Genomic DNA, 114,742 nt, shown 5'->3' with positions numbered 1-114,742 from the left:
GTTCTAATATTTCTTAACTGCTGTTGGATGTGGAATGACAATTTAAGATTCGGCTCCCATGATCATCTCCTTAACTCCTTTATGCTAAGTTTGATCCAGCAACTTCCTCATTTCTCCCTGAGCACACTTCCCAGACTTTTTAATTATGTGTTTCGTCCAAAAACTTAATATATAAAAGTTTCTTTAAAAATAAATATTTTTTCAAGTTTGCATTAGTTAATAGTTAATTAATCACTCGCTTTATCTTCCCCCTTTTTCATACCGTGAAAAATCTTACCGAGTTGCTTAAAAGGAACGGACCTTAAATTTGTGGTTGTTGAATATGGAATCCAGAGTTTATGGTTCATCTTCCATGTTCATAACTTTAGGCTCCGTTCAAATGAGTGGTACTCCCTCTGTTTCAGGTTACAGGTTACAGGATGTTTTCACTTTGATCAAAGTCAAACTGTTTTAAATTTGCTAAGTTTATAAGCAAATATAATACTAAATTAGTTTCATCAAATCAATAATTGAATACATTTTTATAATAAATTTGTCTTGGGTTAAAAATGTTTCTACTTTTTCTACAAACTTGGTCAAATTTAAAACAGTTTGACTTTGACCAAAACATCTTATAACCTGAAATAGAAGGAGTAGATTTTAGCTTTTTTAATTGCACTAAAATTAGATGAGCCATTGTCACACGATAAACCCGAACCACAAAACCAAACATTTTATACCATGAACTTTCCAAACCGGATGAACAACCCCTAAACCCAATACATATCGGTTTTGATCCTACGTGGCACCAATGTGGTCATCTAGTTGGCCAAATTTTAATAAAAATAATTAGATCAAAAATTTTAATAAAAAATATGCGAGCTCCACCTGTCAGCCACTTTTTGTTTTATCCTATCTCCATTTCCCTTCCATCTCTCTATTTTTCAATTACTACTCTACCTATCGAGTGTCACGGCGGACTAGGGTTGTGGCCGCGGCGGAAGCATTACCGAGCGTTGGAGAAGGCGCCAACGCTACTCGGCTTGTCGGGAGAAGCAAAGGTGGTGGGGCGTTGTGAGAAGCTGTAACCGATGGCCTGCAGGGCGTCAAGGGAGGCGGCAACGACATCATGAGGGGGAGGCCGCAGGGTTTGGGGAGGGGGTGGATGGGCGGCGCACTACTACCTGTGTTGCCTAGGCGACATCATCGTCCTCTTCCCCCTAGGTGAGCTGAGGACGATGGCTTGGTTGTCGAGGCCAGCTCTAAGCCAGCGAAATAGGGAGAGCTTCGGTGATGAGGTACGGATCTAGCAACTGCTTTAGAATGGATCATGCGATAATGTCAAGATTGACAATTCACCTTCCTTCACCACGAGCTCCTCAATTATAGTACGGGGAAGCTATCACCGATTGGTTGGTGGGCATGGAGCGGGAACAACCTCGATGTTGGTGGCCTCTCCTTGATCCGGTGCTGCCAAGCGTTGATCTAGTGGGCTAGTGCCTCGAGTAGGAAAAATCTAGGGTGGTATGGTCCTGACAACAAGCTTCTAGGCTATGTAGACGTCGGGCGTGGTGGCCACCTCCCCCTCATGCTGTCGTTGTCGCCTCCGCCTCCCCATACAGAGTACCGTTATCACCTCTGCCTCCTTGACATGCGAAGTGGCCGTTGGCTCTCCCGACGCCCATTAATGTTGTTGTAGCCGCCGCGAACCTAGTGCACCACCTCTTTCATGCTTTGTTCTGGCCTTTTGGGAGAGAGAGATGGAAGGGTAAGAGGTGGGAGAGAAGAGAAAGGGGTTCACAGGTGGAGCCCAGTTTCTTTAATAATTTTTGGCTGACTAGACCGTCATGTGTGATAAAAGATCGCTTCGGATTGGGCTAAAGGTTATTTTCCGATTTGAAAAGTCCGGGGTGTAAAATTTTGTTTTTTCAGGGATAATTCATACAATCACAATAATTCAGGAGGTAATTCATATTTTTTTATTATTAAAATTTATTTTATATAAAAAATGTATCATGCAACAATATAAAAAGCGTGTTTATGAAAGACAAACGAAGTAGCTCATCCAAATAACCAAATCGAACCAGGCTAGGTAGTATTAATATGTTGGATGGTAAGATATACCGAGTAGGAGTATTCGTTCATGGTTTTTAGATATCACTTTGACCATAATTTTTGGGCTTGTTCACTTTGCTACCATTTTCAATCTCACCAAGTTTTGGCATTGCCAAATTTTCGTAAGGTTGCTAAAATTTTGGCAATGTTTGCCAAATTTCAGCAAGATTTCATATGTACTTACTAAAATTTGACAACAAACTAAACATAGCCAAAATTTTGACAACTTTATTAAAAAATGGTATGGTTGAAAATGGCGTCAAAGTAAACAGGCCCTTTGTATCAGATACGATTTTAAATTATAACAAGTTTTAGAAAGGATTAATAAGAAATAATTTACTACTTGGGCATCTTATATAACTTACGACTCTATGTATGTACTTTTGCATAAACCATCTAATGTCAAAACTATATATACCACCTATAACACTGAAGAAATTATAGGAGACTAATAATTTACAATAAAGAGGTGCATCATATTGGCATAAGCTAAACCCGTATGTGAAAGGGCATGTAGCCTAACAGTTGCAGTGACCTAAATAGCATCTCAAGATCCTAAGTTCAAATCTCCATATAAGCGAATTTCAGATTGGGTAATTTAAAAGCTAACTTCCCAATTTAATGTGCTAAGTTTTCAATTTAAAAAGACTGTATATATTCGGTTGGATGTAAAGACCAGATAAAAATTACACTTTTTTTAAAAAAAGAAGCTAAATCCATCTGTGAACAAATTGAGGAGAGGTGATGGACCAAAATGCGCACTGAGAAATTCAGGTGAGCCAGTAGCCTAGTAGTGAGACCACGCTATGTTGTTTCTTTTATTCTTTGCAGTTAATGTGCAACCTACCATGCTGCCTAACTGACAACATGGTTAGTTCGCAAGACGAAAAGTTTTAGCGTATCACATCAGATATATGGATACACATTTAAAGTATTAAACGTAGTCTAATAATAAAGCAAATTTCAGATTCCGCTTGTAAACTGCTAGACGAATTTATTAAACCTAATTAATCCGTTATTAGCAAATGTTTACTGTAGCATCATATTGTCAAATCATAGCATAATTAGACTTAAAAGATTTGTCTCACAATTTACACGTAATCTGTGTAATTAGTTTTTTTTCTATATTTAATACTCTATACATGTGTCAAACATTCAATGTAACAGGTGAAAAATTTTTATTTGGGAACTAAACATGGGCTAATAGAATTCGCAGCAAACGACTCTACTACCACGACAAACCACCTCAACTTTTTCTTTCACACGTGGATAGTTGAATAACTCAGTTGATGAATATTTTTTAATAATTATTTAAGGATACAGATAAATGAATTAACTATTATAAAATTGAAAAAATGTTTATTTTTTAGATTTTCATATAAAAACTATTTTTAAATTAAGCTTGGGAAGCGTGCATGTTAATGCAATCATCCATTTCATGAAAAAGAAAAGGGAAAATGTGTCATGATCTTGATCTTATATTTAGCAATTGATGGTGTAAGATACGCTCTTTCTCTCCAAAAATCCCAAAATATAAGTGTGGTCCTAGCATCCAAATTTTGTTTAGAATAACTACTTACGTACCCAACCAATCGCCCCTAATTTAATTGGTTGGAACGTTAAAGCGATTTTATTAAATGTTAGTTCGTGTAGCGAAAAAATGGTTTTGTTTTGATGTTATTCAATGGGTTTACTTAGAAATATGGGCAACATAGTTTTCACTTAATTTCTCCTATATGTATGTATGCTCCTATCTCTCTATTTCCTATTATAAGTAGATAATAAATTATTTTTAATCCTAATTCTCTTATACTCTGTGTATTAGAAAATTTATAATATAAATATTGAAACTTACTCTCTCCATTAAAAAAATAACTTCTAACTACGAATCTAAATATAGAGTATGTGATTAATAGGCAATGTTAAGTTTTTTGAAATGAAGGCCGAGTTTACAATATAAGTTTTAAAATTTATAGTGTAATTATAATATAAATGTAGGTGTAGGTAATTTATTATGACTGTTTATTAAAATATAACGTCATAAATATACTGCTTATGAATGGTCAAGTCGGTTTCGTGGGAAAAGGACACCAGCGGAAGTCTCCTCTTGTCGTGTCATTCGGCGTGACGTCAGGGTCATATATATCTTGAGACCTCAAATACTAATGACGTAGTATTCTTGTAGTGGAATGCAACAAAATGTTTTGAAGCTCTTTTTATTTAGAATAAAAATACATGGTGGTCTATCTTTTTTGGGAAAATATATGTGGTTTATCCCACAAAAAGATGGGTCCTTGCTTCCAACTCGATGTTGCACCTCCTTCAGGCTGTTTTAATTTGTTAGAAAAACAAATGAAATTTCGAGGATTTTAATGCTATAAGAAACATGCACATAAATGCATATGAAACAAATGATCCTACCTTTTCTTTTTCAAAATTCCTATGGAATGAACAATTCTACGAAGATTTCAGAGAAAAGTTACCAAAAGCTCCAACCTCTTCGAACTTTCTTATTTTTAAGTCTATTTATTTCATCCGATTTAAACCGACCATTCCTGTTTTTTCCTATGTTTTACATTTTTCTATTTTGCACTTACGATCTATTCAACATCATGTGTTTTCCTTGTTCCTTCATTTTTTTTTCAATCTTATGTTTCAAAGGAGCCCTTAAAATTGTGAGGTTTTATATGATTTTTAGCTAATTGATCTGAAATTTCTATAAAACTTATGCATTCGACCTCTATAAACCCAATCCACATAAATACCAGAGTTGTAGAGTTACAAATAAGAAATTGATATACTATGTACTACTCCATTCCAATGACGTGTTAGGCCTATTTTTTTTCCTTACACATAAAATGAGATGAGTCATTAATGTAGAATTGATTAAGTATTAACTATTATTAATTAAAAAATATTTTTAAAATAAATTTATACATAGAAAATTATTCACGAAGTACGCTATTTAACAGTTTTGTAAACGTGCTCATAAAAAAGGGAATAGCCAAATCGAATAGCCCATTTAGTGAATGTTGCATGCATCACATTCCCTACAGCTTAATTCTTTTTTTAATTTTGATAGTGAGTTTAACTGGCACAGAGGATGCTTATTTGGTCGGTGCAATTGCGCCGAAATGCTGATGGCCGGCGTCATCCATGCATGTTTCGACAAATACGAGACTGACCACTCTGACTCGGTAATTACTTTTCTTTCATTGGAAGTAAGTACAGCAGAATGGATCGAGTCAAAATGTTTTTTTTTTTTATGGCTGAGATAACACCAATCTTACTTTTTTTTATAGACTAGATGAACATATTCCTGTCGGATTTGCCATACTTTTTTTGTCTTCATTTTTTTTCTTCTTTTGAAATGGTCTGCTAGCTAGCTGTCCGTGAGAATCTTTGTTGGGAGTAGAAAAAACTCAAAATCATGCCTTTTTTACTTGGACTTGCTGTGCTGTATGGTCATATATATATTTCCTCTTGTCCAATTAAAAGTATGAAGGGGGAGAACATCTCAATCGTGTTGTTGAAAATTGAAACCAATTTGCCTTCAATCTGGTTAAAGGATGTGGATTAAATAAGACACATGATTTGGCCTCTTAGCACTGATCTCCTTTCTTTTTCACTCTTCTTCCCGGCATTATTGGAGATGTTTAATCACGAAAGCTAGCATGGAATATTAAACACGTCTCTCCATTCTCAGATTTGGTTACATGATCATGTAAAGAAAAGAATTAAGCCAACAGCTCACAGAACAATCAATCATCGTGTTAATTATGTGTCTTAATTATCGTCCAATTTGTTATCTAGATTCTGTTGAAATTAAGGCGTTATTTTTATGTGTAATGTAGAGCTTTTACGTCCCATCATTCCAATTATGCTTATACTTATCCATATGGTTCAACTAAAACTAATTTATGTATAAAACCTTTATATACATGTCCTTAGCAATTTAAAAATAAATGTTGTAAAATATAGTACGACAAAAAAAAATACAAAATCAAGTCTAAAATTAAATTTCAAAATTCAAAATTAAGTTTTAATTTATCTCTCTATCTCAATTTACCAGAAAGCTCTTTGTTATTTGTGAGTAATGAGCTGATTGGTGAAACTATACGTCTGCATTAGCGCGCTGCAATAGGTAAAGCTTGATCTAGTGGTGAACTGGTGAAGTGGTGATGGCACTTTGGTTGCGTGCAAGTCAGAGTCAATCCTATATCGACATGTCAACGGACTACAAATGGGATTTGAAGGGACGATATAAAGATTTTGAACGTGGTATTCATGTGTTCAATTAAAAATAACAAACTTTCTGTCCTAAAAATATAGTTTGGTTATTTTATAAGTACTATTTAAAAACGATGTGACACCAGCATGTGTATAAATTAATTAATTTCTGATCCATAATGATTAACAATAACTTGAATTTCTCTTTGTAATATGAGACTTTTTATGGTTCTTTAGAAAATACTGGAAGATATCATGCTTGTATGTAAATTTTGGTATACCTCTCAATATCCTTATAATTAATGTATCAGGAGGTACTATATATAAATTAACAGTAAATATTTTTGGTATCTACTAGTACTATCTTATTTACGACAGTAAAATTTCTCCTAGAATACTTTCATAATATAAAACGAAATAATGCTCCTGTATTCTCTATTTGAGATTATTCTTCCCCCCTATGGCCATACCGTACATCAAAATCAGACGGGCTTGCTTCAGTTCTCTGGCTCTTGAAAGTTGAACAATCCCAAATTTTCTGGCTCTTAAGAGTTGAACACCCATTTTTTCTCAGTTAACTTATAACACGCTATGACGATTTTCTTTTCCGTTGAGATCTCCATGTGTTCTCCTTTTACCCGGCACCAAAAGGCCACAAAAACTTTCAGATTTCTCCGCATGAGGCTTTACACATATGCCTCTGATGGCGACCAACGTGGTTGGACCGCCGATAACTAACACTAACTTATCATATTCAGCAATATCCCCGGAATAATTTTCAGTCACAGAGGGAATGAACGAGCTAGCTAGGCATGCAGCCAGGTCAACACAACTTGCTTTGAACGCTTCTTGCAAGGCCCATGACGACGTAACCAGGACAGCAATTCACAAGGTTGCAACACGCTAGCAAAAAAATGGGATTATCTGTGGCTAGCTTCGTCAAGCCGTGTGCTACTGCACTTGCACTACCAACTTGCAAGTCCAGTTCGTCCAACTGAAGTACATGACCCTGCTATATGGCTAGGCCAAGTAGTCGCAACTAATGAAGGCTTGTTCGGACGGCAAGAATTTTCGCATGGACTGCTAGGATTTTCGTGTGTTTCATACATTATATATAAGTTATTTTAGTATATCGTAAGTCAAAATCTGGTCAAATTTAATTAGTTTCACAAAATCCACGAGTGAAAATATATTTTTAGTATATTTATCTCTTTATCTTTTTTTTAAGTGTTTCTATATTTTGTGCAAACTTAGTCAAACTTAAAGTAGTTTAGCTTAGACTAACGTAACTAAAATGATTTATACTATTTAATGGAGGGAGTGATGTGGATAAATCGTTTTAGTTTTCTCGGCGCTTTACTAAATGTAAGTCACCGTTTTTAATCTTACAGTACTTTTGCACAGATGCATGTCCATTTGCCCTTGCTAAATGCAAGCCATTACTCTCACAAATAAACAGATCATCTTTTTCAATGTAGTAAAAATGAAAGGTAACTTAGTCATTTCAGCTGGTTTCTTAATTTATGTGTACAAGTTTAAACAACTTACATTTGAAATCAAAAGGAGTAAACAAAATTTCTTTGAAAATCCTCCATATTGCGGATTAGCAATTTTAAGATAATGTAAATATGCAAGATGATAAGCTTTGACGGATCATATACACTGCCATTCCCATGCTCGTTTGTCTCGACGTGATCTGAAATGTTGCAACAGAAGTAGGGCAAAATACAGTGAATTATATTTGTTGATATTTGCAATCGTGGTCGATCTGAATGCAGTGTCCACAATGTCGATCTGAATACAATATATCGTGGCACGGTGGCACCCCAGCTGTCTTGATGTTCAGAAAAGGAGGAGCAAATGATGTTCTCTTTTTGAAATTGTGTGCTTTTTGTCACCCCCAATATAGCTTGTCGATTCAGACCAGCCAATTAGTTAGAATATTTAAAGTACAGGCTACTACTTTGTATATGTTTGACTACCCATTTGTTAAGAAAACGAAATATATGGTATGTATGAGAGTCAAGAAAATGATGTCTTTTGCTCATTTTTCTCTTCTGATCTCGTTTTGGACGACAAAGACTTCATACCGGTTCAAGGTATCTTGAGGGCCTGTTTGGCAAGTTACGTCAATTCTGTATTTCTGTTCACCTGTAAAGTTGTCAGGCGTACATTGACACTTGACTTTAAAAAAGAGAGAGAATTTCGTTTTGTTTAGTAGATGCTAATAAAGAGAGCACATTTTCTACGATAAATTTGTAACACCTTTGGATACTTCAAGACTACGAGGTTATTTCGATTTTCGAATGTGTAGTACATAGCTCGCTATCGTTGCTCGCCTATGGTGAAAAGGGTTTGTTTTTTAGAGATTGGGTAACTGACCGCTGTGTCACTGAGAGACAAAACCCAATGATACATCTATACCTTCTATACCCACTACTTAGTACTATAAGCTTAACATCTAAATATGACACATGATCACTCACTAGCAATTATTATCTATGGTATTTTAAAGCTCATGGAACCATGACATATATACAATTTATTACTCCAAGCATACCAAATCATGTCAATTATCATCCTCACATCATTTTCACATTATTTAACATATATATCCATAATTTATATTATATATAGCATAAAATCATCCATGTATTCCATAGCAAAGCGCAGGGTTTCAACTAGTTAATTACTACAAATGATCCACCCTAAGTGGAGTTGAGTTAAATAAAGCAACCAGTTTTCAACAAGATAAAGAATTTCAATTTGAGTAGATTCTACTGTTAGACCTGCATAATACTCTGCTCATCAAAAACCTGCACAAGACGTTTTGATATTCCTCGGGTGCATTTGCATGCTTTGGCAACTATATATATTAATTTTTTCTAGATAATGGATTAAACCAGCCTCTACATCCAAACGGATATACACAGCCAACTATATATATTAATAGAAGTAAACCACCTTTTAGATTAAGAGATGAATCTTTCTTGTGGGGGGACACAATATGAAGTTAATGGGATCTTTCAAGGCTATTGCAGATTTGCAAGTGGTCTGTCTAACAAACCGAACCCTCTTATGTTATGGAAAGATCAATGGAATGGGCATCAGGCACATTCTTTTCATTGATAACAAGGTCTAATATCATACTGGAACTAGTTTCTGAACAGGATGAACTAGGCAACATCTTTAACCTGTCTGTCAGTGGAAGCCTACAACCAGTTTGAGGACCAACATGCCATCCTACAAGATCTGAGTCTCTATGACCAGAAGGATGTTTGTACTATTTGGAACTCGGATCAATACTCATCATCAATAAAAGGATACAAATGTTTCATGGGGGACTGTAAACATTGCAGTTTCTTTTAACTGGTTTATGGAAATGTTGCTCACAACCAAAGCACAAAGTCTTTTTTTTTTTCGCTGATACTCAATATTAGATTGAATACAAGAAAATTTTTGAGACCAGATTACTACTTGTGTTGTGTGTAATCTGAGGCATGAAGAAACTCTCCAACATCTCTTCTTCACATGTCCTTTTGCGCTACAATGCTGGGATTTTTTTTATCGATCTACAAGAATGAGATATGTCTTACTGCAGGAGGCAATTGAACTATTGAATATATGAAAATCAAGTTGTAAGTCCCTATCTACATGGAGATCGTAATTGCAATGTCCTGGATAATCTAGATAACAGGAAACAACAAGATCTTCAGAAGCATTAATTCTCTAATTTCTGTTTGTCAAGATCATTTTAGAAAAGAATTTGCCATGGTTATCCATAGAGAAAAAGCTAGATACCTTCCCATCATTCCACAATGTCTAGACAATTAATTACTACCAATCAATGAGGAACAATGTTTGATGGTCTGGCCAATTAATTCTGAGGACTAGCACTCACGCAATCGTTACTCCATCCTTTCGATTTTGATTGTTATCAACCTTTCCTTGGTACATTGACCTCATATGAAGGTTAGCTCCTACAAGACAATGAAAGAAAGATGCAAGAGAACATGGAAAGGACACTAGATCAATATCATAAATTTGGGGTTTTAATGTGAACGTTAAGGGATTATGGTTACCTATTTATGAGAGTAAGGGTAGAGAAGTTTGGCCAGAAGGCGTATGTGTTATTGGCCGATTAGGATTGCAGGCCGCAAAAACACTTCGAATGAGTTCTGAAAGACTACAACCCAAGTTCAGTAAATATAAAAGTATTCCTCAATAAGATTCCATTTTAAGTTATGCTTGTATGTTCGGAGGAAGAAGAGCTAGAATACATACCCTTCGTGATAAGTTTGCACCTTGACTTGATCACTTGGCTTAGAAAGTGCCTCCTCATTGATCCATGCCATGATTCCTAGTTTCCTACAAACAATATATTTATATATACCTAAGAAAGAATGATAGTGGGAGTGATGAGAACCATTGGATTGACATCCAAGTGGGTAGAGAAACGACTAAAAATTTCAATCTAGACACTCCCAAACCTAAAATTTTTCTCATCTAGAACTTTTCATAAGGAGCATGATTTGAGTGGGTTGATAAAGTCATGGTTTACTATGTTTAAACTTCATACACCTATTTTGCTATCGCTAGGCAAAATTGACAATCATGTGCCAGTTTTTTTTTTAAAAAAAAAACCAAAATACATGTTCATATTAATAGTATAAGCACTTCCATGACACATGCATCCAAATGTCTATGACAATGTCTATCGCAGAACTGAGCTTTGACCATTCTGAAGTACCTTTGAAATTATTTTCTAGATTAAGGTCGCTTGAGCAATGTCGATCTTTTAGGAGAAAACTGTTTTTACAGACCGGCCACCCCTCATTTGCAATTTCGAAATATCCATCATGGTCTTCAGTATTTTGATGCACTCCTCTCATTCCTGATGTACTGTAGCTTATCTGGCACATCAATGCAATTACAAAACAGAGCAAAGATTGCACTAAGTAATGTTAATTAGCCCCTGATCAAGGCCGGGCCTGCATTCAGGGGAGTAAACACCATGTCCTACATCACTCATATGCAATTACTGAGACCATATGCATGATTGTCTGCTTGCTTGCACGCTGCTAGCACAAGAGTCAACAGATGGGGTACCTGTACTCCTTTGGCACCTAGCCTGAACACACATTGTCACTGATAACATTTCTGGAATCTAGAACACTGGGTATTTGTCTGTGCAATTCCATGGAGAGACCCCCAAAAAGACATCAATCGATCATCAGGCAACTCTGACCATCAGGATAGTAACAATATTTTTTTTAATAGATAATGGAGGATAGCAACAAGAAGTTAACCTCTGCGATGTCGGAAACAAGCCACATCCATGTATGAAACTTGCAGCTGCATTATATTGGAGATGATGAATTGATGATGTGAATTTATAGCACTCTGGATGCTGTAGGACAGCAGCAATCAATGATCAATATGTTGGAACTTTTGTGGTTTTATAATGTCTTCTTGGACGGCTGGACCACTCTTGCTCGATCTTCTCACATGAATTATGCATGAGAACTGGCTATATTTTACATATATATGATCGAGCAAATAATGCATCAAGAGTCACATCACAGTGCAAACATTGATGTAAGTATGTAACGAGATGGCTGGCCTAGTACAATGTTTGGTCTTCTGTTGCCTGACCATTAGCGGAGCATGTATAGTACTAGTACTGCTTGCAATGCTTAAAATAGCAGACTTGCAAGCGTTTGTTACCTGAATAAATTGAGAGAAAATGCAAGAAGGGGACCAATAATTTACACTCTTAAACCTACAAAATACAGGTAGTAGTTAGTTCTGACATGAATCCCATAAGCACTACAGATAGGCAGCAAGTGCTAGCAAATGGCAAATTCCAGTGCAATGTACTGAAAGATAAGTTGCATATAGATTCAGTTAAGTATTGTCAAACAGTGCCTGTAATCTTCTTTTATATTTTTCAGATCATTTACCATCTATCTAGCCATCTGATCTGCTTCATGGAAAGACAACCAAAATATTTGTTATTGCAAGTGGAGAACTCTGAAAACTCAATTACAAGAGCATTTGCAAGTATGCAAGAACGAAACCTAGTATAAAAAAATATAACTTGCAAAGACTGAAGGTGAAAGACTAGCTACAGTACGGTAAGCAAAAATAGATTCAGGTACGATGAATCTAATCGATCGATCTACTGGATCATACATGATGTTTACTAGATTGAGTTTTCATCAATACCATAAATAAAGTTGCACACACCTGTTCTTCATGGTAATCTTAGTTTATATTTCTGAAGCTCTAGGCAAGGGCCGAAGTAGTAAGAACCTCCGCATTCGTCTTACCTACCTTACAAGATAGCTTCATAGTTTTCAGACAGGAAACAACAGCTAGTAGCTAGCAACAAACCAAATTAGTCATCATCAACAAAACTAAAAGAAAAGGTTCCATCTTAATTTATAGAGCTTTCATGCATGCCCTGAGATAATGATGGACAAGGAAATCACAGAAGAATAAGAGCGACCAAACCATTCAAGAACATGCAGACGAGGAAGAACAGGAGACAAAAACTCAGTAAATGCATGCATTGTTCCATCAGAGGAGTAAAGAAAGGAAAACTTTGGAGAGAGGAGAGGAGATCGAGATCAAAACGTTATTGCGCAAGAACCGCACAACCATGGCCATAACCAGCGCATCGCCGTCGATACCTATCCTTGACATGATCAATAAACAAGCCTTCTTTAATTTTGAGCTTTTCTCTTATCTAAAGATCAACAGGGGCTCTGGATGAACATGATAGGCATGGACAACGATGCGGTGTCATATGGAATCGTTGCGCGGTCTTGAGCAAAACGCCTCTCAAACTTCATGTACACACACAAAGAATGTGCAGACACATTACCTGGGGGCAGCAGGTAGGAGAAGGATCAGAGATAAGCGAGAGAGCTGGGCTACGGACATATGTCAAGATAGTCTGGATGGCTTATAGACTGCTATACAAGGTGCTCCCTCCGTTTCATATTATAAGTCGTTTGATTTTTTTTTCCTATTTAAAATTATTTAGGTTTGACAAAAAAATTAGCAAAATGCACAACACTAAGTTAGTTTCATTAAAATTGAAATTAAATATTTTTCGATAATATGTTTGTTTTATATTAAAAATACTACTATATTATTCTAGAAACTTGGGAAAACTTAAAGAAATTTGACTAGGAAAAAACTAAACAACTTATGATATGAAGCAGGAGTACAAGTTTGCCCAGATGGTACTTTAAGATTCGTGCAAACTTTGATACAGGTTTTTTTTTAAAAAAAAGAATATATTATATTAGTGGTATACGAACCTGTGAAGTGGGTGCAATATTGTCAATTTTAAAAAAAGAGTATTTTTTTATAACCTAAACTTATAAGATGCCAATTTCCATGTAGGAACATTCGTAGTTTGTGTAAACGAAGGCTAAAACAACAAACCATGCATGGCTGATCTTACTAACGTCTACTCCTCTACGTAATTAGAATGCCACATAAGCATATACATGTTCACTTAACCATAAGTTATACATATGCTCAGATGAAGGCCAGGTGCAGGGATAGAGAGAGGTAAAAGAAGAAAAAAAAAATAGAAACCAAGTACATAGTTTGTTTTCAAATATAACATGCCTAGTACCCTAGTCATGTACTCCCTCCGTCTCAAAAAAAGACAAACCCTGGTTTCCGTGCCCAACGTTTGACCGTCTGTCTTATTTAAAAAAATTATGAAAAAAATTAAAAAGACAAGTCATGCATAAAATATTAATCATGTTTTATCATCTAACAACAATGAAAATACGAATTATAAAAAAATTTCATATAAGACGAACAGTCAAAGTTGGACACGGAAAACCAGGGTTTGCCTTTTTTGGGACAGAGGGAGTATGCGCGTATGTGTGGCATCTTAATCAGCATCCACATAAGCAAGATTAGGTATGGTGTACTATGTTGACTTCGGATCGCAAACATTTTGTTGCAAGTTTATGAACTGAAATAAGCGTTTATTAGAAGTTTGTGTACAGTTCTTTTTTTTTCTGATAATTGTGCTATAGAAGTGTCGTTCAAGAACAGAGTTCTTTTGGATGAGGGAGTAATTTTCTTCCCTTACCGCTAGCGTAATTTACTCTTTTACAAAAGTTTGGATAGAGCCCTCCACCCATAACACGGGAAAAAAAATCATGTACCAGTTTAGAATCATGAGCGACGACCAAAACCCTAACCGGCCACCACCTCTCCCCTCCCTCCCTGACCTCGTTGCCACCTAAAGCGGGTCACCGGAAACTATGTGGCAAGATAGGACTACGTCTTAGGACTGGAGCTCGGCTTTGGCCACTGTCTATTTAACACGGAAGAAATGGGTGGCACGTGAGCGACAACAGCGGCCGGTGCAGGGCAGAGTAGGTGGTGCACCTGTGAGGAGAAATTGGTGAACATGGCGGCGCGAGGTGGAGTTGGTTGTGGTGGCACGGAGAGAGGCCTACCATGGCAACGACGCGAGAAGTTGGACGTGCAAGGGGCGCACTGGCGAGGCGTGAAGGGAGGAGGTCAGCTGTGGGGTGGGGGTGAGGGGAGGGGCCGTGGCCGGTCTGTTACTCTGTTGGTGTCTCATAGAAGGTCCAACTACATATCTTGGTGCTCCGTGTGGGTTTTACCAATTTCCCTCAAATTAACAGTGTTACAATAAAGTTTGATCTCAGGCCATGTTACAATTGTTATTTGAATTAAATCACTTATTAGCTATTTCCTTTATAAGAGTCCTGTACTCATATAGTAACTCCCCACAAGTAAGACCATTATGTTGAAACAAACATATGGTGTATATATTCATTATATGCACCACAAAATTTCCCTTGTATAATATCTATGTGTGTGTGCAAACCACTAATTAAGAAATCCAAAGTGTATAACACTTTTGGTTGCAGTGACCTGAGAAGTACCCTAAGGTTCTGAGTTCAAGTCTCCATAGGAGCGAATTTCAGATTGGATTATTTTAGGGCTAAGTTCTATATTTGATAGGCTAAGTTTCTAATTTAAAAATACTATATATATCCGGTTGTATGTAGAGGATACCCTTCTCTAAGAAAAAAAAAGTGCATAACACGGATAAAATGAAACTAAAATAAGTGCTGAAGAAAAAGTTGTTTTCCTCAAGTCAGACTGTCGCTCGACCACACTAGGATAGGCAAAAGAACCAAGGCTACTGTGATCTTGTTTGTTAAAATAAAGACGGAAGCTCTGCCTCCTTTCGTTAATAAAGAAGATAACGCATTGACCCAATAAATGGTTTACACTAAAAACACCATCCTACGAATACCTCAAGATCATTTCCCAAATCTACACTAATCACCTGAAAACACCAAAGCAATCAAAACATCTATCAGTAATCTTGTTCCCGTCGCTTCAGATGAACCTACCATATATTCACTGCTGTTGTTGCTGATTAATTAGCTGAACCCGTCATGATGATGAACAGCTTGATCAGGAGCTCACCGATCTAGCTACAGTCTTCAACTCACATGCATGCATCGTCTCATCGGTCTCTTGATTCGGTTCAAAACAACACATTTAGTCATCTTCCTTTTTTGGCGCTGTGTCACCAAGCAGATAAACAAAGGAGTCATAAGTTATTTAAGGATGTTACTCTATTTACATAGATAAAAATCAGCCAATATCTTCCACAAAATGTGATTAATTTTCTGTAGATTAGTATATATGCTTATTTTTCTATCTCGGTTAGATCAAATCCTTGTTTTACTTAACTTCTGTAATATGCAGAAATTTATTTACATGAATGCATTAGATTAAATGGTCAGGCATGATTATGTATTAATGTGCAGCGTGCTTACTTGGGAGAGCTTTCATGACGAAAAAGCACACCGCTATGACGATATAGGAAAATACTAGATTCAAACCCTTCAAGTAATGCCATTTGTCATCCTGTAAAATTATAGACATCAAATTCATCCGACATGTGTTAGTCTTGACAAAAAAAAATTGGTGCATCTGTTAGCAATTATTTTTATTACCTGAAGTGTAAATGCGGTGGTGATTACTGCCATTGCCAATGATCCAGTCTCAAGAAGGTTGAAGTCAAGATCCATAGGGATGGCATTCACCCAGGACACAATTAGAATGACTGGTACCTAATCATGAAGAATAAATACACTCATGAAAAATCTAAAGATAATCATACCAGAAAGTCCTTCAAAGTCGAAGAACACTACTATTAATTACGCACCACAAGCATCGATATTTGAGTTGCTGATCCAAGAGTAATTCCCAGACTGATATCCTACATAACATCTACCAGTTAACTTGGGTAATCTGAACTCACATAATATGTACAAACTTGACTAGTAGAAACATTGGATACGTCCTTACGATTTTGTTCTTGAAGGCAAATATGATAGCGCCTGCATGCTCTGCTGCATTTCCAACAATAGGTAGTAGGATAATACTAATGAACCTGACAGAAGATACCCATTGATTCTGATGCTTCCTGTTAATAGAGATTGTTACAGTAGTCAATCCAATTGAATTTTGGGTGATGAAAAGAAAATGACTACCATGTTTATAAATGTTCATCATCTTCCAAATTATACCTCTATTGTAGTAACAACATAACTAGACAACATAGCAGTGACTATGGCCATCCCTATCAACCAGACCACTGCACTGGCAAATCCTATAACTGATTTGTCTGTAGCATCATCTTCACTGCTACTGCTATCTGAACTGTCCTGCAATTTAATGCTCGCCCAAATAAGTGTTATGAGAAGATGGATTTAATCAGTAAGTTTGAAATGGTGCACCGTGTCCAAAAACAAGAAAAATAACAATCTTGTTTAATGTGTTTTTATTTGTCAAACTCCACAGTACCTACATTTCAAAGATTCTGAAATTTTAATTCAAAACAGAGAAAACATACTGGTAAAAAGAAACAAAAAGAAACAGAGTATAAATTTTAGACAGAATTAAAATATGGGTAAATGATCCCAAATTGCAGCTAAGTGGACAATGCCATTACTGTGTAGGTTTTTCCCTATCTGGCAACCCAAAGAAATGTTTGCCTACCTGCAGTAGAAAATGCAGTTGTTCTGTTGTTCACAATGATAATTACAACTATTGACACCATTCCTATATCATCCCTAGGCTGCGTTCTATACCAAAGGTTCCCAACTTCCCTCACTCATTTTCCACGCGCACGCTTTTCAAACTACTAAACGGTGCGTATTTTACAAAAAAATTCTATATGAAAGTTGCTTAAAAAAATCATATTAATCCATTTTTGAAAAAAAAAGCAAATACTTAATTAATCACGCGCTAATCGCTGCTCTGTTTTCCGTGCCAACGCAGCCTTAGTTGAGAATTGAGATACAGAACTCGACTATACTAGTGCTACATGCAAAAACTTTACTAAACTTAGGGAGCGTTCGTTCTGGTGAGTTAGGGTGAGAAAGCACATCGTAGTCCGCGCACACGCTTTCCAAACTACTAAACAGTGTGTTTTTGGCAAAAAATTTCTATAGAAATGTTGCTTTAAAAAATCATATTAATCCATTTTTGAAATTTAAAATAGTTTATACTTAATTAATCATGCGCTAATGGCTCACCTCGTTTTGTGTATCTTCCCAATCTTCTCAATCCCCTATCCCTCAAACTCACCCTTAGGGCTCCTTTGGCAGCCCAGGATCCCACTGGGATCCTAGCCCATTCCTTGGGAGAAAGGCCCGCGGGGGAAATTGTCACGGGTTTTATTCCATGTCCATTTGGAAGCCCACGAGGCAGGGATTTCCCGGCCCAATCCGCGGGGAAACCCTAGGGAAAGGACCCCGACCTCCGGAGGTCGGGAATTTTTCCTCTCTCGATCCGCCGCTGCTTCTCGCTCGCGCAACAGGAGTCCCTTCTCTCTCGCGCGAACAACAGCGGGCGCCGCCGCGCCTCCTTCTTCAGCGAGACCCGCCACCGCCGGGACTCCTCCTCCGGCGAGAAGGGTAAGCCCTTCTCCTCATTCCCCTCCTCTCCTCCTCCTAGGGTTTTCGTTCTCCTCCTCCTCTAGGGTTTCCGCCTCCTCTAGTTAGCTCCCAATCTCGCTCTCCGGCCTTAGCGCTTGCATCGCAGGCACCGACGCGTGGGCGCGGCAGGTGGCACCGCGGCAGCCGGGGTAATGACGACGAGGCGGCGCGCCGGCAGCGTGGGCGCACGGCTCCAAGCAGGCGGGGACAGGGGCATCCAAGGCGGCACGACTCACCGGCGGAGGAGGCGCTGAGGCGCAGATCCGCCTCCTCCTCCTCGCTGCTCGACGCCCGCCGGCGGTTGCCCGGCTAGGTTTGTGCCCTTGTAGCTGCTGCTTGATTCTTGGGGGTTCGTTCAGTACTTCAGTTTTCTTGGTGTATGTCTGGTCTGTTCTTGATTTGGTTTGGGAGAGTTGTACTCTGTTCTCCTGTTCTTTCTAATACATTGTAGTATTGTACCCTGCAGTAGCAATTCATTTTGTTATGGAAGCGATTCAGAATGGGATATGGGTGGGCGTATGGTGCTCTTGTTTTAGATCATGAAAGAGTTTTGGTAAGATGATGTTCTAATTTGATGGAGTAGGTTGTGCTCTAGTTTTTTCTACAGTGTAATTATCATGCTTAGTGCAATCTAAATATGTGAGATCAATGTGCCAGTCCCAAGAAATGAGGAATTATCACACATGCAGTGAGGATCTTTCAACTAGTGAGGTATATGAGAAATTTTAGTCTGCAAACCAGTAACAGTTTTTTTGCAGTTAATTAGAGATGCAGTTCTTTTAGTTGGATGCTGTCAGCTCTGTTAACCTAGAGGTAGATCTCAATACTGGTTGAGCTGCTAGCATCAAGTTTTTTTGTTTTTTCTAGAGGCACTTTTTAGTTTGATCCATTCTTGTAGTCTCTGTCAGGGAACTGTAGAATTAGTGGTCAATTTAGCATGCATGTTGGGACTAAATAAATGGTAACAATCATATTTTTGATAGGAACTCATACTTACTACAAAATGAAGTCTTTTATGCTCTATACTTATACATTAGTCCAAACTTTAGTTGCATGTCATGTATCACAAGCAGAAAATGAGCAAGGTGGCATTGTGCATTCAAAAAACACAAGCTTTGGCGGCAACCTATATACAAAGACACGCACACACAGATATTTCAATCTCCTCTCTCTCTCTCACTCCCTGCACAATACACTGGCCAAACAAAGTGACCTAGTAGTACTGATTAATTAAAACAATTACTACTACTACTACTACTACTACTACTACTACTACTACTACTTTTTTTTCCTTATCATGTCCATAATGATAATTCATAATTGTGCTCTTGCATTCCTCCTCTTGCCAGGATTCAATTTGAATTGCATGCTCAACTTACTTTCAAATATGGACTTGAAATAGAGTATTGTTGGAAAACTATCAGTACAAAAACATGGACTTCAAATGTGTTTGATTTAAAAATAATGGTGTGTATCTGCATGTAGGGTGTTTGATCTAAAAAGAAAGTGCTTACACCAAGAGTTTGTTTACACTGATGTAGCTGACAATTGCAATATGTCGGTTGATGTGCATGCATTTTTTTTCCTAAGCTAGTATCAATGGCCGTCCTTCAAATTTGATTGCTGAAGTATCACTATTTTATATTTATTACTTAAATTTCAGATTATATTTTTCATCCTGGCAGATTTATTAGAACATTGAAGATTTGTAGAAGAGATGATGAAGAAGATAGAAGAGATAAAGATTTAAATGGACCCATGTCTCATTCTTGATCAAGACATTGTAACCCTGTATAAATATGATGTACAATTCTATATTTGTGGATGCAAGGATGATTCCAAAGATTTTAAATTTTATATGATATGGATGATTCTAAAGTTTAACTTATGTCATGTCACGAAGTTGGTTTCCACATAAACTCATCTATATTTCTTTGTATTTTTCTGAATTTCTAATACTTGTTGATTTTTTTATGTTTTTATATTTTTTCTGGAATTTTTGTAGGTTGTTTCCTATTTATATGGATTTTCTATATACTTTCTATTTTTCCTGAAATTTCTATAATATTTCATAGAGACATGTTTTGTTGTTCAAACACTGTTTAGCAGTTTGCCTCTCTAAATCCCCCTTCCCCCATCAACCCCCTCCCCCTACTCTCAAATGGTAGCAGGGAAAATTCCCCTAACAGGAGTGATTCCCCTGGTGGTGGAAGGGGATCGGTTGGTGCAGGGGAAAATCCCTGTACGGGACTTTTTCCCAGGGGTTTCATCCCCCTGCATCCAAAGGAGCCCTTAGTGAAGTAAGTGAAATCGACTCAGCATCTTGACTTAGTGAAGTAAGTTTTGTACCTCTTCAAGCGCAAATATTTGACGATGAGTTTTCAACTGGAACATGAGGCTTCCAAAGTAAGCAATTAGCATTACTATAGCGCATGATCTTGATAATTGCATAACTGAGCTTGAGTTTATGCTATCTCCGGTGCTACTTGTGTATTTAGACACTAGGGTAGCAATATGACAAAGAACACCCAACAACAGAAGGCCTATGCTTACATCTGCTTGTCTCTGTTAAAATAGATCGATCACAAAAAGTTAACACGGTTACATATGTTATAGTTACTGCCTGTATGTGCACTTTTACACTTACCTTATCTAGTGGACGCTCCTTGCCGATATTAACGATCCCTCCAAAGAGGAGTGATGAACCAAGAACAAGTAACAAATTTGATAAGATGGAACCTAACAGTGACCACTTGAGAATTTCCATCTTATTCTTATGCAGAGCGAACAGTGCAATGATTAATTCAGGTACATTCCCACATGTTGCATTCATAAGCCCACCAGCTATAATAAAATAAATTCCATATTAGAGGAAACTATCAAGTAATTAAAGACTGTAAGACTGTAAATCTGTACTTGGAAAAGCATATGTCAGAATAGTACAAAGTCCTTGGAACAAAATATATATGTGAGGCTCAACATGTTTGTATTCCATGCACTTTTAAGTGCCTAATTCTCAATTCTCAGTATCAGTGGAAGTTGTCAAAAGGAATATCAGAGTAAACTTTAAATATGAGTTCATTTCAATTTATATAAGTCCAAATTCCAATGGCAGCTGGAGATAGTAGTATATTTTAGGCCAATGTACCAACTTATTGACCTCTTTTTTTTTTAATACTAGCAATACTGACAACACACGCATTACAATACACAGTATTTGCATATTGATCAGTTTTGAGAGAAGTTTAAATTTGTTCAGAAAAAATGACTTAAAATAATAGTCCAATCCCTCAATTGTCCTATTTGTACATGTTTGTGCGTACATCAGTAGCTTGAGTACATGTGTTTCCGCATGATTTATCAATTTGGTTTGACGTCATAGTTTTCATCTTCTACATAACCTATGTTCCTTTAATAAAAGTACTGGTGGTGGCAGTAAATCTGCTACCCACCTACCCCCATTGTAAATTTTACAAATTATCTCATAAATTTATTAATATTAAAAAATAATCAAATCTAAATGGATAGCCATGTAAAATTAAATTAGGATGAATATTCTCTGTAGAAAAGTATCAGCAACACATTTCATGGTAAATATGTTTTTTTTATTTTTGACAATATTATAATATATATTTTTAATCGGCAACTAATAAAAATCAAGAACAATTAGAGATGCCACATACCTGTTGGTCCTACAGTATTGGCAATATGTCTGAAAAAGCAGAGATCAGGCTAGTGATCAGTGACAGAAGAGTGAACCTCGAAATAATCATACAAATCACAACAAAACAGATCACAATTGACTCTGAGATATTACTCGCTCAGGAAGCTCACACGTTCTGCAAGCGGTGCCAGGCCTATCAAGCTGAAGGCAAACACCCAAACCTGCCGATAAAATATGTCACCATATATTAGTGAAAAGACAGGACATCAAAATGCGTAAAAACACATTATGATGATAATATGCGTGAAAAAGATAAGCGTGTGTGTATCATTTTAACCTACTCGTTTCTATTTTTTCATGCCAATAATGTGCAAAACTGATTTCTTTTCTATATTATTTGTATTAGGAAATTCATCAAACAATGTGCATGCATTGTTAAGTAGGCACGCCATACATGTTACAATTGCTAATGATCAGTACTGTTCAAATACAGAATCATTCTGCAAACGCAACAACGTTGAATGTTGCCAGTTCTCGGGGCAACCAAGCAATTTCATTCTTACAAAGAGCTCCTGGTATTTATTCCAATTGTTTCACATGGTTATATGTTGTACTGCTTGTAATGTAGTCCCTCTCATAAAGAAAATATATAATGAATTGCAGTTTGGGTCATCTTCTATTACCAAAGTTTTTTTTTTTTGAGAGGAACGACGGCAGGAGAGCTGCCGGAATTTAATTGAAAGGAGAAAACAAAACAAAAAACAGTTACAATCCCGTCAAAGGGACAAAAGTTCCAGGTTCCATAGGAAAATCAAGGAGGCCTAAATGTTGTCTTACGCAGGTCTAGATCCTGCTTAACAAGACAAGCGACCTCAACAGCTGTACAAGAAATGTTTTGAAAAATTCTCCTATTCTTTTCTAGCCAAACATTCCACCAAGTTGTTAATAAAGCTCCTCTAACAACTTTCTTTTGGGACTCTGAGCCTTGTCGATTGATTTGTTCCCACCATGAGGAGGTTTCGGCCGGCTGTGAGTTGAGGACTACCAAATTATGCCAATTACAGACTAAACTCCAAACCTCTCTGATGAAGTTGCATTCACAAAATAGATCATTGGTGTCCTCGAACGCGCAGGTGCAAAGTCCGCATATCCAGTTGCAAGGCCGATGTCTCTGGAGTAGATTTTGAGCCATTAGAGTTCTTTGGTGGAGAATAAGCTAACCGAAAGACCTCACTTTAGGTTCAGCTGGGGCCTTCCAGAGAGAGACAAAATCCAACCGAGAGAAAGATCCTTCAAATTGATAAGAGTACGCACTTTTGCTTGAGTAACAGCCTACGGAGTTCCAATTCCAAGTTATGTCATTAGAGTTTTGAGAAAATTGGAAATCTTGAAGCAACCCTCCCAACCGCACAAGGTCATGGATCTCCTCGATCATCGTAAATTGTCTGAAGGAAACTAGCCAGTTGCTTAAAGACATTTCCAGTTGAACACTTCTTTGCATTCGTTTTGCCAATTGAAAACAAAGGAGGGCAACATCTTTAGGACAACTTCCATGCAGCCAATGATCTTGCCAGAAACTAGTTTTTGCTCCATCGCCAATTACAATCGTAGTTGCTGCTTGAAACAACCGTTTGTCAATATCATCGCATGGTAGATTCATGCCAGCCTAGGGTTTATCAACCTCTTTCCATTTGAGCCACAGCTAGCGGAGACGAAGAGCTCTAGAGAATCTTTCCAAATCAGGGAGGCCCAACCCTCCCAAGGATTTTGGTCTGCACACTGTCTGCCAGTTTACCAGACAACTTCCAGGATTCAAATGATCAGGTTCCTCTCCCTTCCAAAGAAACAATCTCTGAAATCGATCAATCGTCTTAAACACCCGTTTCGGTACTTGGAGGGCTGAAAGATGGTGGATTGGCATTGAACTAAGAACTATTTTTACCAGAGTCTCTCGCCCTGAAGATGAGAAAAAACGTCCTTTCCAAGTTGGGAGGCGCGCCCAATTTTTTCAATTAGGGGAAGAAAATCGATTTTCCTCAATTTTCGGAAGTGGAGAGGTAAACCAAGATAACGACAAGGGAAGGCCATAACTGTACCCGGGAATATCTACAGCAATGGAGTTAAATCAACTTCGTCACACCTTATGAGATAAATTTCTATCTTGCCAATATTTGTATGGAGACCTGACACTTGTGCAAAGAGATTTAGAATCTTGAGGAGAGTGCTAAGCTCTGGCACATCTGGCTTTGTAAACACGGCGACATCATCGGCATATAGCGAGCAGCGAAATCTATTACGGTTACCCTCAACCGAAGCAAGAATGGAAGCACTTTCAGTCGCTTTGATAATCCAGTGGAAGGGCTCCATAGCGAGAATGAAGAGCATTGGTGATAGAGGGTCACCCTGACGAAGTCCCCTGGCGTGAGGAATAGGTTGCTCAGGTGCGCCATTGAGGAGAACGCGGGACGATGAAGTGGAGAAAAGATTAGAGATCCAATGTAACTAGCGATTGCCGAAGCCGAATTGTCGAAGAACATCAAGTAAGTAGGACCATCCAACTGTGTCGAAGGCCTTTGCAATATCGATCTTGATGAAGAGGCTTTGTTTTCTTGATCTATACAGAAACTAAACCATGTTTTGGACAAAAAGAAAATTGTCATGAATTGTTATTTTGCGTATGATCTATTACCAAAGTTTTAGTTTGGACGTGATTTATAAACCACACTTATGAGATTTATTCGGGTTTCATGGGCAAGTACTATTGTTCGTCCTCCTTTCCACCCTTGACCTCTTGCAGCGCATAGAAACACTAGCCGAAGTTTCCCTCTCTCCACCAAGTTCTCAAATGGATTTCCCAAAAGTCCAATGTGGACAAGGCGACCATACATAAGCTCCACGCTTTACCTAAACTATTCACTTTAAACTAGGTAAATTTATCTCAATGTTACTTTAAACTAGCCCAATTCTCTTATCCATTAACTATAACTGATCATCCTATGTCGAATGTGTGATTTACATATAGCATCAGGGGTTTATCATTATGCAGGAGTCGGTGTAATCAAGGTTATTGATATATTTTAGAAGATAGTTGAGGGTGGTCCAAAATGACAAAAAGGTAAAAGCAACTAATCCAAACAGAAAAAAAATGTGGATTAAATGGTGATCTAGCGAAACTTTGGCAATAAAATGTGTCCAAAGTGAAATTTACTCAATAATATATAACATTTTGGAAACTAGTATTCAAAATTGAGTATTAAATATTTTACTACGGGTCTACTGCAATCAATATTACATGATATCCCAATATGCCTTCATATTTCACTATATATGAGCACAGGTAAACATAAAGAACGACTAGATGCACTGTAAAACATAATGCGATGCATGTATAACTCTGAAGGTATAGAGTATATCATATTTAAATCTGGTGAGATCTTATCCATGGTTGGAACTACTGTTGTGTCCATAACAAGTTTAAAAGTTCTCTTCCGGCTAACTGTGTGAATGCACAACATTAGAATATTTTATGATAGAAGTGATCCAAGCCACTGATTTGTACATTCTACTATCATAGAAAACAATTATACACTCTTTAATTGTACTATCAATAATTGAAGATGATAATATAAATATATATGGTCTATTGGATGAAAAAATATATAAAAATTTATTGATTACATTACAAGTAGATGCCGTAAAAATTATCAAACATTTAATTTTCCACAAAAATTACAAGAAGACAAACCAATGAAGAAAATGCTACGACGAAGCTTCAAGCTTCTCTAATATTTTTCTTTCCCTGTCAGCAGCAAGTGAAAGAAGCTTATTCTGTTTAGAATCAAGAGTACTTACAACATGTGTGGTCATACATACGTCACGTGGAGAAATTTTAATGTAAGTCATATTCTTTGACATTTCTAATCATGTGCTTGTACTTGTTAATAAAGGTTAATTTGTCAACTATACTAGTGACCAGTCATGGTCAAACGCATACGCGTATTCTAGTACTCAGGTGTATCACGCCCTCGGTTAATTTACACTGCTTGGTTTATCTCCATTCTTAAATCGCAGATAACGAAAAAAATGCTGATTTAATGGATTACAGATAAAAGCGATGAACTCTTAATCAGACTATTACAAAAACGAACGGAAATGAGTTTTTTTTTTTACTTTGACCAATATAATATGATATTTCCTGCATTAGCGTTTATATTTTATAAGTTTGGACATTTAAACTTCACAAATAACACTTCCTAAAATGTCTAATTACGCAGTGTAAGGATGCATCTAATTACACCTTTTATTTGATTGTAACTTCAGAAATTATGTTTGCTTTTATGTTGCCTAAGACGCAAGTTAAGATTATTTGAACCAACAGGACGGAAAAATTGACACCACATACAAGAGAAGATAACACTATACTCTTCAATGATTTTTCTGGATGAGACCCTCTTTAGGTTGCACACGGATCGTAACTAGTCACGTCTGCAAAAATCAATTTCTATTTTTACATACGGCTCCTTAAGAGGATCGCATGTAAAAATCGATTTTTGTAAACTGGCCTCTTGAGAGTCCGCATGCAAAAATAAACATATTTTTACAAGCGGAACTCTTAATGGGCTGCATGCGAAAATATATTTTTACAGGCGTGCTTCTTAAATATTTGCCTAAACTCTAAGTTACCTCCTCTTCCCTCCCAATACTTTAAAATGTTTCATCCTTATCCTCTTTCCATCTCTCTCTCACATCCTCTCCTCATACTCCTCTCTCCCGGAGCTCACTTCTATCCTCTCTCCCTCGACTCCCCTCCCAGGAGCAGTCAGCGGCAGGTAGCAGTGGTCGAAGAGCGCATGACGGCGGGCGGTAGCAGCGGACGGCCCTGCCCCACACGTCGAAGGAGGCAACGACTGCAGTGGCAGGGCCATTCCCCGAGCAGATCCGGCGGTGGCGGCCATCCTCCGCCTGGATCCACGTGGATCCGGCGGCAGCGATAGGCACACAATGGGCAGCAGCGACAGACGGCCCGACCCTCCCCACACGTACGTCGAAGGATGAGACGATGATGACGTCCCCCCGCATGGATCCCGCGGCAGCGGCCATCCCCCGCGAAGATCCGGCGATAGCGGCGGGCGCGCGGGCGGCATCGACAGTTTTGGTGACGACTAGGGTTTTGATTTTTGGCTATTTTTATTTTTTATTTTTGCGTGCGGACGACATAAGCACCCACATAAAAAAATGGCGATTTTTGAGACACCTTCGGGTAGACAGGTGGCTTAACCACACGTAAAATTGATTTTGACCGTTTGGAAAAATACCTTTTTAGTAGTAATGCACACAAACACCACCCACAGAAAATATATACCCCGAATCCACTGGCCCCATCAACGGATCCAGCTCTTGTACACTTATGCAGACCCAGCTGCATCAATGACAATGACAAGGTGTAGGCGTGTAGCGTTTCACCTGCATTTCCATTTATAACGTCCTATTCGTTTGTCAAATAAAATCCCTTGCCCACAGGTCCGTACGTGCAAGTCACACCTGTACAGACAGCTCGCCTAGGCTTACCTGCCTGTCTGTTTATTGTACATACTCCCTCTAAATTAATAAATTTGTATTGCTAGGTAGTGTCTAATCATCTGTCCAGTTTTATACTTACTTCTTCCATCCAAAAAAAACACAACCTAATACTTATATGAAACATAATCTACATAATTCGTTATATTAGATTTTGTCCCATCCAAATACTAGGTTAGGTTTTTTTTTAAACGGAGAGAGTATTAAATGATGTCTAATTAAGTACTCCCTCAATTCCATAATATAAGGCACAACTACTTTTTTTGATGTTACATAATATAAGTCATGTATGCATGCATATAATTAACTATGACCTCTTCTCCATTAAATTATTACTTTTTAAAATCCTCCACCTCAAATCTCTAATTCTACTAGATACATGCATTATATTATTAGGGTGTCCAAACTAGGAGATGATAATAATTGTTTTTTTTGTTTTTAGGTTAAAGGTGGTTGTGCCTCATATTTTGGAACGGAGGGAGTCCTAAGTTATTATTATATTTTAAAACCGACGGACGCTGTAAAGGCATGCACGCAGCAGCTCTTCCAGACTCCTGACCCTCCGCTATGAAAGGGGGCAACAACCAAAATCTTAAATATCTTGATGTGGTCATTGACGACAAAGACAGTACAGGTGAAAGGGCATCTAACCACGTAAAATAGTATTGGTTTGACAGGAATTGTGTTGTGGAAGGGCTTCAGTGTTGGTTTCTGCTAAATTTGTGTGGTCTCTCTTTATTTTTCTACCGCAACAAATCCAAAATGTCCAAAATGTGTTGGAAGCTGAGTGGCTTGGTTGTACCTATAGCTAGTACTTAAACGTCCATATATATGCCGGCCCACAGTTTGGAAGTATTTGATGTATATATCTGATCATGTTCAATCGTGTGTTTATTGTGTATGAGAGTGGGTGTAGCTTCTTAAACGTACCCAAAACCTAAATGTTCACATGCATGGTATAATCTACCATCTCCGTTTCAGTTTATAAGACTTTCTAGTATTGTTCACATTCATATAGATGTTAATGAATCTAGACACACATATATTACTAGATTCATTAACATATATATGGATATGGGCAATGCTAGAAAGTCTTATAATATAAAACGGATGAAGTACTTTTTTGCAACTCCTGTCCAACTTGACTCTTGTTTGTCAATGAATGCATGTCCTGATAAAAACCAATGCCAAGTTTTTTCTTTTTTTGAAAAAAATAAGCAAACAAATGATCGGTAGCTTGCTAATTCGTCGATGCACATCTTATGAATTAGATACACACGCATGTAAAAGTAACTATAATTAGCTTATCCTGCTGCAAACTAAACAAAGGATTAAATTTCGGTTCACTATCGTAGCTCTCATCACCTCGCCGACCGCACAACTTGCATTGCTTACTTACGTTCAGCCTCTCAGCTGTATGTTTAACTAATAGCGTTTAGTCACTAACTGCTCACAATTTTTAGCAAAACCACCCCCGCCATATATATTGCATCCTAGCTGTAACATATAACCAAAGAATTGTTCCCTTGGTTCTAAAATATGCTTCCTCTATTTTATAATATATGACGTCATTAATTTTTTGATAAACGTTTAACCATTCATTTTATCTAATTTTTTAGGTAAATATAAAAAAAATTAAGTCATGCTTAAAGAACATTTGATAATAAATCAAGTCACAACAAAATAAATAATAATTACATAAACTTTTGAAATAAGACGAATGATCAAGTATTTATTAAAATGTCTATGGTGTCATATATTAAAAAACTAAAGCAGTAGTAAATTTTAACCTTCGATACGGATATTATGGAGAGGGGTAAAATGATTTGGTTGTCTCCTTGGATGGGGGAGGTATTGGCTAGGACTAATTGAGATATGTGTAGCATGGGTAGTTTAGTGTATTTTCATCCGTGTCATCTTTTTAATATTTCTAAATAAATGTAGGAAACAAAATAAAATTTCAGCCTATTTTTCTGATCATATCCTACCCTAGGCAATTGGTATAAATATTTCAGAACCATGACAAATAGTATGTCCATATTAGTATTAGGTCGTACAAAACTATGCACTGGTGCTCACTAACTTATCTAACCAACCAGACTAGATGATGCGTACAGAAGAGACATGCAAGTCCTGTCCAACTATTGGCTGTATTCTGAAATTTTTTTAATTTTGCAACTCTGAAAGGTATAAGCAACTTGTAATAAAGTGCAGGAATGTTCTGTAGTAGGTGACTACTAGTAGCCTAGTAGGTCCAAAATCCAGATGTGTACTCTGCAGTCTCCAGGCGCAACCTCCGGTGAGAAGAGAAGCGTCTCTGGTTTGTTTGGCTTATTTGGATTAAATACAATTTTTACCATACTAATTTTTTAACTTCAATATTATTAAATGGTTATTTGGTTTTCTATTAATTTTTATCTATATTACTCCCTCCTTCCCAAATTGATCATCATATAATGGAATTAAAAATTACTTAAATTGATCGTCGTATAATCGCATGGACACGGATTTCATCAAAATACAATTAATGCAGCATGAAAGGATATGTGAATGCTAAGGCATTTTAATCGATACATACATTATTAGAGAATGTGTGCATGGCGTCTTGATTGATATGATTTAAATTATCCTTAGTCTTGGTGCATAAACATATATGATGGTCAATTTGGGAAGGTGAGAGTAATTTATAAATTTTAGTGTAAAAACTTGCTAAGGTTTTGATACTACAGTACTATAATTTTAGGGTGGGTAAAAATTGACTTCAAACTAGACAAGTCCACAGTTATAGTTAACCCCTGGAATTTAAACCCAAGGCTTCTTCTTTGTGCATTGCTAGTAATCTGATGAAGCCATATGTGCACATTTCACTCATTTCAAATCCATTTTCTATTACTTTTCTGCATACGTGTGATTAATTCATCCCTATTGTAATACTACTTAATTGTTGTTTTAGCCATTAATATCCAGTTTTCTACCATGTTAAGAATTGCTATATTCAGTCAGAAAAAAATGTAATGCTTCATTCAGAAAAGGTTAAACATATTTAGACGAAGCCCTTTTATTTGGAAGAAGAAAATAAAAGAGTTGGACATGAACCCGCAATTTTTATGGCTTAATTTTCCTAATTGTGCCGTTAAATTAAATTCAAAAACCATGTCATTAGGCGAAGAAGAAACATATCTTTGGTCTTTGCTAAGTTTTTTTTAAAGAACGAATGGTAGAAGTTCTATCCGATATATTGAGAAGAAAATACTCCCTCCATCTATTTTTGATAGTCATATTTCCAAATCTGAAAATTTTATTTTTTGATAGGCGTATTTCAATCCAACAACCTATCATCTTAATGATTTTCTCGAATTTAATGCATGACTCTCCATTCTTCCACATATGATTGGCTACATGGGCTTTGAGAAATGTAAATATTAATGAATCGCTTGTTTACGAGGAATGACTAGTAGCATGCTTAAATGAATGATAAGTAGAACTACTTATTCTTGGTCTGTGTGTCAAGATGAAATATGACTATCAAAAGTAGATGGAGGGAGTAGTTTATTTTTTCTTTGCTAAGATATAAACTAGGCAGACAATTACTCAATTAGTATGATCAGAAATTGAGTAGAAATGTCATTGTAACGTGTGAGCTGGACTTATTTGCGACTAAACTTCCTCAAACGAAACGTAGCAACTCAGTCAAAAAAAAAATCGAAACGTAGCAATCGGGGTAGTACGAAGCACTAGTACTAATGGAGGAATTGAATTGAGGGGAGAACAGTTTGATGCAACGGTAGGTCGTATGGAAATACTGCACGGTACTACGGCGCGTTTCTGGGGTCAGGATTTGGCTTGGGTTGGGGCACGTACCCGGCCGAGGCGGAGGGACTCGGCGGCGACGGCGAGCGGCACGGCGGAGAAGAGCGGGTACAGCTTCGTGCCCAGGAGCACCTCCTGCAGCTGCGCCGCCGCGCCCCCCAGCAGCCGCCGCAGCAGCGGCGACGCCTCAGACTTGATCTTCCGCCCCGTCATCGACGACGACGACGACGGTGTCCACGCCGCCGCCTCCTTCTTCTCCTCTTCCTCGGCAGCCACCGCCGCCGACGGTGCCTTGCTGACTTCAAGCAGGCCACTCTCCAGGAGGTGGTGGTGGCTGCTCTCCGGCGGCGCCATGTCGCGCGACGCGAGGAATTGAATCGATCAAAAAACACACGCGTGTTGCGGTGAATGGAGGCGATCCAGCGTGGTGTTTGGGTAGAATGGAAACGGCGGAAAGCGTGGGTGTATTTATATAAGAAGGGGAAAAATAACCGGCAGTGCGCACAGTAATTAATTCTAGTATCACTAATTATGCTCATATTCCTTCCATCTTTTTGAGGAAAAAAAACTGAAGCAACTAATTAATATTATGTTTTTTTCTTAAGAAACCGTACTACCGTGTCTGTTTCATATTATAAGTTAATTTGACTTTAGTTTTTAATCAAATTTTTTTAAGTTTGATCAAGTTTATATAAAGAAATATAATACAATAATTTGAACTTAAAACAAACATATTATGAAAATATATTACATTTTGGTTTTAGTGAAACTATTTAGTGTTAAAGAAACCATCCATATCTTGCTAATGCGACTTATTTCAGATGACTCATCTCTAACAATTCAAAAGGTAGTATTACATTTAAGATATGACTACCAGGAATGACTCGTCACCGATATAAGGTCATCTTTGACAGATTGTAATTCTAACACATCACGGATAACCTATAACGGATCACAACCATGTCCCGTCATGGATAATATGTCATCCGTCATCCGTGACGGATGTAATGAGATGACCCGTCAAAGATGAGAGCACTTATCCGTGACGGGTCTTAATTACTACCCTTCACAGATAATGTTATCCGTGAAGGGTGATAGTTACGAACCGTCATGGATAACGAAAAATTCAATCTTTTGAAATTTTCAAATAATCTCACATTGAGACATATCCTATATGAAAGTTGTAGATCTCAATGAGATATGTAACTTCAAAACTTGACTACATTTGAACTTGAGATAGATTACATGTCCGAATATTTTATAAGTGGTGAGATCTATTTTGAAAAACGTGATTTTAATTTTTCAAATGATCTCGGATGGAGACATGGCCTATGTAAAAGTCAAAGTGTTTGATGAGATCTACAACTTTCTAATTGACAATATTTTCATGTAAGATTGTTTTCATCCCCGAATTTTGTTATAGGTGATGTGCTCTATTTCCAAAATATTTTTTGAATTTGTCAAATGACCTTTGGACCATGGATGGAGACATACCCTAAACTAAAGTTGTAGAGCTCAATGAGATCTGCAACTTTGTAGTTGAAAGCATTCTCATTTGAAATCATCTAGAGTTTCATATTTGAACATGAATAGTTAAAACAATAACATGTGATCACCTATATGGTCTATAGGTGAGCTGGTAAGATTGGTTTGTATGTGTTGAGAGATCTTAGTTTCAAATCCACATATGGCATGCATGCACATATCACTTGAAGAATCATAAACTTCTATCTAGTGACGTATGTGTGACCATGGTTTGAATATGCTTGTAATATTTAGAATTTAGAATATTTTTAGGGCTTCTTGATGCACTTAAAATTAAAAAAAATGGATGACTCTCATCCCATTGAAAATTTAAAAATGTGAATATCCTAATATTTAGAATATTTTTAGGGTTTTTTATGCATTTAAAATTAAAAAAAAAGTATATTCTCATCCATGAAGGTTCATAACTAAAAATAGTGAGATTAGAGACTTCATTTTGCCGCTTTGTCTTCCATATCCGCGCATACCTTTGAAAGTCAATAGCATCATATTTTTTTCATTAAAAAAAGCATTTTAGAAAGCTTTCCTTGTTTTGTAAAAACTCACAGCGTATACATGTCTTATCGTGTTTAATTACACCCACGGTACAACTTTGCAAGTCGGTGTGATATAGTGCGAGAACTTAAGAATTGAACGTCTAAGTGTAACAACTTAACAAGTGGGTGTGCTCTAGTACAAGAACTTAACAATTTAACAATTTAGTATTTTGGTATATCAACTTGACTAAGTATATGCTAGGTAAGTTATTTTCATGATGCCAATATGCCATTACATAGAAATCCTACGGATATTACCTTATAATATTAAATTTAATCTTGAAGAATTATACTGCACATAAAATTTACATCCAATTACCTTTAAGAATTTTTTTGTTTTCTTTATCTTTTCAAATATCAACCGAAATATAATAATTTCTACATCCATTTTAATTGACTTTCAATTATTAGTTATTATGATAAAAATATAATTACTGCTTATACAAATCCACATTAGTATATTGTCAAAAGGTTGAATCTATATAAAAAGGGCTCCAAATAATTAAGTTGTCGCAAAAATCGTACCAACCTTGCAAGTTATTGCATTTATACGATCACTTATAAAGTTTTTATACTAAATTGCACTTACCTGCCAAGTTATTGTATTAGAACGCACATTTCTCAAGTTCTTGCACCAAATTGTACCCACATGCTAAGTTGATACACCTTGGGTGCAATTTACTCTAAAACGCTGGACACATCACGATAAGAAGCGGTGAACAGGTCTTTTTTTATTATTATTCTAGTGAAGAGGTGTCTTTTGAATGTAAGTGGACATGAATTTGGTATTTACTACTTCCTCCATCTCATTTTAAGTGCACTTATGGGTTTCTAGTCCAAAGTTTGATCGTCCGTCTTATTTAAAAAAAATAAAAATAAGTCACAAACATATATACCCCTAAATATCACAAATATATATAAACATTAACCCCTCCTCTCCCCTCCCAATCTCTCCCTGCACCTCCTCTCTCTTCGCATCTCCCTTCCCTAGCGGCGCCGCCTCTCCCCTCCCCGGTGCCGGATTGAGGCGGCAGTGGCGGATCGAGCAGCGGAGGTGGCGGATTGAGGCAGCGTCACCGGATCGAGCAGCAGAGGCGACAGATTGAACGGTGGCGGTAGCGGATCGAGGTGGCGGCGGCATCAGGATCGGGGCCATCTTCTTCTCCCCGACCTAGCTCCTCGCCATCTTCGCCATTGGCATCAGAGGTAGTTGGCCGCAAGGTCCCGGGGCTACGACACGGGACAACGCCTCTCCCCCAACGCAGTTTCTCGCCAGCTCCTCGCCAAAACCTGACGAAACTATTTGATGCTCTGTAGGGGGTCGCGGTGCTCTGTGAGGGAGCGGTCCCGGCCGAGCTGGCGCAAATATACCCCTAGGGAGGAGTAAAACCACGCTCCAGCGTGGAGCGTGGAGCGTTGGCCATGGCCGTATCCGCACTTCGTGGGCACACCTCCAGTAACTAGCTGTCCATGACTCCATCTCCATGTTCAGCTGGCACGTGGCAGTGGCAAGGAAAAAGTACAATCTGACTCCCTTAAATATACGTCGAATCTAATTCGTATCCCTAAACCACGAAACCAGATATGACGACTCCTCCAACTATTAAAACCGTCTAAAACGACTCCCTCAGCTATTTTAAGAGTGGTTTTCGCTGACGTGGCATCCACGTGGCATTCCAGTCATCAGACAAATTAAAAATAAACATGGGGCCCACATGTAAGTCACAAGAGAAAAAAATAAAAATTGTGGGGCGGCGATCAGCAGCATGATGAGGGAGAGGGGCGGGTGGCGGAGTCCAGAGCATCGGCGGCAGTGGTGAAGAGGCAGTCGTCCCCACTGGGGGCGGCGGAAACGGATTCCCCGGGCAACGGCAGTGCCGACGGAGGGCACCGGGCGGTGGAGGAGGAGGCGATGGGGTCCGGTGGCGTGGTGGGCGGCAGCGGCCCACCAGATCGGCATAGGGCCCTCCTGCGGCGGCGGCCAAGAAGAGGCTGGCTGGTGGTGGAGAGGCGGTCGGGGGGAGGTCGTCGAGGTGAGCTCACGGAGGATGACCGGCGCACAGGCAAAGGACGGGCCCCGATCGGCGACATCGTCCCCTCCGGTCTCCGGCGAGAGGGCGAGAGGCCATCCTCCTGGAGACGACAGGGACGGAAAAGCCCAGCGCCGACGCAAGCAGACGGCGCACTGCGTTGCTGAGGGGACGGCGCGTGGTGGGGCAGAGATGTTGGAGCCGGCGGTGGGGTGGTCGACGAGGAGGAGGACGACGAAGGAGATGGGCCCAGCGGCTGCAAGCGACACCCTCGCCGTCATGCCCTTGTTGCCGCCCGCCGGATGCCGTCATCGCCAGCGCCGGGGCGGAAGAGGCCGAGAAGGTGAGAACCCCACCGCCTCGCCGTCCATGGCCGCCGAGAGGGAGAGGGTCTGACAAACCTCTTCAATGCCACCACCGCCGCTACCTCACCCGGCCTTCGCGCCGCCTCCAGATCTCCTCACCCTGCCTCCGCACCGCCGCCAGGAGAGAGAGTGGGGAAGGTGCCGCCAGATGAGAAGGGGAGAAGGGAAGAAGAGTTGGAGAGAGAGGGGATGACATGTGGGTCCCACAATATATTTTGTGTGTTAATGACATATGGGTCCCACTGATATTTTTTTAATTCTAATGCCACATAAGTGCCACGTGGGACTAAGACTAGGTCAACACCACCACGTTAGCAAAACCACCCTCCAAAACCGCTGGGAGAGTCAAATTGCACTGGTTTTAATAATCCGGGGAGTCATCCTATCCAATTTTCTGGTTGAGGGGTACGAATTAGATTCGGCCTACTTTTTTAAGGGAGTCAAAGTGAACTTTTTCCCAGTGGCAATGATGAAATTGCAATAGTTGGGCCCGTAACCTTTTTATAGCTGGGCCTTTATAACTTTTTTAGGCCATTAGTAGGAAGGCCGTTCATGGTCCACCGATGCCGGAGCTTCCGTGGGAAAAGTCTATTTTATTTTCCTTAACTGCAGATCGAATTTCTCACTTTCCTCAACCACAAAATCAGTTATAGAGCATCTTTTAAAACTCAAAACCAGTATAAATGAAATCCCTCAGCGTACTACCTTTTTGTCCAATATTATGTCTACATAGTGTGTTGACTTGATCTTCGTTCTTGGTTAACACCTACTTCCTCCGTTCTACAATGTAAGACTTCATAGTATTTCTTAAATTTATATAGATGTTAATAAATCTAGAGACAAATACAAAGTATATATATTGATCAATGGATGAATAGGTGAGTCCAAAATGTCTTACAATATGAAACGTAGAGAGTACTTGTCATCATAATTGAGGGATGTGAAGTGGACTTTTTCTGCTTCAGTGTGCCCAATAACTTGGGCCTTTGAGTCCACGACGTTGAGAGATCGACATTTGTCAGTTGCAAGTAAGCAAGTTCGTCAAGCTGTTTAATGATGGAGGCATGAATTAAGCATAATAACATATGATATGACAACGGATCATTAGGCATGTGATGTCCGTAAGTGATTTATTCCTTTTGGGATTTGCTATTTGCCTATTTGACACCAGTGTGTTTTCTTGTTGGTTTGCACTCAAAATTTAGACCGTCCAATCTGGTATCAAAGATTTGTGCTGTTATGTTATTGGGCCCGCAACCAGCCCATGTCCGGACCCGTTTTCAGGGAGAAAACCGACCCGAACCTGAGGCTTTTATTGCTATTTGTATTTTGGAAAAATTGTAACAGCGTGCGGTCAGACAGCTTTTAAGATGTAGGCTACTTAGCATGTTATTTTATCTTCTAAATCTAGACTAATATAAAAAGTACGAGTTCGTCAAACACCTGTCTTTCCTAACCCTTAGATCTATTCATCCAATGGCTTATATCAAAAGTTGGATCACCCCAGCAATTAGCGATCCGCGTCCTCCCGCTCCACTTCGCGTAAAATTAGCGTCGGTTAACAAAAAGGGAAAAAGAACAATGCTTTTCTCCACCCCGACTGCTCCCAACGAGACCTCCACTACGTCTCTCGCCGCCGTCGACGGCCTCCACCGTACCGCTGCCATTTTCTCCCTCTTCACCGCTCGCCCTACCCTTTGTCCCGCCTCCTCGCGTGCTTGTGCTGCCGGCATCAGAGGCCGGAGAGCGTGGGGTCGCCGTTGGCCACTTCCCCGCTCTTCCCCTTCGTCGCTGCATCACCGTCCACCATCACCGTACGTGCAAGCGGAGATCAACCTCGCCGCCCTCCCCAGACCTCTCTCCGGCGAGGTGCATGGACTCATCGCTCATCCCGGCTCTCCCTGAGCTGTGCAATCGTCGTCAGTCCGCCACGCCCGACGACTTCCCGGTCACCGCCACGAGGGACCTCCATATCTAGCATTTGGAAACAGCGGTTCGTTCAATTTCTACTATTCGGTTTACTCCTTTTCTTGGTTCTATTTGATTGTAACTTGAACAATCAACCAATGAAGTAAATTCTTTTATGTACATACGTGTGAAGAATCTACTATGAGTGTATTGTGCCCTGCGGGGTGTTGATGAATTGCCGTTGAGGGAGGGATGGTCTAAGATAATCAGTTCACACCCTTTAATTTGGTTGTTCACTTGCTTTCAGGTGACATAAAGCTACCGACATTGTGACCTATTTGCATCTCCTATTTTTTAGGTATTTAGAATTCACCATAGATGTAAAGTATTTAAGGGGACATCACGAATGCAGGCGATATGCTCTTCTTCCATGGAGAGATCTTCAATTATCGAGCTGAAGATGCAGATGGATATGTTCAAGATCAAGGGCAGCTACTTCAATAAATCATGCATCTTCTCTCTTAGCAACTTAAACACTACCATATCTTAGCTAAGGTAAGTACCTGAATCAGCTAAGATTTCGAAAAATCATATATATGGCAGTTCCTTCATATTTATCACCCTTTTTTGTTTTTGTGGAATATTGTTCTTTGATTACCCTGCTTTCGAATAGAAGGAAATGATGTTTGCTAATATTATAATTTCATTTTTAAAAATGGCTATTAAAGAAATTAAAAAAAATGTGTACTTATACTACTCAATTTCTTCTCTGGTCTTTAACCTTGCCAATTTGGCATGTGTAATTTTTTTTTTTACAAAATCAGTCTTGCATAGCTACATCTGTGTTTAACGTAAGACTGACTGGGAAATTATTCATGTCTTCAGGCATATTATCAACAGTGAATATATATTGATGAAACAAGTTGATCTGCAGATCAAGGTGAAGGAGAGGGTACTCTTTTAATTGAGGCAAAAACATTGTTTGGTTGTTCAGTTAGGTCTCAGATGAATTTGAGACGATATCGTCTCTTTTTAGTTCATTCTTTAGTTTACATTCTTTGAGAATTGCATTGTAAATAATTTTGGTTTTCTATATCTGATGCATTACAGTTTCATGCGGTGCGATCTGAGATGATATGAATATGCACAACATCTTTTGACTTGCTGACTGATACAACTTAAATTGCAATTGGAATGAACGAATAGTCCAAACACTATTGCCTTTCTGACAAGAGTCCTCTTTTGCTCCTAGATTTTTTTTCTTCCTTGGATTGGATTGCTGCCAGAATTTTTTTTACCTTGGATGGACTCATCGCAACCCCAAGCTGGATTCTGCATGTTGTCCTTCATAAGTTGGACAAAGTGCTACAATGCGTGCTGTAAACTGTGAAAAAGTCTCATATTTTCTTTATGTTCCCCCTGTACCTAGCTGCTTGCTTCCGTATTTTGTCATGTTTACAAACTACTGTCTTTATACATGATGAAACACAAATTCTTAGCCATTTCCATGTATTTATTCTTAACCACTTTTGATATTACTCATGTTTACAAATTGCTGCTATCTTAACTTATTATTAGACCATGTTCCGTTAGCACTATTACCACCAAAACTCCATAGTTTTAGACTGGTGGCTTCAGAATTTGCCTTCAAAAACTCGATTGTTTCTTGCTGCGATATTGTAAAGTTAGCACAATCTGTGAAATTGTTCATGTCAACTGACATCCTGTTTAGACGATCCTATAGTAATTTTGAAATGTGTTTGACTATACAATCTGCATTATATTTTTGCATCATATTGGTGTTTTCAAATCCTATGAATTCTAGAGCTCTGCATCTAGAACCCAGGCAATGTGAATTCTAGACCTCTATTCGAAAAGTTGGCAAAATTTGAAATCCAACTTCTCCTATAGTTTAGTACATACTCTACACATTAGCAAAGTGTGATCTACAGCTACCCATGGAATTCACGTGCAGTCAGCACACATATGCCTATAACAGTTAACATGAGATTAATTGCCACGCTTCAAATTATTTTCCTCCAATTCAAAATAATTGAAATGTTATATGTGTTTATGTTCTCCTTCCAATGCTCTGCCTGCACCATGGTTCTCTCCTTTCACTCTTTTGTACAACAGCGTGGCTATTGTTTGTTTGTTAAAAAGCTCACCATATATTTGTTGAGATGCTCTATGAATATTTGCTCCAAACAGCCGTTGATATTTGCTCCAAACAACCGTTGCTTCACCACCAGGCACCTACAATGGACATCACTATTAGGGCCTCCACACCAATATCATCAACAAGCTCGGGTAAATTGTCTTGCTGCTGATGTCAACAAAGAGGTGTTATATTTGTACATGTTGTAGCTTTTATCTTACATTAACATGACATGCTACCATACTTTTATGTATGTTTGAACAACCTTTGTAATATTACTAATTTGAGCGCGTAGTGCAGAATGTAGTCCCTTTTCCTCTTTCTTTTTTTCCCATTGAAGAAATATGTTCTCTGAAATATGAAGTTTCAGGAAACCTCCAAGGTGAAATTGTCCAACCTCCACATCAGACAATTATGCATGAAGTTCAAACCACTGTTTTTCTAGCATCAGGATGAGAAAAATGATTACTCCCATTCACCAAAAGACGCACAAGCATTCATTCAGTGAGTAACCACTTTTAATAGTGAACTACCTAATGGGCACATCACCAACTGGTTAGCCTAACATATTTGATTATTTGAGACGGTTTTATTACATAATTCGTAGCACAAATGAACACCATCAACTGGTCATGGTCTTGATGTGTGGCTGGCATCAAGTAAATTGGTTATCAGTTATATCGTGTTTGGCATTTTGGAAAAAGTTGATAATTGATGTTATTAGTTACATTCTTCACATTCACATTAGTTCCTCGACGTTTTACATTTGTAAGATCCTTTTTGGTGTCCTTGGTTTTTGTCTAGAAATTAAATTGACATTGTTCTTCTGTCCATTATGTATTCTGGACGCTTTTAGGTGGTAGATAGCTAGATACTAAACAGAAACACAAGAAAGGTATTTTTACCAAGGAATGTGGAACATGCATTAAGTATATATGTTGCATATGCACTTAGCCCTTTTCATGGTGGCTCCCATCACGTATCTTGCTGATAATAGGTATTAAGAACGCATTTTTTACAATACCGTAGTCAATATGGTAGTTTTTTCTCCATTTTATTTTGACTTAAAACTCAAAACTCAGTCGTATGAATCCAAACTCTCCTATGATGTTTTTCTGACTTACATTTCAGTCTAACTTGTAATGATTACTGTAATTCAAAACTAAGAGATCAAGGCATCGAGCTGTCTTTTGTTCGTGTAGATGAAGGATGTTTGATGATTTGTATTATTTTCCAAGGCTGATGGTTTGTATTTGTATTAGACTGATGAAGACATGACTAGCTAAATGTGTTCTCATCCTGAACCAGAAAGTTTAATGTGTTGTGATGATGATTTTGACAAGCAAGTAAAGGCACATATAGCTTGATAGATTTCTTGATAACTTTTGTTGCTCCTTATACCTGTGGTGATCAGCCTCCATGAGGAACTCCAAGTATTTAGCTTTTAATGAACACAAAATGCATTTTTCGAAAGTCTTTTAAGTTTCTTTGATACAATTGATTGTCACTCTACTTACTTCTACTGATTATTTGTGAGTAACAATTGATAGTGCAATACATGAGTAAATCAAGTGTACACGTAAATCATTCGCAACATATATTTGCTTCCATATCATAGGCATTGTCTGATATGCGCTTGAGACATAAATTATCATTAGTAAACAAGAGTTGTGCTTGTGCTTTAGCATAGGCATATTACGGTGTTATGTTTTGCTTGCATACTTGAAATTTATGAAATAACATAACTCAAATGAATTTTGATTGATTATGTTCTTCAATTTAATCCTTTAATATATGTCGACGTGTCTTGTATATGCACGCTCACTAGTTATTCAAATGATGCACATATCGGAGTACATTGATGGGGGCGCAAGGGGCGGGCGAGGAGGGGTGCCACGTCAGGATTTCGCTACAGCATGTTCGGTGTGCGGGGTGGTCTTTTTGCGAAAAAGCCCTCCGGTTCACGCGTAATTCGTCCGCAGTCCCCCGTGAATAGTACTTGTGGGGTGTTATTTTCCGTGGAGACCCTTAAAAAAGACGAATATTACATTTTAAGTAAGGAAAGTACGCGCGTTAGAACCGCGCTGTAAAACTTAAAACTCGAGGGTTTTTTTCGCTAAACTGCCCGCACTAACCCAGACCCTAGCCGCCGCCGCCTGCATCCCCTCCCCGGCGCCGCTCCCGTCTCGCTCACTCCCTCTCCTGCCTTGCCTCGCGCCGCCGCCGCCGCCGCAGTCTCGCGCCGCCACCGCCTCCCCCTCGCACCGCCGCCGAACGCCGCCGCCGCCCCTCCTCCCTCTCCCTCAACCATCCTCCTCCTCCGCCGCCGGTCCACTCACCCCTAACCCTAGCCGCTGTCGCCCGCCTCCCCTCCTCCGCCACCGTCGTCGCCGTCGCCGCCGAGCGCCGCCACTTCCGCCTTCGCCTCGCGCCACCGCGTCCACATCTGCCTCGCCCTCGCGCCGCCGCTTCCACCTCCACCGACGCCGCCGTCGTGTCGCCGTCTCCGAGTGCCTTCACCTCTGCCTTCCCCTCGCTCCGACGCCTTTCCGCCGAGCGTGGGCTTCGAGGTGAACATGGAGAAAGCGAGGAGGCGAACACTCCTCTCCACCCCCGCCGACGCCGATGCCGACGCCGCCGCCGCCTCCCCATCGCGGTGCCACCTCCTGCTCTACCCGGCCGCCTCCGCCTCGCGCTGCCGCTGCTGTCGTCGCTGTCGATCGCCGTCTCCGGCTGGCTCACCTCCGCCAATGCCGAGCAGTGCCTCAACCTCTTCGGCCCCAACAAGCTCAAGGAGAAGAAGGTGACCCACCCAATCCGTAGTCTCTCTCCCAAGATTTAGTAGAGAAAAGTTTCTAGTTCTGTTTAGGAATCGATTCGATGGTGCAGAGTTTTTTTTTCATGTTTGTTTGTGTGTGTGTGTGTGTGCAGGAAAGCAAGTTCTTGAGGTTCTTGGGGTTCATGTCGAACCCGCTGTCCTGGGTCATGGAGGCCGCGGCGATCATGACCATCGCTCTCGCCAATGGAGTAGTAAGTAGTAATGAATTTAATGAATCATGATGTTCCAGAGCATGGCATGTGAGGAACTGTGAGAGGTTTGATTGAATTGACGAGGGTTGATTTGTTTGGTGTTTTCAGGGAAGCTGCCGGGCTGGCAGGACTTCGTGGGCATCATCACACTGCTCATAATGAACTCCACAATCAGTTTCATTGAGGAGAACAATGCCGGCAATGCCGCCGCCACTCTCATGGGCCGCCTCGCCCCAAGGGCCAAGGTGTGCAGCTGTGATGATTGTGTGTTGTGATCTCAAGCAATACTGACTTTTGCTTGTGGTTGATCTAGCGGACACAGAATCGAGCTCTCCTTGAGCAGCTTGCCACCATTGTCAACGATGACAAGGGGACGAATCGGCCACAACAGGGAGGCTAAGGGTCTCAGATCCTCCTTCCCCTTGTCTTTGCTGCGGTGTTCGTCCCTTTCACAACAGAGAAAAAATTACCGGTTCAATCGGCGACAGCAATGGCCGCTCAACCTTGGTGGCAGTTCCTCGACCTGCTGCTTCCGCTGCTCGTAGCGGTCGTGAGGCAGGTGGCTGGCGGCGTCCAAGCCCCATCCCCAAGGCTCTTCCCAGTGGCCATCTCGGTGAGTTACAGGAAGAAATCTCCTCTCATCCCCGATTCTTTACTGATGCAGCACGATCCCAATTTGTATGGATTCTATTATTCACAGTATATGAGGATAATGGAGCTGCACAAAATGACTGATCCTTTATCGTGTTCGCACGATCAAAGGTTGTGTGTTTCTCTGGCTGTGGATAATTTTTTTTGTTTCATGAATGTGTTTACATCACTATGCACTGATAATTAAGAGGTGGCAAGACCGTGCTCAGAGGAGTTGCTTGGTTGTTCTTTGTTGCACAGAGTCATTTCTGATGAGCTTCAATTTTGCATGCAGTGAGGGTGGCCGGATTTCTGACCATGTTGCGCGGGAGAGATGGCAGCAGCGGCTGGAGCGATGTGATGGGGAACAAGGGAGGAGGCCAGCATCAGGTGGGACAGGAGGTTTGGGCCTTTTTATTTTTAATGAGGTGCAACCATCTGTCCATCTCACTCGTTGGTACAATTACAAGTTTTGCTTGATTTTCTTCACTGCTTATGACAGCTGAGATAAAAGCTCATCTGTGCAGCTTCATATTTCTGATGCAGGGGTAGGGTAGTTGTCTGGTTGTCCATGTTCTAATTTACCTCATTAGTGTTGTGCTAAATCGAAGGGGAGTTCCAGTAGTGCCATTATTCACGGTACATCCTTATATCTAATATCCCCTTCCTTCATCTCATCTAATTGCCCCCACCAAATCTCTATAATCTTTTTTTTCACTGTTGCTGTTGCAGATCATTAGGAAAATAAATCAATGATGTACACAAAAGCTTGCAGGTTGGATGATATAGTAGCTTTTCCATTCATGTAACTACGTAATATTGTATTTGTGCAATTAAGATTGTTTATGTGCTTCTTTTTTCTGATGCAGTGCAACATTGCTGCCTTCCATGAAATGATTTCTTCCAAAAGAATGGAATGATAATGTCATCATTCAGCGTGCTGCATTTTTTCCACTGTATGTCTGTAGGACCCAAACTTCTTTTTTTTTAAAATGCTCAATCATCGGTGCAATTGTGTATCATATGTCAGATTGTTGCTGCAATTATGAATCATGTTACAAGCTATCTTGGTGGCCTTTTTAAGTTCATTAATTTCTTATTTCAGCGCTCTTAGTGGAGTTTACCAAGTCTCAAGTTGTTACATCGATCCCAGGATTTTTCTTTTGCATATGGTATTCTGCGAAGAAGCATTGGCTAGCAAACAATGTTTTGGGGATTGCTTTCTGCATTCAGTATGCTCTTGTCTTATCTTGAGATATAAGGTTAATGTGCATTATTGAAATGACTATGGTTCAAGAGCTTCACAAATATGTTCTGTTTTCCTCCCAAACTTCTTGGAGATAAACCTACTGATTCTCTCTATCTTACAGGGAATTGAGATGCTATCACTTGGATCATTCAAAACTGGTGCTATTCTCTTGGTATGGGTGGTTTGTACTGAACTGAAACTTATATTTTCTTGCAGAAATCTTATTACTTTTTTTTTCAACATTCTTCCATTAAAATCATTACTTAGTGGAGCATGACAATACAATTTGAATTATCTGACATTGTAGAATTTATGCTTGTCTTTCATTTGCCTATGAAATTAAAATCCGGTTATATTTGTAGAAACCATTGCACTGCTTGCTGTACTGTGTAAATCATTATTTATTTGTAACGCTTGTGTATCATGGGATTTCCCAAATCCGCTCCTGCTCCTAGCCTCGCTCGCCGCGCCCATCATCATCTCCACTGGCGATGACACCGCGGCCTTCGATTCCACCATCGTGGGGCGGTCCATCAAAGGTATAATCGTGCCCGCGGTTTGGTGCACCATGGGCGGATTTGGGACTGCTGCTGCGTTTGCACGGGGATCGTAGCACCGTTCTATATAGGGTTTAGGGCCTTTGGGGTGGTTTGGGGTTTTCGCTGTAAGATGCGTCTGATAGCATCTTGGTATTTTAGGTTTTCTTGGGGTTTAATCATAGAATTGGGTTTTGGAGTGGGTTTGTGGAGGGGTGATTGGAAAGTTGCAACTCTTTTGCCGTGAATAAATCTGCAGTAACATGCCTTTCCTTTCACTTCAAAACCAATGCATTTCTGTAATGTCTCAAAATTTGTTTTGTATTTGGTGGTTTCGGCCTTTTTGGTTGAAGGATAAGTATTCCCGTTTTACGAAGTATACAGATGGATGGTTTTTACCTGAATAACATCTCTTAATAGCTAGACCGTACCCACTTTGTTTCGATTAATCTCTGTGCTTGGTATGAACTTCTTTTCGTGTATAGTCCTTTTATTTACATATTCCTTTTAGCGCAACACTTGGATTTTCGTATGGTTCGCATATTTGTGTTGTTTCATAATCCCCTTGTAAGTTTGTATCTTAAAACTTTTATGGTTCCAATGTCCTATTATTATTTTTTTCTGTGTTTTTTTGACAGTCTTCTACATAACATGATGGTCTAATTGATTACTTATCAGCAGACAACATTGTTAAGTTAACTGACTGCATTTTGTTATTGGGAACTTCCATCAAGCTTATTATTAAGTATATGAAATTGTTAAGTTAACTTACTGTATTTTGTTATTAAACACCTCACTCTGAGTTTATTTATAGAATTTTCCAGTCTAAACATAGAAATCTCTTGCTCTAATTAGCGAAGATAGTTTTCGTTGTAATTTTGTTAGTTTGTTGTAAAATACACCATGAGGCAACTCTAAACTGTGTGGGAAGACCAAGAAGTAATACCATTTTCTTTTGATAAGGAACGTTCAGTGACTCAATTTTAACTAGGATTTTTTTTTTGCTTATGGAAAAATGTGTTCTATCAAATTGATTGTTGGTGTGACCTATTATTCGTTATAGGGGATGAAATTGTTACCAATGGGAAGGAAAAGTTTATTTTACCTCACAATTTATGGATCTGTAGTAAGTTCCATATGCCCACAGCTTTCTGGTATAAATTGTGTTGGCACACTCTTCAGGAAATTGCAATTAGTTCTGGTTACATAACATATCATTAGTATTCCGATGTTCAGGTAGGGGTTGGCTCCTATGCTGTACACTATTTCTCCACATTGGTTGCTTCTATTCTGGAAAATTTTGGTTTAAGTGAAGAGATGCACAACCCTGTAAGTTGGTCCTCTTGAATGTGTCAATGATATCAATTAACTGATCCATTTATTTACTTGACATGGTATATTTGCTTGCTGTCTGCTGGCTTATAATTTCTGCTCCATAAGGCAGAAAGCACATATAATCTATTGTTAAGGAAACATCTCGCAATGATCTACGGGGCGAGGTTGGAGTCCATCCATAGGAGGACGACGTGAGAGTGGCCGCAGCTGGAGCCAAGGCCAAAAAAGAAGCCGAAGCTGGTGGGAATGTCAGCGGCAAGCAGAGCACAGCCAGGGAGGGGAGGGGCGCCGTGGTCCTGCTGCATCCTGGTGAGCATCCACATCCTCTTTCTGATTCTGTGATTCATCTCTCTCACCCACACCTACTTTTGTCTCAAATTTGCTTGCATTAACCCTACCTTCTCTTCTACATCTGGATGAAACTCTTCTCTTGTTTTGTTTGTTCGTAGCCCCCAAAAGTCCAAGCTCGATCCGCCACTGCTAGGGTTAAATAAGATTCAATTCAACACGAAACACATCAAAATTATTCTGAAGCACAAGCCCCTTCACTCCCTCCACATGCGGTTCTTGTAGTTTAAAATGAACACAATGATTCATAGACTAAAATGAACAAATGGCAACGATCGCCATCTCTGAATCAATGGTAATTTACCCCCGAATGAATAATGCATGAATTTTCACTGCAATTTGAAGAAGTAATTTGTCTATGTTCTATTTTTGGCAATATAGTGCGTGCTTCGGAACTAGGGTCAACTACTATGTCGACTGTTGCTCACACCTCCATTGACATCAATCTCATATCCAAGGTACACTGGGAATTAGGATTCTTGGCTTCATTAAGACTGAATTATGATTCTTGGCTTTGTTATGATTGAATTAGGATTCATCCAAGGTTATCTTCTTTAACAACATAAATCTTAGTTTCTTTCGATTTATTACTGTATGACGGCTGAATGTTGCCCATCTGCATCTTACAAAATCAACTCCATGAGTTCCTAACACACTATATTTTTTTTTCTGGAAAATGGGAGTTTGAAGATATAAGACTGCAGTGATATTGCTTGCTGATCCATCATGAGTTGACGACCTGGGAACCAATTTTCTTGCCAGAAACTCTGTACTGTAGTTTTACAAAGTAGCATAAGGAAAAATTTAGGAGCTTCACATACTGGATGATTTTTTTAGTAGTTAGCATTTTGGTTATTGGCAGTCAATTTTTTTTAGTACAACTGGTAGCAGGAAGGGCTTTATATTTGGCACTATTATTCAGAAGATGCAAATCTCAATCTTCCATTTTACTGTACTGAATGTTTTCTTAAATGTTAAATACTTTAAATGGGACTGCAATGGGTCACTGATGGTTTCTTGATAGCCATAAGGAAAAGAGAGATGAAAATAATGAATTCATGCAGAGGTTTCAGTCAATTGCAAATAATATGAGTTTGGTTGACTTAAGATTGATGGTATGGTATGATGAGCCTCTGGTGATCTGATCATTTTCCTTTTTCATGTCAGGTTTGACACCTTTGGATTGCATACCAGAATTTTCCATGTTATTCAGCTCGCAATAATTCATCTTCAGGTAATATGACAGTAGTCCAGGTTTTTAGATGATTCGCAGCAAGGAGTGAAAATAAATTGATCAGCACTGCAACATTGATCTTTTTATGGGTTGTCGCTTTAGCTACCACTCTGCTTATTTGCAAGCTCGTGATATTCATACTTTGAAGTCCTTTCATATGATGCTAATTTCATATTCATTGGGAGCATAACATGGAATAAATTAATGGTCAAAGTATGTTATTGAACACCATGTAAAAAATATATCCCTTAAAAAATACATGCCTTCAGTAATAATAGGTTCCTTTATATCTCTTTCAGTGCACCCAATTCTTGAGCTTGAGATGTGCAACTAAACATTTTCAGAGTACAGATAAGATAGATATCAAGTTTGCATTGGCTAACTCTTTCATGAATTATGTGTTTGTGGAAATGGCAGGTATGGTTTACAACCATACACTGAGAGCACAAAACGATAAATATTATGTTTGCAACTTTGCATGACTAGCTGGTTCTTGGGTTGGGTATTTTTAAAATGGACTGTGTTGTCTATCACAAACTCTTTGTTTTACCTATTATCCATACAGATCATACATCTTATTAAGTTCTATTGCAAGCTGCCTAGCTGTATGAGAAAGGAATATATGGTCGTTGCATGCTAGAAGGATATTCTTTTCTTCATATATGAAGTAAGTGATATGGGCCTAACAGTGACAATTAGAGATGAGATTTCTATCATTCAAGCAACATGCTTTGGGGTTGTTCTCCATTTAAGAAAATTGAGGTTGTCTATAACTTGGGCAGTGTAAATATTGAAGCATCAATGACAGATATGCGCAATGGAACACCACCATCAGTTTTCTTCCGTTGCTTTGTATACCCTATACCATTTCTGAAGATCACTACAATAGCAAACCAACTGCTAACATTTTCTTTATGAAACAGGCAACCATGCGGTCGGTGGAAAACGATTAGAGGTACAGTGTGGAGTGGTTTGCAATCCAGTTAGCAAGCTTATGCGCACTCAAGATGAAGGAAGGGGATGATGCAATTTGGAGCACCTCTTTCTGACCAATTGGACTCAATTTTCACGGGCTCAAAAACTAATGAAAAATTAGTTCATATGTATGTTGTGCAGGCAATAGCTGTCTCTTGAAAGGTTCTCACAGCCTTACAGATCAGTAGATCACAATGGGCAAGGTCAAGATTGGAAGGAAGTGAGAACATAACATGCATCTGATGAAGGAATTGACAGCAGGATAGACTGAGAATAAGCCGGTCCTTTTCTTTTCCCTTTGTTTGGACATAATATTGAAGAAGTGGGTATACATTTTTCAGAAGAATGTGAGCATAAATGTTGATTTATACAGTACTGAAAAACAATTACATAGAGTTTTTTTTTTTTTTTTTTTTGGGGGGGGGGGGGGGGGGGGGACAATTACATAGAGTTGATTCATTTGTTAGTACGAAATTAGTAGTGCATACCTGAATTCTGAACATGAGCGGTCTCGACAATAAAAACTTGAGATCCTAACACCATTCTGGTCAATTGTTTAAATTTTATATTAGAAGTATATTGATATATTCAAATTTAATTTAAGATGAGCCCATTGTGCCGTGCGACCAGTGATGAAATTGGATATGCGTCATTGGGACCATAAGTGCTTACCATCCATACTGCAGAACTGCACTACCTTGCAGATGTTAAAGACCATCTGTATATGTGCCTATTACTACTAGAGACCACTAAGTATTAAGATGTCTATCTTATTAGCTGCAGTTTGCTTCTCTGAGTGCCTGCATTCTTATTTTTTTTAGCCAAAACTTGCTCATTCTTTCCTCCATCTACATCTCAACATCTGATGTTTTCCTAATCATCCACTGCCTCTTCACCATCATTCCACCCAGGCGGCGCGCCAACGGGCGTGCCCCAGGCTCTAGTTTTAGGAAGAGTCTACGCACCGGGCGCCCGATGGGGGTGGGAAAAATCAGACACCCACGTCAGCATGACATCATCAGCATGCATGCATGCAAAACTAATTAAAACTATTTTTTTCTCTTAAATTATTTATCCAAATCATGATCCAATTGCACGGTGCACCATTAAATTCGTTGCAATTAAAATTTTAAAACAAGACCACACATGAATATATTCCGATGAAAAAAATAGCTTATTATTGAATTATTTTTAAATATTGCATGTTGTTCCACCAAGTATATTGGGATTGTTTCACTAAGTAGATCGAAAATATTTCAATCTTTTAAATCGGGTGCTGTTTCACCTAATATAAAAACATTGTTTCAGCAAATAGCGAAGAATGTTTCAATTTACTGCAACATTTGATCCATATATACTGAAACATTATAAGTACACTAGGTGAAACATTTTTTGTGGAACAAAAAATGAAACGAATTCTCTTAATAGAGGGATTGTATAATATGTGGCTGATTTGTTGCAAAAGAATGTTTCCATTCACTGCAACATTAGATCTATACATAGTGAAACATTGTAGATCTATACATAGTGAAACATTGTGAGTGCACTAGGTGAAACATTTTTGGTGGAACAAAAAAAATGAAACAAATTCCCTTAATAGAGGGTTTCCAAAATATGTGGGTGATTTGTTGCAACGGAATATGTGGTGGAGACACGTGGCAAGTGGGCAGGGACACGTGGTGGGGCCCAGGGAGAGGCACGTGCGCGTTGTTAGGGGTGGGGAGCGCCTGATTTTGCTCACCCGCCGGTCGACTGATTCCCAACATTCTCGCATATTTTATTCTAAGAGTGCAAAAGCTGTACATCATGTGTTACATGCAGGTTTGTTAGGGCGTTCACAATGGGATGAGGTGTCGTTCGGCCTCGAACGCACACGTTGGATGGGGGAGAGAAATCAGCGCGACTTGACAGGAAGGGCCCACCAATTCCTAGCGCGTGTGACCAGAGTTAGCCATCCGTTCTTGGCGCCAAGGCTGCGTGGGGCATAGATAGCATTATGAATTTAGTCACTTGCATTGTGAATCAAGTGGCTTTTGGTGTTCTTGAGTCCAGCCCCAAGCCCAGGCGCAGCATTTGCCATGGCGCACTGTGAGTGCCCTTAGGGGTGGATACAGGATGATTTTAAAGTGGGTATTGGAGACTTACATATGAAAAATTCAGTAACATTAATAACAAATATTAAAAAGAAAGAAGAGAAAAACAAATATTAGAATCTAAAGAGAAAAGAGAAGAGGCTGATATTAGTAGAGAAAAATGAAGCCCTCATATATGTACCCACACTCGCTTCTATAAACACACATCATCTTTGAATATATCTTGAGATTAACGAAGTTATCACAAACGCTTCACTTAAAAGAATAATTAGCCATAAATATGAGCACCCGTGTCAAATCTAAAATTTGAATCCGGATAGACAAGTTTCACCTCCAGTAGCCTAATCAGTTAAGTTACGCTCACTCCTCAATAAATCTATTTTTATTAGGGAAAAGTCCGAATTACACCACTGAACTATTGCGTGAGTACGAATTACCTCTTCAGACCCAAAAACCAGATATTTTTCATCCTTAACTATCAGTTCTAGATGAAAAACCCCCTTAACTCAAACCGGAGTGGTTTAGCAATTCTTCTTTTTTTAAATCGATAGGTCCCACCTATCAGTCTCATCCTCTATCTCTTTTTCCCCTCACCTCTCTGTCTCTCTCTCTCTCTCTTTCCTAATCCTCTCTCTCTTCTCTTCTCGGCTCTCCCTCTCTCTATCTATCACTAAGCAGTCGGCGGAGAGGAAGCCGAGGATGGCGGCCGCGGGGAGGCGACTCGGAGCAGCGGTGGCGGGAGGGGACGGTAGAGGGGGAGCCCAGGACGGCGGCGGCGGGCGGGGACGGGGGAGGCAACTCAGAGCGGTGGCGGCAAGCGGGGATGGCAAAGAAGGAGCCGAGGACAGCGGCGGCGGGCGGGGACAGCGGCGAGGGAGTCGAGGACGGTGGCGATGGGCGGGGACAGGAGAGGCAAATCAAAGCGGTGGCGGGCAAGGACGGGGGAGGGAACTCGCGCGGAGCGGTAACGGCGAGCGGGAACGGCGGAGGGGGAGCTAAGGACGGCGGCAACGGGCGAGGACGACGGAGGCAGGCAAGGGACGACGGAGGGGGAGCCGAGGACGGCGGCGACGTGCAGGGATGGGAGAGGCAACTCGGAGTGGCGGTGGTGGGCGGCGACGATGACGAAGGCAACTTGGCATCGCGCCCATTTGCGTCAGTCGCTTCAGCCTCGTCATCTCCTTCACCACCGATGCCGCTGCGCGCCTTTCCCTTCGCACGGAGAGCCAGCCTCCCACCTGCCGTCTACTCCATCACACCGTCGCCTGTCGACTGCTAGAACGAGGAAGAAAGGAAGAGGGGAGAGGGAGTGGCGCTGGCGGTGACTCAGGCCCGTGCAGGTGCTGGTGGTGTTGTCTGTGGAGATGGCCAGCTGCCACGCCGAGGTCCATCTCTATCGCCGCCTCCCAGCTCCTGTCCCGGCAGCTGTTCCCCTTCCCCCCGTGGCGCCGCAGTACCCTCACGCCCGCCGCCAAGCTCGACGCCCCTCAAGGCCGCAATGTCGTCCGCCTCGCCTCACTTTGCCTGTCTCAACAGAGAGAGAAAAGAGAGATGGGTGAGGTTGCCTTATTATTATTATTATTATTATTATTATTATTATTATTATTATTATTGGATTGGTTTGTCATGTAGACGCTACGTAGAATAAAACCGCTCTGATTGAGTCAAGAGAGGTAATTCATCCAGTATTAATGGTTGAGGGTGAAAATATCTTGTTTTGTAGTTTAGGGAAGTAATTTATACTCTAGGAGAGTAATTCGGACTTCTCCCTTTTTATTACTGTCTCTTGCATACTTAAGCATTTTTTTTCTGTTAGAAGTTGGCTTTAGATTGTGTAGAACACTTGAATGAACTCTGTTCACAACAATCAAGAGTTTGAAAAAAAAAACGATCAACGTCTGAACTCTGAAGGTAACTTAATTATCTAGTGTTGTATCCTTCTCGATAAACTACTAATGACCTAATTCGATGCTTTTATTTGCATAATTCTTCTCGCAGAACAAATTTACGGACCTAGCTTGTTTCCTGTGAAATCATATACAGATTAAACTATCATAAATAAAATTTTTCAGTAGTTGTTAGTACTTGTTACTCATCAAGTTCCCACGTGTCTTGATCGAGGGCACAACATGTTCACAGATAGATTAGCATCCGATTGTTATTAAGAAGGTAGCCCGCGTATACGCGCAGGTATTTTGTTTAATGTTGTTTGAAATTTTATTATTACAAACGTTTATGTGTGTATGATATTTTTGAAATATTTTTTACTCTATTTTAAACGTATATTCGTTAATAACTGTTGGGCGTATTACTTGATCCTCTATATCCTCAAATTTATGAGATAAAATATATCCCAATAATGGAGTTGGTTCATATCTATTTATATTGGGTGTGATTCTTTTTTAAAAATTTTTGGAGTTTCCAAACTTTATATAACAATTTTTTGTTTTGTATGGTATAGATGACTTTAAGTAACATTTTAATTTTATTATATATTAATGAAATATATTTTCTATTAATAATATAACTAATGATACTACTTCATGTAATCAAAGATAGACTTATATTACTTATATTCCCCTTTGTCACATAAATGGAAGGAGTTAAATTTTATCCCAAAATAATAGAAGAATTTATACCTAACCAAGATAGTGATTTTCTAAATACCACCACGATAATCTCCAAAGTACCGTATCATATTTTGACAAATATCTATACTGTAGTGCATGTTCGTTCAGTGTCCGGTTTGTTTTCCACACCTATTATTTCTAATCACATGAGACACCTTTAGTAATTTGGAGAATACATATATACATTTAAATTAGTGTTGTATATTTGTCAAGTGTTTTTCACACCTAAAATATGATGTGAAATTATTATCATAACATTAATTATTACAAGTCAGCTCCATATTTGTGATGTATTTAGGGCTATATATATTAGTAGTTTATTTATATAAAGGAATACGACCGGATCACAAATTGGATATAAAATTTTAAAATAATTTTAAAGATAGAACGCTTAAAAGCATTGATTGGATATTTTGTATTTACATTTGCGTAAATTTCAAGATTATTATATTTTTTATCCTTAAATTGTAGAAAACTATTTTTAAGGAGTGCCGATTTTTTTGGGCTTTATCATAAGTATGTTTTATATTCTTCCGGCAAACAATATGTAAGCATTATTGTTTTTTTCAACCATATGTACATACGGAGTACTTTTTCGGTCAACAGTTATATATTTCTCATATATCCGTATATAGGAGAAACAATTAATCTAACGGTGTAAAATGAAACAACTAAATTGTGTTGTTTTCATTTTTACAAATGTAAATTTAAATTAGCATTATATATTTGTCAAGTGATATCAGCCTCGTATGTTAAGATAGAACGAACAAATATCATTGATGGGATATTTTATATTTATAATATAGATTTAGTTTAACAATGATTTGTAGAGTAATATATTTTTCTTTAAATAGTAGATAATACTATTTCAAAAGACCATCCATCTTTTTCGAATGATACACCTTTTTTTGTTTTTTTTATAGTAAAGGATTTTGAAAATACTATTTCAACAGACCACCGTGCGTAGATTTTTCTTTGGTCCGAACTTTCGATGGATAGTGGTTAAGCTTTATTTCTTTTTCCAAGTCGTATGTACTTACAGACTACTTATGCTCCTTTTCTTTTTCTAGCCTAATTGTTATATGGATCTCCCGTATACGGACACAGAGTACCAAGTTATTAGTTGTTAAAATAAAATACATCTAATCTAATGGTCTAAATTATTGGTTCACCAATTTAATTAAAAATCGACGATGATATTTGCTTAAATTTATAGAGTAATAGATTTTATCTTTAAATATTATAAAACTCTATTTTAAAGATAATCAATTTTTTAGTGGTACTAAGCACGTATGTTTTTTTTGCTTTGTTGTTTTGTTTTTTTTTTGCTTTGTTGTTTTTATAGTAAGTCTGTGCATAGTTTTTTTTTCTTTCGATATAAACAGTAGGTAATAGATTCATTGTTTTCTGTTACCTGTATATACGTATATACGGGATGGATGCATATGTCCGCGCGGGGTAAGGGGAGGACTAAAATCAGTTTTGTTTTCTTTTTCCGGTGAATAGTAGTAAGGTATTAGTTTCTTTTTAAATAAAATACATCTAATCTAATCTAATCTAATGGTCCAAATTATCGGGTCCACCGATTTAAATGAAAATCGATAGTGAGATTAGACATTACTACGTGGTGGTCTAGAAGCGTTTGTAAAAGTGCCACGTGACGAGTTTCATGGACTTTTTAGTATAATAGATAGATAGATTTTTTTTTAAAGAAAATGATACTCCCAGCTGAGCAGGATGCCAGGATGGAAGGGAAAGCGCTGAGAATGAAGAGTTGGAAAACGTGACGGTTAGAACTGGTACCTCCGTCGTGCGTCACAGGCAACCACATCCGTTGACCCAGCAACCAGAGAGGAGGAATGCCCGTGGAAGGTCCAAACGGAAATTAGGTGATCTCGCATGGCCCATGTATGCTTCCATTCCACCCGTATATCTGGCGCGTCTAGTATCGTCAAATCTCTACCCATGCACACGGTCACTCCGGAAATGCTAATGGGCGGGTGATCGCTCCCCCGTCCGTCCAACGATCACCCCTTACTCCTTCCCTATACTCAGATACACTCCTCCCTCCTCTCCTCCTTCCTTCTCCTCTTATTCTCTTCCTACTATAATACACCGCAAATTTTTTTTAAAAAAATAAAAAGTTAGAAAAATTTATGTATAGAAATACTATATACAAAAAATTTGAATTTAAATTCAAATTTGAATCGGCTTTGTAAACTTTTGGCTTATAAACTTTGGATCTATAAACTTTAGGCGTATAAACTTTAGATGTATAGAAATACTATATATATAAAATATTGGAATTCAAATTTAAATTTAAATCGGATATAATTCAAATTTAAATTTGAAACGGGTATATAAACTTTTGACTTATATAAACTTTAGATGTATAGAAATACTATATAAAAAAATATTTGAATTCAAATTCAAAAAGATATAATTAAAATTCAAATTTGAAACGGGTATGTAAACTTTTGACTTATAAACTTTGGGTCTATAAATTTTAGGTGTATAAACTTTAGATGTATAGAAATACTATATATAAAAAATATTTGAATTCAAATTCAAATTTGAATCGGATATATAAACTTTTAACTTATAAACTTTGGGTCTCTAAACTTTAGATGTGTAAAATTTAGATATATAAACTTTAGGTGCATAAATTTACTAAAATAGGAAAGTAATGTGGTGCCAAAAAAAAAGAAAACCAGGTGGAGAGAGGGAGGGGGGAGGGGGATTGATCGCTACTCCATCTTCCGGCGGATCCCCCGGTCACTCACACGAACCGTAAGCGTCCGACCATGTATGCCGGGCCACCATCCGTGGTCCGTGGGACAAGGGCAAGCTCCGAACGGCCGAACATTCCCAAATCGTATCGAATGAGGGCCTACTGGTGGCAGTTAGTACTTAACCATCTTCTGCCGTATGGAGCGGGACCACAGACGGGTTACAGGAGTTGAGGAGTACGCAATACTGTGATTTGCTAGCCCTCTTACAATCTTTGATACAATCCTATGTGGCGGCCTCTTACTTTGCTCTCACACCAACACGAGTACCATAAAGAAACCACTCATCGCCTCTGCGAGTAGGACACCATGTTGGAGAGAAGGAGAACCACTGAACATCAACATATAAGAAAACAAGCCCAAACACATCCCTTGTCAGTCCAAAGTCCAAATTCAACCATGGTACGTCGGTATCCATTTGGCCAATTCCAATTCCAATTCCTCGGCTGCGCGTTGAATTACAGGTCCAACTATTTCGGCCACCTCTACTGTCTCTCTCCCATCCTCTCCGCCCCCAAATGGGCAACAAAATAAAAAACCCCAACCCGCGATCCGGCGAATCGGCGTCGATGCTTAGCCGGGGAGGTAAACCCCCGACGCAACAATTCCACACCTACCGCGGCTACCGGGCCACCGGCCAACCCCTCCCCCTCCCTCCAAAACCCGCACGCGCGGATCCCGTCGCGAGAGCCGAAATCACACGTCGCCACCGCAGCAGCAGCCGCGGCGCGCCACGCGGCCGCGGCGGACCCCGCCCGCCCGCCACGTCCCCCGCGCCGCCGACCACTCCGGCACGTAGTAGGCCGTGAGACATCCACCATATCTTCCCCGCCTCGGCGCGCGCGTACTCCTACGTCTACGTGCGTGAGCCCCCCACACACCCTCGCTCGCCGCGCCGCCGTCTCTAGTTTTTTTTTCTAAAAAAAAAAAAGCCTCGGCCGCCGCAGCCGCCCCTGCCCATCGATCGCGGCTTGTCTCTTCCCGTTCCCTCTGCCTGGCGTGGAGTACTACTGCGCTACTAGAGAGTTTGCTGGTGGAGGAGGAGGACGAGGAGGAGGAGGCTGGGTGGTGGCGGCCGCCGCGATGGACATAACGGAGGTGACGGTGGTGCACCACGCGGCGCTGGTGCTGCTCGCGCTCTGGGCCGCCGTGTCGGCCGGGTGGGCGCACCCGGCGATCTTCCTCGCCGCGCTCCTCTATCTGTTCGCGGTGAGTCCTCTCTCCCTCTCCTTTTCCCTCTCCCACGGTTCGATTCGATTCCGCATGTTCTGAGATTAACGGGAGCTGGAAATGGAATCCCGTGTTGGGATTTGTTGTGGCCGGGGTGAGGGCCCGATTTTGGGATGGGTTTGTGGATGGATGGATGGAGGAGGTGAGTACTACTTCCCTCCTTGCGTTGTTCTCCTCCGCTGAGCTGCATTGGTGCGTTCCCGATCAGAGCTAGAATTTCTTGTCTAGTTCTTTTTTCCACTCCCTGTTTGGTAATTGGTGCGCCATCAACTGATTTTACTTCTCCTCCTCCGTCGCTGTTGCACGATAACTTTTACATTTCATGGAAAATTGTAGAGTATTTTTGATGGTTTTGATTAAAGCAAGTAGCTGGCAAGCCATCATCTGTGGATCATTTTTATCCTTAAATTCCCATCAATTCATTTATGATATGATGCATCGCATCAGGACGCATCGCATCAAGTATGACGTAGGCTGATGTTTCAGCTTGATAAAAAAAACTGGTCAACAATGGAGTCTGTACCTCACCTTGATTCAGCCAAAGTGGCCAAGTAGGAGTAGATGCCAAGGAATTTTTTCCCCCTTCCTGTGTGATAATTGGTGATCTGTGGTCTGCTAGCCTACGTCAGCAACAGCTTTGCTTGCAAATAGTGAACTCATTGGGATGGTGGGATTGGTGTGGTTAATAAAGTTTTTGTCTATGATCACACAGCTTATTCTGGATTGCCTGATGCTGAGTCGCTGACACTGAATTCAGGGTTCACAGATCAGTACATCTTAGTGGAACAGTTGCACAGCATGGAGTAGTTACGATGGTTGTTTGTCGTGCTTTTTACCTTTTTCTTTATTGGGATAACAAGGCCCCCTTTTTGAATGTGTGGCTTTCCTCAGTCAAATTTTAACAGCAAATATGAATTGTTTTGGTGCTTAGGAGTAGCCGTGTTCTTCTTTTTGAATACGCCACTGTGGTGTTCAAGGAAAAAAAACGCCATGCTGCTTTCTTTAAAGTTAAGATTGTAAACCTTTTTTTTCAAGAACTCATGGATGTAGTATCCATATATTTAAGTCAAGACAAATTCTATCTCACGTTGATCATAGATGACAAGAAACAAAAGAAGAATATAATCACTTAGTCTTGTTGTACTGTTCATCTTGCACAACATGCACCCGTTCTGTTTTTTGTTGCTCTTGACATCAGGAATGAATTTGAAATTAAACTTTGTAGGTCTACTAAACGGTTGTGCTACGTACTTGCATTTTGTCTAAATTTTGAAAACATTGCAACATTTGAATTTCATTTTGTGTCTTCAAATCTTCACGCCCAGGAAAAATTATATTTCATTAGCAAAATTGAAACGACAACCCTTTAAACATGGTGAACAGAAGAAATACATTGTAGTCATATGGATTGGGAAGATTTCTGATAAAAAATATTGAACTCTGTAATCTCTGTTTTTACAGAACTCACTGCCCAGGGTTCAATCTCTAGAGTTTTTGTCATTCTTTTTTTTTTGGTATCTTATAACACATGTAGAATGATAGATTTTTCATATATTGCAAACCAGGTGAATGAACGATACACAATGAGGCTGCGAAAGCGAATACAACATGAGGAAAGGAAATGTGCAAACCAAAGAAGGGTAGGCATACTCTGTTTATTTAACAGCATTTGTAGGCTACCATTCAAATTTGCTGCAGAACAATCTAAATGTACTTGTTTTTAATAGTCTTCAGCTATCATGTCAACTACAGAACCTAATTTCCCTAGATAAAGCTCATTTATTTCTGGATCAGCTTCTCTCTGATGCAGAGACTGTCAGGTGGTTGAATTATGCTGTTGAGAAGATCTGGCCGGTTTGCATGGAACGGGTTGCATCTGAGCAGTTCCTTTTGCCCATATTCCCATGGTTCCTGGAAAAGTTCAAACCATGGACAGCGGTAAGTTCAATATTTTGGACACTAATTCCGTTGCTCATTTTCTTTTGCTGCCTCTTGAATGGCAACCATCAGTTGTCTGGCAGTACTATTATTTGTGCACAATGTACTGTTTGGAGTTCACAGATCAATGCTGAAATGCAACCTTCTTTCACTACGCATCTTTTATGATAACTTACTTTTACACAACATATCAGGTCCAACCACCTAGGTGTACTAGAATGTTGCTCTAGCTGGGGCATTAAATAAATAAATATTCTGAAACAAAATTAATGAATGTATGGAGTCTTAGATCACAACTTGTAGAAACACCTAAAATTTTCAACAACAAACTTAAAAGTATCTTAGAAGAAATAGAACTTGGTATATTTGATTGTGAACGATTACGTTTGACTTATACTTAGAAGACAAATTTAAAACTGTACTTCATCAATATGTATGTTAAATAAATTGAGAGGTACACGTATACTTTTAAAAAGAACCATGTGGTTTGGTATCTTAACCAACTTGGTTACATAATACTGATGTATATTATGCTTGCAGAGGAAAGCAGTGATCCAAGACCTTTACTTGGGCAGGAACCCACCAATGTTTACAGATATTAGGGTTGTCAGGCAATCAACTGATGATGACCATCTGGTGTGTAATTATATGCCTCAGTTGTTCAATTGCTTTAAAAATGTTCTCTTTCTGGATATTTACTCAAAATCGACCATAAAATTTATAAGATAAGTTAACATGCCAGGTTTTAGAGATAGGAATGAACTTCCTATCTGCAGATGATATGAATGCAACAATGGCTGTGCAACTTAGGAAGAGATTAGGATTTGGCATCACAACAAACATGCATATAACTGGGATGCATGTTGAAGGGAAGGTAAGCTCTTTGAGGTAGAATATGTAAAGTTTAATACAGTTTTGTGCTTACTTAACATTGTCTAGAATTTATGCTTACATAGGTCCTAGTTGGGGTGCGATTTGTCCGACAGTGGCCATATATTGGTCGCGTAAGAGTGTGCTTTGTTGAGCCTCCATACTTCCAGATGACAGTCAAACCATTATTTGGTCATGGGCTTGATGTAACTGAACTTCCAGGAATTTCTGGATGGCTTGTATGTCTTATTCCATTCCCATTCTGGTATCTTGTATATGGAATTGTCTCTGCATTGAATTGTTCTGCAATTCTTTGAGAACGTACTTTTGGTGTTTTGGATATGGCAGGACAGGATGTTGGATGTCGCCTTTGGACAGACCCTTGTTGAGGTCAGATTTCGCTATTAATCTGTTCTATCAACAAACATGTTATTTTTTTATCTGTTCCCTCCAGTCACAAACAAGTGAAGTTTTGGGTATCAACATTGTACAAAATGCAACTTTCACTGTGTTAGTAAGTGGTTGAAATAGCTTATTAGAATTTAAGTTCTATATGAAGCAAGAAATATTTGAGAATTTCCTATGAACATATAAACTTAGGTTTTAATTAGAATTCAATCAATTTGAGTTACGAAACAATGGAGCTACTGCTAGTTTCTGTTGTAGTACAATATTAAATTTTACTGAGAATATAATAATGAAAGAACGTTTCAAGACAATTTGCACAAATCATTTCTACCAATCTCCTTTTCTCGATTACCATGTTTACAAATCTAAAATATGAATATTAAGAGAGCTGCTAGCCACACTGCATGTAATCCTAGGACTCACTTGTTCCTGGGTAAGACAGATCTAGGGCAATTTTGACTATATATCAAACATTGGTTCTCTGCGTGTGTGTGAGAATGGATAGGGTTGGCATTAGCTGATGGTGTTTCTTGGACAATTTTTGTTCTAGTCTTAAGCAACAAGAAATAATTTTGTGAAATTGTTTTTTGCAGCCTAATATGCTAGTTATTGACTTGGAAAAGTTTGCATCGGAATCAACAGGTAGTTTTCTTTCAACATTGTGAGAGCACCATTTTTTTTACTTGTTATCGTTCCTTCTCTGACTAGCTCAGTAAGTTCTCAGTTCATTCTATCAATCTTTTTCTGCTCGAACAACACAGGAGAACTGTGTGTCGTTTCATCAAATATAGGAGGAATGAAAACAAAAACAAAGGGTAGGGAAGGTCCATTCAATCTCCATAGTGAATTACCATGATACCCATAGTGTTCAACCTAGACAATGTAGGTGCAAAGATTAAGTTGGCTTTGGTTTTATCGTGAGCTAGACTTGACTTGCAGCCATCCAAACAGGCAAGGAGAATATATGCTTGTCATTCCTTGGGTTCATTATGTATGTATGGATGACATTATGTCATTGCAACAGAACATTATATGTTTGTCATTCCTGAGGTTCATTATGTATGTCTGGATGACATTACGTCATTGCAACAGAATACGATTTTAAGTTTAGTAAAATTTAGCAGTCAGAAAAAAACATGGCATGTGGAACATGGACCCATAGTCACAAGCAAACTTGAATACCGTTCACAGCACTGATAGTATATTGAATCACAAATTGCTTTTATTCAATGATGATTGTATGATACTAACAAATTCATTATCCAAATATGTCAGATAGCTGGTTTAGTGTTGATGAGAAGCCACCTATTGCACATGCCAAGGTAGAGATCTTGGAAGGTGCTGATATGAAACCCTCTGATCCAAATGGTATGTTCTCAACTACCAAGCCCGTCCATTTATAGTATATTTAACTAGGAAAATTCCACAAGAGATTCTCTGTTGAATTACTGTACTGGTCCTTGTTCATATTTAGTTGATTCTCACAACAATGCTGCTTTGATGGATCTATGTGCAGGATTAGCTGATCCATACGTGAAAGGCCATCTTGGACCCTATCGTTTCCAGACAAAGATCCACAAGAAAACACTCAATCCAAAATGGATGGAGGAGTTCAAAATACCAGTAACCTCATGGGAAGCTCTCAATCTTCTCTCTCTTCAAGTTCGAGATAAGGATCCCATCTTTGACGACACACTCGGGTTGGTCTCTTTAATACCGTCCATGGAACCTGCTTTTAACGGTCCAATTAGTACTGAGTAGTGTTCTGAATTATATTTTATAGTTCATACAAAGGTTGCAAACCTCCATGTAGTCCCAATAAGGCTAAACATTGACTCACTTCTCATGTAGTGACTGTTCCATAAGCATCAACAAATTGAGAGGTGGACAAAGGCACGACATATGGATTGCTCTGAAGAATATAAAGACAGGGCGGATTCATATAGCAGTAACAGTACTTGAAGATGAAAATGAAAAGGTGAGAGGAGGGTTTTAAGATTTGAATTGTTATTTCCCGGCTACCCTGCTAGAGTTCTTTTTTATCATTCTTGTTTGGAACTGGTGAGCTGGTCAGAATTGCAGTTCTTGGCTGGCACTAGATCATGCATGAGCTCTACCATGTGTTTAAATGCGAAAGTTCAGTTCAGATTGAGTGTACCTTTTCTTCTTTTTGACAGGGAAGTGATTTATTGCTGATATCACATACTTGAACTTGCAGGTTCCAAACGATGACGATGAGCAGTGTGGAACACCCAAGGGGGGTAAAGCAAGCACACCAAGGTCTAGCTTTTCGTCCAGGACCAACAATGAAAGTGAATCATCAGAGGAGTTCCGAAAGATATCTGCTGAATATGAGCCAGTAGACATTGAAGGACTGGAAAAGGTTGATGTTTGGGTCCATCGGCCAGGCAGTGATGTCGCAGCCACTTGGGAGCCTCGGAAAGGACGTGCGAGGTGTCAGGATTCCAGAATCCTACGAGAGAATGATGTCTGCTGTGACAGCCCTAAGTCGTGCCAATCAGAATCTCAGAGAAGTGACTCCAGTACTGAAGAACCAGCCAATGGCAAATCACGCCATCATCTCCACAAGGTCAAAAAGGGTTTGGGGAAACTAGCTGGTGCGATGTTCAAGAGCCCAAAGAAAGAGAGTGATGATGAAGCCTCGCCATGTGTGACGCCTCACCCAAATATAAAACCACTTGGAGAAAAAAGGGTGTCAGTAAGATACGTCGTCGATGAAGATCCTTCTGAAAACTTGCCAGATGACCAGCATTCCAGTCCTGAGAGAGGCGAGTCGGAAAGTCCGACCAAGAGGCATTTGAGGAAGAAGGCTGTGCACATGGTGAAACATGTGGGGAACAAAACAGCTCATAATCTGAAGAACATGTTCAGCAGGAAAGGCAGTGACAAGAGCAAAGAAGGCCAAGATGACCAGAAAGACGATCCTGATACTATAGTAGTAGAACCTTCAAAAGTTAAGAAAGACAATCCTGATGCAAGTGAGGTAGACATAGACCCTTCACAAGTTGAGAACGACATCCCCGATTCAACGGCAATTGACCCTTTGAAGGTTGATTCTAATGTGGCCAACAACATTGTGGTTGATGCACTAGAGTATGCATCTGAATCTGATGCGAAGGACAAACCACAGTGAAATGTGTTCTGCTATTTTTGGCGGTCCTCGTGCTGTTGGGACTGTTCATGTAGGCAGGATACTAGGTAGCAAAATAGTCTAATAGCCTCCTGACAGCGAGCGAAGGTTGACAGTATAGTCCGTTTGGTTGGTTGAGTCCTCCATCTTACCTGACGACCGATGTTTTTCTTGTATTATAGATGCTCAAGGAACAATACCTCTGTACATGTCGTATGCAGACTGTCTAAGCTGTTTGCTTCTTGGACATGGAAAGCAGGTGGCCGGTTGGCTTTGGCAAGGTGTTGGATAGGAGAGAACGGACAAGGAGAACCAAAAAAAAAAAAGAAAAAGAGATTGAACCAAGCCTATTATGTGACCATGCAAAAGTAGGGAACATGCCCATCCCCATCCATATACTCCTTTGATAATACAAAAGTAGGAGTACTAGTTTTGTATAGAATAATAGAATTAGCCTACTTGCTTTAGATGTAGTCTTTCAGCGTACAGTATGTCAGTACTACAGTTACATCCCTAAAGTTGCGTACTTTGGGAACAATACATCAAAATACCAAAGTATGGGACATCCCTAAAGTTCTGTTTTCTTTTCAACATTCCGTGTATAAAATGAACCATCAAGTACATTTGTTTACTTAAACACCATGGGAATGGGGAAGATAACTTGCCACCTGATCAATATTTTCAGAAATACCTCTCATCTCTGGTTAATTGCATTCTGGTTCAGGCAATCGAGGTCTGTTCGATCTCGGGCTAGTTACAATTAATAATTGAGTGAAAGCGTTAAGGCTAGTTTGGTTTGGTTCCAAATTGTGCCTACCAATTCATTTGCAATTTTTAACAGTGTTTCTATGTTTGGATTGGTGCCAAATTTTAACAACACATCTCTTAGATAGTAAAATCTAACATCTCTTAGATAGTAAAATCTAAAAGTTTTGGCCATCCAAATTTGCAACTTTAGCACACCAACATTTTGGTACGGCACCAAACCAAACTGGCCCTTAATTACTTCCTCTGTTCCACCATACTAGTCTTTCTAGCATTCAAAAATTGTTCCAAAATAGTTATCACATCAACCACTTTCAATTCAAATTTCTTCCCATTCTACCCCTAACCACCATCTCACATCAAAATATATATTATCTATTAAGGGGTATTATAGTCTTTATCTCTTAACCTTAGTACATGCTAAACAATCCAGAACGACACGTATTTTGGGATAGAGGTAGTAATTAACCTTGTCGTCTGCTCAATCCATCTGTGAAAAGAGTATGGGGGCATTTAATATTGCCATTTTAAGATGTGAAAAGAGTACGGGGGCATTTAATATTGCCATTTTAAGATGTGATAGATTTGTCACTTACAGTCTATAACATATGAGTTCCTATGTGTCTATGATATGTGATTTTAGTGGTAAATCCTTAATTGTTACTCATAAGAGTTACAATAGTTAAACAAGAGTTCAGCTAGTTTAGTGCAAGGTCTAATAAGCAAACTTTTGCTAGTGTCACTACCACGGAAACGCACAAAGCATACAACACTATAGGTGTCGAACCAACTAAAATCGACAACCAACACCTTTATGAATAAATAGGTGTCGGTTCTAGAGAAAAATCGGCACCAATATAATAAATATCGGTTTTTTAAAAAAACCACCACCTTTAATTTATTATATTTAAAGGTGCTAGTTAATAAAAAATCAACACACGTAATATATTATACTCCCTCTATCCCAAAATATAAGGGATTTTGGATGGATGTGGCATTATATTTTGGGACGGAGGGAGTATGTACCCGTTTTTAAAAAAACCGACACCCGTAATAACCGAGCCGAGCTAGGCCGCCAAGGTTTTACTTTTCACGTTATTTATTATAGGGAGGCCTTGTGGGATCTTTCAATTGGTACCATTTTAATGACTTAAAATGACCAGTGAACCAGAGTGGGTGTCCTAATCCACTCCACTCGCCTCCTAGTCATGAGGGCGATGCAGTCGGCGTCAATCCACCCGGAGGCGGTGCAAGCCGTTGAGGCCGCCACGTGTGGTGCCGGAGGAGGTGGAGCGGCGTCGATGGCAGGGCAGATCCCGTGGCAGATCTAGATGTGACCATGGATAGCAGTGACCAAGGATGGGCAAAGCCATGACAAAATCCAATGGCTACAGTAGCGTCGGTGACTTCCCATGGTGGATCCTCGGGCGTCAACGGCTTCCTGGAACGGTGGCAACGATGGTGATGGAGAAGGAGGCTCGCCCCTCTCCATCCAACTACAGTGGCGGTAGTGGATGTTCCTGATGTGTTCAATATTGTAGTGTTCTTGGATGTACTTGGTGGTCTTGGACACCGATTAATACTGATGAAATTTGGTAAGTGAAGGGGAGTTGCTCGATGCACCGGCTCAAGCTAGCTTTTTTTTTTCCTTTTTTTTTGTTATTTGTAGGTTTTTAAACCGACACATTTGAGACCTCAAAGGTGCTGTCTACTATATGTCGGTTGGAAAATTCAGCACCTATGACCGGTTTCCAACCGACACCTATCTTCTTTACTGTAGTAGTGTGTTAGTTAAAGGTGGATTAAGGACAATGCTAGATGACTAATATGCTCATCATGAATGGGGAAAGAAAGCGATGAGGGAATTATAACGAGAAGAAACTTTGATTGCTAAGACGAAGAGTAACGCACTCAAAAGTACGATTTTTGGGATAAATTTTTAGGCTAAAAGTACGATCTTTTAGACTTTAGGAGTACAGTTTTTTCCTTCAAACCTTTGCATCTTATATCATCGATCCAAAGTTTTTCAATAAACGTACTATAAAACATGAAAATGGCATGCATAGATTTGTTCTTAAGAGTGCTTTGTTCTCATAAGCTTATAAGAGTTTATAAATTAAAACTTATTATATTTGTATAAACTAATTCTAAGGACAGTTCCAAACATCCACCTCAGCTAGTTTGCATAGTGTTAAATATAATGCAACATAAGCAAAAAGTTAGGTGACAAGAGAGTTAATGCAGAGGGGCAAAAGATGAAATCGTTTCTCACGCGTGAAACCAATTTTAAGCATGAACCAAGAATGAAAAGAAAAAAGAATAGATGGGTGAAAGGAGAAAAAAGAGTTGATTGGATGAGAATTTTAAAACAAAATCTGCTTATTGGTCTAGATCAACATCGATCTACCCTGAAAGAAGATTTTTATAAAAAAAAACATCGATCTCCCTGCACTTGTCAGCTAACATACTGCTGATACTGATATGTTTGCCCCCCAAGCTGGCGCCTTTAAACAATTAACTCATCAACCGTCATTTTGATCAAATTTTGCAATGTATCCACCAAAACTCCAGATTGTTCGAACAATGCACGATGAACTCATCGACTGTAGCTTGAAGTGTTTCAACCATCGACATAGTAGATTGTTTCTTCTTAGCATTGACTTCCTCTTCAGACATGTTGGGTGCAAAACTTGTGTCCCACTGGACGTGCCAAAAATGTGTTGACGCGAAAAACACACACTAGCCTAGAAGATCTGCTTAGATTGCAGGTCCAAATCTTGGTGAGGTGCGAGCATGCCAGTCAGTTTGACCCTGCAACTGACAAAATATGCAAATCTCTAAATACAATGCAACTAAAGATAGAATTGAGATATCATGTAGGCAAATATATCAACCAAACCAGAGCGATCCAAGAGATCGAAGCGATGCAGCCTTGAACACCAATGTAGTCGATAGATTCACCAGTGCCGACGAAACGTAGAACTTACCCCTTCACCGGAGATCGAAAGCCGATGTAGCCCCGTGTCTGTCGGATGATAAGTAAAAAACCTCGGTAAAGAGGATGGCGATGCGCCGAGAGTAGTTGTATTGATCGAGAAATATTCCTTACAATGACTCCGGGTGTACATATTTATACCCATAGGGAGATACTTGTCCTTGTAGGACAAGAGAAACTTTTCTAAAGATAAAAAGAAAACATTAAGTCCTTATCGGACACTAAACACACTTTTCTAAAGATAAAAAGAACTAACAAACTATTCCTAATTAATAGATAATTTGCCATGCCGCATACTCCTTGAACTCGAACTCTTCTCCTTGAACTCAATCTTTTCGATAAATTTCCTTTAATTGATCTGACTCCACCATGAACATAACTGCTGGCGATTTGATAACTCCCATCGATCGATTCCAATTCCAAGACTCTGAAGCCGATACTGACTTTAGGCCGATGATGACTTGCGGCAGAGGAGATGGGGGCTGAACGCAAAGAAGAAAGTGAGTCCACAGAATAATGAATTGATGGGTATGTTACATTTTTTTTCACCCAGCATTCAATTTTGTTCATGCTCTCATGACCTTCAATTATAGATTATGTCTCGCTCTTCCTTACCTCCAATCCATAGGAGTATACTCTTAAGTGTCAACTTTCATCCTTCTCAGAAGTTGTGAACATTTTTTGTGCCTAATACTTTTCTATGCCATTCGTAAACTTAAAATTATTGTCATAGTAAATCATCACCTCCACCTATAAACACCCCAGTTGTCCAAACTAGTTTAGTGTACGTTTGTATATGACATGGAACTTTATTTCATAGTGTCCATTAACATAGGCTAGCGCTTTATTGGTTTTTTATTTTCTAAACACTGGATAGAAGATAAATGGTAGCATAGTGGGATGGGACTGATGGCAATTGGCAGGTGTGAATGAGTTGATAGGTGGACAGTGGCTGAAATTGCAGTAGGCGAGCAGATTGATCTGGTGTGGAGTCCTGGATATTTGAGGCGGAAGGAACGGGCATGATATATCAAATGATATGACAACAGCAAAACCATTCAGAGAAGGATAGGGGAAACCACTCTGGTAAAGCAGGCTCACATTGCACAACAAAGGCTCTGCTCGACATGGACTTGGTTGGATAAAACCTTTCGTGTTATTATTGCTTGATTTATCATAATACACACCAGGATACCTTTACAGTATCGAATTTTTCAAGGCACCACTGCCATGTGTGTACGCAGTTGATAGTTAACACTCGTAATACCAGTTCATTATAGTTGTATTCAGAAGCTTCACCTTGTGACTGTTATTAAGTACCTTTAATCCCAGATACTAATCGGCAGTTTGTTTCTACAAGCCCATTTTAAGAAGAGAAAGATGTACCCACAGCCATTAATGGAGTAGATAACAGAAAGTACCATTTCGGTTTGTCATTTATCAATTAATTTGACAAGTATTTTTCCATATTTGTTGTATTATCTTCTTTATGTAGTAATTTTACCAATTTTTTACTACCACAGGTGACCGTGCTATGGCTAGTTTCATTGAGGATAGACATCATGGGGAGGTCCAGGAATATATCTAGGCAGTGTTCGCATGTCAGCTAGAGGATTATAGGCAAGGATGACGAACTGAGGAAGAGATTATAGAATGATCTTCATTACTTAATTCAAATGACTAGCCCAATACCCTTTTTGGCTGGCACCTATTTAGGGATCCCTAAATAGTCATAAAAGTTAAACACAAATAGTCATTCATTAATCTAATTATTAGAAAACATTGAAGTTCAAGCTACTAACATATGCAGCAATTAACTTTGGTGTATACTACACTCTTAGCTGTCAAATCATGACAAAACAAGATAAAAATGAAATTTCCGCTACAATTACAGGATCCAATGCGTAATTAAATATTAGATAGCATATCTTTAAATAAAGAAAACAAGCATGGTAACTGCTTACCTTATGGCTGCATGATTTTCAATTGTTTTTTCTTCATCTTCAGTGAACTCAAACCAGATGTCATTTCCAGTGAAATTCTCATTATCAAATTCTGATACAAATGCAACATTATTTATCACAATTTTCTTTTGTCATGGAATAAATTGAATTTTCTTGTACAATAATCAGAATCAAACAAACCTTGCAGCAATAGCATCTTGTTGTTCGAATAGCCATCCAGCTTCCAGTATGCCTCCCTGTCCTCTAACATCAAAGGCTTGCTCCTAAGGACAGTTCCCAGCTTCTTCTCTGTTGTTGGCACAGTGTGAGAAATGAAACAAGAGAATTAGTAAAGCACATGTACTTAGTTCACTTCTCACTACACATTAAAGAATGATGTGAAGTACCAATAAGATCAAAGTAGGGGACTTCTCAAAACAGTTTCATTTGAAATGCTAAGGACAAAAGACAAACCATTCAGTTAATTCATAGTCAGGAAAGATAAACATACTCTCAACTCTTCAAACTAGCTAAATATGAAAAAAAAAAGGATAAATAAAAACAGCAAGTAAAAGAATGTTGTCTTAACGAGAGAAGGTGAAATAAGTAAATAATTAAAACTTGATCAGTGTGTCATGATGGAGACTATTCTAAGGTTTTGATATCTCAACCAGAAAGCTTCAGTAGTTTATTCCTACATGTGATGCATTTTCTATTTAAGAAAACAATATAAAGATAATAAGGAATCCTTCTTGGTTTGTATTCGAGCATTCTTTATTTTCCAAACACAATATATAGTTCTATTAATTATCTATCAAAAACATTATCACGTTTCACTCCTTTTGACAGAACTAGTTATGACCATACTAGGCTCTATCATTGAACATGCTCTTATAGGACGCCCCTAACATAATCTCTAATTAAAAGAAAACAAATCCTTCTTTCAAAAGATAGCAACTAATCCCCTTGACTTTCTCCCGCCTGCTATACGCACTCTGCATGTGTGCACAATGTCCGTGAGCATGACCAGAACAATATCCTTACGATCTGTGGGCAAAATGCATAAAGCTAAAACAAATCAAGTTCAAAGATATGTAGCTATGTCCTCTCAAACGGTTCAGACCTTTTATGGCTGTCAGCTTGACTTCCTTTGCCTTCTTTATATCAGAAATAAGCTGATTTCTGTTTCCTTCAATAGGGGTTGCTCCTTCTTTCATGTCATTCTTTAACCCTTCTCTTAGTTCCTTTTCCTGCGAAATGACATAGTCGTGTTGGTTATTACTAGAAATACAAGTGAGTAATTAAACAACAGTAATAAGCTTGACAGCATTAAGGACCTTTGCTTTTGCAGCCCGCAGTTTTGCTTTGGCATCGTTCCTTCTTTCAGTTGCCCTCCATTTTGTTCTTCAATCAATTTTCTTAACTTTCTGTTCAAAGGTTAAGACACAGTTAACAATTCAATATAAACTATAATAAATTGAATCATTCCAGTAGATGTGGTAAAGAAGCACTTACACGGTAGAGAGGGCCTCATCACAAAGTAAATTAAGTACGTGCAGCTTACAAGGACTCAGCTTGTTGTATCCCAATGTTCCCTTGTTTACAAATTCAAGATGCAATTCCTTTGACATAAATGCCAATTCATTGATATATGCACCTAAATCATTTAACCATGCATCTCCATTTGTTATGTAGATTGAATTCCTGGAAACAAAATAACCTTTTTTTATCGATTTACTACCAAAAATTTGAACAAAATGAAGGAAATTTTGATTCAGATGGTATTTACTTCTCCCTCTGTCTTCTTTGATGACCGATAGCAAGTTTTTGTGAAAGTCAGCAATAAGCTCGGGTAATATTTCAACCTCTTGATCTCTTGCTGTCTTGTAGAATTTGTTCAGGTTGGCCCTTCCTTATCTGGAAAATCTGCAAAGTCATCCTATATGTCATTCCATTTAGAATACAAAATATAATTTATAGAAGATAAAGGAGCTTACAGTATTATATAATAGAAACAAGAAAACTTTCTATGGAGATAACTTTGGTAACTGCAAATCAATTGGTGACAGACAGCCATTAATTCAATGAACAGAATTTCGGCTTGAGCCAACCGGTTCGAATTAGTATACATGGAATTGTTGGATATTTGCGCATACAAAGAAAGAGTTAGGACAAATAAGAAATTCGATTCTTTAAGATGTATTGTATTTTTATATAACTAGGATAGTGAAGTGAAAAATATGGAGTCCATGATATTATCTATTAGGTGAGAAGCAAAAATGTGTCTAGTTGGAGTCACATAGATTTCTTTTACTAAGAAACATTACATTAATTCAACTGTCTGTGTATGCTAGCAAGATGTTGTCATAATAAGACATGTGTCGCCATACTATTAATAAGGTTGTTGGTTCAATTACCTCGCCAAATGAATTGCAGAACTCGTATAACTGAATTGCTGGTCCAACATCTTTCACCTCCAGATCTGCACCTAGAATGTTAGTGACCAGACTACCCCTTGGAAGCACTTTTTTATTGGGTGAAGAAACTGCGCTATTATAGCCCAATATAGATCCATTTTGTCTTTAGCCAAGGAGCTTTCACCATCAAAATTTTTATTCACCACAATGTTGCCCTTCAGCTTTGTTTGATCCCCCTCGACCAGCAATTCTTCAACAGAATTCTCTATCCGAAGGGATCCACCTGTGCTTTCCTGCTTGTTCATTACAATTGTTAACCATAATGAACCAGCAACATACAACAAAGAATTGACAAACAGTTAAATATAATATGTATTGCCAAATAAAAACAAATATAATACCTCATCGGCAGCCCCTTGTTCTCCTTTCTTGGCAGTGTGGACCAATCTCCCTGTGGGTTGTTGTCCTTTCTTCCTTCTGCCATGCCAAACAAAGTAAGCTGCTGCAGCTATTGATTACCATTCCATATCAGCTTCTGATGGCTTACCTGCAGCAGCTGCAGTTGCAGATGCCTCTACATTTTGGGCAGATCCAGGCTTCCATCTGTCCCACTTCTTCGTCATTCTCATCATACCTAAAAGAATTAGTCACAAACCAAAGCCAAGTAGATTGATATATTCTTAGAAAATCAGTTTCCTCCACTGTGGAGATGGTGAGTGTCTTCAACTATAAAGGAAAATCTCACCTGCCAAGAAAATAGAGGGAAAAAAATTCTTACCTCTTAAGAAGGCACCTATGGCAGTATTTTATTGGGCATACCCCCCTTCTTAACCTGCGTGCATGCCACTGCAAAGTTTCGTTTCATTTGACGGCACTGTGGATCAAACGGAGAAATCAAACGTTAAGACATACACCATGTGACCCAAACAACAATAGAATAGCAAAAGGAAAGACAACTTAGGTCATTTACCTGGTGGCAAGCCTTGCCAGCCATCACAATTTCCATGGAAGAAAGTGCTTGGGCAAAACGGAGATCCCAGATCTGTGATGTAAAGTCAAATGAACTTGTTCACAACTTGTTCCAAGAATGTGTATATATTTAATTTCATAGGTGTGAAAAGGGAAGGCATTTAATGTACAAATCTTTTTTGTCAAATACATTTAATGTGCAAATCTGGAAGCATAAATGGTAAGCTGCTTGTAACAGATGTAAATGATTTAAATCCCTCCTAAAATTTGTAACTAGTAAATCCCTCCTAAACTATCTCTTTTCAGTTTTGGAGTGTGGAAAGGCCTAGAGCCATGGCTATATATTTTACGGTGAAGTGGTTCAACCATCATCTAACACGCTTAGAAGTGTGAGTACTGCGACCAGGCAATCTTCTATATTATTTCTATTGTATCTATAGGATTGAAGTGCTTTCAAAAGAACTGGATTTATCTAACTTATTTCTATCATTAAATGTGACAGCAACCAATCTACATGTGATTTCTATTTTTGTATCTCCTTAATTGGTCAGGTCTTAAATCATTCTAAAAGAAGATGATGCTCCTTTTCGAAAAGAACTACACAATGTAATGTTTTCATGCCTAGCATAGCTTATAAATTAATTGGTTCTATTTCTTCTTTGGGGCAAACAATAAAATAAGTAAAATTTTAAGTTTACACCTTTGATAATTCCCAAGAGAAAGATTAATAGACTATATATGATAAAAAAAAAGCAAGCGGCGATGCAAGTTTGCAACGATGCTATGGGCTTTATGAATAAACAACATGCGAAAGAGAGCTTGTTGCATCTTTTGACTACAAATATATATCTACAGGATACACTGCTTTTAACAAATTGGATGTATCTATAATTAATTTAGTAGAAGTGACAAATAACCCACCAACTAGATATTATGATTTGTTTCTTTGGACTTGGCAATGCCTTTAAATATGCAATCATTTTCCCTCTATCTTAATGAAATGATACACAGATCTCCTGCGTGTTCTAAAAAAATAAATATACAATCCAGAAGGTTGTGTTACTTGTGAAGAAAATATCATTTGGACTTCACCTCTAGAGGGGTTGATGTCAACATCTCTGCAACAGCCACCACATATGAACCCTTGTTCAACAATTTATGGACGGAAGTGTAACCCAACGTATTGACAGCATGATCCAGTATCTCTGCCAGCATCTCCCAATTCTTCTTTCTACCAAATTAAAAGGATCAAATCTAAGTATCTAACCTTAAAATTATAATCTACCATGGCATGCATGTTCTTCACATGGCTTACCTGTATAAACGGTAACTACACATGCCCCTGCATTTGGAGAAGTTCCAGACCTTCTGCGCCACCCCTTCTGCACTCTGGTTGCATCTGAACAGATAAAAAACAAATGGAGAGCAGAGCAAGATGCTCAGAGATTCTTATGTTGCTGAAACACACAGATAATTACCAAAAAGACATAAGAGAAATTACACCAATAAAAGAAGGGGATAAATTGCGTACATGTTCACCAGGTACTCACGACAGTATTTATTTTCACATGGCCTCCTCTTGTGCTGAGAGCTAATCATTGTGAAATCTCTTCTTTTCTGAGGTATAGCAGTAGGGAAAATATTGAATGGAATAAAAACCACCAAACAGATCCATAGTGCACCATAGAAGCTAAAGAGATTGCTCACCTGGTAACAGATCATGTGGTTCTCTAGGTCATAGATCTGGCATTCCGAGACATGGACTCCAAGTAAAGGGTAATCCTTCACCTTAAGTTGCAGTGGTTTGACAAAGCTTTCTTCAGCTCCTTCATCTCTCCTCTTGAGATCCATCCACCACAGTTTCTATGGAAGATGAATTGTAGAAAGGGAAAAACTCACGGGCACTCACATGGCAAATGAAACTTATGCTCCCCATGGCTAGCTCCGTTGGCGTATTTATTCAGTTTTGGGTTCCCTTTTCTAGGAAGGAATTTAATGTGTTCCATATAAAATAATGGTGTTTGGTGTGACAGTTTCGGAAGCAAGGGGAAGAACCCAGAAACTAGTGGTTCATGTGGAAAAACACACACGCACCAGTGTGCGCCCCATCCCAAAATCCCTTATATTATGGGACGGAGGGAGTACATGTTATTTTTATTTGTGGATACTTTTGGTTGGTAAGGTCTTAAAACATTCCAAACACTACGTGATGTTAACTAGAATAGCTTATAAAAAACCAATCAGTTGTACTTCTCTTTGCAAAAGAAGTGATAGACAAAAAAAATATATTGTTATTAACTTTTTAATACTTCCCAAGACAAAGATGAATAGACTACATTGTTTTCAGAAAAAAGCAAGGGGTGATTCAACAATATTCTCTATGAATAACGAACATGTGCAAGAGAGTTTGTTGCATCTTTCGACTTCATATATATCCACATGATACATTGCATTTGAATAAATTGGATGTATCTATATTTTATTTAATAGAAATGACAAACAACCAACCTAATGGACATTATGATTTTGGATCTTTTTGGGCAAGGCAATGCTTTTAAATATACAATCCAAGAAAAGAATAACTTGTCTTGTTTTGCAGTGAGCGGTCACCATAGCTATAATATGAGACATGAGCCAAACATAATGCTGCTCTTGCAAAATGTATAAGAAAATTCCTTGTGTGCCTAAGTCTTCACTCCATCCTTCTATACATGCTCCTGATTCTTTCTTTATTCCTAGATACCACCGAGTTTACGTACTAATCACCTCAACTCATTTTGTTACTATTCGATTTTTACAAAATATCTATATTGCACCTCGCTCAAACATATCTAGCTTCATATAAATATTGAGGTTAAAACCTTTATAAAAAAATGAATGACACAAAATTGTTTGACCCAAAATTTGAAATTCAATTTCGAAATTTTCAAATGTATTGAAACAAAATTTGATGAAATTTCAATACATAAATTACACAAACCACCATTTTTCTATTTCTCCTCTTCTTCGACACCAAAACAAATACTCCCTCCGTCCCAAAATATAGCAACCTAGTATCGAATACACAACCTAGTAGTACTATAAATCTGGACAGGACAGGAGGTTTGTCCATATTTGTAGTACAAGTTTATGTTCGATCCAGTACTAGATTGCTATATTTTAGGATAGAGGGAGTATCTTTTTAATCAACTTCAACCAAATTGGAAAAAATTTCCATGGAGAGAGGTGAATCTACTCTCCAAAAAAATCATCAAATTTGATTGAAACTCATTTCAAATTATAATTTTTATATTTCAAATTTGGGGTCATATAATTATATCCCCTTCTATTTTTTTAGAACTGAAACAATTTTCACCTTGAGAATGATGCTTTTTATGAAGCAACTCACCCAATGTGTATAGAGGGGATTAGAAAAAATCTAGGGCATGCAAGACAAGACAAAGCTCAATGGCATGGAAAGGATGGAGCAAAGACTCAGGGGAACATAAGGAATTTTCTAAGGTATAGCTTGGTGATCACTACAACAAAAGTATACATTCATGATGGCTCAACTAAAATGGTCGTTGATCATTGAGTACCAACAGCAATACCAAACAAAAACTACCGCTAATAATTTGACTCATGACACAAAAGGCAAGCACATTTTTTAGATTTGAGCATGTCACCAAAGTTCCTCACTTATGAGTCGAGGTACAGGATCAAGGAACACGGAATGCTATTTTTGAAAGGTTTTAAAACAAGGCTGGGATGGGACGATGATCTGAGGACAAGCAACACGGCATAATTCCATGTTTTGGCTGACTTTTGACTCATACTCCCTCCGTCCCATAATATAAGGGATTTTGGAGGGATATGATATATCCTAGTACTACGAATCTGGACAGGGAGCCTGTTTAGATTCATTGTACTAGAATATGTCACATCCCTCCAAAATTCCTTATATTTTGGGACAGAGGGAGTACTGCACTAATAAACCCACCTACTTTTCTTTGGAGATCATATTAGCCCAAACAATGTGATAGCTCAAGAAGAGCAATTTATCAAATTTGGAGATTCAATTAATAAATATTGGAGTTTAAGGACCTAGCATGAACAGGGCAAGTTCGTGATCCGGCTAATAAACTGAAAGGATTTCAAAAGGTAAATTTGATAGTGAAGTAACGCCTTCATACGTCCACCAAATGCACGCAGATTATAGTATCTGCTTCTTAGTTCTTAAGAACAAAATTTGGAACAAACTGGCAGAACTTTTGTAGGTACTAGCTAAATGTTCGTGCTTTGCTACGCTAAAAGAAAATATATCATAATATTTCCAAAATAAATAAAAGCATATCTTTCATGAAGTATATTGCCACCTTTTTTATAGAGAATACTCACTTCCGTTTAATTTTATATGTAGCTAACCATTTAGATTTAGATGTTATGTGATCTTAAGAAGTTCAAGGGGTAATATGTAAAACTACAATGGAAATAGGTGGGGTGGCAGATACACCGCCACCACCATTGGAGTCCTTTTAAATGAGTATAGATATCAGCGATTTTCTATCAAGTTGCTCTTCCGAAAGTGATGCAGCTATAATCTAAAAACAAAACTGGTGGTTACTGCTGCCTTACTAGAAATGGAAACAAACAGTTTTATGAGTTCGCGATGAACATTCACAAGAAATTACTTGCAAGCATGTGTCACATGGTTCTAACAATCCTAACAATTGAAGAGGAAATTTCAACATTTCATAGTGTTTGTTCCCTTCATCTTCTTGCTATTTATTCTCTTCTTTATAATTAGACTTGACTGGTTTCCTGGATGATGGCCTTGCATTAGAAACAAAGCTACCTCAAAATCAAACAGCTATCTTTCCTCGTTTGGACCACTTGCAGAACTTTCCAGATTGTTTTTTTTGTTGGGTGATGGGTTCATGACATCCTCACTTCTAAACCCAAGCTCTGACATATCTTGCTTTGCCATCAGGTTTCTGGAACAAAGATATTTTTCACAAAGATATAATACACAAGAATAGCATGTCTTGAATTTATAATGGAAACAGCAGCATTAAACCTACAACTGAAAAACAAACTCTTCAATGTTTCGACTTGTGAGCCTGAATAGGTAGGTTAGAATATCGAAGTTCTTAAGCATTCTTAACACAGCAAGAATTTCAGGTATTAATAGAACTGTTTGATTTCTCTTAAAGTTGGCTACTACAAGCATCAAAATATCCCCCACAAGACCTTTTGCCTCGAAATAAAGAGAAACCTTCAAGACATGGAAAACAGATTGAGCTAACCATTGTATGGTAAGAGTAAGTCATGGATCTGAAATTAATATGTCAAAGTATCACCTCTCCATCCTACATTCCAGGTACTTCTTCGAGAACTGCCGACATTTTTCGGACTGAAATCCAGTTGATTTAAGGCACGCAAGATAATCTTTCTTCTCCTGTTTGAACGTGCAGTTGTCACATGACAAGTAATGACACCAAAAAAATCGGGGCAAAAAAGGTGTGCAAACTTACCAAGTCACACTCGTGCAAGTGATCCAGTGGGAACACTCCCTTTTCGGGAGGCACAGGCCTCACGCCCCGATTTCCACCAAACGCACCGCCTGCGAGAGCCCACAAAGTTATTCCGAACTTCACATTAGCATCACTTAACTTGGGAGATTAAGCAGGAAACAGTCAGTACACGAATGGATTAATGGAACCCATAAGTTCTTCACGGTTGTGACATACATCCAGAGCAAATCAATGTAGAAAAAAAATATTAATAGAGGACAAATTCAGGATCAGCACACCTGCACTCATTTCCAATGGTGATACTTTCTCAGTGCTCAAACCGCCCCACCAGAACTTCCCAGATGAGTAGCAACCAAGGGGGGAAATGCGGATTCAGTTGAAACCCTAAACTTTTGTGGGGAACAAGCAAACTGTTACTTGTATTAAGGTTAAGGCTCTGAAATTAAGAGAAGAGCTTCTTCCAGATCTAGAAGAGAAGCTAGGGTTAACGCAAAGCAAATTCCAGACAGAAGTACTCCCGGTGGGAGAGAGAGAGAGAGAAATGAATCAGAAATAGAATGTGGATGCTCACCAGGATCCCCTCCCCTGCCCTGCTCTGCTCGCCAGATGGAGATCGGCGCCTCTCCCCTGTTCAGCCGAGGATGGCGCAAGTAGCGGAGGAGACGAGACGGGAGATTTTCTTTTACGCGCAGGGAAGGGGAAGATACTCTCAAGTACTCACCTTTTATCTCTTTTTTTTTTCTTTAAAACTGCACTTGCAAAGTTTGAGATGTGCATCGGTTAAATTAAAACCTGCCCTGAATTGGCGAGCGGAGAGCGATTCGGGGCGGCGTGTTCGCACGCGGAGCTATCCACGTCGCTCGCGAGCGCTGGGAGGCGGGCGGATTCCGCTCCCCCTCGAGCGTCCGCGCGAGCGGCTCCAGCGCCGTCCGATCCCTCGCAGCAACGGCCGAGATCGGTCGTAATTCCTAGCGCGGGTGGACATTTTGCAAAAAAACCCATAATTAATACATAATTTGTTTTAGATCTCGCATGGTGCGATCATATGTTCTGATTTCTTACATATAGACCCTCCACAACCATGAAAATCCTATACGGAGAAGAGGAAAAAAAGAAAATAGGACTGCGCTCTGAAAAACACAAATCAAGGGGCTTTTCTGAAACAACATAAAACTCTGTCTCCCTTCGGCCCATCCTCCCTGAAACCCTAGCCCCCGTGCCGGTGCGTCGCCTCACCCTCCTCGCGCCGCCTCTCCCCGCCCCACCAATGCCCTGCAGCGCCGCTCCATCCTCCGACGCCTGTCCTGGCCCCGACACCGCCGTGCGTCGCCGCATGTCCTCCACTGCCTCTCTCTCTCTCTCCTTTCTGCCGGTGCGGCTGAGCTCGAGCTCGAGCTCAATGGTGAGAGGCTCAGTACGTCGACAACGAGTCGGTCGATCCAACATTCAATCGGGTTAGGTCTTCGTCGTTCTCACTACCTCGTCGTCGATTTACCTGTCTCCTCAATACAAGCCCCACGCTGCCTTCCGATCTGGTGGCAGCTGCCGTGCAGCGATCGGATCTGGCGAAGGGAGGAGGAGCGCACGGCGGTGTCGACTTGAAGTAGGTTGCTGGCGGCGTCCCCAGCGTGGTGGTGTAGGCCGATGGGCCCAGGAGGCGAACGCCTCGAGCTTGCGAGAAGATGGCGTCGGCACGGAGTTCTCGAAGGCGAGGAGTCGGTCTGGCGGCGCATGGCTTGATTTTCGAGTGATGTGGGGGCTCCATGAGCAGTGGCAAGCTCCTGTTTTTTCTGGTCATCAGAGGGAGGAGGAGTTGTCTCCATCGCCTAGCCGTTCTCTGGATGCATCAAGCTTGCCCTCATCGCATCACGCCATCGTCCACTGGTATTTGATTTTCATTTCTATTCCCCACCAAGATTTGAGGTGTTGTTTTGTGTGATGCCCTGCCTACAAGGTGTTCGTTGTTTTTCCTACAAGCATGGTGATGTGGCGATCTTAAAGCTATCAGTTACGCCTGCATGACCTGTAATGTAAGCCCGAATGATTTGTTAGGATTTAGATTTGGATCCTACTTTCCACTTAATTTGCTCTAAACATTTGAAACTACCTTAATATTAGCAGTTAGATCGATATTCATAATACAAGGGAAGAGTTAAAATTGCTAATGAAATGCATCATTGAAAATATTCATTTGTAGTTAGTTCTATAGATGTATGCATTTCATATATAATGATTGCTGACAACTGCTTTTTTGGCTAGAATATTTATGTGACTATCTACCTCAATAGCTAAAGAACTTCTCAAATTGCAATCAGTCGTCGCTTGTCCCTGTGATTCATAAATCAGTATGGTCCCTGAGATTCCTGATTGAGTTTTCAAGGAAAACACCAGCATTAAGTGGCCAATACTGTGCAAATAATTCTATAATGTGTGACGCCCAATCTGGTTTTAGAAAATTGCCCTTTGTGTGTTCTGTAGATGAAGAGTTCGAGGATCTACAACCAGATAAATTTAATTCCTATAATCACATTGTAACCACAGCAGGCATGGTCTGCCATAATGAAGAGGTTTTTTACTGCATTCCTTTAGCTCATTTTTTTTAGATAATGGAATATAATATCCCGGCCTTTGCTCAAAAAGAACTACAGCCAATTATTACAAAGATCCACTCCAGAAGAGTCAGTTGTAATAGAGCAGAAGCAATGTTCCTTTGAAAATAATAGGGTACTTTTATTTTCTAGATGCTACTATGCCATTATTAGTTCTAGCTATGATCTTCCAGCTCTAGCTTAATGATAAGTAAATAAAGCCATACAGGCCCATATTAAATCATTGATAATTAACTAATACATCCAAATTGAAAGAATAGTCACTAATTCAATATTCTTGCAGGTAACCTCTCATTTATTGCACGTTTGGATGCAACATTTAGGTGGCAAGGAGATTATACATTGGCGATAGCATGGAGCAACAGGCAGAAATGCCATTCTTTGTTCATTTTATTTTTCCTTTTTTTTAGTTTGATTAGATTATGGTGCTTAAGGAGCTGGATTTGCTGTTAAATCTTAAATGATTTAAACAGCGGGCCATGGGTTCACTATTGGCTAGAGGTGTTCAGATCGTTTAATTCTTACATGGCATTTCTTTTGGGTCCTGCATCTATAATCCTGGTTGTCTTCCTGAATTGAGATAATACAAAGCATGAGCCTATATGGCTCTTTCTGATCACGAAATTCGTCTTTATGCATCTATTAGCTTTCTGATCACGAAAATTTTCTTACAACATTGAAAATGCCTGTTTATCTATGCTTAGAAGCTTTGCTGGTTATTTCTGTGTATAACTGCAATACAATGTTCTCTGTATTTGCGATACTACTGTGCAAATTGCTGATTACAGAAGTTGTCTTGCAAGAATTGAAAAGGACATGTTTCTGTGCTTAGATGTTATTCTGGTAATTTTGTTTGCATAACTTCAACACAATATTCACTCTATTTATCATAGAAATCTATGTTTTTTTCTCCCAGTGACGATTTAAAGTATCTCCAAAAAAAGAAGATTTATAGTAGAATGCCATCTAATCTGTGTTTGTGATCTTGAGAGATCTGTTGATTTTTTATGTATGATATGATGAAAAGTTTTAGTGTCAACCAAGGTATCAAAGATTATTGTGATCTAAATGCAGTTGTCTACCTTCATCCAATGTTTCTATAAAATAAATTATGGTGTGCACTAGCTATGTAGTGCTAGAAGTGAACCATTTACTCTGTAATGGCATTGGTTAAGAAAAACGTTGGTAACCAATGCTCCCTGTATTTAAACATGCTGTCATTTAAACAGCTACTATTTTGTCATGCCCTCACTATGAGAGTAATGATTATGTCTTATGGTTAATTCTGATGCTTTGTTGTTCAGTGAGAGTGTGGATCTTTAATTTTATTCGCCCACAACATGCTTAATGGTAGATGTTAAAGACCACCACAGAATGCTCGCACCATAGCGATTCTGTGGTTTTTTTGGCTGGCGTGTTCGCTTCTGGTGGTATCCACATCGCCCTACGTTGGAACTGGTCATCTTGCAAAAAAGTCCTCGATTAACTTGATAATAACTCAAAAAGTCCTCGATTAACTTGATAATAACTCTTACGTCCCTCACCCTATGTTCCTGTGTTTTGTACTCTTTCGTAACAGCCCTCAATGTCTTGGTATATACTATGTGAAGGAGACGAAATTCTAGATATAGGACCGCGCTCTGAAAAAAGGGAAATAAGGGTGTTTTCTGCAAAAGAGAACATCCCTATCCTATCCTCTCCATTCCCCTGAAACCCTACCCATCACTGTTCTCCCGCCCTTTCTCTTCCTTTCCCCTGCCCTTGCGCCGCCGCCGCCGCCGCCTTGCCTTGCCTCCCCGGCTTCTCCTCGCCGACGACGGCTTTCCCCTCACGCTCTCCCGTACCCTCCTCCTCTCTTGGCGCTCCCTCCATCACCCCCCTCCCAGTAGAGCAAGGGGATTTAGGGACTGGATGGCGCAGCGTTGGATTTGGGTGCGGTGATGGAGTTTCGCCGACGACGGCCTCCCCCTCGCGCTCTTCCATGTCCTGCCCATCTCCTGCCGCACCCTCAAGCACTCTCCGCCCGTTTCTCCTCGCCACCTGTTGCAGCAGTTACCATGTTTTGTGTTGGGCTCCACGGAGCTGTGACGACGGTAGCCTCGGCCAGGAAGCGACCCATGGACCAATGGTGGGAGCATTTGGCAAGGACACACTCACTCAAGAACCAGACATTGGCCTGTGATGGGAAACAAGCTCGAGGATGCCAGGTTCGGTCGCCATTGAGGTGGTTCCCCTTTTTATTTGCTTTTCTTCAGTTTTTACTCGCTTTGCCTACCGTGAGATAGTCTTGATCTGGTTTTTTCCTCTATGTCAGATGGCTACAGACTTGATCCTTCCACTCTCATAGCCGTCAACAACATCGGGGCGATTCGTTTTGCTGCCTGGTGGGCTATTGTTTACTGCTGTCTGCTTGCTGCTGAATGAAGCAGCTAGCAAATATTGTTCCAAACTAAAAGTTGTAGTGGTTTGGTGTGATGAGGAAGCCAGAAAATTAATGGTTAGGATTCAGTGGCCTTTCATTTTATCTTTATATAGGACTTCATTCCCCTAAATCTTGCCTTTATATATTGATTTTAATTATGTAGATTTTCTGTACAATTGGCACTGGACATTCTTTCTATATCCAGATTCATTGAAGCATGTAATATTTCATCTTTGTACCATGCTTCTATTTAAGAGGTGTGCAGACTCTCACTGTTTCGTTTGAATATGCCAACCATCATGTTTATTTTGCAATTACCTACGACACTAGATGAAGCACTTATATGTAAATATTACTACAGAGTGTTTATCATTTTGCTTAGGTTGCTTCTTAAAATCTAGCGCAGGTGATTGGAAGAAGGTTTAGCTGATCTTGGATATGTTAGGATTATTAGAAGCTAAATGTTTCCTTGATTTTACTTAAAGTAGCTGTTTGCCGCTTGATTTTAGCGATTAAAGTTTCTAGTCTGAAAGAAGTTAGGGTGTGTTTGGTTGGTGGGATATACCCGGATAGGACATGGCCGCCGCTTTTTGGAGGGTGTTTGGGAGTGGGATAGGGCGGCCCAGAGGGGAATATTTCCTCCAGATGCTGGATAGAGGGATCCGGCTGATTTGGCCGGATGCAACCGCCCGAGGCTCGGGCGAGCCGGGCAAGCGAGTTGCGTGACTCGTGTCACCCCTCACCACCACGACGCGAGCGAGGCGACGAGCGCGGTGGCCGGCGAGAGGGGCGACGAGCTCGGCGGCCGGCGTGGGCGACGAGAGGGGCGATGAGCTCGGCGGCCGCCGAGAGAGGCGACGAGCGCGGCAGCCGCCGAGAGAGGCGACGAGCTCGGCGGCCGGTGCGGGCAACGAGCGCGGTGGCCGGCGAGAGAGGCGACGAGCTCGGCGGCCAGCGCGGGCGACGAGCGTGGCGGCCGGCGAGAGAGGTGACGAGCTCGGCAGCTGGCGCGGGTGACGAGAGAGGAAGGCGGCGGTGGGAGGAGGCGAGCCTCGGTGGTGGGAGGAGGCGGCCGGCGGCGGGAGGAAGCCGGCGGGAGGAGGCTGCTAGCGGCGTCGGCGAGCCCAGATCTGGCACTGCTTTTTTTTTTCTTTTTTTCTTTTTCTTTTTTCTATGTGTATTTATAATGGAATGTGTATTATGTATTAATTTGATGGGGTATATTCACCATCTCAAGTGAGAGGTGACCACACCTACAAATCCACCATACTTCCTCCAACCAAACAAAAAATTGGATCACCAAATCCACCTTTGTCCCTACAACCAAACAAAAAACTGGACCGCCATATCCAGCAAAATATGGACCACCGTATCCCATCCAATCTTGACCAGGAACCAAACACACCCTTAGTGTTCTATACAAGCATGTTGACTGTTTGATAAAAAAAATCACAATACTGACTGTGGTTTTTGAAAGAAGTTAGTGTTCTAGACAAGTACATCAGGGCTTCTGTCCTAGATCCCCATCCATTTGTGCCTATGAATCATGTTGCTTCTCAGAACAGATGGTAAATTCAATATGCAGATTTATTTACTACAGCAAAAAAATAACACTCAATATGCAGATTAGTTTTCTATTAAGCAAGCATGTATAACTGGATATGTGCTTAGGACAGAGGTGATATATTGGTAGGAAAATTCCTATCCAGATTAGTTTCCTATTAAGCAAGCATGTATAACTGGATATGTGCTTAGGACAGGGGTGATATATTGGTAGGAAAATTCCTACTAATCTGGTATAGCGCCACTGTAAACAGAAACTCCGTGTGTGTTTATTTCTACTTAGTGATCCTGGATCCTGCTAATATTTAGACCTTGATATCCTGCTAATATTTGGACCTTGAATTATATCATTCCTCCACATACACAGCCTGTTGTAACTGCAGCTTTTATCTATTCTCTCTGTTCTTACCTTGAATTATGCAGATTTTTGCATGGTCAAATTAGATAGCCATTAAAAAAACTATAGTATGTTGCTTCTCAGAGCACATGGTAGATTCGATATGGAGATTCATTTTCCAGAAAGAAAAGAGGCAATAGCAGATTAGTTTTCTGTAACAAAAAATAGCACATCATTTTCTGCTGGCGATAAGAATTTGCCCAGTAATTCTGTGGCATGCTGCCACCAAAATTTAGCATGTGTCTTTCGTGTTGCTACACAGAACATATTACCTATGTGATTAATAAGATGAATATATCACGTTTGGTTTGTCGGTTTAATTAGGTGGTGTTTATAGTTCATCCTGTGATGCCTTGGACCCTTTGTGTGGTTCACCGTGGGCATGTGGTTGGGTGCATGTGTACCATCGGTCCTAACGCTCTATGGCCCACCTGGAAATCACCTTGGTCCATGCTGCGCCTGGCCTATGTAGCTCTATCCCTGCCTGACAGCCTTGACTTTTGGTGCACCCCCACGTTTACCCAGCATAGCCTCGTGTTTCTCTATGCGATGTCACTATGTGCGACAATGCGAGGCAGGCACGTTTCTTCATGATTCTCCTACCAACGTCTAGTCCACCGTAATCCCTGGTCACACGAGTGCTCCTCTCTGCCTGTGTTTTGTGTGCTAGGAGCACGTTCATCCAGTGCAACGAAAGGATTGGGCAAATTACCTACTAGTTATTACCTTGGATAAATGATGGACATGCACCTATTCGTTGCAGAGCCAATGACAGGTGGGGTCGGTTTTGTGGGTTGTCCCATATACCATGTGTTATGCGTATCCAAGAGGCTGTGAGTCTATCGTGCCATGTTTTTCTAAGCGCCGCGTGCTACAGTGTCTGACGTGCCGCGTCAGGCCACATCAAATCGTCCTGCACACGAGCCGTACCGGCATGCGCACAGGCATCGATGCATCCGGCATGGCCCTAGCCTTTCCTATCGTTCCTCTTACCCGGTTCGTTAGTAGAGATTGAGGCCATTCAAATAGCTGCGTTGCTTCGGTTGTCTTCTTGGCTCTTCTCTCATCTTTCCCCTTTTCGCTCTTACATCAATGGCCAACACTAGGTAATCTACTGCCCTGATTTATGCTCCCTGCCTACTGTTCTGAATGTGTGTGCGTGTGCAGGGGGGATCGTGGATGCTGCGCCGACGCTGCTGCTTAGAATTTGCCTCACACCTCTAGGGTGGTCCCCCAGCCACGCTTCCACGCCGTCTTCCTCTCGAATTTCGCAGGCGTGGCCCTCACCAATCTACCCCATAATTTCCTGCCTATTTATCGATGTTAGTTCCAATGGTTGTATCTGTGATGTATAATGTACTCTAGATTATGCATTGTTCTCCACAAACAATGTTAACATTCAGTCTATGTATTTTATGTCTACTTAATCCATCACTGGTTTTCCTCACAACCTGAATGCTATAGCTAGCGGTGCTACAGCCAATCTACTGAATAGGCTCTTCAGGGCCTCCTTATTTATTTTCCTCATTTACACAGCAAGGGAGCCGCGAAGCGCGCCGTAGGTTCTAGTGCTAGTTTACAATATGATATTTCGAAATTTTCAGCAGATTTTAAAAGTTTTCGTCTCAAGGGTACTTTGGTCATTAAAAAAATTACTCTCTCTGTCTCATAAAAAACCAATCTAGTACTGAATGTGACACGAATTTGAACATACATCCAGATTCGTTGTACTAGAATATATCACATCTAGTCCTATATTCATTTTTTTTGGGACGGAGTGAGTATACAATACTAATGAATCTTACTGCACAACAATGATATATTATAGAAGTTAAGTATGGCTCAGTAGCATATTATAGAACAACAAATTCAATAGATTCCCTCTTAAAAATTTAATCTAGACAAACATGTTAGGAAAAAATCGAGAGAAGGTAACATGAAGGGAAAAATTGCTTACATTCATGGTATGGTATATACGCACATTAATCGATAATATGCTAACATTATTAAATTTGTTCTTCGCCATAATGTGATGTGAAACTAAAACTTTCACCCCATATTCTTTTGTTGTTCCATCTTCTTGTTTTCTCGTTCTTTTTTTCATTTTCGATAATAATATTGCTAGAGTCAGCCTATTACTTACACATAAATACTACTCCCTCAATCCCATATTGATCATCCTCTAAGATTTTTGAGGTTTTACCAAAATGATCATCTAACAAGTATCTTTTTGTTTATTTGTGAAAAAAGTAAATGTGTATCATTGAATGTATTGCATGCAACCAACCAAGATTAATCTCAAAACATGAATTTAGGCTATGCATGATCTTCTCTCTTTTTCCTCTTCATCTCGAAGCCGACGCGGTGGTCATCTGCGTTGACGCGGGCACAACATGCAATGTGCTCGACGGTGGCGGCAAAGGATATCGGCGAGGAGCTTGTTGGGAGGGGTAGGAAGAGGAAGTCCGATGTGGCGGTAGCAGGGAAGTAGAGACCGTGGGCCTATTGTGTTGTAGTCTGTATAGGATCATAAAGGGCCTTTCCCACCCCAAAAGCTAGTCTACGAGATGAGGTGCTCCCCCACTATTCTTTGCCCTTCCACAACCAATGTGGGACTATTCAACAATCTCCCCCATTCAACATTGGTGTCCCTCAACCATTCACCGCCCTTTCATCGTATCCCCACGGTCCCTCAGATATACAAGCCCGCAAACATGCACGGCCCATCAGGCCTTCACACAGTATCTCTCGGGTCAGAGATGTTGAAGTAGTCAGGCTTTGATACCAGTTGTAGGATCGTAAAGAGCCTTTCTCACCTCAAAAGCTAGCCTATGAGGTGAGGGGCTTCCCCGTTTATATATTAGGTCTTTTAGCCTTCCACAACCAATGTGGAACTATTCAACAACCCGAGCTTCCTCCTCGTCGCTGCACCGCCGCCGCCTTGAAGCTCCTTGCTAACTCAGGACAACTCTCCCGTGAAGCGTGACTCCAACGCCTCATCTTCTTCCTCCCCCTTCGCCTCGACCTCCACGTCATGCGGCTGTGGCGACAAAGACGATGACGGCAAGGATCTGCACCGCTCCTCCTCCCTCCTCCCTCTCCCAACTCAGGGCTCACAGTGTGCCAAGGCGCACGGACTGGAAGCGAACAGGCAAGCGTGCCACCTATGGGCTCAGTGCAGCACACGAAGAGGCTGGGTCAGTGATGCTCCGTTTCGGCCTCCACCACGCCTCCACGGATGGGCTGGCGAGCTCTCGCTCGCTGGCTACCTCTCCTATTCCATCGCTCAGATCCACCGAGGGCCCCTCCTAAGTCCTAACTAGTCGCCCATAGCAACCACCGCCGGCCACCATCACAGCCGTGCGTGGCCAAGGGAGAGAGAGGGGTTGCACCAGAGGGAGACGGTGACAACACTTGAGCTTAACATTCGCTGCGCGTCTAGGGAGGAAGAGGGGAAGAGGGGAAGAGATAGAGAAAAGAGAGAATGAGGTGGAGGAAGTGCGACCCACTAACATGTGGGTCCCACTTTTTAATCTTATTATTTAATTGACATATGAACCCACAAATTTTGTTTTAATTTTTAAATTGAACATTCGTTGCGCGTCTAGGGAGGAAGAGGGGAAAGGGGGAAGAGATAGAGAAGAGAGAGAATGAGGTGGAGGAAGTGCGACCCATTAACATGTGGGTCCCACTTTTTAAAATCTTATTATTTGATTGACATATGAACCTACATATTTTATTTTAATTTTTAAATTGTTAAAAATTGCTTATCGTGCCATGTCAGATGAAGACCAAGCCAAATTATAGATACCAGTTTCACCGTCCAAACCTCCATGGACCTATATTGCATCAGTTTTGATAGTTGCATCGGTTTTCATAGTTGAGAAACCCGTTGTATCTTGTATTGCGGTTCAAGTACAAATCGAACTCCCTATCAAGTTAAGGACCTAAAGTTAACTTATTCAAACGAGGTGATAGATATTTTTGGCGAAGTTCACGAAAGCTACGTCAAATTGGCAAAGCGCAGCGAAACAGATGTCAAATTGTCAGAATTTGACTGTGCTAGTGACCGCCCGAATACAAGTTAAAGGAGATTAAAGTGAGATGGCAGATGGACCTGAAAACCGTAAAATGGACAAACATTTTTCCGCATTAGAAAGCAGCAGCACGGCCATGGTGTCTACATTTTCTAGGAATATTACCATGAAAGTGCACTTTCAGGATCAATAAACCGACCATTCTGACATCATCTCATCCGCTGTACTCTCAACATAACATACAGCCATGAGAAAATTCTTAACCATTCACATTCACATTCACCGGTTCAATTGATGCTTACCACAACTTTGCCTAGAGTTCCCGTCATCGCCTCTGCGATAATACCAACAAAATTTGATACAAATCGTGACGAAAGCAAACAATATTGCAAGAAACATAATTCACCTCGGCAATCTATTGATTCTTAAATAAATAGTCTTTAACAACAAATTCTAGAATTTAAAAGTTCTGCTTGACTTCATCGAACCACCAAAACAAGTAGAACTGGTCAACTAACAAACGGTCAGGGATGTAAATGAACTAGGGCGTACATACACTCCACATTCTTGAACCTCCACGACTAGGGTCTAAAAAATCATCGATATACTCAAGCATCCATCATATGAGCTTTCTGTATGCATTCAGCAATTGAGCATGCCTTCACGGGCTATCACCAATCCCATTTTGCTGCATACAGAAAAGCTTATCTCCTGAGAAGTACCTCAAATCAAAGCAGAAAGCTGATCTATTCTCCATCAGATTGCAGGGATTTCCAACTATTCTCAGCGGTAGCCCCATCCTCTTCCCCGGCCTCCCCTGCCCCGGCCTCTTCCACTCCCTCTACCACCACGGGATAACCCTTCAAAAGCTCTGTTCACAAGTTGATTCCGGGCTGCTCCCTCTCCCCGCCCCTTCTTGCTTGCAGGGGTGTTCCCATTTGTAGCAGGCTGGGACCTCTTCCCTCTAAAAGATCCACAAAGCAGACTTAACTATAATGAAATGCAAAGTCTGAGGGGGAAATGGAATATTAGGTAATAGAAATCTAACCCTGTTGTTGTAGGTGCTGGTTTCTTTGGCTGCTCCATCCATGAGAGAGTGATTTTCTTGTCACCAATAAATAAAGGGGATTTCGCACGCAACGGCTGAAATGAACATTCATCACGTTTAGTTAGAAAGCATAAACATTTAGGTAGGTTAGTATTATTAGTATACACAAGCAGTATATTTCATACATTGCCGTGTACTTATGCTTCCTCCAGCAGTAGAATAAGATGTGTTTTAGACATTAACACATGCAACTTTTCCATTGTACAAATTAATACAACTACAATGGAATTTTTTGACACAACCTACTCGTCATTTTCATATATCTAAGGTAATTCGTAGAGATTGGTAGCCAAAGTTGAATTCGGTTGTGTACATGCAATTATAAAAGGCCACTTAACTTTTACTTAAGATAGTCCTGCAGTTCCTTCACAGGCCTCAAAAGCATAGTGCAAAACTCAAACCAGCATGTGAACTATTCACTCAAATCAGTCCTCGGTTCGCTGATTCAAACATGGTTTGACAGTGAGCCAGACAGTTCAGAGTATTAATTTTGAATTAAACCCCAAGCCTGTATTAAAATAAAGGCTCAAATTGAAAACTTCCTTAAATAAATCACATGCCAATCTCAACACAGTTGCTTATCAGCACATCCTACACATGCAATATAACCTCAGGTAAAAGGGATTCGACTCCAAGCGGAATTAAAATGTACCAGAAAGTTTAAACATCCCAGTTTTTCTCACTATCATTGTTTCTATTAATCCAAACCAGACCGGGCCCTGGTCACAGTTTTTTTTTTTGGTCTTGACTAACAGTGGTCAGATTTCGGTACTATGCTCAAAAGCAGATCTGTAACGAAAAAAAAACTCCCACTGCTATTTGCTAGTATTTTCAATAGTTCTTTTGTTATACATTTAAAATTGTAACTGGTCCACCATGAGAAGCCCAAGCAGAGAGCATTTGGAAGCTTCTTGTGATTTCAAAAATACCCTCATATGTGTCACCACATTATTCTCACATGCGATAGCATTTTGCAATTCACATATCACAAAGTTCCACTAAAGTAATAAAGAAATCACCTGTGCCATTGCTAGTATGTTGTTGTAGGCCCTCATTGTCATTGTTGATTTCTGCTGATCAGATTTCTGCCAAAAGAACATCATACCCAAACGATGATCAGTTGTTGTAATTGTTTTTAAAGTCATAGTATCAATCTAATTGCCAAACAAAGAACTTGGAAACAATCTTGTAGAATATGATGTTACAAGATTCTGAGACAAGGATAAGTCAGCTAACAATAGTGCTGATCCAACACGGAAGGAGGAACATAGAAAATTTATGCAAAGCACCTAAAAACTCACAATTTTAGTTTTCTCTTCTTCAGTCTTTGCTGAAGATATTGCCTTGTTAAAATCTGCCATCCCCTGAGTTAGTCTCTTTGAGACTGCTCGAACTGTCTCTTCTGTTCCAGTTAACCTGTGCACGTGCAGCAGTAAGAAACTAGCAAATAAAACAGATCACCAAAACAAAATACCATACGCTCTCACACCATATTAAAAAATTGAAAGGAATTTTATCATAATTTATAGAAAAACGATTTATGATTTATCTTAGATTACCACACCAGAATATGGCGTAAAAGATGTTTCGCAAGCTATGGGAGAACAAAATTTGTGTAAGATAATGTTGCCACACATAGCGAATGACGGCCAATTAAGAGAGTTATAACAAATTGTCTATTTTCCTCATCAACGGAAACCGCCAAGCCAAGCATCATGTTTGTTAAAATCTTAATACAAGTCTACTAGTCAAACAACCATAGAATAATTGATCTGATTCAATCCTAGGTAGAATCTTGATAGTGGCACAGGGGGAAGAAGAGAGTGGAAACCTCACATCTCTCTCTCTCTCTCTCTGGGTTATGGCGTTAAGCCCTTACGCCCTGACCCCTTGGCACACCCTAGCACTACAGCGATGCCTTAACAATCATGCAAATCACTTCCAAATTCCAATTATTCTTCAATTATCTATATGTCCATATTTATATAAAATTACTACAGATCATCCATTTACAATGTACCTTTGGTCAAATCTTCTAGTACAACCTATTATTTTATTCTAAGATTTAACAATAGATGTGACCCAGATACTAATAATATTGATTTAGCGTCATGGCATCACTCATTTTTTACATGTCAATTACCCCTTACCTCAGGATCATACTCAGACAAGATGGATTCCTTCACCCTAGTGCTAGATTTTTTTTGTCCACTTAAGCACGTGGTAGTCATGGTACTACTGCAACTGCCCCAATGTATGATAACTAATGATTTGGTGGAACTAATTTAAAAAATAACCATTGTCTAAGCTGTGGTTCTTAAAGGAATGCACACAAATAAAAATAGTTCAAAGAAATCATAAGGAAAATGCAACCTACCTCTCCGTAAAGTCTTTGTAATGTTCTGAGAAATCCTCTCCAAGTCTATCCGATGGTTGTCCAGTAACAATCTTGTAACCACATAGGCTGTTTGTGGTGTTTGGTGTCTGTATTTCATTTGGTCAGCACAAGGCCATCCATGAAGAAAAGACATGGTTCATAATAGATGATAAACATTCTGTCATCAAACCTTATGGGCTAAATGGTGAAAAGTGTACATCAGGCACTCAACATAATTATGGTTGATATCTTCCACCTTCTTCCCAGGCATATATTTCTGTAAAAGAAAACGTAAATGCAACGGTAAGACACGACATTTATTGTGTAACACCGCGGTGGAGGGGAAACCATCTAACAATGTCTTCTAGGGGACAAAATAAAACATTAACAAAGGGGGATTGGACACCTATCAGACAGGAATTGCACAGACCTTGAGCAATTGAACAACAGGGGGAAGCAGCTGCCGTGCATCTTGTGCTGTAGCATATGGTGAGCTTGCAGCAACTGTTTTGAGCAAATCCAGTTTCTTCTCTTCAGGAATCTAAAACAGGTAAAAAAGAGGGGAAAACCTTAATGCTCTAGAAAACCTTCATGCTCTAGAAAACCTTCATGCTCTAAGATGCGAATTCACTTTGTTTTGAAGATAAACAAGTTCAAGGCATGGTGAGGAGTCTGATTGCCAAAATGATGGCAATTCAATTAGAATATCCATAGTTACAAAAAAATACGACAGACTTTTTTTTTACCATGCAATGTTAGTGCAGAATGCAGAAATGTGCATGATTGCAAGAGCTGTTTCTTTATCACAAGGAATGTAACCAAATGTTTCAAAAAAAAATGGTGTGCAAACTGCAAAATGTTACATTATGTATGACAACAAAACAAGGGTTGTAGAGCTGCCATGCATAATATAATTAAAAAGAAGCATTTACTGTTTTTTCCAACAAAGCACAGGGACCAATGTACAAGATAAAGAAGATTACCTTGTCAAAAACTGGAACAATTTGCTTAACGAAATAGTTGAGGAACTTGCTGCTCGATCCCCCTCTCTGCAGATCATGCAAATGTAGTGAAAAAAAAGCATAAGATAAGATGACATTCACTAACAAATACTACCTCCGTTTCAGGTTATAAGACCTTCTAGCATTGCCCACATTCATATATATGTTAATGAATCTAGGCACAATATGTCTAGATTCATTAACTTATATATTAATGTGGGCAATGCTAGAAAGTCTTATAATATGAAATGGAGGAAGTAACAATTTATAAAAAATCCATTGTTTGACAAAACAAATTGTTCGTACCATAAAGATAGGAAGAGCCATATACATGCACGACGTCCACCTCTCAATGTGGTCAATGTCAGAAACCTAAAAAGAATTAATTGAGGATGTTGAGAAAAGCATACAATCAGGTTCAAAGGAAGAGAACAAATACCTTACATACATAATTTGATATCATAACTGACATTTTTGTTATCAAGATGACCAGTTAATGACAGATTGAGATATGTAAGAGAACACCTATATTTGGACATGGCCACAATAGTAACAGAATATCGAATAGGTTGGTTGATGCAGGAGATTGCAAAATTATCCAGCATCAATACATACTCTTAGGGGTTATTTGGATCAGGGATTTTTGGGAACTGGTTTTCCTAAAATCAGTTCTTAGCATGGTTATAGGAACTAGCTGTTTCAATTATAACTAAATCAGCCTTGTTTTTAACAAAAACCAACAACACAAGCCACTCCCTGCAGCGATGAAAAGACAGCAAGTAGAACAGTAGATTCTTTGAGCGATCTGCCACATTGGTCAATCCGCAACTAGACCCAACACCATTACACCAGGCGACAAACACCACCTGACACCTTGTGTCCAACCTACTGCAGACGGCCGCTGCAGCCACTGGGTTACCATCATTACTCTGCCCGTGCCGCTCCATCCATCCTAGAGAGAGAGAGATGGAGAGAGAAAAGAGAAGTCGAGTGGAAGCAGAGGATGGTGCCGTTTGGAGGAACTGCGGAATTCAAAGATGGGTATTTGAGCATAGCCTCACTTGCCCATGTGCCTCAACATTAGCCAAGGCTGCTATGAACACTAGCGGATGATTGTTGGAGATGTGGACTGTTGAGCATAGATTGGTAAGTATTTATAGAAAAACCAAGCAGAAGTAAGATTGATAATTGTGCACGGTGAAAAGAGTAAGAGAGATGGCTGGGGTGTCTTGTGAAGCTCACAAGCCAAAATGTGTAAACAAAGGCTGGGTGTGAGAAAACATGACAGGCTACCTAGATACATTAGTTCAAAGTCCAGTATGAGCCTACATACCAAATTTCATGAGAAAAAAACATTTCTTCTTGCATTTATCGAGAACTGTTTATGAAGGTCATATGTAGAGCATAAGATAAACAACAGTATGGGTAATGCCCACTAAACATCACTGCTAAAATCATTTAAGAAAAAAGAAGGGCATAATGCGCAGTTAAGGATGACAGGTGACATGTTATCCAACTAACGGAGCCATTGTTTCGCTTATTCGCGGGATAAGCAAAACGGCATATTTGCAAACGAGAGGTAATTTGTGAATAAAACTTTTATATACGTGTTCTTAGCGATCTAAAAGCAAAGGCTGAAAAATAAACTTCGATGAAAAAAGCTCAAAATCAGCTCCAGATTTAAGGTTGAAAATTCAAATTTTGGCTGATAAGCATAAGCATAAGCGAAAAGATGAGGCCCTAACTTGCTTGATTATGATGCGTATATGTAAATTAGCTCCAGGAACATTCAAAGAACATACTTACATTGAATTGTGCATCAAGATCAGCTTGTGCTTGAATGATTTCAATCAATTCCTGGAACGACTCTCGAGGAGCGGAATCCCCAAATATACTGAGACTCCGCAGGAAATCCATGAATAATTTAAATTCCAACCCGGTTACATCTAGCACACTCTGAATTATAACAGCCATTGTCAAAGGTCATCACACAATGTACATGGAAACTTAAATCACTGAAAAAAAAAATCAGACAGCCAAAAACTGAAATAATGAAGGCATACTTTCTTTATCAAATCAGTTATATATCTTTCCATTTCTGCTTGAGGTTTCAGCAGCTCTGCTTTAACAGGGAAGACCTGGAAAAAAGATCAGTTATTATTTTCTGGTAGAACAGTCGATTGCCCATGCCTACAACTCGAGTAATTCCTATGTGTAACTATTTACCTTATCTTTAAGGAAACAAATAACTTTTTCACGAATCTCTGATCCCGACTCCACATGCTTAAATAAAGGCTGCAAGGAACCTGGCCCAAAGAAGGTACAAATCAATAAAAGCAGCCAATAGAAGTATTTCATGAAGCCAACTTGCATACACGTCAGACCATTACTATTAAATAGAACTAGTCATTCAACACCTGCAAGGATATAATATCATACGAGCTCTGACAAAATCATGGGGAAAGGGCATGTCAACAAAACCATAGCAGGGATCAACAAAGCACCGGTTCAAGAAAAATCAGATTCTAACTGTCATACTATCCCCGTCTCAACCAAGAGCAAGGTAAAAAGAATGGTTATTGATTTTAAAGGCATCAGAAACTCAATAGACATGCTACTTTTAGAAAGATAAAGAGTCTTACAGACAGTTCACCAAAAGCAAAAATGTCTGTGCACCAAGCTATCGAACATTCATCTTCAAATTTCTCAGAAACCATGTGGATATGGAATAGTGGGATGCCAACACAATACAGATTGACTCTCTTGGTCTTGTAATCATTTAGCATATATTGATAATCATTCAGCGCATATCGATAATCATGCAGCATATATCAATAATCATTCAACGTATATTGACAATGATAACTATCCATTTTAAAACCAAAATCATGTGTACAAAATTAATGAATCCAAAATATTGATATCACTTTTTTTTGATAAATAGCTTAAAGTACTAAGAATCATGGTTGCAAAAAAAAATGTTTCTCAAAAAGTGTGGCAATTACATCATGCATTTCTATAAATGCTAGGTGAACAGCATATCCCTGAAATTTAGATGGCATGGCTGTAAATGCATTTCTATAAATGCAGTTTACATTACATTTAGATGGCATGGAATATATGTCATTCCTAAGAAACACTACTATTTTTCAAGTACCAAATTCTAAGGCCAATATATATTAACAAAATGCATTCGTGGATAACTGAACTAGCGATAGACCTAGTTTTGTAAGTCTGTAACTAATCGCATGAACATATATTGATAGTACAAGCTATCTTGTTTCAAAACACTGGTTCTAAAACAAGAAAATAACAATAATGTGTTGTGTCCAACACATATGTCGTGATAAATTGAATGAAAAAAGTTCAGATAGTACACAAACTGGGACTAAATAAACATAAATCGGTTGGCTGTTTCTCCTGGTTTCTAAATTTACATGAAGGTCCAATAAATTGCCACTAGGGATGAATCTGGAATAAAAAAAATATTGGTGGTAGAAAATCAACAAAGTCATCTAATGCTGTTGCCTTGAGCACAATCTACAAATTCTTTTTAGAGCAACGATAAGATATACTTGAATACTCAACAGGTGTGCATCCCAAAAGGAAAATTCATGGCAAAATAGGTCAGTAGTTCAATGTTCAAAAAGAGTACATATTCAGAAAAATATTTGTAAGGTGACAAACAACGAGCAAATGGTTACTGAAAGCTTACTTTTAACATCCTGCCGTATAAGCGACATCAGTGCTTTATGAACAGCATCACGCTCCACATTTTCCTCTAAAATACATGCAGAACTCAGAAGAATGCAAATGTGTACCATTTGATCCAAATTAAAAATAGCAAAATGATTGTACCACTTGCAAGGAGTTGTCCAAGGATATCGGCAATTTTTGAGACAAATTCTGCATCTTTGGCAAGAAGTGGAAAACCACGAATAGCTTGTATTCTAGTCTGCAAGAACATTTAAGGAGGAGTTAATCATGCAGAATTAATGGAACCTGAGACACATAATGCATCCATATTGATCTAAAGAAAACTGAAGACGTAATGATGATATTCTAACAAATGTAGTTTATTTCTGAAGAAGAGCTCTTGCTTGCCTTTACACATGAGAAACAACCATTAAGTGACAAAAGACTCTTAAGTATCAAGTAACCAGGGACAAGCATGAGAAAAAACCATTAACGGACAAAGGACTGCATTACTCAGTTCATTTGTTCAGCATAAATACATTAAGTCATATATGAATATCAGAAAGCAAATGGGCATCAAAATTGGTAGGAACAGTCTAATTTTCTATATGAGAACCGAAAACAAAATGCACCAGATACATATTTCCTAGTTACCACATATCAAATAGTTTCTTTCAAAAATAAAGGTACAGTTTCAGTTAGATAGAATACTCCAAGAAAAAAATATTATAATATTTTTCCACAATGTGCATTTCGATTGTAGGGTCTATTTGGCTTGTAGCCACTTTCAACCCAACTACCTTTATTGGTAGGGTAGCAATTGTTACAGGTTACCAAGATTTGGTATTTCCAGAAGTTCACAGTCTCAAAATCTCTACTAAGATATGGTACGGCTTCAAACCAAACATAATCCCAACACTGCCAAAATTTGGTTCGTGCAACAAACCAAACAAGCCCTTAGTAGCAACAACGCATGGATAAGATAATAAGAGCTAGAGAAGAAATAATTGAAGGCTGGGAAGAGTGACCTTGTCTCTTCTTTCTCTGAGTTTGTTCATGAAATGATGATGTTCAACATGAAGAAATAAATGATAGATGAAATCCCAGTCAACGCATATTGTTTGCACATATTAGGGAAAAAAGCTTCGTTGGCAAACAAAAGAAAATGATGCGCCTAAGCAAGGGGCAGAAAATGTGGCACGATTTTGCCAAAAACTCAGTGGACCAAGCAAGTTACCTAAACAGGAAAGACCTGAATTCCAGACCTTAAACATATAAAAGCTCTAGCAATTCAGGAATTTTGTTTTAAACGAATGGTTAAATTAGCAAATAATGCAAGTGACTCGTTCTGTAATTCTGTAAAGCTAAACTAGGTCGTACACGAGCAGCATTATCTGGATTCTCGAAAAGGGAGAGTGCATACCGCGAGTTCCTCCATGTCGACGAGGTCGAACATGGCCTCCATGGCGCGCGGGGCGAGTGCCGGGAAGCTCCGGAAGAAGCGGGGGATGAGCTGCGCCGCGAGCTGCTTCGCCTTCACGCTCTGCCCCTTCACGGCCGATATGATCGCCTCGTAGTCCGCCGCATGCTGCGATGCGGAAGGCCGCCCCCCGAGCAAAACGAAACCCCGTCAAAACCCTAGGCGGCGGCGGCGGGGCCCGTAGCGGCGAATGGAGCAGGCGGCGGAGGGGGGAGCGGAGGCGCACCTGGGACTTGTCCTTGGCGGAGGAGAGGCGCTCGCCGAGCTCGTAGAGCCGCTCGACCTCCGCGGCGTCGGCGTCGGAGGCGGCCATGGCGGCGGGGGAGCGGTGTGGGAGATTTGGGGGGGTTAGGGTTTGGGAAGGGAAGGGAAGGGAAGCGGGCGGTAAAAGATGGCTGGCTCACCTACGCAACGCAACACGAGAAACCAGTGAACTCAAGAGGCAGGTGGGTCCCGGTGCTCAGTGTGTTATTATCATTCGGGAAGCCTCACGTACCTTCTGGCGTGTGGATAACTTGTTTTTCTTTTTTCCAATAAAAAAAGAAACTTGTTTTTCTTTTGAGACTAATCTTTATAAACGAGTAAATGGGAGATGAGGTAGCAAAATCAACCACTTCTTCCGTTTCACAATGTAAGTCATTCTAGTATTTCTCACATTTATATTTATGTTAATAAATTTAGACACAATGTAAGCCATTCTAGCATTTTTCACATTCATATTTATGTTAATGAATCTAGATATATGTCATTCTAGCATTTTTCATATTCATATTTATGCTAATGAATCTTCACATAAATATGAATGTGAGAAATGCTAGAATGACTTACATTGTGAAATAGACGGAGTATAATTTTATTTTTCTTAAAAAAAACTCTAAATAGTTTAGGGCTCCCTTCGTTCGAAATGTCTAGTAGGTGAACGTTCGCCGACTAATAATCTAGCGAATCGCTCAGATAGGGAGGATTAGAGGAGGCGGGATGGAGTGGTATGTGTTCTTTCTTTTGTAATTTCTCTTTTTTATACGATTTTCCTGGTACGTATCAAGCATATATATTCTTATCTTTCCAATTTTTCAGTTTGCCTTTATTTACGTGATCCTCATTGTACGTCAAGATTTCTTTTACCTTCTTTTTAGATTTCCTAGTTTTATTAATAGAGACATTTTTATATGAATTATTCACGTGAAAACTTTCTACATATAAATTTTACATATATAATTAAAATTTCTACACATATCCTTTATATATGTAAAGTTTCTTTATATAGACTTTATATATAAAAAGTTTATATGTAGAAAGTTTGTGTTATAAAATGTATATGTAGAAAGTTTTAATGAAAATAAATTATAAAATGAATTCTGCTTATAAATTTTATATAGAATTTATATATGCAATTAGCAAATTTAGTTTTATAAATATCAATGGAAATAAAAAATATGCTAATCAGCTCTAGATATTTTTGGGAAAAATATAATCTTATCATCAAAACAAACCTCAGAATAAACGCTAGTCATGCTGAGTATGCGTAGATTTGGTTTTTAACCAAAGATCGACGCTAATCATCATTAGACGCGTAATTAGGCATATAATTAGGGGAAGCCTGCCGGTTCGGATGTAAAGAGGGATAAGCTGTTGTAACGTTCGTACTGGACGCGTCCCCCATCGTTTTGCAGAAGTTATTGCTTTTCAGCACAACTAGGCTGATACTTATCTATAACTATATCTATACTAATATAAAAAGGAGTTGTCACTTCCAATCCTATAGGTGAAATCATCATCCCTAATCCCTACCGTCCATCCGCATCACATCACATCATCTACCGTGAGTTTGCAATGCAACAGGTGAACTCATGCATCCACGGATCCAATCACCAACGGAGCAATCTCCTCCTCAATTCTCGCAAATGTCGCCCCCATCATCATTTCCTGATTACTCCCCCAATTCATGCTCCCTCTTCCCCGGGATTAAACATCACACATTCGGCGCCGTCCCCTGCACCACCATGCGATGGAGAGATCGCTTCAGGTACATTGATCCGCTGCACCTTGATCGTCACCGGGCCACTATCTCCAACTCTCCTCGCACCGCTGTCGCCTGACGACCAACGGACGGACCCTTCGCTATGCGCAGCTCCGCAAGATTGCTGGGGCACCTCCGCTACACCTCCGACGTGCCTCGCGATAGGCTCTTGGTCGAATTGGCATGACTACATCTTGATGGCACCAGCACCGGAGCCGACGTCCGCTTTCTCCGGCGCCAACCTTGTTGCCGGCCGCTGGCTTCAGCAGTTCTGGCCATCTGCATAATCAGCCAACCAACATGCTTGGTTGTGTGTCGTCCACTGCTTCCGTACGAGCATAGAGGACAGGTTGCTGCTCGGGGCACCACTCCACCGGTTGGACCTAATTGGTTCGATCAGACCGGTTGGAGCTGACTGGTTCGATCAGATTAAGGGTATCCAAAGTCGAAACACATATGAGAAATCATATGCTCCCTTCTGATTCATTTGTTTAGTACTTTTGTGAATGAGCATAGATGAGCATCCATGAATAAATTACATATATATTAAGTAGTTCACAAAGTAATTATATATCTAACCTGAGTCTATGTAATATAGCAGTTCATATGTGTTACCTCCCTTTTTTTTGTCTAAAGAAAAACATTATTGCTTTAGAAAGAGTTGTAAAGTTTTGGGATACGATTAACTAACAAGTTACACATATCTGACAGGTTATGTGTTCAAACTTTTTCCCGGATCGGCATTATAGCAGTTTAAAAAAACATTCTCAGAACATGATGGGCAGCGGCCTTCGTTTCTCTGGTACCCCAGGTATCCCTTCATCCCCTGCGGCAATTTGTTCAATCGAATCATTAAGAGTAGCGATGGTCAAGCAAATAGGAGCGGCTTTTGACTAGGAGAAGAAGATGCCTGACTCAATGCTGTGGCAAATGCTGCATCAGACGGTAGTTGGCGGGACCTGTGCTTTAGAAGAGCATGTGTGGAGCTGATCAGTATATTGGGTATTTAGAGATGTTCTAATTCTTTGACTCTTTTGGTTCGATCTCCCTTGGTTATAACGAAACATTCTTTTTTTTTACTTTTGGCATAGAAAGCTAATTTGCACAAAAATTATGGCTACGCCCAAGGATGTGGTTAAAGTTGAAAAGTTTGATTTTATTGGTTATTCCTGAGAACATGAAAGATTTATATTTTATTTCTGTAGCCTAAAAAGGTAGATCTGAATTTCTGATTTAATGTGGCACTGCAATCCACCATTTGATACTGCTAGCCATGCTAAAAAAAACTACCATAATTGTCTCTACAGTTAATACAAGCATATGCAGATATGCTGGGGATGGAGTAAGCATAATGGAAGAACAATAGGCCTTTATTTGATGGCTTTTAGCTTTAAGATGCTCAATGAGGAGGGTCAAGGAGATTTTGTTCTTTTATTTGCCATTGATTGGCCTTTGGTTGATATATCTGATTTCATGTACTCCACAGGCACAACAAAAAGGTAATATCCATATATGCAGGATTATTTCTTTACTTTAGGTTTTTTACTATTTTACTATGATTAGACAAGGATAAATGGATATATTTTGTATGAACCTATTAGATAAACTCAGCTTAGTGTATGCAGAGGTACAAGCATGAACCAGCTGATTCTGAATAGGAATTACTACTACTCTTTTTTTTTATGAATTTGAGTGTGTACCTTTTCATTAGCATGGCTTAAATGCTTCCAACTAGTAGTAGTTGGTGAATTGATAGAATTTTGGTGCTTTTTGGTGAAATATATTCTCCAAAGAGATAAACCTTATTTTAGATAAAGAAGATATTTTATTTTGAAGCAGAAGATGTGCTATATCCCCAGCCTCTGCCCCAGGGGCACGCGGCGCGACCAAAACACATTCCATGATGCTCTAGAAGTCTAGAACTACTACAACATACATAATTTTATTTTTATATCGAGCACTACTACAACATACATAATTTTCATTTTTATATCGGCATTGATCTAGGATTATCCTAGCCATTGCTCACAAGCTGCTAATAGGCATTCTTTTTATTTTCTTCTTTGCAAGAGGAGGCAACCTAGTGGCACCTTTGACCACAGGTTTGGAGGATGGAATTAGGCACAACGTGATGCATATGACTTCAGTGGAGCAATTTTATCAGGATTGCAGGTTTGGAGGATGGCATTAGGCAAGGTGATGGACATGACTTAAGTGGAGCAAGTTAATCACGATTGTGAGTTTGGAGGACACCATTACTTAAGCATATTTGCCTATCAGAATAATATTTGACATTCACATGTTTGTACTTACAGATCGCTTGATCTCTCAGTTCTATATTTCCACTGACAACTACATGACCATATCATGTTGCTCAATGTTTTGATTTTCTGTGAGCTAATTAAAGTTATGAGTTCTTATAGCTTAAGTACTGAAAGTTTACAAATTCACCAATAGATGTAAGGTTTGTCTGAGTTTAGTGTCTGACCTTGGCCCTTGCAGTGTGTGTAAACAATATACTCATGTTACCATTTAAGGTTACGATTTATTCTCTACAAATTCATACTAAATTCATATTATACAAGTTCATACTTAACAATTGAGTTGGATTTCTAGGTATTTATAAAATCCAGATTATTTTGTGAACATGAACATGGAATGTATCTAAATTCTGCGTGTGGACACAACCTTGCCATGTTTCTCAAGTATGAATATATCCTTGCACACACTGTTTCCCCCCTATTTTTACTTTTCTTAAATATATATTATACAAATGTGCTTTTGATTAGGCAACTTTTCTCTCTGTTGTTGTAGCTATCAAGTTGCTTTCTTGTGTGCTTTTGATGAAGTCGCAGACTTTTATCGGTCCCAGCTTATCACAAGTGAAACTCGACGTGGCATAGTTGTTGCCACGGCATTGGAGGTTGATAAAGCTTCAAGTAAGTCGTATTTTCATGTTTCGATCAATTCACTGTCTTTTACTTGCTGTCATTATCAAACACAAAAGACATTTATGTTTCAGATTGCCTATCCACCATAGCTGCAACTACATTGATGTTTTTGCACAATCGTGACTACCAGCGGTATGCTTTGTTGGAAGGTACAACATCTCAATATTTTGCTATTACTTTTGAAGAACTATTAACAAAATGTATGTGCAATCTTTGTTAAAATGGATGCAGAGGTGAGAAACTCCTTGTTGAAAGAACCAACCCTACATGACGCCATTAAGATTGCTGTGACCTATAGGAAGCAAGAGCTACTGCAATTGGAAGAACAAAATAACGATCCAGCAGAGCCAGAAGTGGTGATAGTTAAAGATGATGAAGTGGTGATTGAACCAGTGCCAAAAAAGAAGCGCACTGGCAATAAGGGATTCACTATCTCTGAGGAGTTGTTGAGGGGGGGAGGGGGGGCTAATGCGATCGGTCCCCCTCCCCCGCTCCGCACTCCTCCCACTTCTCCCCTTCCTCCTCCCCTTCTTCTCTTCCTATTACAGTACACCACAAAAAAATTTTAAAAAAACAAAAGTTAGAAAAATTTATGTATAAAAAATTTGAATTCAAATTCAAATTTGAATCGGGTATGTAAACTTTTGACTTATAAACTTTTGATCTATAAACTTTAGATGTATAGAAATACTATATATAGAAAATATTTGAATTATTTGAATTCAAATTCAAATTTGAATCGGATATAATTCAAATTCAAATTTGAATCGGGTATATAAACTTTAGGTGTATAAACTTTAGGTGTATAAACTTTAGATGTATAGAAATACTATATATGAAAAATATTTGAATTCAAATTCAAATTTGAATTGGATATTTGAATTCAAATTCAAATTTGAATCAGATATAATTCAAATTCAAATTTGAATCGGATATATAAACTTTAGGTATATAAACTTTAAACTTTAGGTGTATAAACTTTAAATGTATAGAAATACTATATATAAAAAATATTTGAATTCAAATTTAAATTTGAATCGGATATATAAACTTTTGACTTATAAACTTTTGATCTCTAAACTTTAGATGTGTAAACTTGAGGTGTATAAACTTTAGGTGCATAAATTTACTAAAATAGGAAAGTAATACGGTACCAAAAAAGAAAACCAGGTGGAGGGAGGGAGGGGGAGGAGGGGGGGGGGGATCGATCGCTCTGCGCGAGCGAGGGCGATCGCTTGCCCAGTAGCATTTCCACCAGGAGTTGAAGTTATCGATATACCCTCTACCCCTTAGGCATAATAGTTATAGGAGAAAATGTGCACAACTCAATCATTTTGCAGTCCCATTGCGCCTTTTAGAATAAATAATATTGTGCACCACTATCATAGTATGGATTTTGGTTTATGCTATAGAATGTTTACTATTTATCAAATATAAATAGTGTCAATGGCAAATAATGGTGGTGCTTGCGGTTTAATTCTTTTGTGTAATCACTAGAAGTAAGCATGCACTGTTATAGGCCCTTCGTATCATATTTTTCCTTTTTTTAGGGAAGGGGGCAGATATGTTATAATGCCACTGCTCAATAATAAATTTATTCATAGTTTATATTTTGTTTAATTAGATGCTAGACTATGAAATTTCATCACCTGTTGTCAAGCTGGAGTCCCCAGTGAAAACCTCTATATGGAACCATTATGCTTCAATCAAATTCCATCACCTTGGAAAACTGGTTTTGGGTAATAGTAATCCCTGTAATCTGTATATTTTGGTGTGTGCCTAATTGTATGCATTGAAATATTGCATTAAGTTATGAGCACTAACCAAATGGACAGGCTTGCTTTCAGTCTCCTAACTTTTGCCTAATTGTTTCTATTCCTCTGAAATCCGTCATGCATGTGCAGCGTTTTGAGGATTTGGATAAACAATACTTTATTGTCAAACTTGATGATGATGACTTCTCACGCACTGAAAATCATCACCATGGTTTTTCATTTTTATCATATGAATTACTCTTTGTGGTTGCTTAAGGAATAGTGGACTTCTAACTGAATATAGTGCCACCGCATGCCACTTCGTCAAGGGTGGGCAAGGCGGGAGCCGGTACACGGAAAGGACTACCTAAGCCTCGATCACTAGGGGTAGTTCTTCCTTCACTCCGAAGGTGGTGAACTCCAAACCACTTACAAACCGACGCCAGACCTCCTCCGTAATCTCCTCGGAGAGGTTACCGAGCAACACCTCCACAAGCCGTCTAGGAGGCGGTAACCTCCAAGAGTAATAAGCGATGACCCGGCTCGGAGATGATTAAGTGCCACACTAGCTCTACAATGGAAGCAATGCACTTGACCCTTGGCTAGAACAACTCTCAACCATAACAATGGATGAACACAAGCTCGAGTGAGTGTGGGAGAGATGCAAGGGTTGTATGCAATTGAAGTGAGTGCCAAGAGAGACCCCTTGCTGCTAGTGGGGGAATACTTATACTCCCACCAACCAAAACTAGCCATTGGGCGCGAAATCCCCCAACTCAGTGTATTGCCGGTCAGACCGCCGTTATGTGGCCGATCAGATCGTGCTACTTTGTAACGGCTAGAAAACTAGTCGTTACAGGGCAATAATTGAACCTACCACTAGGGGCTAGTCAGACCAGCCTCGGCTCGGTCTAACCGGTTACGGCTCCGGTGGCTCGGGTTTTCTACCCATGGAGCACCCAACCAGTACACGACCGAAATCCCCTGGGCCAGTCAGACCGGGGTTCACTTGCCGGCCAGACCGGCCGACCTACGCCGGTGAGACCGCCACTAGGGGCCCGGTCAGACCGGCCTTGGTCACCCAGTGCAGACACAAGCAAATATTGAGATGAGTCTAAATGCAAATGACCGAATGTAGCATTTTGATCATCTCTTTGCTAGGTCATTACCCCTCTTAATAGTACGGCAGAGCTATAAACAAAACTAGCACAATTTAATCACCCAACTCCTCGATCAATTTAAAATTAAAACACTAGTTTATCATCTTCTTTCCTTTGCTTTGCGCCATCAAATTTTAATCCTTCGATAATTATCTATGCACACATATCACGTGGTCCTAACACAAAATATATAACTCAAAGAGAACGGTTAGTCCACAATTAGTGCTTGTCATTTAATTACCAAAATTAATAGCGGGGTCTGGATGCTTCACAATGAAGTTGCCACATGACTCATTCGAGCTTGGTTAATAAGCTATTATTTAAAATATAAACATTCATTAATTTGTCACGGTGTAGATATTTGCCACAATTCATAATACACATATTGCCTAATAGGAGATATTTCTCACGAAACACATTTTGGCAACTTTAAACACATTACAAGCACAATACATATGTTCCACAATTTATTTATCCAAGCATGCATCGTCAACAAATAATGGCATGTGCATGGATATATCAACATGAGACGTCTCCAAATAACATCATTACATCGCTTAGGGAATTTATAATAAATTGGTCTATAAAAATAAAAATAATCATCTTACTAAGGGCATTGGGGGTACTTCCATGGCCTTTCCATGGCCTTTCCTCGTAGCCTCCGACTGAGCTTCCTTTGCACGACATGCCCTCTCACGCATCATCCCATATTCAGCCATGCGCTCTTCCTTCTCCTTACATTCTTGATCCTCCTTTATCTTCTACCTGAATACTACCTGAATGATAGCTTCTGCCTACACAAATCCTCCATGTCTTTTTGACAGACATCTATGGGTGTGTTTGGTAGGGATTCTCGGTAGAATTAGTTGAAGCTAAGCCAAACGGGCAATTTTTTTCTTAGCTTCCAGGGCGAATCAATTGGGATCGATTCCCCTTTTTACGAAGCAAGGGTGAATCGGTGGAAAGCTAGCTAGCTTCTCATGAGAATCAAGCCAACCAAATATGAACTTCTCCATAAATTTTCTCAAAAATTACTCACCTGCCATTGGGTATACCCCCTCTGCAGTGCTATCAAAACAGAATGCTTGAGCTCGCACCCATCGGTAGGGTTGCAAGAGCTAGGAGACGATGTGCTACACCTAGCTCTGCCCTCGCTGGTGGCGTCTCCTGGCCACACCCACCACGCCCTCCTAGGCGACACCACCTGTCTCCATCTCCTCCCTCGGCCCTGCAGAGACATGCCGCCGCCACCGCTGTTCGCCTGGTATCTAGGACACCTCCGACACCAGGCAACGATGCCACTGGTCTCCTTCTAGCCCCGCCACCGCTTCCCCATCTCTTCGAGCTCCCTAGGCATGAACAACAAAGGTACTAATCCCCTTTCCTTTGTTGCAATAATTTCCTCATTTCCATTCCTTTTCTGATATATAGTGGATTTTATCTCGTGGATTTGTGTATATGTGACAAGATTGTAGTGTTGATAAATACAAATGCATTGTGTGTTAGTTGACTTGTGTAGATCTAAAGATTTGTGGCTCCATAAATATATTTTAGTGATGTGAAATGCCTATGATTATGACAAGCTCAAGATAAAAATGATTTTGTTCTGCATTTGGTGCAAGAACTAATGGCTTTGTATCTGGTGGCGCATTTGCAGTCATGGCCCCCTTTGACGCCTTCGTAGTCACCCGCGCTGCCCCAGACTAGAATTCAAGCTGCGATTTTTTAGGTGTTTCAGAGATGTTTCAGTTTCAGAGTATTCTAGTTCCAGAGGTGTTATAGTTTCAGAAATTTAGACCAACACCATGTCTCTCCTAATGAAGATCGGTTCATTAGGCGGAATTGTGTTTATAAAATGAATTGGAAGAATGGCCAACTTTGGCAATTTGAAAATCTGAATAGTAATTATGCGAATTGTCAGAGTCAGTGTGGCAAATATTAATTGTGTACGTAATGTCGACATGAATGTTAATTGGAGCAAACATGAAAGCGAATTTTTTCTGTACAATTACAGTAGTGCACTATGCACATGTTTTTAATTGGGAAAATTGGTTTCATGGCATCGAAATATCTTGTTACAAACATTTTATCTTCAAGTTCTTACATTAGAATCTACATCTAACATTTCTAGCCAAACGTCTAAAGCTACTGATTCAGATTCTCTTCAATATTTGTTTCAGGAAGAATCAAAATTGCAGAATCATAATCATATAATCTGGAGCTCTACCAAACATGCCCTATATCTATTAATTCCACAAAGTCACATAGAGGCTGAGATGGCGTATGGTACCATCACATATGACAACATATTAGCAACAATAAAAAAAATATAATGATTGAACAACCATAATACAATTGAAATTACCTCCACTGTCTTCTTGGGCTTTTCTTTCATCCCTTGTGGCTTGAGCTTCTCCAAGGACTTTGCGATAATTTGTGCACATCTAATAGCTTTCGCGGCAAAAAGTGTTATCATTTTCGCTAATGGCAAACTTGTGCAGGTTACTCTACCAACACATGGGCCAAGGAACCCCTGGCAGTGGCCATTGATGATGCATAGACCCAATGAATCCATCACGACCAACAGACTTCAAAAATAAATACGAAATACATATAACTGCTATTGATTTCGACGCATTCCACTCTATCACGTCATATAAAATACAACCTATATTCAATAAAGTTGGTCAATAATTATTTTTTTCTTAGCTATAACTTTTTCTCTTGAACCTCATCCAACATAACCAATGCACTACAATCACAAACCAGTAAAAAATATCAACATCCAAACAACCCACCTGAAAGGTCAAGTTGGGACATCCATAATGTGGTGCAAAAATAGTCCATAAGCAATATACGAGTAATATTCTATTCAGCCAGTTATTATCATTGTGCAACTAGTCCATATAAAAAAACAAAAGTTACCTATATGCATATGAACTACCTATATATATATATATATATATATATATATATATATATAAAATAAATAATAGTATCTATCTCTACTTCTCTCTTCTTCTAATAATATCTTGTATCTATATATGTTGTCGAGATTGTTATAAGTCCTATTTATATGAAAGGTGGTGTTTGAATCTTCTGAAGATGAAGATGAAGATAAAGATGAAGTGTTTCATGCAAAACGAGGTGGTAATAACATGTGATTAATTGGGCTTTAATTATTACAAACTTGAAAAATAGATTAATTTGATATTTCAGAACAACTTTCATATAGAAAGTTTTCGCACGAAACGCACCGTTTAGCAGTTTGAAAAACGTACCAATTTTATCGAGAAGCTTAACCAACTCTTGTTGGAGAAAAAACCAGGCTTTTATCATATACATTGGTGATGCCCCACATGCTGGAGGGTTGAATACTTGAATAGGCGATTAAGGTCTGTTTAGATTTCAACTTTTTTTCTTGAAACTTCTAACTTTTCCATCACATCGTTCCAATTTTTTCTAACTTCCCATGTTTTAGCGTGTAACTAAACACAACCTGAAACTTAAAAGGGTTAATTAGACACATGCCATTACTAATTTGAAGGTTTGGAAAAATACCATTACTATTTGACAAATTGTAAAGATGCCATTACAAATCGCACGATACTGGAAACATGCCACGTTCTACGTCTGATCCGCGATTGTTGACCACGTGTGACTAAAATTTGTTCTTAATGACCAAAATGCCCCCGTTTGACCGACTATACCGACTGGAGTCGGGTCAGCAGGAGCAGCACACATTTTATCCCCTTTCTCGTTCTCTTAGACCTAACCCTAGCAGGAGCAGCGACGACGGCGGCGACATCGTCTACGGCGGCCGCGGCGATGACAACGTCTACGGCGGCGGCGGTGGTGGCGACGGCGCGGGCTACGACGGCTACGGCGGCATCTTCGGCGGCGGCAGCGACGGCGTTTACAGCGGCAGTGGCGGCATATTCGGCGGCGGCGGCGACGGCGTCTACGGCGTCAGCGGCGACGACTCTTTCTTTCCATGGAGGGGTAGGAAACGTACTGCAAGGGATGGAGCCCAAATCAAGGTAAGGTAGTCGATTCCTTCGATTCGATGTGCTGTGAGCTAGATGTGTAGGTTTTTTTTCTGTGCATTCCATGTGTGGTTGACTTGATTTCATTCCAATGTCAGTACACTGTTGTTCTCGATAGAGTTAAAGGTTCATGGTTTTACCACCATAGATTTGGATGGTAGACGGAGGTATACTAAGGGTTGTGTGCTGAAATGGGATGTTGAGTATGGTAGCTTCTCTTTGGATTTGTTGATGCTAAGCTTGAGCTCAGAGGTTAGATGGGGTGAGTAGCAGACTGCAACCGTGTGGTTTTTGGACAAGGGCAGTAATGACGACGTTAGAATTGTCCATGAATCTCAACTGGTTGACATGTTTGAAATGTACAAGTCAGAAATGCATGCTGAATTAATGGTCTTAGTTGTTGAGAGTGTACTCTGCGATGCTAGTGCTAATAACATAGAGCCAACATCAATGCCATTGTGTGTTCTTCCACTTACTCAGACAGGGCAGGGAGCATCTGCATCTAAAGTGGCAGTTTCAGGTGAACCTGCAACTCAAGAAGCGGATGAAACATTGCCTAATGTGTTTGACATGGAGGAGGAGTATGTGGGTGTTGATGATGAGGTAATTTATATTCAACCTATTCACACCATTCCACCTATAGATCATGCTGAAACCTTTGGTCAACCTAGTGCTGAAAATGCTGAACCATGTGCTGAAAATGCTGAACCTGGTGGACCTTCTGGGACTGCTCAACCTCATGGTGAGGTTGAGGTCACTGATGATGACCTAGTAGAGTTTAATGTTCTTCATAACCCTGAGATGCCAGTGATTAAGGAGGAAGCTGTTTTTCCTGACATGATAACATTCAGAAAAGCTATTAGGCACTTTGCGGTTGTTACAGGATTTGAACTCTCTAATTTGCAAACAGATCCAACAAGATTCATTGCCCACTGCAAGCATGAGGGGTGTAAATGGCGCATTCATGCATCAAGGTTGTCTGATGGCAAAACTATTCAGGTTTGTATGTCAATTTGCACATTTGTATCCATTTTGCTTGAAAGTTGTGACTTATAGCACTATTTAAAATGTGTGTGCAGATAAAGAAGCTACCATTTGCACATGAGTGTCCCACAACTAAGCTCATGGAAGGGAAGATGGCCACTCAAGACTGGATTGCAGATAGACTGAAGGATTGGTTAAAGAAAAACCCTGACAAGGGAGCTAAGGCAGCAAAAAAGAAACTTGAAGTTGACTGATGGAATCCTGCCCAGTGTGATTAAACAGCTCAATGCAGTAACAACCAACCTGAAAGTTGTAAAGGTTGCTAGGAGTGATGATGACATGGCTGAGATCACATTGGTTGAGAGTGACAACAATACCAGAAGGCACACTGTGCATTTGATCAACCAAACATGTTCATGCAGAAAGTGGCAGGTTTCAGGAAAACCTTGCAACCATGCCTTGGCATGGATATGTTCCAACAGAGGAGTTGAGATTAAAGATTTTGTTTCAAAGTACTTTTCTGTTGGCATGTTCAGAGCAGCTTATGCAGGGAGAGTGCCAACTATGCCAGACAGATCACAATGGCCTGTGGTGAATTTAGGCTTCAAAGTCTGTCCACCAAGACTCAAGAGGGGTGCAGGGAGGCCTAGAGTCACTAGGATCAGGGGTGCACTTGAACCAGGGGCAAGAAGGGTGCGATGCAGGAGATGCCATGGTTTTGGGCACTTTGCCAAGATTTGCAAAGAGGCTGAAGCACCAGAAGACACTGATGAAGTGCCTACTGCTTCCCCCAAGAAGAGGTAATATGCTGCATGGTTGACTATTTATTTTGAATTCTTTTTCATATGTTGCATTTGCTAACATATCCATATCACTGTTTGCAGGAAGAAAACTCAAGATGAAAGTTCATCAAGGCCTGCTAAGAAGAAGAAGACACCCAAGAAAAAGAAGACGCCCAAGAAAAAGAAGACACCCCAGAAGAAGAAGGATGCTCGAGCTGCCTCAGAAGGCCCAGCTAAAGTTGTTAGAAGCCTGTCACAATATCTACAATCCTGAAGCTTGTGTGTTTTGAGGCCTTGCTGACATGCCACTGTGATATGCACTATATATTGTATTTTGAGGCCTTCCTGACTTGCTGTAGTGATATGCACTCTATATTGTATTTTGAGGCCTTCATGTTACCTGCCACTGTCTTGAACCTATATTTTGAGGCCTATGTTGCCTGGCACTGTGATATGCACCGTGTGCAACATGTGAACATGCAGTGTGCTGAAATTAGTCCAAACCTGTGAACATGCAGTCCATATTGTGAAATATTGCTGATCATCTGAACACATGCCATGTGAAATATTTGTTGCTGATCATCTCAACTTATACCATGTGAAATATTTGTTGCTGATCATCTCAACTAATACCATCTGAATGCACAAATTTCCTGTGAACTCATTTTCCTGTACTTCTTTTTCATCTGTCTTAATGATGGGCAGTCTTTTTAAAGAGGAAATAAAAACACAGAACTTTCAGTTCTTTATATACTTCACACCAAAAGATATTTCGATGTCCTATACCTTCCTTTTTTTTTACACCAAGTGAACATATATTAGCATAGCTTTAGTGCAGGAGTCAGCAGTTAGCTCTTGCTGCAAACACACAATATCAGCTTGTACCTTGAGCTGCCAGACTTATCCTTAACAGAGCAACCAGAGTGGGAAATTAAATCCACATAATTAACACACCTATGTCATTACTCAGAAATTGAATCCACATAATTCATAGACAGTGATTAACATTACACAAAATGGCACTGATTTACCTACTTGCACCAAATATGGCCACAAAATTTACAGAACATACATAGAAATACATAATTATGGCCAACAAGAACAACATCACATAAAGTTGTCTACTACGACTACACTTCTCTTCTTTCAACATCTTCTTTAGTTGCTCACACTTTTTCTTAGAATCATTCAGCTGCTGATATATGGATTGCATCTGCCTATGGTTTGCCTCAACCAAACCCTGCATCCTCAACCTCTCTTCCTTATGCTCTTCTGCAAGCTGTCGCAACATGTCTCTTAGACCATCGTCCTCGCCAGCATGGGAATAAGCAACCATTTCCTCCACATATTCGTTCAAC

General features: G+C 39.6%; 4 protein-coding genes, 2 long non-coding RNA genes and 2 pseudogenes across 29 annotated transcripts; 3 read left to right on the top strand and 5 right to left on the bottom strand.

The window, feature by feature from the left end:
* Window positions 1-9,624: 9,624 nt before the first annotated feature.
* On the bottom strand, window positions 9,625-13,238 carry LOC127763991 (uncharacterized). Of its 2 annotated transcripts, none has more exons than XR_008015787.1 (5): window positions 11,075-13,238; window positions 10,609-10,692; window positions 10,407-10,510; window positions 10,226-10,304; window positions 9,625-9,896 (listed from the first exon to the last, which is right to left on the bottom strand). It is a non-coding gene; the product is annotated as an uncharacterized LOC127763991 (long non-coding RNA). The 2 variants fall into 2 exon arrangements; XR_008015788.1 differs by having other exon boundaries at window positions 10,407-10,502.
* Window positions 13,239-15,450: 2,212 nt separating this feature from the next.
* Window positions 15,451-31,885, bottom strand: LOC127761312 (vacuolar cation/proton exchanger 1c-like). Its single transcript, XM_052285583.1, is given in 12 exon segments — window positions 15,451-15,929; window positions 16,188-16,278; window positions 16,368-16,484; window positions 16,580-16,633; window positions 16,723-16,815; window positions 16,817-16,840; window positions 16,944-17,081; window positions 20,706-20,921; window positions 21,004-21,200; window positions 22,040-22,068; window positions 22,174-22,241; window positions 31,459-31,885. Coding segments are annotated over 12 exon segments (1,353 nt in total). The 5' UTR covers window positions 31,762-31,885; the 3' UTR covers window positions 15,451-15,906.
* A 10,222-nt stretch (window positions 31,886-42,107) lies between these two features.
* On the top strand, window positions 42,108-49,720 carry LOC127762260 (uncharacterized). 21 transcript variants are annotated; one of them, XR_008015484.1, is made up of 14 exons: window positions 42,109-42,752; window positions 42,881-42,979; window positions 43,088-43,592; window positions 43,905-44,037; window positions 44,156-44,248; window positions 44,342-44,384; window positions 44,479-44,565; window positions 44,715-44,871; window positions 44,980-46,520; window positions 46,631-46,723; window positions 46,839-47,038; window positions 47,459-47,535; window positions 48,245-48,311; window positions 49,235-49,720. It is a non-coding gene; the product is annotated as an uncharacterized LOC127762260 (long non-coding RNA). The 21 variants fall into 21 exon arrangements; XR_008015481.1 differs by having other exon boundaries at window positions 46,835-47,038; XR_008015483.1 differs by having other exon boundaries at window positions 46,616-46,723.
* A 7,570-nt stretch (window positions 49,721-57,290) lies between these two features.
* Window positions 57,291-65,062, top strand: LOC127763577 (C2 domain-containing protein At1g53590-like). The gene is made up of 12 exons (XM_052288321.1): window positions 57,291-58,007; window positions 59,594-59,668; window positions 59,823-59,966; window positions 60,507-60,602; window positions 60,709-60,840; window positions 60,923-61,075; window positions 61,185-61,226; window positions 61,838-61,886; window positions 62,520-62,612; window positions 62,761-62,944; window positions 63,096-63,222; window positions 63,463-65,062. The coding sequence occupies exons 1-12, from the start codon at window positions 57,882-57,884 to the stop codon at window positions 64,396-64,398; spliced, it is 2,157 nt and encodes a 718-aa protein (XP_052144281.1). The 5' UTR covers window positions 57,291-57,881; the 3' UTR covers window positions 64,399-65,062.
* Window positions 65,063-67,363: 2,301 nt separating this feature from the next.
* On the bottom strand, window positions 67,364-77,546 carry LOC127762045 (uncharacterized; annotated as a pseudogene).
* Window positions 77,547-78,117: 571 nt separating this feature from the next.
* On the bottom strand, window positions 78,118-79,750 carry LOC127762044 (uncharacterized). Of its 3 annotated transcripts, none has more exons than XM_052286395.1 (5): window positions 79,569-79,750; window positions 79,276-79,463; window positions 78,998-79,086; window positions 78,824-78,921; window positions 78,118-78,457 (listed from the first exon to the last, which is right to left on the bottom strand). In XM_052286395.1, the coding sequence occupies exons 2-5, from the start codon at window positions 79,283-79,285 to the stop codon at window positions 78,334-78,336; spliced, it is 321 nt and encodes a 106-aa protein (XP_052142355.1). In that variant the 5' UTR covers window positions 79,286-79,463; window positions 79,569-79,750; the 3' UTR covers window positions 78,118-78,333. The 3 variants fall into 3 exon arrangements, with proteins under 3 accessions (XP_052142355.1, XP_052142354.1, XP_052142356.1); XM_052286394.1 differs by having other exon boundaries at window positions 79,276-79,386; XM_052286396.1 differs by having other exon boundaries at window positions 79,276-79,381.
* A 3,796-nt stretch (window positions 79,751-83,546) lies between these two features.
* LOC127761217 (uncharacterized) lies at window positions 83,547-84,282 on the top strand (annotated as a pseudogene).
* Window positions 84,283-90,411: 6,129 nt separating this feature from the next.
* LOC127761215 (apoptosis inhibitor 5-like protein API5) lies at window positions 90,412-100,097 on the bottom strand. Its single transcript, XM_052285468.1, has 16 exons — window positions 99,914-100,097; window positions 99,631-99,795; window positions 98,370-98,466; window positions 98,227-98,292; window positions 96,738-96,817; window positions 96,575-96,649; window positions 96,318-96,467; window positions 94,818-94,883; window positions 94,494-94,559; window positions 93,941-94,051; window positions 93,701-93,787; window positions 93,511-93,617; window positions 92,435-92,549; window positions 92,153-92,218; window positions 91,074-91,168; window positions 90,412-90,989 (listed from the first exon to the last, which is right to left on the bottom strand). The coding sequence occupies exons 1-16, from the start codon at window positions 99,998-100,000 to the stop codon at window positions 90,809-90,811; spliced, it is 1,614 nt and encodes a 537-aa protein (XP_052141428.1). The 5' UTR covers window positions 100,001-100,097; the 3' UTR covers window positions 90,412-90,808.
* Between the last annotated feature and the right edge of the window lie 14,645 nt (window positions 100,098-114,742).

This window comes from Oryza glaberrima, chromosome 2 (genome assembly GCF_000147395.1).
Source record: "Oryza glaberrima chromosome 2, OglaRS2, whole genome shotgun sequence".
In the NCBI taxonomy this organism is placed as follows: domain Eukaryota; kingdom Viridiplantae; phylum Streptophyta; class Magnoliopsida; order Poales; family Poaceae; genus Oryza; species Oryza glaberrima.
This window is presented reverse-complemented; position numbering and strand designations above follow the sequence as displayed.

Bases quoted from the DNA above. Each gene is read 5' to 3' on its own strand.
- LOC127763577 (XM_052288321.1), top strand. From the start codon at position 57,882: ATGGACATAACGGAGGTGACGGTGGTGCACCACGCGGCGCTGGTGCTG. The intron at 62,945-63,095 runs GTTGGTCTCTTT...CTTCTCATGTAG, and splicing joins ATCTTTGACGACACACTCGG to TGACTGTTCCATAAGCATCA. The intron at 63,223-63,462 runs GTGAGAGGAGGG...TTGAACTTGCAG, and splicing joins TTGAAGATGAAAATGAAAAG to GTTCCAAACGATGACGATGA.
- LOC127762044 (XM_052286395.1), bottom strand. The intron at 78,922-78,997 runs GTAAGTTTGCAC...ACGTTCAAACAG, and splicing joins ACTTGCACGAGTGTGACTTG to GAGAAGAAAGATTATCTTGC. The intron at 78,458-78,823 runs GTGATACTTTGA...TCTTTGTTCCAG, and splicing joins CTGGAATGTAGGATGGAGAG to AAACCTGATGGCAAAGCAAG.
- LOC127761215 (XM_052285468.1), bottom strand. From the start codon at position 100,000: ATGGCCGCCTCCGACGCCGACGCCGCGGAGGTCGAGCGGCTCTACGAG. The intron at 98,293-98,369 runs GTACAATCATTT...CATGTATTTTAG, and splicing joins TGGACAACTCCTTGCAAGTG to AGGAAAATGTGGAGCGTGAT. The intron at 96,818-98,226 runs GTAAGCTTTCAG...TCTTTGGGCCAG, and splicing joins TATACGGCAGGATGTTAAAA to GTTCCTTGCAGCCTTTATTT.